This window comes from Ictalurus furcatus, chromosome 16 (genome assembly GCF_023375685.1).
Source record: "Ictalurus furcatus strain D&B chromosome 16, Billie_1.0, whole genome shotgun sequence".
Lineage (NCBI taxonomy): Eukaryota > Metazoa > Chordata > Actinopteri > Siluriformes > Ictaluridae > Ictalurus > Ictalurus furcatus.
The window spans coordinates 11,127,741-11,271,919 of record NC_071270.1 but is presented as its reverse complement, the minus strand read 5'-3'; the positions used below and the strand labels follow the sequence as shown (position 1 = coordinate 11,271,919).

General features: G+C 39.4%; 2 protein-coding genes across 2 annotated transcripts; both read left to right on the top strand.

Moving 5' to 3' along the window:
* Window positions 1-29,402: 29,402 nt before the first annotated feature.
* frem2a (FRAS1 related extracellular matrix 2a) lies at window positions 29,403-118,343 on the top strand. The gene is made up of 24 exons (XM_053644656.1): window positions 29,403-34,588; window positions 38,202-38,291; window positions 46,679-46,825; window positions 54,572-54,802; window positions 61,091-61,216; window positions 63,623-63,874; window positions 83,910-84,059; window positions 87,126-87,335; window positions 87,471-87,668; window positions 91,129-91,293; window positions 91,904-92,086; window positions 92,592-92,722; window positions 94,732-94,890; window positions 99,269-99,572; window positions 102,135-102,266; window positions 106,483-106,814; window positions 109,244-109,436; window positions 109,856-109,960; window positions 110,292-110,419; window positions 110,677-110,811; window positions 112,050-112,176; window positions 115,799-115,986; window positions 116,698-116,844; window positions 117,017-118,343. Exons 1-24 carry the CDS (start codon window positions 29,608-29,610, stop codon window positions 117,518-117,520), a joined length of 9,318 nt encoding a protein of 3,105 aa, XP_053500631.1. The 5' UTR covers window positions 29,403-29,607; the 3' UTR covers window positions 117,521-118,343.
* A 12,081-nt stretch (window positions 118,344-130,424) lies between these two features.
* trim47 (tripartite motif containing 47) lies at window positions 130,425-143,397 on the top strand. Its single transcript, XM_053644632.1, has 8 exons — window positions 130,425-130,696; window positions 133,670-133,887; window positions 137,729-137,774; window positions 137,919-138,014; window positions 139,768-139,992; window positions 140,092-140,114; window positions 140,255-140,370; window positions 141,843-143,397. The coding sequence occupies exons 1-8, from the start codon at window positions 130,511-130,513 to the stop codon at window positions 142,370-142,372; spliced, it is 1,440 nt and encodes a 479-aa protein (XP_053500607.1). The 5' UTR covers window positions 130,425-130,510; the 3' UTR covers window positions 142,373-143,397.
* Window positions 143,398-144,179: the final 782 nt, after the last annotated feature.

Below are 144,179 nucleotides of genomic sequence, written 5' to 3'. Positions count from 1 at the left end.
GACACCAATTTATATGAATGAAAAACATAATAATAATATTAATAATTTTAAAAATTAATAATAATAAAAGTGTCATTTTATATTTAATACACTTATAGGTGTAGTGCATTGTTTAAATGTCCAATCCAGGTATCTACAAGTTAGTCTTTACTTTTTGAGCAACAACAAGCAACAAAACCTTCTACAGTATCTCACAAAAGTGAGTACACCCCTCACATTTTTGTAAATATTTGATTATGTCTTTTAATGGGACAACACTGAAGAAATGACACTTTGCTACAATGTAAAGTAGTGAGTGTACAGCTTGTATAATAGTGTAAATTTGCTGTCTCCTCTAAATAACTCAACACACAGCCATTAATGTCTAAACCGCTGTCAAACAAAAATGAATACACCCCTAAGTGAAAATGTCCAAATTGGGCCCAAAGTGTCAATATTTTGTGTGGCCATCATTATTTTCCAGTACTGCCTTAACCCTCTTGGGTATGAAGTTCACCAGAGCTTCACAGGTTGCCACTGGAGTCCTCTTCCACTCCTCTATGACGACATCACGGAGCTGGTGGATGTTAGAGACCTTGTGCTCCTCCACCTTCCGTTTGAGGATGCCCCACAGATGCTCAATAGGGTTTAGGTCTGAAGACATGCTTGGCCAGTCCATCACCTTCACCCTCAGCTTCTTTAGCAAGGCAGTGGTCATCTTGGAGGTGTTTTTGGGGTCGTTATTATGCTGGAATACTGCATACTGATCATGCTCTGCTTCAGTATGTCACAGTACATGTTGGCATTCATGGTTCCCTCAATGAACTGTAGCTCCCCAGTGCCGGCAGCACTCATGCAGCCCCAGACCATGACACTCCCACCACCATGATTGACTGTAGGCAAGACACACTTGTCTTTGTACTCCTCACCTGGTTGCTGCCACACACGCTTGACACCATCTGAACCAAATAAGTTTATCTTGGTCTCATCTGACCACAGGACATGGTTCCAGTAATCCATGCCATTAGTCTGCTTGTCTTCAGCAAACTGTTTGCGGGCTTTCTTGTGCATCATCTTTAGAAGAGGCTTCTTTCTGGGATGACAGCCATGCAGACCAATTTGATGCAGTGTGCAGCATATGGTCTGAGCACTGACAGGCTGACCCCCCACCTCTTCAGCCTCTGCAGCAATGCTAGCAGCACTCATACGTCTATTTCCCAAAGACAACTTCTGGATATGATGCTGAGCACGTGCACTCAACTTCTTTGGTTGACCATGGTGAGGCCTGTTCTGAGTGGAACCTGTCCTGTTAAACCACTGTATGGTTTTGGCCACCGTGCTGCAGCTCAGTGTCAGGCTCTTGGCAATCTTCTTATAGCCTAGGCCATCTTTATGTAGAGCAACAATTCTTTTTTCAGATCCTCAGAGAGTTCTTTGCCATGAGGTGCCATGTTGAACTTCCAGTGACCAGTATGAGGGAGCGTGAGAGCGATGACACCAAATTTAACACACCTGATCCCCATTCACACCTGAGACCTTGTAACACTAATAAATCACATGACACCGGGGAGGGAAAATGGCTAATTGGGCCCAATTTGGACATTTTTACTTCGGGGTGTATTCACTTTTGTTGCCAGCGGTTTAGACATTAATGGCTGTGTGTTGAGTTATTTTGAGGGGACAGCAAATTTACACTGTTACACAAGCTGTACACTCACTACTTTACATTGTAGCAAAGTGTCATTTCTTCAGTGTTGTCACATGAAAAGATATAATCAAATATTTACAAAAATGTGAGGGGTGTACTCACTTTTGTGAGATACTGTATATTGTTTTAATAATTATAATACAATAATTATAGTGGGTTGCTAACCAAATATCCTCTTTGTGGGGCTCAATATGAATCTGTAAGCAGATTTATTGAACTAATCTGGTTATCAGATTGAATTGTTCACAATTTCCAATACTAAAAAACTTAAGAATGCAAACTGTGTAATGAAAACTTATAGACCTATGACCAAACTTTTCTGTGGGATTGGACAGGGTCTGCATGCAGTGCAGATAAGATATCACCTCCTGCCCATACTGCTTGTTTTCCCCAACACAGCTCAGAAAGAAAACCCTGGCCTGATTATAACCTGTCTCCTTTCTTTTTGCTCCCCCGCAGAACTGTTTTCTTGACTCCAGAACGGTAATTAATTTGGCAATTTGGGAAGAGAAACAAACAAAAGGAAATGCAATCTTAGCAGAAGCAAACTGTTTTGCCCTGAAATGAGTTTGGCTTTTAAGCCGTTGTGCTTTTGTATTAGAAGTGGATACATACTGTGTGGCTGCACATTTTAATTAAAGTATTCAAACTGTTGCATAATTGCATGGATGAGAAACGAACTGTAGAACAAACTGGAGCACAATAATGACATTTACTACCATCAAAGCTAGTACATTTAGGTTGACTGAGAAACATTATATTTAAAAAAATATATGTTTTATATGTCTTATTTTTAATATAGGTGCATAAATTTCTCTTCCTCTTGCTCAGTCTTGGTCTTCCATCGTCCCAAATATGTGCCTTTTTAATCATCACTGCTTAAGCAATTTCCACTTGTTATTCTCCTTTCTAACATATCCATCATCAAAGTGTAAATGTGCTACATAAATTAAATGCCCAGTCTCTTTTCTCATGGTCTGCTTTCTGTCTTTGCACTTCATTTTGAGCAGTCATCTGAAGAGATGAAAGAATCCTGTGGGGGTTTTTTTTCTGTATTCCTGAAATGTCCTGACCTGCTTTAAATCCTTTTATATGAAAATGTCACACTGGTGAGGTAAGTGTGCTGGTGCTTCTTAGAGCTGCAGGCTGGCTTTAATTTTACACTTCATGACACAGTCTTGAGGCCTCTGCTGCAGTAATATGCAGATCTGGATTTGGATGTGGGCTTTTTTCTTAATAAATAATGATTGGAGTTTGGAGGATGGGGTAGATAGGATGGTTCTAGATCAGTGAAAGAGTGTGGCAAGGGCTTCATTTTGAGAAGACTGGAGGATCTGTGAAAGTGTGGGTGATAATGAGCCACTTGGGTGAAGTGATGAAAAGTCACTTGTGTGTGTGTGTGTGTGTGTGAACGTGTGTGTGTGTGTGTGTGAGTGTGTTTGTGTGTGTGTGTGATTTAAGAAATAAAAAAGTATATATATAAGTAAATAAACTATACATACACCAAAAGTTTAGGTTTAGGCTTAACCTTGTCACAGTTTTTCCATGGATCTGGTTTAAGATTTTCTTGTGGAAAAGCTTGAATGATCAACAGAAGACGCACTAACACAAAACTAGAGAATGTGACTATATAAACTCAATCATTAAACATTAGCAACCTGATGTGCCTTCGATGGAAATAATCTCTAAAAGAATGCAACAGCTAGGAATCATGGTTGGATGAATAGACCATAATCAATTTATATTAGACATTGTATTACTGTATTAGACATTCATGTAAATCTCATAAAAATCACGTCTTAGTATCCTGATTGCCATATACATGCAAATATATGCAGTGCTGTGAAAAAGTATTTGTCCAGTCCTGATTTCTTCTGTTTTTTCTTCTGTGTATATCTCATAATAAATTGTTTCAGATAAAGACAAGATAAGCTACAACAAAGCTAGCAAAAGTCTTCAGTCCATAAGTTCAAACTCAAGCACAACTGGATTATGCAGCAAGACAATAATCCAACTCATAGGAGTAAGTCCACCTCTGAATGGTTCAAAAAAAGCTAAATTAAAGTTTTGGAGTGGCCTGGTCAAAGTCCTGACTTGAACCAATTGAGATGCTGTGGCAGGACCTTAAACAGGTAGTTCATGCTTGAAAATCCTCCATTGTGGCTGAACTAAAGTAATTCTGCAAAGGAGTGTGGGCCAGAATTCCACCACAGTACTGTGAAAGACTGATCTCCAGTTAACAGAAGTGTTTGGTTGCAGTTATTGCTGCTAAATGTGGCACAACCAAAATGTTTAAGAGGGCTGGGCATGGGTGATAGGTGTTAGCTAACTTATATATATACAATTAATTTTCACTAGTTATATCTGCCTTATCAATTCATTCTGTTCTGCTATCTATCTGTACAGTTTGATTCCCTTGCAATTATTTCTTGCTGCTTGACATACAGTACTCTTATTGTTATTGTCTTGTATGTGCAATATGCCTCCCTTTTTCAACCATTATACTGCATATTTTCTTCCTTTATAGTGTTGTCTATAGGAGCATGCTGCTGTAGTAATTCTTTGTATTTTGAATTCTGTATTCTGAATACACGACAGTAATGCTGACATGATTGGAAAAGGTCACTTGACTTCCAACTTTGTTTTTCACAAGCCTGTCCTCAGTTGGATCCCAAATATTCTTAAAGGATTCTGTGATTCAATATCCATAACTGTTGCTTGCAAAATTTTACAGTACATCTGTAATGTTGTACAAGCAAAATAAATGATGAACTGTTTATTCATCATTAAGTATTGAATAGAGAATGAAAGTTTTGAAGAATTACAAAAGTATATCTACTACTGTAGATCTAGAAGCCCCATAAACCAACATAAATTATGTTCCCGTTCAAAGGGACGTCAATGTGTGAGGGACGTCAATGAGCTTCAGGCTGTAGGAAGTGCCCTTGCGTGTGACCAGTATCTGAAGCTTGTGTAACATCATGCTTATTTATAGGCCTGTGGTGATCGGGTGACGTGGCTATTAAGCATGTCACGTGATAAATAAAATGGCACCTGTGAACCATGCCATCAGCCTTATTATCTTCAGCGAGATTGCATGTCGGTCATTTGTGTAACGCTCATGAAAGTCTCTTCATTTCCTCTCTATCATTTAAAAAAAAGTCTGTCTCATTTAAAAAAAGAGAAAAGTATGAGTGAGAGAGAATTCAGGAAGCGTGTCAGTCAAGTGAATCTTGTATGGATTTGGAAGAGGAGTCAGAGACTAGTGCTGCTCTATAGCCTCTGGTATACATATATTTTTTTTTACACGTACGCTAGCATATGCACATAGTCGTATGCATAGCCTTTCAAAGTATACTCCATTTGACATGTATGCGTACATAGGCGGTCAATGTATGCTCATTATGACAACTTGCACTATCCCTCCTGGCCTACCAGAGTCAGCTTGGGAATCTCTCGCCACGATTAGCACCCATATACAAATCCTTATACACATTAAGGCTAGAATTATACAAATGTAGGTTCTTTCTAACCTGCACTCATTTCTGTCTCTTCCCATTATTTTGTTTTTTCTTCAACTACCTTGAGAATCAATGGCCTTGGGTCACTGTTGCCACCTTGTGGAACAACTAAATAGTGCAAAAGAATTAAATGCGACCTGCGCACAGAAAAATTGGGCGGCACGCGTACAGTACGTTTGTAGTCTGCTGATGACAACATTTGTGGTACGCGTACTGTACACTGTTCCTAGTGTACACTGAAAAAGTGAAGCATATTTTCTGCTTATCTCTTGCTCTGTCTCCCAGATCCAGCTCTCTGCCTGATTTTGGAGCTCACATCAGGGCGACTCCTTCCATTAATGAAAGCCAAAACACCCTCTCTGACTCCAAGGAGCCAGAAGGGGGTGCCACTGCATGAAAAACAGAGAGCAGCTTTCAAGCATATAAAGAGCTGCTTGAAGTGATTACTACGGTAGTTGAAAAACTAAATCTAGACTGGCCCAGGGAGGAGGAAGTGGCTCGTAGCAGGATGGACAAGCACTTTCTCCCCAGTGAAAATAAATCTCCCTCACACTGCAGAAAACTCCCCTTTTTTTCCAGAAATGCATGATGAAATATCATGTTTCTGGGGAAAAGCATACACTAGCCATATTTATAACCCCGCAAGATCAGATTATTCAGCCATCATGGAGAATGAACAGCACAGCTATTTAGCTATGCTGAAGGTGGAGGAGTCGCTTGCGAGCTACCTCTCTCCATCGATGGCAGGTAATATAGGTCGGCCGGCTTTGCCATCCAAGCCATGTAAGGCCACCTCAGTGTTGGTGGGCAAAGCCTATGTGGCAGCGGGTCTCGCTTGTGGGTCACTGCATACAATGGCAGTGTTGCAGCCCTACCAAGCAGACCTGTTGAGTGAGCTCAACATTAGGGAGGGAATTGGGCCTGAGGAAGTGGCAGAGCTTTGTCTCTCCGGGCGATCAAGCAGACAGCTCATCATATCAGCCGTTCAATGGGTAGTTTGGTTGCGGCGGAGATGCACCTATGGCTCAACTTCTCAGGGATGGGGGACAAAGATAAGTTCTCCCTGCTGGACACCACTGTTGAACCATCCGGCCTATTCGCCATTGCCAACCGGTTTTGCGAGGCAGAACAGCAAATAGCAGCATTCAGCCTGTTCCATCCCCATTGTGTCGAGTTCGTCTGGGCATCCACGGAGTGAGATTGTTAGAGCAGTTAGCCCCCAGTACTACTGTAGGCCCTCCCCTAGCCAAGGCTGTCATAAGTTTTCAGTCTTCCGTGTCAGCGAGCTGTCACAGGGCAACGAAAATCTGATGCTTTCCCTCTAACAGAATGTGGAAGAGTTAATATCACTAAAAGACCACCTGGCAGCCTGGAAACTACTGCCAAATGTGTCTCCATGGGTTTGGTGCACCATAGAAAATGGTTACTGGGTCCAGTTCAGAGCTCGGTCACCCCGATTCAGAGGTGTGCTCAACATAGAAGTCAGCACAGAGCGGAGCCCGACGTTAGTGCAGGAAGTAAGATCCTTCTTGGACAAAGGAGCCATAGAACATGTACCCCGTTTCCTGAGGGAGGGAGGTTTTTACAGCCGTTATTTCCCAGTCCTCAAAGAAGATGGGTGTATGCAACCAATTTTAGCTCTACATGATCTGAACATACACTTCAGACTCTTCTGACACTCAAACTTATCATTCCACAGATTAAGTTTTAGGACTCGTTTGTGACAATAGATCTGAGAGACACATATTTCCACGTAGAAATATTGCCCAGTCACAGGAAGTTCTTGAGGTTCTCATTTGGAGGCAACGCGTACCAATATCGGGTTCTTCCGTTCAGGCTACCTTTATCCCCTTGCACCTTCACAAAGTGCATGGATGCCACTCTGGCTCCCTTGCGACTCCAGGGCATCCATATACTAAATTACATGGATGACTGGTTAATCCTAGCACAATCCATGGAACTGGTAATTCAACATTGAGATGCTATTCTCACCCACATGAGGAGCTTGGGGCTCAGGTTGAACCTCAAGAAAAGAATGCTTTTTTCTAGTGTAGAGGACAACTTTTCTAGGGGTTAAATAGGATTCTACTACAATAAGGGTGTTTCTATCCCCAACATGAGTAGGGTCAATCCTATCAACATTGAGCAAGATAAAGCTAGGTCTGGGCACACCCTCCAGTCTCTACAAGAGACTGTTGGGGCTTATTGCAGCAGCAGCCAATGTCATACTGTTGGGCTTATTGCACACGAGACCATTTCAGTGGTGGCTAAAAAGTCTGGGGTTTTGTCCGAGGATGAAAGTAATCAGTGTCATGAGTAATCACTGAGAGTAATCAGTGTCATGCGGCGATGCCTACGTGCTCTGAGAATTTGGAGGTGTCCCCAGTTTCTAGCCTTGGGTCACACTCTAGGGGTCTCTCCTTATATCAAGACAGTAATTACAGATGTTTCCTTCATGAGCAGGGGCACGATCTTAGATGGCTGTCCAGCTCACGGTCTCTGGAGTGGCCCTCATCTGTAGTGGCATATAAATCGCCTAGAAATGCAGACCGTATTTCTAGCACTGAAATTCTATCTTCCTCAATTGAGAGGTCACCATGTGTTAGTTGTAACAGACAACACAACAGTGGTCTCATATATCAACCATCAGAGAGGGTTACGTTTGCACCTCCTGTTCAGGCAGGTGCAACTAATTCTTCTCTGGGCAGAGGGAAATTTTTTGTCAGTGAGTGCAATGTACATTCTGGGCAACCGGAATGTGGGGGCAGACATTCTGTCGAGGCAAGGACTGAGGTTCCTCAGGTGCCTGAGGTTGATTGGAGTCCATATGGTTGAGGTTCTGCCAAGCGTAAGTGGACGTGTTCGCCACCGAGGAGACAACACACTGGCCGTTGTGGTTTGCCCTCACTCCTCCCTTACAGGCTGGACACCATGGGGCTGGACACCATGGTGCACACGTGGCCGAGGTCATGTCTGTATGTTTTGCCCCGATCACTCTGCTCCCACAAGTTTTAGCAGAAGTTCACCAAGACTGTCTATGTCTGCTGCTAGTAGCACCTTATTGGCCGGCTTTAATATGGTTCTCAGAGATAATATCCTTGCTAGACAGCATTCCTTGTGAGATTCCCATCCACAGGGATCTATTGTCTCAAGCCGGAGGGCTGATTTATAACTCTCAGCCAGAACTATGGAAACTGTGGGTCTGACCCCTGAGGGGCACCAGCTCATAGATTCTGGTCTCTCAACTGAGGTTGTAGAGACCATGTTGAATGCTAGAGCACCATCCACAAGAAAATTGTAAGTGCTCAAGTGGTGACTTTTTGTCTTGTGGTGTGAGGAATGTCAGTAAACTGTGCAATAGTTGCCGTCCTGGAGTTCTTACAAGGATGTTTCTCAGCAGGGTTGGCTCCTTCTACAATCAGGGTATATGTGGCCACCATTTTGGCCAGCCACACCCCTATTGATGGAGGCTCTGTGGGGCAAAATCTTAAACATACCTTTCTGTGGTCCTGGAAGGTCTGTCAGGTGCACCATTTGAGCCCTTAGAGTTAGCCTCAGAGAAGCTTCTGACTCTAGGAGCTCTTCTGCTGGCCCTGACATCTCTCAAGCAAGTAGGTGATCTACAAGTTCTCTCTGTTGCCCCTTCCTGCCATGACTTTGCCCCTGGATTATTCAAGGCCTATCTATATCTTAGGCCAGATTAGATTCCAAAAGTGCCTATATCTGCTGCCCAGCTGGTAGTGTTGCAGGTTTTCTGCCCTCCTCCATTCCTCACACTGGAACAAGAGAAATTGCACCTACTGTCCAGTAAGGGCTCTCTGTACTCATGTCCATTGTTCCGGCCAGTGGTGAAAGTCGGAGCAGTTGCTGGTCTGCTTTGGCAGCGACAGTAGAGGTGATGCTATGTCAAAGCAGCACATCTCTAATTAGATAGTGGAAGCAATCTCTATTGCTTATGAAACACACCTTCTCGCTATGCCGCTGGGCATAAGGGCTCATTCCACTAGTGGGGTCGCTTCCTCGAAGGCTTGGTCCCTTACAGGATGGGTGTTGCAGCAGGGTGGTCTACGCCACACACATTCATTCGATATTACAGAAGGGATTTACATTCCATCCTCGGGCTCAGATCTTTTGAACATGCCATACCTTCAGTATGATGGATTGAGTATTCTTGTTCCCACAACATGAAGATCATGCAACATTTCAAACATCCCTTTGAAAGGGAACATCTGGGTTATGTATGTAACCCTGTTCCCTGAAAAAGGAACGAGACGTTGCATATCTTCATCATACTGGGGCATGCCTGTGTGGTTCACAGGTGCCATTTTATAACACACGATGCACTTAATTGACAAGTCACCTGATCACAGCAGGCCTATAAGTAGACATGATGTTACACAAGCTTCAGATGCAAGTCACATGCGAGGGTGCTTCCCACAGGGAACAGGGCTGCATGCATAGCCCAGATGTTTTCCACCTTTAATGTGACATATCAAGTGAAAAATAAATAGAAAATAGAACTTAGATAGAAAAACTTACACTAAGCTAGTTTATAGTGGGGCCTGTGACTATGCTCAGAATTAACCAATCATGTTCAAACTCATCTTCAAAAGTAATTATCGTACACCTGTCATCTGTGAAGTGTTTCTGATTAACTTAATGTAATGAGCATCTGTTTTTGTAGGACTTTTGTGCTCATGGTTTCATCTTACTGCTGAAGCCTCAGTGATCTTACAAAGCATGTATGGGATCTCACTGTCAAAAGTTATCAATCATAAGAGGGGTACAAAAGAATTTTCAGAACATCACATGTGGTGTAGAACACCGTAAAAGCCATCATCAACAATGACATGGCCTTACAGTGACATTGCCAAAGACCAGGACATCCCTCCCAATTTTATGAAAGGGCAACAAGAAAACTTATCAGGGAGGCTGCAAGAGATCTACAGCAACATTAAAGAAGCTGCCGGGATATCTGGCAAGTACTGGTCACTCCCTGCATGTGACCACAATCTCTTGTATTCTTCACGTCTGGGTTGTGGGGTAGGGTGGCTAGACAGAACCCCTTTCTCATGAAAAAAAAGCATCCATGCCTGCCTAAAATCACCCCAAAACATTTGGCAAAATATGTTATAGTCTAAGGACAGCAAGGTAGAACCTTTTGGGCATAATGCTAAAATATATATTTGGCACAAAATCAAGACAGCTCATCACCCAATGAACGCCATGCTCATGGAGAAGAATGGTGGTGGCAGCATCATGTTATGTGGCTGTTTCTCTTCAGCTGGGACTGGGGCTCTAGTCAAGATAGAGAGAATCATGGGTAGATCCAAATACAGTGGGGGAAATAAGTATTGGACGCGTCAACATTTTTTTCAGTAAATATATTTCCATTGAGGCTATTCACCTGGACTTTTCACCAGACATCAGTATTAACTCAAGAAATCCTGAAATATAAAGAATTCACAACATTAAAGTCCATAAATAAAGTTATGTGTAATAAAGTGGAATGACACAGGAAAAAAGTATTGAACACGCTAACTGAAATGTATTTAATACTTAGTGGAGAACCCTTTGTTTGTAATGACAGCTTCAAGATACTCCCTGTATGAAAAAAATAATTGGCTGTAGTACTCAGGTGTGATTTTGGCCCATTCTTCTAAACATATTGTCTTTAAATCTTGTTCAGTTGGATTTAAGTCAGGTGATTCACTGGGCCATTCTAATGCCTTGATTTTTTTTCCTCTGAAACCAATTAAGAGTTTCCTTTGCTGTACGCTTTGGATCGTTGTCCTGCTGGAAGGTCCACCCACGTCTCATCTTCATCATTCTGGTGGATGACACCAAGAATGTCTCCCTGTAAAGGGCTCCTTTCATCATTCCTTCGATTGTATAAAATCTGCCTGTGTCATACGGTGAAAAACAGCATCACACCATGATGCTTCCACTTCCAAACTTCACTGTTGGTATGGTGTTTTAAGAGTGATGTGCAGTGCCATTTCTTCTTCAAACATGATGTGCAATATGACAACCAAAGAGTTCAATTTTCTCTCGTCTGACCAGACTACACTCTCCCAGTATTTCATAGGCTTGTCCAAATGAGTTGTAGCAAACTTTGAACAAGCTTCTACATGCCTTTTCTTTAGTAATGGAGTCTTGCGGGGTGAGCGTGAGCAGAGGAGTGCATTGCCTATTGTTTTCTCTGTGACAATGATACCTGCTGCCTCCAAGTGTTTCTGGAGCACTTTCTGAGTGGTCCTTGACACTTGGGCTACTCTTCTGACTATTCTTCTGACTTCTTGATCAGAAATCTTGCGAGGAGTTCCTGTGCTTGGCCGGTTGATGATGCTTGATGAGGGATGTTGCGTCCACTTGCGTATAATGGCTCCAATGGTGCTTACTGGAGGATTCAGATGTTTTGAAATATGTCTGTATCTGATTCCATCAATATGTTTTGCAACACTAAGGTCTTGCAAAGGTCTTGGGAGAGATCTTTGCTTTTACCAATCATAAGATTGTTTTGTGCGTGACACCTTAGTAACCAAAAGCCTTTTTATAGACCAACAATTTACTAACCTAGATGATATTAACTTGCACAGATAGGGGGTATAATTACTCATGGATTTCAGCTGGTTCCTTGCCTTGGAGAACTGCTTTTTCTTAGTGTGTTAAAAAAGTAATACTTTTTTCCTGTTTCATTCCACTTGATTACACCTGACTTTATTTATGAACTTTAATGTAGTGAATTCTTTTTATTTCCAGATTTCTTGAGTTACTGATACTGATGTCTGGTGAAAATATCATGTGAATAGCCTCATCTGAAATATATTTACTGAAAAAAAATCTTGACGCATCCAATACTTATTCTATTTTGGCACAAAACTTGAAGGAGTCTTTTAGACAGATGAAGAAATCCACCTTCTAGCAAGATAACAACAGAAAGCACAAATCCAAGTCAAAAAAGGAAGGGCTGAAGAAGAGGATCAATGTTTTGTATTGGCCCAGGGATAGCTCAGATCTAAAGCCTACTGAAAACCTGTGGAATGACGAAGAGTGTTGTGCACCGGAAGTCTCCTTGCAATTTCATAGATCTGGAGCATTTTTGCAAAGAAAGAATGGGATAAAATTGCCAAATCAATATGTGCAAATCAAGTTTTTAGACTAAAGGGACAAGCAAAAGGTGCTTTAACAAAATATTAGTTAAGGGATGGGCACTGTGATGCAACAAGACTTTTTCTTGATACTCCCTTCACGTCCCCGTTTCACATTAAAGGTGGGAAAGGTGGGTTGCTATATCACATTAAAGCTGGGAAATGATCTGATATAATTTTGATTATAATTTATCTTGACTTAATTTTTTTTTTTCATCACAAATACCTGCCATTTACAAAAGGGATGTGTAGAATTTTTATATCTGCTGTACTGTATAACTACAAGATATCAAAAGCCAGATTGTGGCACCCCTTCTTTCTCTTTTTTTCTTTTCTTCTGAAGAAACAAAAATGTGGTCAGTTAAAATGGCTTATTGCATTTTAATAGAAGGCAAAAGAGCCAAGCTGCCTCTTCAAAGCTCTGTCTGTAACCTCGAGAGAGCGGTTAGTGGGGATGTGGGCAGACGAGCAGCCGCTTGACAACCAGAACACTCCCATTTCAGCATTAATGACCATTACACAGAAATGGGGTGTAACTCTATACCATTATAAGTGTATACTGTGATAACTAAAATGTGAAATAGTAAAGACAATAATGTTATGGAGTTGTACCAGCATAGAAAATTACGTCATGAAAATGTCTTTTGATATTTGCTACCAACATTTTTAACTATGCAGGTTATTCAGAGGAAACAAACAAATTGCTTTAAAAAAGTATTCAAGCATTTCTCTAACCAAATACCCAACATTGGTACTTCCACTGTATATTGAAAATTTTGACACACAGAAGTATAATATGTAGATACTAATACACAGAAATAAAATGGAATTTTGTGATGCACACAAAAATGATATTGGGTTTGTTTAAATTGGCTACTTCTACCTTTTTATTATTGTTGTATTATCACAAGCAACATAACATAACAAATTATATGATGCCATGCACTGTAAGGTATTTTTCCAAGAAATGTTTCACAAACATGAAGCGTTTCCCCAAAATGGCAGCATATGAAACTGTGAATAGTTGTGTTTCAATCAAATATTATTTTGCAAATATACTGAAGATGGAAGCAAAAGGTTATCCACTGTGTCAATATTAATTTAAAAACCTGTTTTTATTCAATACCTATGTTTTTTGCTTGTTTGTTTTCCCAGTGATACTGTAACTTAAGAAACCTGTGAAAGGAATATAATTGTGTGCAACATTAGCCACAAAATGCCATAACTGAACTAAAACAAGTCACTAAAGCTACGAAAGCAGAAGATTCAGGCCCAGTGCACATTTTTCATCTGTCAATATCTAAACAAAGCACCAACATCCACTGCATGATTATGGTATCAATAGAAACACCCTTAAAGTGAAACCTTTTCAATTAAACGTAGGCTAAATTTAAACATAAATGTTAGCTAATCTTCTAAAGACTCTATGCACTCTATTAGGAACATCTGTACACCTATGTATTCATGCAATTATCTAATCAGCCAATTGTGTGGCAGCAGTGCAATGTAAAATTATGCAGATCCGGGCCAGCAGCTTCAGGTAATGTTCACATCAACCATCAAAATGGGGGGGGGGGGGATTTGATGTCAGTGATTCTGTACAATACATCAAACATTGAGCAGAAGACCATGTCGGGTTCCAGCCAAAAAAAGAAAGTGGAGGCTGCAGTGGGCACAGGCTCACCAAAACTGGATAGTTGAAGACTGGAAAAACATAGCCTGGTCTGATAGTCTGATTTCTGCTGAGGCACACAGATGGTAGAGTCAGAATTTGGGGCCAACATCGTGAATCCATGAACCCAACCTGCCTTGTATCAACAGTTGATGGAGATGGTGTAATGGTGTGGAGAATGTTTTCTTGGCACACTTTGGGCCCGTTAATACCAGTCAATCATTGCTTGAATGCCACAGCCTGTTTGAGTATTGTTGCTGACTATGTGCATCCCTTCATGGCTATGATTCACCCAATTTGTAATGGCTACCTCCAGCATGATAATGCACCATGTCACAAAGCAAAAGTCAATTCAAACTAGTTTCATGGACAAGACAATGAGTTCAGTGTTTTGATCTGAATCCAGCACAACACCTTTGGGATTTGGTAGAATGGGAGATTCAAAGCATGAAAGTGCACCCGGAAAATCTGCAGGAATCGTGTAATGCAATCATGTCAATATGGACCAGAATCTCAAAGGAATGGTTCAAACATATTGTGGAATCCATGCCATGAAGAATTGAGGCTGTTTTGAGAGCAAAGGGAGGTCCTACCCATTATTACAGTTGTATAGTGTTCCGAAGAAAGTGCTCAGTGAGTGTATGCTGTATATTTTCAGCCTTCCAAGGCTTTATGACATATGCTAGATCTACTAATCAAGATAATCTCAAACAAGGGAATTAATAATCAGTTATTTGGCCACACATGCAAATTTAATTAGAATAATTGTGTTTTCCTCTGGTGTTTGAAGAATTTGAAGTCAGTGAATGTAGCACAGACACAAAAAAGTATCAACACAAAAACGTATCAGAAACTAACTGAATTTTACATTCTTTCTATAAGGTACAAGAAGAATACACTGTGGGCAGTGGGTGTTGCAGCCTCAGAGCTCCTGAGTCCCTTGTTTAATCCTGTGTGGAATGCATATTCTCCTCGTATTTGTGTGGGTTTCTTCCAGGTTTTCTGGTTTCCTTCCAAAAACATATAGGTAGTTAGATTGCAGGTGTGACTGGTATAAATAACCAAAAATCAATGTAAGGTTTTCTTTCTGGTATCCACATCCACATTATTTGCTGGCAACAAATGTCTCAAAGCAGACAGGATTTTTGTAGAATCAAGTACAACAGTGTCACCTGTGGTTGTGAGAAAAATACACAGAATAGTATGAAACAATATTAGAGGTTAAATCTTTAAATCAGTAGATTCATGCAGTTGTTTGAGGTGAAATTCCCCTCCTAGATTTCATCAGCAGTGATTGAGAGGAGGATGTGAAATACAGTCAAGTGTGTAATGAAAGGACTTTACTTAGTCATCATTTTCCCCAAAAAAAATCAGTTGGAGGAGAAACCAAAAGTTGATAGACTAAGCACACATGTGTGTGTGTGTGTGTGTGTGTGTGTGTGTGTGTTTAATACTTTGCCCCAATATTCATTGATGAGACTTTGTGATATAATGCATTGCTCAACCCTAGTATTTTTGTTATCAAGCTGTTGATAGATATTAGATTTTAGTTTTCCCAACGAATATCACTACTAGCCACCACTGGTGGTTTGGGTAAACTAAATTGTCTACTTTGATATGTGAGTCATAAAGGAATGGAAAACTAATAATTTACAGGGAATGCTTCTAATCATGTTATCTAATCTTGTTGATTAGATCCTGAGGATGTTTGAGGTTAAAGATTTGTTGTGTTGCCAATAAGCCTGATATCAGTTTCAAAAATGGAAATATCTAGAATATCTAGGGCATGGTGGCTTTGTAGTAAGCATGTTTGCCTCACACATCTTGGGTTGGGGGTTTGATTTCTGCCTCTGCCTTCTGTGCACAGTCTGAATTCGTCTGAAGTATACTGTGGCCTGTTGTCACTAACAGTTTGCTCAGGTAGGCCGTTTCTGGAGAAGACTCTCCCCAAAACAGAAATAGTCTTTTCTGAGGTGGTAGATTTAATTGGTATGACTTCAGGCCACTTTGAATGAGCGTCCACAGCAATTAGAAACATGGAATTCATGAATGGCCCAGCAAAGTCAATATGCACTCTTTGCCATGGTGCAGACGGCCACTCCCACAGATGTAAGGGTGCCTGAGAAGGTACATTTTTGAATGTTATGACATCCTGAACAGGATTTTGTGAGATCCTCAATCTGTCTATCTATTCCTGGCCACCACACGTAGCTACGAGCGAGGCTTTTCATCTTGATTGTACCCAGGTGACCCTCATGTAGGTTCTCCAACACTCTAGTACGGAGCTTAGCTGGAACTATAACACGAGAGCCACACATCAGAGTCCCTTGGCACACAGACAGCTGCTCACACCTCACTGAAAACTCTGGGAACATAACATTTCCATGAGCTGGTCAACCCTGTATGGTGATTTCATACACTTTTGACAGTGTCGTGTCATTCCACGTTTCTTTTTGTATCTCTGCGTTTGTTACCGGCAGCTGGTCCACCAGTGCTGTATGGAACACTTCCTATGGATCCTGAGTGGAAGGCTTTACTTCCTCAGCTGTAGACAGTGGAAAGCGTGACAAAGCATCAGCATTACTGTGCATCTTGGTACCTTTAAACTCTATGTCGTAAGAACGGTCTCCCAAGAAAAGTGCCCAACGTTGTAACCGTGTGGCTGACATCACCGGAATTCAATTCCTGGGGTTGAAGATGGACACAAGGGGCTGGAGGTCTGTCACTAAGATGAACTTTTGGCCATAAAGGTAGTGATGGAACTTCTTTATGCCCCATACTAGACTAAGGGCCTCTCGATCAATCTGTGCATAATTGTGTGCTGCATTTGTCAGTGATCTTGAAGCGAACGCAATCGGACGCTCAGATCCATCGTCCATAGTGTACGATAAAATGGCACCAATGCCATATGGAGACGCATCACATGCCAGTCTGATGGGTTGCGATGGGTCATAGTGCATAAGGAGTTCATCTGAGGTTATCAGTCTTTTTGTCTCTTTGAATGCTTTCTCACATTTTTCTGACCACTCCCATTTTGTTGCTGGCTGTAACAGTGCATTAAGTGGGTGCAGCACTGTAGCATGATTTGGGAGAAATTTGGGAGAAATTTGTGATAATAGTTTACAAAGCCCAAATATGATCTAAGTTGTGACACGTTTTCTGGTCTAGGTGCCTGCAGCACAGCTTCAACTTTCTCCTGTGATTTGTGTAAGCCATGTTTGTCAATAACATGTCCACAATATGAGATTTCACTCTTGAAAAACTCACACTTCTCTTTCTTTGCCCGTAGACCATACTCGTTTAGCCTGGTAAGCACTTTGCTGAGGTTTTGGAGATGTTCTTCATCATTCTTGCCTGTCACAATTATGTCGTCAAGATAACACTGTGTTCCTGGTATATCTTGAAGAACCTGATCCATTGCTCTTTGCCAAATGGCTGGAGCCGATGCCACACCGAACACAAGATGATTGTACTGGTACAGTCCCTTATGAGTGTTGATGGTTAGGTACTTCCTGCTCGACTCCTCAACTTCCATTTGGAGATATGCCTGTAACAAGTCAACCTTAGAAAACTTCTGCCCTCCTGCCAAAGATGAGAAAATATCTTCAATTCGTGGCAGGGGGTACTGCACAGTGTGCAGTACAGGGTTAATGCTCACTTTGAAGTCCCCGCATATGCGAACACCTCCACCTTTCCCTTTCTTGATTATCAGCACGATGGGTGTAGCCCAATCACTCCAGTCAACCTTGGAGAGAATGGCAGATGCCTCCAAGCTTTGAAGTTCAGCATCTACTTTAGGAAGTAGTGCATAGGGCACTGGACGTGCTTTATGAAATCTTGCCGTCGCTGTTTCATTTCATTCAATTTTCGCATTCATGTCTTTAAGTTTACCAATGCCCTTTTCAAACACTTTTGCATTAGCATTCAGGAGCTGTGACAATCTTTGGTTAGAGCTACAGTTTGTGCTGTTAAGACCTGTTGATGATATGTTGAGGGCTTTGATGGTATGCCAGTCAAGCTGGATTTTTCTCAATCACTCCCGTCTAAAAAGAGCTGGCCCTCCACTTTTCAACACATAAAGCTCCAGCTGCTGTGTTTTGCCACCATATGTGACCTTCAGTTTGCCTATGTACATCTTTAACATGACTGAGGTCTTTTCTAACGGTAGCTTGAAAAACAGTCTGTTGTAGACAGCTTCAGAAACTACAGACATAGCTGAGCCTGTATTCAGCTCCATTTTCAGTTTTACACCAGACACATTTGTTGTTATCCATATTATTTTCCTGTCCATTTCAGTCATGCCATGCAGTTCTAGGCATGACAGATCATCTTCGTCAGAGCCTGTGCTCTCTGATATGTGTTCACATTCAGACACTTTGTGCACTTGTTTAGTTTTGTATTTGAAACCTTTGTGTTTACCTGGTTTTCCTGCTTGGCCGTGCCTTTTATCTGTTTTGCACATCCTTTCTATGTGGCCTTGGCTGTGACACATTCTACAGACTTTTTCCTTGAGCCAACAATCATTTGCATCATGAGAGGATTTACCACATCTATAACATTTCTGCCTTTTGCACCACTTAGGGACATTTTATGCATTTCATTTTCTACACTCTTCTTTTGTAGCTCCAGTGCATCCTTGGCTGCTGTTTCCATTGAAATGGCAATGGCCAGTGCTTTTTCTAAGTCCAGGTCTTTTTCTGACAATAGCCTCTTCTGTGTGCTTGAACAATGCATACCACATACCAGCCTGTCCCTTAATGTATCAGAAAGTCCCTCTTTGAAGTTACAATGCTGTGAAAGTTTGCGTAGTTCTGCCACGTATTCAGAAATGCTCTCCTCCCTCAACTGGTTTCTTCTGTGAAATCTGAATCTTTCCGCTATCACTAGTAGTTTGGGGTTCAAGTGACCTTGTAAGATGTCAACAATTTGTTTGAATGTCTTGCTTGCTGGCTTTGCAGGGGTTACTAGGTTACATAAAAGATTGTATGTTTTAGTCCCCATGAGACTAAGGAGTACAGAAACTTTCTTCTCTGCATCCACATTGTTCACTTCACAATACAGTTCAACCCTTTCACTATACGCCTCCCAGTCTTCATTAGCGCTGTCGAACTCATCTATTTTCCCTAAAAAGGTCATTGTGTTATTTCCACTTAACTTTTTAGCATATTTTACTGCGTGTCACGCACAGTTAACGTTATTCATGCAACCCTTTCGCTAGCAGTGACTGCCTGCCGTGATTCACTATTCCTCTCCTCTTTACCTCCAGAGACCATCTGGCATCTCATAACCGTGTATCGAGCGATATTCGGGTTTGTAATTTACTCGTCGCCAATTTGTTGTGTCTTTGTGTTAGACTATAACTCGGATAAAATAAAGGATAAAATAAAGGACATACTCGGAGGTAAAGTTAACTCGTGCAATAAATGGGAATGGCTAATTACCAATTAGAAATCAATGCTAAGGGGAGTGATTCCACTTAAAGAAATAGATGCACTCTATACACTACAGGATGTATGGATGAAAATATTCAGAATCATGTCAAACCATTAACAATGCAATCCAGATAACTCAATAGTCCAGTAATAAAGAATGGGTTCCGGGTATTTTGAATGTACCATGAATGTAAGTATAGGCAACTGGACTTGTTTCATTGTTGTAAACATTTCACCACTCATCTGATCAGCTTATACTGAATTGGAGCACTATAGAGAGAAGCCTGACCAGCCTGACCAGTCTGGTATTGGAACTACACCATCTCAGACGGCAAGACCCTACCACAGATTTTGAGAACAGCTGAGAAGATAATCAGGCTTTTTCTACCCACCACTAACACCTCCTACCACAAACACTGTATCTGCAAGGCCAGCTACATTGTTCTGCCAGAAGGTACCAGAGCATCTGTGCTGCCACCATCAGGCACCGAAACAGCTTCTTCCCTGAGGCAGTCAGACTACTCGATACACTATTGTCTCCAAATACCTACCTGGACTAATCTACCTTTTCCAACAGCCACAACTGTACAAACATCGCTGCACACCTGCACATTATAGTGATGCAATGGGACACTTTTTACTGTTATGAGACACTTTCTTACTTACTGCTACACTTCTCTCCACAGGCAACAAGTTACAGACTGTTGTCCTGTATAGTTACTGTTCACTCACTGTCTTGCATATTTATTTTCCTGTGTATTTATTGTACATTGTTGCACTCAACTCACACTGTAGTGTATTTGCACTTGATGTACTGTAGACTACTGCTTTATACTGTATGTTATTATCATTCACACATACTTTTACCTTTACAAGTTAGGCAAATATCTAAGCATAGATTACAACAGCTGAGTCGTTGGATCTGAAACTGATGATATTCCACTCAGTAGCACAAAATCTTGACTACTGAGCTGCCACAATTTGCAGTGTACTTTTAACACTGCCCTGCAGATTACTGAACCATTGAGCTGACTTCATGCATACGTGGGTTTATTCAAAAGCCTAAAAAAGAGGATGTCTTGAACATGCTAGTTTACTGGAGTCAGCAAAGTAGAGTTGGCACACTTGACACTTTTCTCCTCTATTCTCTATGGTTTTGTACTTCCCCTGTGAATTTTCTCAGTATGCTTTTCCTTCTCTTGTAACAGACAGCCCATCTGCCTTTTTCAATGGAACATAAAATTGATCCCAGGATCACATAATCTTCTCAGTTAAGACACGGCTCACACATTCTTCTCTTGATAACTGGTTAAACAGGAACAGTTTTATGCTTGCCTTTCCAATATCAGTAATCTCACAGGTGGAGCCTCAGTGGGGCCTGTGTGTGCAACAAGCATATCTGCCCACCCTCCATGCAGACCCAATTAGATCTTATTTTAGATAGCTGCTTCTAATGGAAATCTGTGGTTCCTCTCCATGCTGCATGAGAACTCTGAGAAGAGAAGGAAGAAGCTTTTTTTTCATGCTGTTTTGTTGCTCTTTCTTTTCTTTTTCCTTCCACCACCAGTCCTTTTTTATTCTTCTCTGGTAATCAAAAGCTCATTAAATGTCTGTTCTTGTTGTAAGAGAAATACATAAAAGCCTGCATGCTTACAGCATGAGTTTTCATCTTCCAAATAATTAAGGATGCACAATAGTCCAACATTGCCATCTTCTGGTGCTTTAGGTACAATTTTGATTGGTGCACAATCAAATAACAAGTACAAACCAATATCAGCATTTTATGAAAATGTGACTTGAAAATCTTTTTTTTTCCATTTGAAATTGGAAATAAACAGAAGGAATTGGAAATAACTATAGTAGTTAAATCAAAAAAGTAAATGTTGAATATCTTGAATATTTAATATTCAATATTTGGCACTATTTCTAGGTCCCTATTTAAATGCAAGCAAATTTGTGATATTGACCATGTTAACTGCTTTGTACAAAAGGTCAGATTTTCCTCATTTCTTTATTGAAGCATGTGTTCAGATGACACTCTGATGGGATTTGATCCACGAACTTGTGTGGATTTGATCCACAAACTTGTGGAGTTCATGCCAGCTCGAGTGCACACTGTCATCAAAGCAAAAAAGGGATATAACAAATACTGAGAAACTCAGAAATTCATGTAAATATTTCAAAGATTCTACTCAAGTTGTTGTCAATCCTTTTCCCTACTGGTCTCAGTCTTTTGAACCCCACTGTATGCCACAGCCTGGGGTTACCTTGGTATTTAGTAGGTCAAGTCCTACTTCTTTCAAGGGTGCCTATATTCCAAGGACACTGTGATTCAATTTCTGTGTTATTGTTTGTAATTCTCAACAATATCATGGAAATTACAACATTTTAGACAGATATGTTTATGTCCTAAAGAACGTAATTTAACTAAGTAGAATATGGGTGACCAAAGCTATCTTTATCTGTCAGTTTGGAGATCTGCATTAGATTATCATAGTTATTAACACTATTGTACCATGATAAGATTTACATTTCCATCAAATTGAAGTACCAGACCAGAAATGAATTAGCACAGCTGTCTGGAGCTCCCTACCAGTTTATCTCTATCACATTATGTGCCTAAATCTTTACACTTTCTTTATTTAAATTTAATTGTACTTGTTGATGTCTAGGATGCAGTTTATCATGGATCCAGGGCCTGTCCTGGAAACACTGGCTTGTTTTTGAGATGTTTGAGGAAACCCAGGGAATCTTGAGATAATCCATGTGGACATAGGGAGAATGTGAGAAACTCCACATAGACAGTAACTGGAGCTCGGATTCAAAGGCAGGATCCTGGAGCTGTGAAGCATCAACACAAATTTTTAGTGCTCAGTCTCTATCGTGACAGCCATTAAATCCAGGATGGTGAGGAACAACACATGAAGCCAGCTACAGTATCTTTATGAAATGATACTACTACAACACACTTGCAGGAGATCACTAACTGCTAGTCAGTATATTTTTTTATAGACATGTAAAATTAACTAGAGTTGGACTAAGAAGTACAGGGAATTTAAAACAAAGCCTTTCTTTTCACCCACGGAACACTAGCAGTTATCTTCACTTAGACTCTCAGGCACAGATGGTTGTGCCATCATCAGTATTCAACCTTACAACCTTGCTCTCAATAATAAACAATTTCATGTTTTCAAAGAGGATGCTATACATTCATTGGCAGTTCAAGGACAAGTGAAAGGTATCCTCAGTGAGCAATATTAATTTGTAATTGATTATGAAAAGCACACTGTGGTCCTCTGACTGACATAAATACACACAAACAGCTGTATTAAAAACAATTCTAATATATACCGCTGGGACTATTTTGTGTTGGTGTTAATGAAAAAGTTGTACATGACGTTTCAGCACAGTCCTATGTACTTGGGACTATCTCAGACCTGAATAATTTATCAGCTGTAGATTCGCAGAGAGACACACAGAATTTATAGTCACTTTCTTTTATGAAAAATGAACATGGCCAGCACACTACTGCAGCAGCTAGCATTTCCATCTCGCATCTCTATGGTCCCTGATTGAATCCTGAGTACAGGTTACTGTCTGTGCAGTGGTATGTTCCCCCCATGTCCTTCACGTTTTATGGTTCCTTCCCATCTCCCAAGTAGGTCGACTGGCATGTTTTAAATAGTCTCTAAGAGAGTGTGTGTGTGTGTGTGTGTGTGTGTGTGTGTGTGTGTGTGTGTGTGTGTGTGTGTGTGTTTGTGTACATGGTTCCGAGATCCACCTGACCCCTGACCAGCATAAAATGTTTATTGATTTGGTTATGGGTGCACAGTGGCTTAGTGGTTAGCACATTCACCTCACATCTCCGGGGTTGGGGGTTCGATTCCTGCCACGGCCCCGTGTGTGAGGGGGTTGCATGTTTTCCCCATGCTGCAGGTGCCAGTTTCCTCCCCGAGTCCAAAGACATGCTGATTGGCATGTCTGTAGTCTATAAATGGGTGTGTGAATATGTATGTGATTGTGCCCTGCAATGGATTGGCACCCTGCCCAGGGTGTACACTGCCTTGTGCCCCATGCTCCCTGGGATAGGCTTCAGGTTCCCCATGACCCTGTAGGATAAGCAGTATAGAAAATGGATGGATGGATGATTTGGTTACTGAACAGGAATGAATGAATGAAAGTGAAGCTAATCACAGATAATAAGCAGACATTCTCCTATTTAACTAATGGGTACATTATTATGTATTATGTGTATTATGTGTTTAACTTTGTGAGTTTTGTGTGGGATTTTTATGTAGCACAGTGTTTTTCCTTCATTCTCTTTTGTTTATCATGCTTTTACAACTCACATTACTACATCACTAAAATGGGATTTACATTTAAAGTCCAAATCACTGCAGTTCTCTTCAGTTGTAATGGAAGAGAAAATCAAAGTCATGAACACAAACATGCTCACAAATACATTTAGTATCATGCAGACAGTTTTACAGAAAAAGGAAGAAGGTAAATCTAGAGAGAGGTAAATAGATAACGTGATGATGGTTTAACTACAGAGCTGTTTGTATGTCTAAGCAGTCATTATTTTGTCTGTCATTACTTTGCAGCAAACTGTTCTTGTGATTACAGCCAACACATTTCAAGGTCAAAGTGAGTTCTCACACTGCCCTTGGAAAAATCTATGCATTAAATGGACTGTGAATATTTCTTAATCTTTTTTCTTACACATGATAGAATAGTAGAAATATCACTTGGCCATCAGTGACCTAATGCATTTGAAAACTCAATGATGGGCTCTGAAATGTGCTATGCTCTGTTTTAACACCTTTTAAGGTGAGAAAAGCACAGCTCACTTTCGCTAAAATGCTTTATATATGTGCTTTTATCTGGTAATATTTTGGTAAGGCTTCTCAGAAAAATATGCTGTTAAATTAAGGGGAAATATGATTAGACAAAATATGACCGGACTCGTGCACTCTGAAGGTCTTTATTTGGTCTTTATCCTAACCAGAAAAGGCAATTAGTGAAGAATGAATGGACTTGCTAGAAAGTCCCCTTGCATTATGAACAAGATAAGAAAGCTGTTCCATGTGTTTATATGAGATTAAGTAAGAAGAACTTGTAATATCAGGGCGCACGGTGGCTTAGTGGTTAGCATGTTTGCCTCACACGTCCGGGGTTCGAGTCCCGCCGGGGCCACGTGTGTGCGGAGTTTGCATGCTCTCCCCACGCTGCAGGGGTTTCCTTCGGGTACTCCGGTTTCCTCCCCCAGTCCAAAGTCATGCATGGTAGGCTGATTGGCGTCTCTAAAGTGTCCGTAGTGTATGAATGGGTGTGTGAGTGGTATGTGATTGTTCCCTGTGATGGACTGGCACCCTGCCTGTACCCTGCCTTGTGCCCGATGCTCCCTGGGATAGGCTCCAAGATGGATGGATGGATGGATGGAGTTTGTAATATCAATCCTTATTGGCTATATAAATTTGTAGTCTTTGCAAGAAAATTTAGCTCTGCAAATGTGTAGTAGAGGATACTAATAATGTAGACTCTGCAAATAGTCTAGCTTTTAAATGGAATGGAAACTAAAGTTATGTACATAAATAATAATAATAATAATAATACAAAAATGTTCCTTACAAGACTATTTAATTTGTTCTGAAACCATACAGTTTTACAGTGTAGTAACAAGTGTTGTAATTATAAAGAGCATAATGCCATAGCTTAGAACAAAGGACTGCACTGTTTGTTTTTTTAGTTGAACCTGACTTCAGGGTACCTATCCCATGTCACATCACAGCAAAGCAGTGACTACATTTCCCATACTGCACTGCGGCCTACAAACATGGCCGCCATGGACCGCAATTCCCAGAACACTCACCTTTATTTTGCACACCTGCATCCAATCTCACACACAATCACATCACACATAAAAGAGTCTGTTCAAACACTTAGACTCTGCAAAGACTTATGTGTGTTTTTCTGTATACCAAGCTGGTGTTCATTGGGTTTTGTGTCCTAGTTTTGATCCTGTACTTGTCCACGTTTCTTGATTCCTGTTTTGCCTAGTTTGTGCCTGTTTGCCAATCACCTGACCCATTGCCTGTTTTTTGACCATGCTATTGTCTCATGATTTGGATTTGTCTGCCTGCTGCTCTTTAATAAAAGCTCTTATCTGCACTTATAGCCATCCTAACCTCCATTACGTGACATCCCCATATAGTAGCTCAGTTACATTATTGAAAAAAGAATGGATTGCAATAAAAAAGCAGTGAAGTCATCAAAAAGACTGATGACAAAAAATACATCCTCTAGTTTTACTGTCAAAATTAATAATTAACCATATTTTTCAAGACACTTTTCTCAGCGTCACTTGTGCTGTGCCATAAACTTTTTGTTTTATACCTTTAAAGCTACAGTGTATATGATTTTGTTTCATTAGAAATTAAACAATAAACCTGATTATTCAGACAAAAACACTTAATAATATGATCTAGCCAGGTACTCTGGGTCACCCTGATAGTAAGTCATTGTCAGCACTGTATCAGACATGTCAGGTCAGAATCAGTGGGAAATTTGTAAGTATACTCTATGTTATACACCAACTTAGAAACATTAAATGTCACCTCACCCCAGCTTTAGGCACAAAAGACACAAGGCTGCATGGTGGGTGACATGAGCTGCAGGATCTCAGCAGAGAGAAACAAACCAAATGGGAATGAGAAAGTAAAAGAGTCCAACGTTCAACTATACAGGGAAAATCATTTAGGACTGATGGAGTTTTAGCTTTTTTTAAATTGATGAATCCATTTGTTTGTTCTCAAATTGGCTTGACAACTCATGATAGTTGGCTAGTGATTAACTGGAGGTGTGCTCTATTGCATTTATGTGTACCAAACTCAGTTATATCAGGCAAGAGTGAATCATCTGTGGCGTCTGCCATTTGGGGTTCTAAATTTATTGCACTTTTTTTGGCTAGTGTTGTAACACTACCCAACTCATATCTCATGTTTTTTGAGACTGGAGAACATACATATTTCCTGTGTAGAAAATACACAGATTACAAAAAATACATGGGGCACACAGATAATTAAAAAACATATACACTGAAAATTACCAGCGCTGATAGTTTTGTTCTCTACTCTGCATTCTAGGAAACTATCTAGAGCAAGTGGGTTAGCTTGCATCTAATGGCCTCTGGGAAGATCTATGAGATTACAGCAGAGCAACTGAGAGATTTTGCTCTTTCACCTTGTATTTAGTAACTAGTGGCTCTATTTTGCTGCCATGGTTTGGGTCCAGTTGCTGTTAAGGGGAAATCAATTATGTAAATTAATAATTCAGTATGACTGATCACCTTTATCCTATGATGGCCCATTCCTATCCTGATAGGTGTGGTTTATTCTCAGATAACAATACCCCCATCCACAGGGCACAAGGGCTCACTGAATGGTCACCAGATCTCAACCCACCTGAACACCTATGGGGGATTTTGGACCAATGTGTTAGACAGAGATATTCACCACTGTCAATAAAACACCACAACTGATGAAACATCATTTGGAAGAATAGTGTTCCTTCCAGTACAGTTCCAGAATCTTGAAGAATCTATGCTAAAGCACTGTGAACCACTTTCTGGAGGCTGCTTACTAAGACACTTTATGAATTTTCCTTCCAATTGCCACCTGTCTGTAGTTTGTCAGTATGCCACTGGTGCCATTACTATTCAGGCATAACACTTAGTGTGCATTATGTCCCTACTAAACCCACTCACCACTCACTAACCTTTTTTAAAGTCTGAATAGACTTGGATGTGTATGAATTTATGTGTCAAATTTCTTATAGCCAGTTTACCTCACTTTCTTATGTACCACTACCTCGTTATACTTATAACGAGCTCTGACAGTCTCCTTTCCAAACTAGATCAGCCAAACTTCCATATGTACATGCTTGAATAAACATTATTATTACATATTTGTTATGTTCCTTATCTTCTGTTTCGGTCAAAATGAGCCATTCAAAAACATAACATACTTCATTCGCTGATCTTCAGTAAACGAATCCTAGTCCAGACTCCAGAACCGCTCCAGGGAACACTGGATGTGAAGTGGGAAATCATGCTGGATGGTCCATTGCAGAAATTCACACACTCACCTAAACCCACACAGACCCACTGTGCCATTTCCTCACTAAACCCACTCACCCCTGATTTATTGGATAAAAGCTTAAATCAACCTGGATGTGTTTAAGATGCATTCTCCAAATCTATTATAAGCCAGTCTGCCTCACTTCATACAGAGCACAGAGGCTGCTTATAACAAGTCGTGACAATCTTCTTTTCCAAATATATCATCCAAACCTTCATATACTATCATAGTATGAGTAAATAGTATTTATTGCATTTATGTTTTGTTAAACAAACCAAACAAAAAAACATGACCATGAAAAAAAAAAACCTATATACACTCCAGAGATCATGTTAAGGTAATTGAGAGTAAGAACATATAAATGTGTTAATAAATACATTTAAAAATTAAATTTTAACATACACACTGGTCTGCCATCAGGAGAATCCCCAACCATCTGAATGTTTTTTTTAAATACATATTGATTATATTGTTAATAATCGAGATGCATCTAAGCTATAGATATTTATTTGCATTTTATATTTTGAAATATTTACTGAAAGTATTTTCTTCCCCCTGTTTGTCTGAGCCACCAGATGCTTTTTTAATGAGGTTTGGGGGATGATTTGAGCTTTGTAGGAAAGTTCCCAGCACACAGAGGTGACACGGTGCTGGCTGTGGTCTCTCATTCTCTAATGAGGTAGCTGAAAATGGAAGGACAAAGAACAACGTCCTTCCACAAAACCTGACAGCTGGTGAGGTCACCCTGGAATAACAGAGTGAATATCAAACACTGGTCCTAACTACAAGGAAAGCACAGGCATGTGATCATGCCGTAAGTCAAAGCCCTGAGTTTTAGACTAATTGACTGCTAGCCAGATTCATGTGTTGAGCAACAGTTGTCTGACTGTCATGTGTGGAGTCCAGCACAGTCTTGTGATTTCCTTGATTGCTGAGGAGCCCATGAAGCACAGGCAGGAAGTCTGTAAATTTTTTTAGTTGGTTTTTTTTTTTTTTTTTTTTGTTACAGTGGTGAACACCACAACTCACCATTATCAAAATTATTATATTTATTATTGAGTACTTATCATTATTAGCTGGTTTTAAAAGTCTTAATAACCCGAAAACCAGTAGGACTAAATAATATCAACTTATACCTAATATGTTCTCTCAGTGGAAGAAGCTCTATGGCTCTGATAATTAGACATATTATTGTAGTATATATTATATAATGAGCCTAATATCTGATTAATTTGATTATATTCATAAAACATATCTGTACCAGTGAAGGGGGTCGGTGGAGTTTATTTTAAAGTACAGTATAAGCTGCAACAAAGTTTGAGAACCCCTGGCTCACTGGAGTACCAGCAGGTGGAGCCAGAAAACACACAAGAATGATAATGATGAATAAATTCGTTTGAGTTCAAATGCCTTAGTGTTTTCACCGTTTTATTATTTCATTAATTGTTAAATTTATATCTTGGTTTGGATAAAAAGTTTAGAAATGCTTGCAGAACGGGAAAAGTAATGGTCTGAAAGCTGAACAATAATATATGCTATCAATATTTATAATTCTCAAATGTGCGTTTGTAAAGGAAGACTACTACTACTACTACTACAACACACACACACACACACACACACACACACACAAGCGTGATGGCAACCTGTGATGGTTATGGGAATCTGTGTTCTAGACGAACAGGTCAAATACAAGCCGGTGGGCGTGTCCTCTCTGTTCCCGCTTCACAGTCAGACAGGCTTGTCCAATAGAATAGGTCAGTGGGCGTGTCGCGCATACTCACGCTTCTCATGCCGCCCGTCGGACCAAGTTAAAACACAGTGCGCGCGCCAGCGGCGTGAGAATGTCTCGAATGCTTCTCGAGGCGCGCGCTCGGGGTTTTACAAACTTTTGCTGACCCGAGGTCTTTCCAGACGTGCATTTTATGAGAGGAGTCATTCGTTTACGTGTGAGGTCGTTTTGAATCAACTAGGCGCATCTCCTGTGACTGGTCACAGGCTGAAACATGATGGAACTCTGTCTGTGGCTTATTCTCTTGTCTCCAGTAGCAGGTAGTTATGGACGCCAGGCTAGCGGTCACGGACTGTCGTACGCGCACAGAGCAGAGCTCTCAGAGGACTCGATACTTGTAGCGAACAACAGGATACGCGTGCCCTTCGGCAGGTCGGTTTTCATTGATCCGATCAACGATTTGGTGATTGAAGTGCAGCCTGGAGACAGGTGCAGCTTAATAGTGTTGGATAATGATCCGCTGTCCCAAAGACCGGGGCATCTTTCTCCCAAAAAGTTCCCGTGTGAATTCGGACCTAACGATGTGAAATACTCGCATTTGGGCTCCAGGAGCCCCGCCGAGGATAGAGTGAGACTGCAACTCAGGTACGATACTCAAACTGAAACCATCATCATACCGTTCATGCTGGAGATAGAGGTCCTTTTCACACAGTTGGAGATAGTTACTAAAAATATGCCTCTATCTGTAGATAAACTCCATGGCATTAGCAATTCAATTGACAGAAGAATACTGGAATTTGCATATGATAGAAACTCTGAGCAATGTGAGGTCACATCATTGGCTGCTAGCAGTGCACTGCCTAGATATTGTGAAGTCACTGATAAGAGTAATTTAGAGAAAATGATGGACTGTGATGCTTTTCTCAGAGCAGATATCCGCTACAAGCATACTTCTGTTCACAAGTCCCCAAACAGAGATTATATTCCAATGGTCGTGGAGCTGAGAAACAAAGAAAATAATTTACTGAAGCAAGAGTTCTTTCATATCATGATACATATAAGAGAAGGACTGCAAAACAACCCTCCTAAACCCAGCTTTGTGGCCATGATGATGATGGAAATTGATCAGTTTGTCATGACCGCTTTAACTCCTGACATGTTAGCTGCAGAGGACACTGAATCTGATCCTGATGATCTTATTTTCAACATCACCACCCCCTTCTCTTTTGAGGAAGGTTATATTGTGAGTACTGATGATAGAAATTTACCAATAACATCATTTTATCAGCGAGATATAAAGGATCTGAAGATAGCATACAAGCCCCCATCTATGGACTCGGACACGGAGAGAATCTTTCAAATTGAGTTTGAAGTTTTGGACCCAGATGGTGGAGTTTCAGAACCTTTTGCTTTTATGATTGTTATAAAGCCCATGAACACACTAGCACCAGTGGTGACTAAAAACACAGGGCAGCTTCTATATGAGGGTCAGTCCAGGCCTCTGTTCACTCAGAACAATTTAGAGATCAGTGATGAAGACAATCTGGACAGTGTAAGGTTAACTGTTGTGAATGGTCTCCGTCATGGTGATCTCACCATTCTTGGCTCCAGCATGAATTATTTCACACCAGCTGATCTGCAAGTCGGTATTGTTGTATATCAGCATGATGGCAGTGACACATACAGTGATAATATCATTTTCAGAATGACAGATGGCAAGAATGAAGTGGAGTTTTTGTTTCCAATTACAATTGTTCCAACTGATGATGAACCCCCCATTATAAATGCCAACACGGGATTGGTGGTATTTAAAAACCAAATGATTCCCATTTCACCCCTAATGCTTAGTGCTGCAGATATTGACTCTGAGGATTCCACCATCAAGTTCACCATTGAACCTCCACTCTCAACTATTGGTGAAGTGCTACTAAGGCAGTCTGAGGCACCAGAGGATCCATCCTCATGGAAATTCAATACAGAAGATGGGTTATATGAGAAAGCTGTGACGGAGTGGCTACAGAAAGACATTACAGATGGGAAGCTTTTCTATAGACACACAGGGCCCCACATCACTGAGACAGTCACTGATCAGTTTATCTTTAAAGCCCAAGATGATGCTGATCCTCCAAACCAATCAGATGAGAACACATTCTCCATTAGGATTCTCCCTATTGATGATGTTCCGCCTGTACTTTTTCCAGGCACGTCTTTACAGATGACAGTCCATGAGTATCAAATGACTACTTTCCACAAGAATGTCCTTCGTTACACTGATTTGGATTCTGATGACAGAGATCTGAAATACACAATAACCCAGCCACCAACTGACACAGATGAAAGCCATCCAGTCAGATTTGGTTCAGTAGTTTTAACAGAGCACCCTGACACTGAGGTAAGAGAGTTCACTCAAGCACAAGTGAACCATCATAAGATTTCCTACAGCCCACCAGACATAGAGCTCGGCATCACAGCCCATGTTGCACAGTTCAGTTTCATAATTGAAGACACTGCTGGAAACAGTGTAATAGGAATTTTCACCATACTGGTGCAACCTGTTAATAACAAGCCCCCAGAGATAACTAACACAGGTTTCACAGTCTTTGAGCGAGGCATGCATATACTTACAAATGCTGAGCTTGATACTACTGACCTTGATACAGATAGTAAACAGATTTCCTTTACTTTAAGTCAGAGTCCACAACATGGTCAGGTCCAGCTTAACTTTGCTGATTTTATTAAAGGGAATGCTTTTAGCCTAGCAGATATCTCAGAGGGCAGAATTTCTTATGTCCACAATGGGGATGAGACAACCAGTGATGCTTTTAAACTGGATGTCAGTGATGGTGTCCATATTGTACCAATTGCAGTAAGAATAGCAGTGACACCAATTGATGATGAAATGCCAACTCTGACTCTCCCAGCGGGTACTCTTGGATCTCACCTGTCTGTGCTGGAAAATGGTGCTACTGAAATCACAGTCAGTGTAATCCAGGGGAAGGATGAAGACACAGATGACCTCAGGTTGACCTTTGTTGTTGAGGATGCCCCAGCATATGGGGAGATTCTGGTGAATGGAATACCTTCCAACATGTTCACCCAAGCTGATATAATCAACGGTTTGGTGACATATAAGCATACAAGTGGTGAGATTGGGCTTTCCTCAAAACATGATCATTTTAACTTAACCCTCACTGACATGTCTGATGAGTGGACTGTCGGAGGAAATAAAATCACTGGAGTATCTGTTCATGTTACTATTCTCCCAGTGGATAACCAGGCCCCAGTGGTAACAGTGGTTCCTACATTTAATGTCACTGAGGGAGACAGAAACATAATTGGAGAACATCAAATAATTGTTGAGGATGCAGACACACTAATTGAAGATATCTTGTGTACTATCATTGTCCAGCCAAGTTCAGGTTATATGGAGAACATCTCTCCAGCACCAGGTTCTGAGAAATCTATGTCTGGCACAGCTATTAGTGCTTTCAGTATTAGAGATGTCCATGATGGCCATATCCGCTATGCCCAAAGCATACATAAAGGAGTTGAACCAGTAGAGGACAGATTCACATTCAGGTGCTCCGATGGTGTTAGCTTCTCAGAGAGACATTTTTTCCCAATTGTAATTATCCCAACCAATGATGAGAAGCCAGAAATATTTATTAGAGAGTTTGTGGTGATGGAGGGCATGAACGTTATCATTGACGCCCCCATCCTGAATGGAGTTGATGCTGATATTCCTGTTGAAGATTTGACTTTTATCATTTCAAAACCACCCAAGCATGGTTTTATTCTTGACCAGCTGATCACTGGCTCTTTCCCAGTTACTAACTTTACTTTGGAGCAAATCAAAGACGCTTCTAGCATTATTTATGAGCATGATGATTCTGAGACCACAGAAGACAAATTTAATGTTATTCTCACAGATGGAAAACATAATGTAGAAGGTACTGTTATGATTATGATTATTGCTGTTGATGATGAGACTCCAAGATTGGCTATTAATGATGGTTTGGAAATTGAAGTTGGGGAGACAAAAGAAATGAATAATAAGATTCTGAAGGCAACTGATTTAGACTCAGAAGATAGCACACTTACATTTATAATTCAGTATGGTCCAGGTCAGGGAATTCTAAAGAGGAAAACAGACCATGGGCCTTTTGAGAACATCACAGTTGGGATGAACTTCACACAGATGGAACTGGACCAGGGTCATGTTTTCTATACACACAATGGGCAGGAAGGTGTTCGTGACCTTATAAAGTTTGATGTAACAGATGGTAGTAATCCACTAATTGACAGATTTTTCTACATCACTGTGAGCAACATTGACAGGGTGTTTCCTGAAGTTGTTAGCAAAGGAGTATCTCTAAAAGAAGGAGGAAGTGTGATGCTTACCACTGACCTACTCAGTACCAGTGATCTCAACAGCCCAGATGAAAACCTGGTCTTCACTATCACCAGAGCCCCTGTGAGGGGACATCTGGAAAGCACTGACACTCCCGGAATGCCCATAGTGTCCTTCACTCAACTTCAGTTGGCTGGAAGTAAAATCTACTACATCCACACTTCAGATGATGAAATCAAGATGGACAGTTTTGAGTTTGAAGTCACTGATGGATATAACCCTGTTTTTCGCACTTTCCGTGTATCAATAGTTGACGTTGACAACAAAAAACCTGTCCTGACGGTACATGAGCTCCTGGTATCAGAAGGTCATTCTAAACTTATCACACCATTTGAGTTGACTGTAGAGGATCAGGATACAGCAGAGGAATTCCTGAAGTTCACTGTTACTCAGTTGCCTATCCACGGCAAACTGCTCTTTAACAACAGCCGTTCAATTACCTCCTTCACAAAGCAAGATCTGAATGAAAACCTAATCAGTTACAAACATGATAGCACAGAGTCATATCAGGATAGCTTCTCTTTTACTGTCACTGATGGAACACACACTGATTTCTATGTATTTCCTGACACCGTGTTTGAAACTCGCAGGCCTCAAGTCATGAAAATCACTATTTCATTGATAAACAATGGCGTACCACAAATTGTGGTGAACAAAGGTGTTCAAACATTGAAGGTCTTGCCAACGACACACCTAGGTTATCCTATAACCAGCAAAGTGCTAAAGGCAGAAGATAGAGACAGCAGCCCAGAGACTCTGGTTTTTCACATCACCACACAACCAGAGCATGGCTACTTGATCAACCTTCAGAAGGGGAATGATTCCATCAATAGATTTACTCAAGGTAAAGTGACATTTACAATATATTATTGCATGCATTTATTTGTTTCACCATTTTTGTGAAATTAGTTTACAAAAGACACAATGCCTTATGTAAACCTTGGTTATATTTGATGTGTGGACAAACACAAGACCCAGGTTTGCCTTCTGTAATATTTATTGCAAAAACAATGTATATATCACAAGGCTTGCAGAGAGCTCTAATCAGGGATTCTACAACTATTTATATAAACAACACTATGAATGTTTAAAAGAATAATTTTCAAGATTTCACGAGTGAATTATGATATCATGAGAATAAAGTCTTAATATGTAAAAATGTCATATTATATTGAGAAAAGAAGTTATAATATCTGATATTCTGAGAAAACCAAAATATTTTCAGAATATAGTCATAATGCACTATGTCTAAAAGTATGTGGACACCTGATCATCACACCCATATGTGAGCCTTCCCCAAAATGTTGCCAAAAACTTCACATAATTGTATAGAATTTCTTTGTGTGCTGTAGAATTATGGTTTCCCCTTACTGGAAATAAGGGGCCCAAACATGTCAATTCCTCTGTGCACGAAGCGAGGTCCATAAAGACATGGTTTGCCAAGGTTGGAGTGGAAGAACTCGAGTGGCTTGCAAAAAGTCCTGAACTCAACCCCACTGAACACCTTTGGGATGAATTGGTATGGATTGGCCTCCTCGCGCAGTGCCTAACCACACTAATGCTTTTATGGCCAAATGTTCACATCCCCACAGCCATGCTCTAAAATCTTGTGGAAAGCCTTCCCAGAAGAGTGGCGGTTATTATAACAGGAAAATGGGAACTAAATATGGAATGGAATGTTCAAAAAGTACATATGAGTGTTATGGTCAGGTGTCTACATATCAGAGCAATGTTTCTGTGTTTCATTAAGGATTTGGTGAAGTTGTAATATTTTTTTGGATTGGTTTTACAAATAAAGAAATGCTTTAAAGAAAAATCGTCCGGCACATCAGCACCAGCGTATTATTAGCATTAGAACTTTGAAACAACTGTGAAAGAAAATGCGTTTATTTAGAAATAAGAAACACATGAACAGAGGAAATTGTCTCTTCATTTGAACAAAAAATCACAGGCAGTGGTTGCCTTCAAGGCTATCTATGGTTACATCTGTGTGCCTTTCAAAGAGGGTACGTAGTTTCACGGGACAACGTACTGGGGCTTGATTGCACTCTGGAGGTTCACTCCACCAGGAGAAGTAATTTGGTTGTCACTCTCATTTTCTCTTTTAAAACTACGCAACCTTTATAAATGCAGATGTAATCATCAATAGCATTAAAGGCAACCACTGCCTGCGATTTTTAATGATTTCAGTACTTCATATACGTAAATACTTCACTAACTTTATTCTCGAAATCTTGAATTTTTATATTTTTAACAGTGACCCTAAAATGCCATTTTACGGCAAAGAATAGAGAAACCATTCCAATTTGGCTGTATGTTTCCATACATACAGTAGTCAATTTAAATGCAAAAGCACAAGAAATGAACATTTTAACAGTATACCACAACATCCCAAAAGGATTTCTCTGAACTATAAGTGAAAGTCTAAATGTTTTCTTGAGAACTCTTGAGAAAACATATTTAAAATTCACCTACTGTTCTCTAGACATAATACATTTAGCCAATTAATTTTTACTACAATACTTGTATATGTGTACATTATATAAATTCAGCATTTAGAAAATCTCATTTTATATAATTGATGATCTTATGCAAGTTTAGTGCAAACACACAAAGGCCAATGACTTAATGAAAATGGAACATTAACCTTTAACCATTAACCACACTGAAGTGTCTGAGTGTTAGCCCTAGGCTTAAGTACTTGATGAGTCATTTGGAGCATCTACTTATGTTAATAATTAATTAAGCATACATTCCCTTAGAACATGGAGTTTAGAGCTTTGACAAGGAATAGTAATGTTTTTTCTTTTTAGATTATCCATCAAATAAATGGACAAAAAGGAATTATAAATACTTAAATGATTGCAATATGTTGCCCCTCAAGGAACCTTTTATTATCATCTCGATTTATTATTATTGTTAGGCTCAGTAAGGAATTTCACATTAAGTTCTTACAGAAAATGACAATTTCATAACATTAATACAAACACACATGCACTTTACATTGTTAACCGTTTCACTGCTGAAGCTTTTGCACATCTTCTCAACAAGCTTTGTGGGGAAGCGTCACCAACCTTCTAAATCAAAGCTACATGTTTTAAGTACAAACTACTTATTAAAAATACATTATTAAATTTTGACAGAGAAATACATTTATACATGTGTTAATTTAGCTATTTACATTTGTCTTAGAAATAAATTTCAACCACAAACCATTATCAGAATGTATTTTTTTGAAAATTCTAAAACAAAATAAGTAAGAATATTCAGTATTCAAGATGTTGCACAATTTCTAGGTTCTTTAAATTGAAGGAAATTTGTGATACTAACCATGTTAACTCCTTTGTACTAAAGGTCAGATTTTATGTGAGCCTTTTCCCTTACATTGAAGCATGTTTTTAACCAACAAGGCAATTGATTTGATCTAATATGGATCATCGGGTCTTACACAAACTTGTGGAGTCCATGCCAGCTTGAGTACACACAGTCATTAAAGCAAAAAGGGGACATGCCAAATACTAACAACTTATGAAATTCATGTCAATATTTCTAAGATTCTACTTTTCACTTTTCAAGTTGTTGCTGATAATATAATTTGTAATAAATTGAAAATGAATGCCACTAATGACTTTTGACCCGTAGTGTAAATCCGCTGAATGTGAATGTGCTAAAGTTCAGATTACAGAATCAGATTGAAACATTATTCAACTGAAAAATAAACACATTTCTATATGCACGAGTGTGACAGTGTGAGAGCGTGACACTAACATGGGAGCATGACTTGTGGGAAATTTAAATTTTAAATTTAAAGAGCCCTGTACTCTTGGCCTAACATGGCACTGTCACAGCCTTAGAGGCATAGAAATAAATATTTGATGATGAGAGGCCACACCAATGAGAGTATACACATTACTTACAATATGAGTTGAAGTTGGCTGTGTGCATAAGAAATCACATCTTTACGATTTTATGAAGCTTCTTCCTGTGTTATCAATAATGCAGGCCATGGGGCATGGCATGGGAGGGGAAATGGAGATGTCGGTTGTATGCATTCCCAGGTATCGACCCCCTCCAGTATATTCGTAATACTTATGCAGTTAATTTGAGAGATGGAGTGAAACAGATGTCAAAGAAATGGGTACTGGAATCCTATCTTTACAATTCTTGGGCTTGTCTGTCATTAGAGAAGTATACATTACCGGTTCAAAGAAGGATCAATTTAAATGTCTTTCCAGTTTAACTGTGTGAAAATGACTACCTCCCTTTACTATTTCATTATCTTTGTATGATAATAGGCAGAAATATTAAATCCGAAATGACTTAGTGTACACTTGACTTCTCATTAATAGTAAAGTACATTAAACATTTTGGTGCTGCTTGTGGATCTTTATGTATGTATATATTGGGTTTATTCTGTAATGTAATCAACCTTTTAAGACTTATTTTTGTTTTCTCAGTGGACATTGATGACCTGAATATCTACTATGTGCTGAAAAATAAGAACAATGCCACCAGTGACACCTTTATTTTCTATGTTGAAGACAATGGTAAGTTTGCTAAATGCTTGAAGTTAATTTATTTATTTATTTATTTATTTAACTGGTAAACTTAAATTTGAGATTTTTTGTAGATAATTCAATCTCTAATTAAATCTTTATGCAGAACCTTCACAGTCCCAAAATTATGAACCTAATATATATACATTTATTTTAGACATATTCATACATAAATTATAAAGGCTTTTGTTATTTTAGCTATAGGGGTTGAGTGAGGCAGTTCTCTTTAGGACCAAATAGTCATGAACTTTCTCATACTTGAGATTCATTTGATACAAAAAGATGGCAACAAACATGACAGTCTATATTGGCTCCTGCACACATTTGTCTATTTGGATTATCTGCTTCCTCTCTAAATGAGAACAAACAAATCAGAAAGCCTAATTGGGCTTTATTGAAAGTGGCTTTTCTCCCTCTAGCAAGACCAATATTAGCCTTTTGTCTGAGTCACAAAGTCAGACAGAGGGGTGGCTTGTTAGAATGACCCTCAGTACAAAAGAACATTTGATATTTAAGACCAGAGGCAAGATAGCAAATAATTACAGCTTAGGTGTGGGAGAAAAGATGTTTTCCTGCTCAGAGTGGCAATTACAAAGCATATTACAGGGTACCTTTAAGTGTGAACTGCTGTATAAGCATGTACTTTTGGTATACAAAACCAGATAGCTTAAACTCTGTGTATTTCTCTATTAAAGTACTCTGTTACTATACTTTTTCTTATGCCCACATGACTTTTATGTGAGAATTTGTGAAAAATTGTGAAGTTCTCTCTAATTCTCCTACAGGTCTAGAGTAATTAGTCTTGAACAGCACCATGTTGGAAACAGTTTTTTTAAAATGTGGCTGGACTTTATCAGTTATTTATCTGTTTTCTTCCCTCCACTATTTTGCCATCTCTGGAGAGGTTTGTCCTTTCTCAGTAATTCCACCCTGTGGGGAAATATTTCATTTCTGTGTCTTTCCACCTAGAGAGAGCTACAGAGAGAGAGAAATAAGAAAGGTTTAACTTTTGGTATTTACTGAGGCACATGCCACTCCAGCTTGACCCATGGGTTGTTATAAGTTTCACTTCTCTGAATGTTCAAAGATGGTCTCACGTCGCCAGAGCTGAGGGCATTTCTTTTGACAGAAGACCCTAACTGTAGGGAAGTTTTTCAACTTTTTTGTTTCAAAGCATTGAACCAGTACAAAAGCCAGTACACTGGCTTATCCAGATTCATTCTACTTGTGTCATAAGGTGCTTTCTGAGAAATGCTCTTATTCAGACATCATACTGTAATCTGCAGGTTCAGTTAGTCGCAGCTCAGGCACAGCAAACAATTGCTGTAGTTTCCCATACGGAGTTACCGAGCTAATTAGAGGGCTGTAAAGATATTCTGCTGCTTTACAACAGTGTCACCTGGCCGTCCTTGTAAATGTATTCTTGTCTCTGAAGCTGATTTCACAACCAATTTAAGAACTAAAGTGGATTTGACTGATATTCAAATGGTGTACTAGTGTGCAGATTTACACAACACTTACATGTACAGTATAAATTACCCACTGTTAGGATATGGCCTTCCTATCTCTTTCTTTCTCTCATTTCCCCTTATCTCATGTCTTTATCTCCATTAGCTTCAGGCTATGGCCCCTAGACACCTCTGTTGCTCTGTGCAGGTACACATTCTCAGACAGACTTTCTGAGAGTCAAAGCCTAAGAGGCCCTAGTTTGTCCATAAAGATCAAGCCAGATAGTGCTTTTCCTAATCTGTGGTTTATCATAACATGCTAAGTTTCTCTGTATCTAATAAGTGAAAGATTTCAATAGGTCTCATGGGGGTGTAATCATTGAAAAGTTGTACAAATTCTTAGAATATTTTCCAAACCTGAAACCCTATTGGACAGAAACAATTATTCCAGATATTGTCTCCAACTGAGGTATTTAGTCATTTAGATGTTTAAAGAATTAGACATTTTAAGCATATCAACGAAAACATTTTAGAGAACAAAGTTATAGTTTCCAAAGTTTTTACCAGTTGATTTTAGTATGCATAGTGCTGATTTACTGTTCTTGTAGCAAGAATGCTTCCAATGCTTCTTGTAGCAAGAATGCTTCTTTCTCTAAGGGGTTTGATGCACATGGAGAAATACCTGCAGAGGTCTCTAGTGCCATTTGGGTTTTAAGCTTTCATACATGCCATTTAGTAGTTGGCAAAGACTTCAGGTTAAGTGATTTATGAATATTTGGAGTGCTATATGGGTTTTAGGGGTTTGCAGATGGGTGTTTTCTAGAGCCAAAAACTCTGAGACAACAGCTTTGAACCTTCTAGAATGAGGAGGAGATAATGATGTGTGAAATTGCATCTATGCATGGGCCTAAAATTGTATATTTTATACCAAAAAGACCAATATTATGCCAATGTGGCATTTGGTGTTAATGTTTTATAGTGGTATGATAATGATATTTTATTTCAGCTTATTGTGAAGCATCAGTTTTAGTCTTTGTCGGAACTTTGTCAAAAAAAGTTGTTCCACAACCCCAGATTTGCCTTTAATTTTTAAATCGTATCAATCCTATGTCCATCTGCAAGGCAGTAAACTCTCAACAGTTCTGGAATGTATCCTCCAGTTCTCTGTGTCTCCAGTAAGTAAAGGAAAATGATTTTATTTGCTTTCACAGATAGTCATAGAAGAAGTGGTGCTTAGAAGGGATTTTACTTCCATTTTCCAGAGAACGTCACTAACATACTTACAAAGCAGTTTGGAGTCTCCCTAGAGGTTTAGTTTTATTTGACAGTCTATTGTATGTTATCTGCTCACTCTGAAATTGAGGCAGGCCCTATGCGGTAGACAGGGAAATCACATTAGTTAAATTATTTCTTGGGAGCACTGATTTTTTTTAGACAGTTGTAAAGTTCTTTCAGTGGATAGTATGTGTGTGTTTTCTGCAAAACCCTTATCTGCAGCATAGCTTTACAGAGATATACTCTGATTGCTTTGTAGGACTTTTCTTAATGGTGGTGTTCATAGGGTTACTTACATGACACCTACACAAGCCTTTCTTGACAACTTGCACAAACCCACATAAATTTAGCATTAGCTCTCGTAAAAAGACTGAATTTGTCCATTTTAATGTCAAATGGACATAACACCTTAGTCAGGTAAAAGATTATTGATGGTATATGGTTGTATTGTGACACTTTCCAGGTTGACTTACATTAGAAGTCATGACAACTAACATTTTTGGAGTTCTGTCTACTTCTGGTACTGTATGTCAGTTACTTAATGCTGCTCATGAGGCATAGCTTGCTAAGTGAGATTAAGTAAATCTTATATATTATGCATTCTTTTTTTCTTTTTTCTTTTTTTTTGCCTCACAACACAGTTTAATTTTGCCAGCTGTTTAAGTCCTCGGAACACAGTACACAGAGGACAGGAATGTACCGAGTCTCTTACTCCCTATTTAACAATTACAAATAGCTCCATTAGCTTCCTTCCATTTCTGTATTCTCCAAACCCACACATCAGATTTATTGCGGGAAATGTAGGAGTTCAGACACTTCAGGTGGCTCATTTAAATGAGTTTGCAAAAGGATAGACCATTAGCAGATTGCACAGATAGATGTAGTAGTAGTAGCAGAAATTACAAACTGTACATCATATGGTGCTCTGCTGCTCAGAGTTCCTCCGTGCATAAAACCTGAAGGAAATTAGGAAAAAATATTTAAAATTATGAAATATTTAATGTCTAATCAGCATATTTTATGTATAAGTCAGCATCTGAAATAAGAATGGGTTAGGGTTAGGTAGACATTAGTAGACATTACTGAGAAGTATTGTACATATAAATAAAGATTATATACATATTACATGAATTATATTATATAATAGACAAGTTTATAAAAATCTGTCTTTTGGAAATGAAAACATAATTTTGTGACACTTTTTGATGCCTTTGTTAAGCAGTAATACTAGCTGTGACTGGTCTAGGGCCAGTGCAACTTTAGAAAAGATTACCTGGTCATTTGCATGACTCTTATACAGTAGTTGGAGCAATTGGATTCCCAAGCCTATTGTTATGAAGAAAGTTAATTCTGATGCTATGCAAGTTTATAGTAGTAGAGTACATACTGTATTATACAATTTTCCAACAAGCATACTAATATTGGCATGGCAGACATACTTATACTATAGTTTATTTTTCATATATTAGCCTGACAAAGTACACTAAGGCCTGATTTATTAAGATCTGAAATAATGAGTGCATGGAATGGAATAAATAGTTTGCGTAAAGGGTTTGAGCATTGCAGGTAATTTACCTGAATAATTGCCTGAATTACATTAAATGCAAAGCAGTAGGTAGAAACACTATTCAAAGAATAAACTGTTTACTCTTGAAAGAGAAAACTGAAATCATAGTGTAACACCGACTAAAAGCAAATTGGACAAAAACACATTTTTGTTAAAGAAACAAAATACTATATGAATAAATGAATAAAAAAAAGTATAGATATCAGTGTGCATTAATAAAGGCTCTGCTAAAATACTGCTGGCATCAGATGTGCAAATGTGGTTAATATCTAATAAACCATCTTTTCCATGGTAATATGTGTATCATTTTGGGAAACATTCTGATAATTATACTGAGGCATAATATAGATGTAATACTGTATAACTTTGATTTCCAAAAACAGGACCAGCCTGCCAGAAACAGGCCTTTAAAAAATTTATATATGGTCTCTAGACATATTAATTTGCTTGCATACTCGAAGTGACTTTAAGCCTTTGTAAATCACATTGCAGGTGCAAAACTAATTAATTTTCATTGACATGGCTCTGTGTTTAGCACCTTAATGTATAAATGCCCCCCCCCCCTACATATTAAGAAAGAAAAAACTGATTAGATATGTTATTTTGCTCAAATGTGGTACATCAGCTTGTGTGATTTTTATGGATGTTATTAAGTTTGCTCATGTTGTTGTATTCATGTCTTCAGCTAACACTTCTTGTCCTTTTAATATGCTATTTAAATATAAACCTGATTTGGAACTTAAAAGTGAAGAAATTATCATAAACATTAAAATGAATGTGATTGAATAGCTCCTGAGTGGAGTATCTGTAAAGAGTTTGGAGTATGGTTGGGAGAATGTGTGTTTGAAACTTCAGGTGGCCTACTGTATAATGTATACCCAGCTAATAACATCAGAGGAAGAATTTTCACCTTCATCTTCACCAGTTTTGTAGCATTTGTGCTACATAATAACATAATGCTTAATATTTCTTTAAATTACTCAAAGCATAGATTGTCGATAAGCAGAAAGTGTACTATGTAAAATACAGTTATTAGTAGGTATATACAGCATTTTAAGAGGATTCAGAGTTAACTCAAGTTGAGTTAATCACACATAGTGAGGATTTAATATCGAAATTGCGCACATCAGTATTCAGAGCTCAGATGTAACTCCAGACTATATTCTGCATTATTCAGAAGTTTATGTAAGAGCATGTATTTTTGCACGATTCTGAACTTGGCGAGTGATCGAGTGTGGAAAAGCATTTAGTTCATCGCCAGTGTGTGACAGTTTGAAGGTGGAATGATGGAATGAGGGTGTGAGCCATATCATTAAAATATAATATAATGAATCTTAATGTGATCATTACAATTAGTACTATTCATGCCACAATATACTGGAAACATAATAGACTCATGTTAAAATGTTTATTTCAGTGCTTGCCATCTTCTCTTTCATTTATGATAATTTATTATTTTTTATTCTTTATCTTTTAAATCATCTCTTGTTTTTTTGTTACATTGTATTTCATTTGAGGCTGTTTCTTTCTTCTTCAGTCTGAATTTCCTGTCCCTGATTTTTTTTGTGCTGAAAGGCAAGTGCTTGTGTTTAAATGCAGTGGTCTAGACTCTGCTGAAAAACCCAGTCTCAGATGCTTTTACTAAAAAAAAAAAAAAAAAAAAACCCCACAAAAAATGGCAACCTGAGAGTAATTTGCATAATCTGAATGAGACTAATATTTATGTGGTTGTATAACCTGTCTCTGAACACACAACTTTTCCTGTATAAAAATGGTGAACTTTTGAACTTGTGTTTCCAACTCTGAATATGGCCCATATAAAACAAATACTATACTTATGTAAGGGAGCTGTTTTACTAAGTTTATTGGTGAGTATGGTGATACCAGAGATCTTTGGATATATGGAGATGTATGAAGCCTGTGAGGAACGTTGTAACAATATTTTGGACAAGGCATGAGAGTGTAAAAACTCAGCCTGCAGCCAGGGTTAGGAAATCACCATGCACAGGACAGACATGGTGGCCTATCATTATATGCAAAATTTAGGCTTGCATGAAACAGAGGGCTGAAGTGAAATAGAGATGCTTTACATGCATGAGGAATCAGCAGGACAGAAGCTTATCTTGACCCACATATGGCTGCTTGGTACATGACATGAATGGATGTGTTTGTGTGTGTGTGTGTGTGTGAGAGAGAGAGAGAGAGAGAGAGAGAGAGAGAGTGTGAGTGAGTGAGTGAGTGAGTGAGTGAGTGAGCGAGCGAGCGAGCGAGGTCATGGCTTTGAGTTTCATAATTGAACGTTACATTGCTAAGGCTAATATTTGCTCTGAAATGGTCCAGCTTGTCTCTTGGCTTCTTTTCTCGTTTTTATGTTCTTGGAGATTTTCGTTCTGCCTTTATGATCTTGCTTTATATTTGATCTATAAGATCTGAGATCTGGCTTTGAGGCTATGCCAAAGTGCTAATTTCATGGTCAAGCCTTTACCATTGTTCACCAGGGTCTAATTACGCTGGTTAAAATTTGATTAGGATAGGAAACTCTAGGAACATTACAATTTGATTTGCTAGTTTCATTTAGATTTGGATTTAGTGTGACACGATTGTTTATACAGCTCTATGCTATTTTGATTTCTGTTTTATTTCTGTAGCCTGCATCATATTTTTTGCTAGTATGGTGTGAACACACACTACTTTTAAAACACAATGATTTTTATGCATTATGAAAAACACTAGGCTTACTGTGCCCCAAGTTTATTTTGCATCTGAACTGTTGCGATTTACATTTTTAATTAAAAATGTTTAGCTTACAATGTGCGCGTGTGTTTTCCAAAATCCACTAATGCACTTTAGCAGTACAGGGGCATGCAATAATTGATTTCTATTCTCCAGTATTTCACAAATAATAATATAATAATTTATTGCAAGACATTTTAATTACAATTTTAATTAATTACTATTGACTGTTGACAGAAGTCAATAGTAGTCGCATGAGCAGATAAAAAGTTGATTAAAAGTAAGCACCATAAGAAAATACATTAAGCCTTGTGTATATAATATTATGTTTCAAATCTGCCATACAGGAAAATATAATGTAGATTATAATCTATTAATAATTAACAATAAATTGTGGTATCCTAAAATGGAATCAGATAAAATCTTTAGATCTATACAGTCCTACCCTAAAAAAATGATAACATTGTTTAATCAAAGAATAAAAACCTATAACCCAGACATTTAAGTCAGATTGTGATGTTTTGTGCATCAAATCTTTCTTGATAATTGCAGTGTATCTAAGAATGAAGTATTTTGCCAGCCCCTAAATTTGATTGTACACTCCCTGTCCACCTTATTAGGAACACATGTACAACTGCACACCCATGCAGTTATCTAGTCCGCCAACCATGTGGCAGCAGCATAATGCAAAAAAAAATAAAAATAATAATAATCATGCAGATACAGGTCAAGAGCTTCAGTTAATGTTCACATCAGAAGGAGGAAAAAGTGTGGTCTCTGTGACATTGATTGTGGCATGGATGTTGGTGCCAGATGGGCTGGTTTGAGCATTTTAGAAACTACTGATTCTGACTCCTGGGATTTTCACACACAACAGTCTCTAGAGCTTTTACACAGAATGGTGCGAAAAACAATCAAATTTGAGTAAGTGACAGTTCTGTGGGTGGAAACGCCTTGTTGATAAAAGAGGTAAGAGGAAAATGGCCAGATTGGTTTGTGCTGCCAGGATATAGAAACTCAAATAATCACTCTTTACAACCGTGGTGAGCAGAAAAGCATCTCAGCATGCATGAAACATCAAACTTTGAGGTGGATGGGCTACAAAAGCAGAAGACTATATCAGGTTCCAGTCCTGTCAATCAAGAACAGGAATCTGAGGCTATAATGAGCACAGGCTCGCCCAAACTGGACAGTTGAGGAAAAATTATGTTAGAATGTAACTTGGCTTGAGCTGACTAACAAATTAGCAATACGAAGATGTTCAGATCTTGAGTTTGTAGACCACATTTACATGAACCATGTGAATAAATAAGGAAAAGTGTATGATTTGAGGTGGAATTTCTATCCCTGTTCAGAAGGACATAAACTGAAGGAGCAGCAGTTCCACCTGGACTGGTCCTGGATCTCTCTACAGAAACAGAACTACATGGTGGACGAGCAGGCCGGAGTGCTGGAGGTTGTGCTCAGACGTAGAGGATATCTGGGGGAAACGTCTTTTGTAGGTGAGTCTGTGGTGGATATACAGTTCCCTCCAAAAGTATTGGAATGTATTGGTAAGGTCAATTATTTTGTTTTTGCTGTAAACTGAAGTCATTTGGGTTTGAGGTCAAAAGATGAATATGAGAAGATAGATCAGAATTTCAGCTTGAATTGCATAATACACAGTCAGTATCCTGATCCATAACCTGAGGCACCTAATTTATTTTTTAACAATGTTTTTTGTGTGTTGTTTGTTGTTGTTGTTGTTTTTTATTAAATGCACTGCCCTGAGTTTTTCCATAATCCCAAATGAAAGGTGATGCAAATTCTCCAATCACTAGACTTAATACTTTTGACAATCACAAAACTTAATATGGACTTCAGTCATTAGCATCGAAAATCTTTTGCATTGAAGTGAGTCTGAATTCATGGTGTGAGCTTTATTGCCCCGGCTTATCAGTGGTGGTTTTTATCCAGTGTTTGAGTGGGTTTTATTCTCCTTTTTCTTTAGAGGCTGAGATGAAAGCTTGTTGTATCTGCAGTCTCAGAGTAGTCAGAATAATTGTGTGTGTGTGTTTGTGTACCTACTTATTTTACTTTGCCTGCCACCGATCAAAATCAGTGTCACCATATTCATATTACTGAAGGTTTTGAGTTATGCTGTTTGTGTGTGTGTGTGTGTGTGTGTGTGTGTGATATAAAGAGTGTGTATGAAAGGAAGGTTTTGCAGAAAAGAAATCAAGCTAACAAAAAACATAGGATGAGAAAAGACGATTAAAACAGAAACATAGGAAAAGAGAAAAGGAAAAAATGTTCAAACTAATGGGTGTTGAAAAAAAAGGAAATGATGATTCTCCCTCACTTTAGGGAGCTGGAGACTAATTTAGCCCTCTGCATGCTGGCTTTAATCGATAAGCTCATATTTAAATAAACGGCTCAGTCAGGCATTCAGCATATACAACCTTCACTTCCTGACAAAAAAAAAAAGATGTTTATCCAACGCTCTACCAGGAAGTGCTTTATTTCAAGTTACACTGTATGGCCAAAAGTATGTGGACACCTGACCATCACACCCATATGTGAATGATCCCCAAACTGTTGGCACAAAGTTGGAAGCACAGACCTGTCTAGAATGTCTTTGTATAGACTGCCATTATGATTTCCCTTCATTGGAACTAAGGGGTCCAAACATGTTCCAGCATGGCACTGTTGCTGTGCAGAATGTGAGGTCCATAAAGACATGGTTTGCCAAGGTTAGAGTGGAAGAAATCGAATGGCCTGCACAGAGCCCTGACCTCAACAGCACTGAACACATTTGGGATGACTTGGAATGCTGAGTGCACCCCTCCTCATCCGACATCAGTGTCCAGCCTCACTAATGCTCTTGTGGCAGAATTGACAAATCGGCACAGCCATGCACCAAGATCTAGTGGAAAGGCTTCCCAGAAGAGTGGAGGTTATTATAACTGAAAGGGGGGTTTAAATCTGAAATGGGATACTCAAATAAGCAATATTGTACAAGCAAGAGTGCAGTTATCCTGAATACCGCCAATATTCACTATAACCACACAATTGCGAGTGCGATATTGCTTTTATACAAAAGTTTTATAAACAAGAAATTAATACTGAGTAAGTGACATTTTGGACACAGTATGGTTTGTCCATTCTGTTTATTTTATCGCCACTTGCTGAAAGAGATCTTTAAGAAGCCACACTTACTTCATAGCATGGCAGCTAGCTGGATAGCTAGCTCACTGATTTGTTCATTCACGGTAAAGGTGCTTCCAGTAAAATTGGTATCCTTTCTTCTTTTTCATCTTCATCTGATAAGCTTTCATATTTTAAGCCAAAAGTTATATTCCTGAAAAGTATTGTTTGTTAATTCTGCTGATACTGTCGCTAACACTCCTGTAGTAACCTTTTTGACCTAGGAGGTGGAATTTCATGTAGCAAACAGATGATTGGTGAAATGTCCCAGTGTTGTTATAAGAAATATAAGCACACTTTGAACACCAGTCAAGTTAGTGGACCAGAACTAACTTGTGTAAAAAGCTCATATCGGTGTGATGGTCAGGTGTCTGCAAACTTTTTTAGTGTAACTAAAATAGTGTAAATTTGCTCAAAATATAATATCAGAAGGTTCATAGTGATATTTACTATCTGATATCACTATCAGATTTTACAATGAAGATTGCAGCATGATTGTTGGTGCCAGAAAGGTTTGAGTAAATGCTTTGAGAAACTACTGATTTATGGAGTCAGGAGAATCTGAACCTGAATTTGTAATAATGCTTGGGAAAAAAACATGTATATATGATGTTGTTGTTGAAATATATTAGAATAGATTGCTTCTGAATTCAAATATACGAAATTCAGGCCTTGAAAAAATTCAAGCTCTCAAGAATTCAGGTTAAAAATATTCAAGCAATTAAAAATTCAGTTAGATAATTCAGGTTGGGCAATTCAGATTAAACATCTGGGGTACTCAAAATGAACACATAAGCCAGGCTCTAATCAGTCTCAATCCTGGCCAATCACAACACACCTCAGAGCTCATGGAGGCAGAGCTTCATTTCTTAGTCATATTTTCAGGTGATGCATGGTGCCTCCCCAGAGGGCCAACCCACTGGGGTTTTCCCAATTTTAAGTTACTTGTGCTACCTCTTCGTGATATGAAATCAAATTAAATATTATAGTAACTTGTTTAATTAGCTGTCATTATAAAAGATAAGCAGCTTCTTGATTTCTAACAGACTTATTTTAGCATTACATTAGCAAACCAGCCATGTTTCAGCATATGACTACAGTCAAGCCAGTCTTGGTGGAAACTCATGAGACGAGCTCTTTTTTTCTGATCTTCCAATTCAGTTATGGTCAAAAAGATGATTTTTTGCACGTCTTTTTTTTTTTTTTTTTTCAACTATTACAAATTCAGGTTCAGGTTCTGCTGACTCTGATTTCACACCATAGCATAACAGAAAAAATATAAATAATCCATTGAGAAGTTCTGCAGGCAGAATCGTCTTGTTGATGACAGAGCTCAGATGAGAATGGCCAGACTGGTTGACAAGAAGGTGACTTAAATAACTGCAGCGATGAGCCGAAAAGCATCTCAGAACACACCAAGCCTTGAGTAGGATGAGGTACAACAGCAAAGACCAAATCAGGTTCTATTCCAGTCAGTCAAGAACAGGAATCTGAGGCAACAGTGGACACAGGCTCACCAAAATTGGCCAGCTGAAGAAAAACACCTCATGGTATTTTTTTCAACTGTCCGCTTTATGTGAACCTGTGCACCCCTGTAGCTTCAGATTTCTGTTCTTGGCTCATGAAAATGTGCTTTTATTTGAACCCCTGTAGTGTATCTTTGTTTGAGATTTTTGATTTTTGGTTGTCTGTCTGTGCATCTGTCCAAGATTCTAATTACTGCGATATGTCAAGAACAAGTGGTTGAATGTTATATGGATATATCATTGCAACCAGCAAATGAACTGATTAGATTTTGGAATTGATCCACATGGCTCAAGGTCACAGCTGGATGAATGTTGCAGCTGGTCAAATGTCTGAAATAGTTTTTCAGGCATACAAATTACAACCCCAATTCAGAAAAACTTGGTCAAATGAACTTTGGCTTGTGTTTAAACAAAAAACGTATAAAGACAGTGTATTTGATGTTTTACCTACTCAACTGATAGTTTTTTTGATGATAAATGTTTATTTTGAAATTGATGCACGCAACACGTTCCAAAAAAGTTGGGACATGGGGCAATTGAGGACTAATAGCGATGTGACAAGTTGAAATAAGAAGATGATGTGAAACAGGCAAGGCAATCGTCTAATCATAGTATATAAGGAGCCTCCAAAAAAGGCCTAGTCCATCAAGAGCAAGGATGGATCGAGGCTCGCCAATCTGCCAACAGGTGCGTCAGTAAATAATCCAACACTTTGAGAAGAACACTTCCCAAAGACAAATCGGTAGGATTTTGGGCATTTCACCTTCTACAGTGCACAATATAATTAAAAGATTCAAGAAATCCGGTCAAATCTCGGTGCGTAAAGGGCAAGGCCGAAAACCACTTCTGAATGTGTGTGATCTCCGTCATGAGTCTGTGATGGATATCCTGACGAGGGCTCGGGAATACTTTTGGTAAACCTGTCAGTCAACACCATTCGCCGCTGCATGCACAGATGTAAGTTAAGGCTTTACTATGCAAAGCATAAGCCGTACATCAACAATGTCGAGAAGCGCCGCTGACTTCTCTGGGCTCGGTCTCTGAGATCTGAGATGGACGGTAGCACAGTGGAATCATGTTTTGTGTTCCGACGAGTCGACATTTTAAATAGTTTTTGGACAAAACAAAAACCGGGCCAAAGAGGAAAAGGACCATCCAAGCTGTTGTCAGCATCAGGTACCAAAGCCTCTGCCATGGTATGGGGGTGTGTCAGTGCCCATGGCATGGGTAACTTGCACATCTGTGAGGGCCAAAAGCTATGTACACATTTTGGAGCAACATATGCTGCCATCCAGAGCAGGACAATGCCAAACCACATTCTGCCTGGATTACAAGCACATGGTTGCTTAAGCAGAGAGTGCGAGCACTTGCATGGCCTGCCTGCAGTCCTGACCTGTCTCGGATTGAGAATGTGTGGCTCATTATGAAGTGCAAAATAAGGCAACAAAGGCCTCGTACAGTTGCACAGCTGAACAAATGCATAATGGATGAATGGGGAAAAATTCTGCCTGCTAAACTTAACCGACTGGTGTCTTCAGCGCCCAAACGCTTAAGTGTTATTAAAAGAAAGGAAGATGTTGCACAGTGGTATACAGTCGACTGTCCAAACTTTTTTGGAGTGTGTTGCAGTCATCAAATTTGTGTATATTTTCAAATATAAATTAAATTCACAAAGTAAAGCATTAAATAATGTGTTAATAATGTGTTTTCAAGAAAGTACAGGGTGAATTGAATTTTCAAATGACTCCTTTTGTTTGTTTTTTTGCATTTTCCATACTGTCCCAATGTTTTCGGAATCGGGGTTGTATTTACAAGAAGAACTAGACTTGATGCTGTCTCCTTCATCTGGTTACTTAAGGGAAATATTCGATATCAAGAAAGTTGTTCTATGACTCGAAATATCTGCTAAGTGTGTGTGTCTTCAAATGTATTAAAAACTACTGAAAACAAATTAGTAGCTGAAGGGCCACTTATTCAACTCTTCACAGCTATTCTGCTTTCCCCAGCATACACACCTACTCCCTTCCACTACTCTCCTGCAGCGTTCCTCTTCTCCACCTCTTCACTTCTTCTCCACATTCTGCACTCTTGGTGCACAGAAAAGCCCTCCTGCTGTCCAAAAGATAGACTTGAAAGTGAAGCTATTCTTTCACTTTTTTCCCCCTTTATATTTACTTTCTATCCGCTATCTATATCTCAATGCTTTCCTCTTTGAAGATGCTCTCCATCATCTTTCATGTATTTTCTATTGTTAAGGGAGCACAGAGGACATAGTAGAGGTTGAATGTGAAATGATTCTCATACTGCCTGGAGACTTTATTCAGATGTAAGCAGAATTCAGATCATGGTGCTTATTTATCAAACCCCTCAGAAAAATCTTGGAGCAGGCTTATTTATTTATTTTTCTATTTGTGGCCTATAGGAATATAATTGTAGGCAGAGAATGAACCGATCCTAGACCAGCTGTTTTAGTCTTAGCTAACCCACTTCTTATCCACGTTGATGGTGAATCAGACTGTTTAATTTAGAAACATGACATCATTTAAGTTAAGTTTTTTTCTGATGGTGTTCTTAAATAATATTTTCAGTGTTTTTTGTGACATCTCCTTTCAAAATAGCTCTCACTAGAGTGCATATTTCAGATTTTATATATATATATATATATATATATATATATATATATATATATATATATATATATATATATATATATATATATTAGTGATAAATATAGAGGGGTATGCACTCTAATTTTTAACCTCACACTGTCTGACACATGAGCAAGGAACAAGGTTACTGAGCTACAAGCCTGAATTAAGCCTGTATCCTGAAGAAATGTAATTCCACCCAGCTGTTTGGGAGGCTCTGACAGAAGGGACCCTGCCAGCCCCTGTGCTTGAAGTGATTCTGATCAAACACTTTATGGCAGATTCACCACAGATTGCTCCAATGGGAGGGGTGTTCTAGACTTACTCGTCACTCCTTGGCAAGTTACAGTTACAATATTGTACATATTTGTATTCTGTCATTACACAACTTTCAATTTCCTGCACATCTTATTGTAGCCAGAATGACTAATGTTCTAGAATGACATCCATCCCTCATTAGGCATCATTTCAATGGTATTGATTAAGGATCTATGCTTGTGACTAGAAAGAATCTTGATCTTAGAACTACCAGGTTCCTTACACCCCAACCAAGCAGTGTGCTACAGAGGCTAATCCTGTGCTTTTAGGATTTGTGGAAAAAAAAAAAACATTTCTAGGTAACAGAGATAAAATATATCCTCTTCATTGATGATTTGCCATTTTCCCAAATCACCTATAATCCTTTATTCTATGTTTATAACTTCAGAACCTTGTGTAATATGGGCTGAAATGCAAGACACATTGATATAACATTACAACAGAGGCATGTAAAAAGCATGTCAAATTGGCAATTAAAACCACTGAGTCATTTTAAAGTCATGTCCTCTCTTTACAGAAGAAAAAAAACAATGTTGATTTAAATGTACATTTAAAGAATTAAACCCTGAGTTTGGGTCAATCTTGAATGTGCTCCAATAAACTCCATTGTAATGCATTCCACTGTGCTTTAAAAGTGGCTGAGGTAAACACTCAGCACATGGTTGCTTTTCTTCAAATAACATGGTTGTCTTCATTGAAATTTAGTCAATGAAATACAATAACTGTCCTATCACAAATGAATTTGAAGTGTGTTTGAGAGACTAGTTAGAGCTGCAATAGATAAAGTGTTGGGGTGTTTATATGTGACATTTTAGCATACGCCCCTGAAATATTTGTCTTATTATTTTACAAGAGAAAATTAGCCAGGAAATGGATAGGTTGTTTCACTTGAATGATGCCAAGATGTACAAACTCCAGCAGGTTTCATGTCAGGAATCCGAGATCAATTAAGAGTGTGCCTGTTAAGCCAAATTTCATGGAGGATTTGTGATTTGACAGTTATTCCATTTCATTGTGACAGTTATTCCATTTCTTTGTGACAGTTATTCCATTTCATTGTGGCACAAATCAGCACTATTTGGATTGAAATGCAATGAAAATGATCACATTATTTGGAGGAAAGCAATGAAGTATTTAGCATTTAGTTTAGTCGTTTAAATGAGTGGAACGCAATATACATTAGCTGAGTTGATGGAATTTCGATGTAATGTGCATTCATTTCAGTATTTCATTCTTTAAATGCGAATCCATGCATTATTTTGCAATAAAGAGATTGAACAATATATAAACTGTGTATAAATCCATCAGTTTTGAAGAATCACAAGAAGCAGTGTGCCTGCTATTGTCATGAAAATTATGTACAGTCTTATCAGAGCATATAAATTCTGAAACTTTGTCCACAGGGAAGTATGGCCTCACCATTAACCTTAAATTTAGCAAGATGTTTACTGCTTGGGACCTACTAATGGAAGAAAAATGATTGTAATCTTTTCCTCTGCACAAGCTTAATATAGCTAAATATGGGCCAGTCTTTCACTCACTTTCTCCATTTCTCTCATTTCTTTTGAAGGAATTGGTACTGTGGATGGCAGTGCTGAGAAGGAGAAGGACTTTCAGGGAAAATTTCAGAAACAGGTGCAGTTTAATCCAGGCCAGAGCACAGCTACATGGAAAATCAAAATCCTTTCTGATGGGAAGTATGAGCAGTCTGAGACCTTCAACATCGTTCTGTCTGAGCCAGTCATGGCAGCATTGGAGTCACCAGCAGTGGCCACAGTGGAGATCGTGGATCCAGAAGATGGTAAGAAACACAGAGAGAACTTAAGGAACAGCTTGAGGCCTTGAAATTTTAAGGTTCTGTAAGACAATTATCTTATTTTAAGATACCAAGGCATAACATTTTGATGCTCAATAAGGCACAATGTTTTTTTTTTTTTTTTTTTTTTATTAAGCAATATTTTGACTGAAAACATCTAATATATATTGACTGGCATATAATAACTCATTTTATAAAGAAATAAGTCAGAACCTTATAATTCCAATGTCTGAGATGTTTCCCTCCATGGTAGTTTTTTGTAATTAAATTAAATTGCCAATGATTATTAATTTTTTAGCAAGACAGCACTGAGAGGAAAAGCAAATGTAGAGAGAAAGAAACCACAGATAAAAAAGAAAATTCGACATATTTCTAAGATGTCATGCTTAATTATTATGTATATATAAACATATTGCAAAACAGTGCACTTATATTGCACATGTATATGGGTGACAAATTAAAGGATAAATTGCTTAAATGTCCCTGGACATAGATTCTAAAACTCACAGGAACTGTACTGATGGGATGAACACCATTCGTCAACTGGCGTTTGGATGATGTGGTGGAAAGCTCTGTCTAAAACATTAGTCCAAAATCTCTCATACAGTGGTGCTTGAAAGCACCTTTAATTAGGTTCTCTTTATCTACTTTTAGGACTGATGATGAAATCTGAAGATGTTTTATGTCATATTTATGCTGAAAAATAGAAAATTCTAAAGGGTTCACAAACTTCCAAGCACCACTGTAGCTTCTCAGTTGTTGAGATGTGGAGACTGTGAAGACCATAGCATATTACTTTCATTTTCATACTCCTGAACCTATTCCTATTTTCATACATACTTCTCATGTAAATGCCAGAAAAAGCTTAGAGATTACAATTCACATAAGCCACTGCACCTCACCTGATCACGTCACATGACTGTCTGCACCTGATTCATGTTTGGGATGAATGAGCACTTGTATATAAGTCATGCTTTGCACTGAACACATTGTCTTTCATTTGTCCTTCTTTACCGTTGTTTCCTGTTGCTGCGTTAAGGTCATTGTTCTATGCTTGTTTCCTATAGTCCCTGTTTTGTGTTTTACTTTCATGTCTATTAAAACTTTATCTGCACTTGCATCCGTATTCACCTCCGTTACGTAACAGAATGAAAGACCATCAAAATGGATGCAGCAGATTTTTTTCTCCACTCAAAAGAAAATCTTGGAATCCCTGAGGTTGGAACCGGAGGGGATGGAGCCTTGGATTAGAAACACAGAAGCATGGCTAAGCCATGCATAAGATCTTTCCCTACCCGAATCAATGGAGAACGTTGCTCAGCCTCCCTGCTCGACTGAGGACGTTGCTCAGACTCCCAGTTTGGCCGAGAGCTCTGCTTTGCCTCCCTGCTCTGCCTTGGAGTTCACTACGCCATCCTTCTCCACCTAGGACGTCGTTCTGCCTCTATGTTCCGCTAAAGACGTCACTCCATTTCTATGCTTCGCGCCGCATGTTGTTCCCTCTTCGTGCTCCACGGAGAACTTCGCTCCTCCCTCATGCTTCGTGTAGAGCATCGATACCCCTCTGGTCTCACAGAGAATTTCGCTCCCCCCTCTAGCTCCATGGTTAACGTTACGTCCCCCTCGGGCTCCACCTTGAGCTTCGTTCCCCCCTCTGGCTGCGTGGTAGCCATCGCTCCATGCCCAAGCCAAGCCGAGGATATCACACCATCTCTCTGCGGTACAGAAGAGCTCGCCTCACATCTGTACCCCAGAGAACACGTTAAGCTCCTCTTTTTGGATCCACAAGGGATAACACTTCATTGAACTTGGAAATGCTTAGGGACATCTGGTCTGGGTGTTCAGGACCCCCTCCTAAACTTATTATGCACTTGGGGGGGGGGGGGGGGGTCTGTCATGTAAATACTGGAAAAAGACTATCTTTCTTTACTGTTGGTTCCTGTTGCTGTGTTAAGGTCATTGTTCTATGTTTGCTTCCTAGCCTTTGTGTTCTATAGTTCCTGTTATGTGTTTTATTTTGATTTCTATTAAAATTTTATTTGCACTTCCATCCGTCTTCGCCTCTGTTACATAACAATACTCATCAATCTAATCCTTCATGGTCTGTGAATGAGGACCACTCCTAGGACTTAGGATCATAGGATAAAGGTGATGAGTCAGAAGAACTTTTATTGATTTACACTGTCTTTTCCCTCTAAGGAAAAGACCCAAACCATGCGGCCAAATGCTCCAACAACATAATAGTTAACTGTCTTTCATTCAGTTTGTTGCCCTTTATTGAGTTAGATATTGAGTCCAGTAACAGACAATATAGTCATGAAGTACTAAAGTAATTTATCAGTCTGACAAAAGAATAGTTCTGAGATGAATGACCTTTGAGTACTTATTAAGCAGTGCTTCTTTCTACATAAACAACGTTTTGCATTCCACTCCATTTTGACCAAATTGGCAGCACAAACTTCATAATAGTGGGGTCTGAGTTGCTGCACAATATCTGGGGGATTTGAATTCTTTTTTCCTTTTTTTTTGTGTCACAGCATGGATCCCAGCCTTCTCTCCATGGCACAAACACAAATACCATAAGCTTCATACTGGAGATGTTGTTTTTTTTTTTTTTTAAATAAAGTAGTCTACAATTATCTAAGCACTTTATTATCCCTTCTGGCTATTATGAACATCCATTTTTCTCCCGCATCTAAGTAGACTCCTTTTTCAAGCTTCTATTAACCACCCAGCATTAAGGCATTACAGAAATCTAGTCTGTTGTGGTAATTTGCATGTTAGAGTGAAATAGGAATATGGCATGTGGCGGCATTAAGAGTTTCTCCTAGATCAACACTGATTAAGGATTTTAGAAGAGTCCTTCTGGAAACGCACCTGCGCATTGAGTACAAATACTATATATACTATATAGAGGTATATGTACAAAACACTGCTTTCTAATTAAGCATCAGAGCCACTGCTAATATCTTTGTCGTGATAAACCTGCAGTTCAGCCCCGGTAATTTGAACTGCCGTTCCCTGTCGAGCATTTGCCACTAGATGTGTTGGCTTTAGCTTCTTTGTTTGCTCCACTGCCTTGAGAGTCTCACATTCTCACTTTCATAAGCAAACTTGGATTTGTAGGCTATGAATAACCAAAGGCTTATTTTTATTTCACAGTGTGTATGTGTGCGTGTTTTCCTTTATTGGCTTTGTGGAGTCTCTTGGTAATTATAATTCAGATCAATCATACCAAATGCAGCTGATGCACTCTTAGAGTGAACTTATTTCGCCATGTTAAAAAAAACAACAACTCCACGGCTTCCCTTGTGAGCTAATTACCAGTTTTACGGCAGAGTTTTTTCTTGCCAAGGCCACATTCCCTTGGGAAGCTTAACGTGTTGGAGAGATGTGGCTCTGTCTACGGTCTGGAATGTAGAAGAAGGGCGGCACTTGACTAGCCTACATGCTCCAGGCCTGCTGTTCCACTCCAGTCTCTATTCTTGGGATTAATTACCCTTTTAAGTATTTGTGTTTTTGTGGTAGCCTGCAGTGTGGGTCTGTATTCATCTTTCCAGATGAACTCCTATTCACATTAATATTGTAACACAGTGCAGGGTTTTTCCATCAATGTGTCTGACCCACTTGCCCTGAGTTGTAGCATGGGTATGAAGATTTTTAGTCATGCAGGACAGATGTTTTAACCTTCATCTGAGGAGTTCATCTGCTCTATGATTACACCACAAGTCTTCATGATTATAATGCAGGTTCAGTTGCCTCAACTGTATCCAATGGCCGATATGAAACACCACAAATCTGAGGTTTAAAGGTTTTCAGTTTAAAATGCATGCTGCATTAACATCCAGTCAATTTCTTGTGGTTGTGAAACAAGGATGAAAAAAGGAAAACAGGGTCCATGGGTATAAAATCTAACCCTTGTGTTCTGTCCCAGCTTTCAGTAATTGGCTTTTGAAATTGATGTTGCTTTGCAGTTTGTATGAAGAACATAAAAGGGTTCTGTTTTCAGCATTGAGCAGTTGTGCTAATTACAATTTCCATTGTGGAATTGAACACTGAGTAACAAATGTCAAAGAAATGCAGATACAGTCTTTCTTTACCAAGGAGTACACGGAGTAGGACAGTAGCTGTTATTCCTAAGACATCTGTCCATTTTTAACAATTTTGGCATAAACAGCCATGTGTGTGTCTGTGTGTGTGTAAAAACAGGGTAAATTAATTATGCCTGCAATGTTCAAGGTGATTTAATATGGTCTTTTAATACAGCTTGTTTTGCTTGTTTGTCTAAATGAATATGTAATTTTGGGCATTTGCACCACCAGTTCAAAATACAGGACAGTTTGTATGCAAATAGATTCATTTAGCACCCACAGTGTAATTTACCAAATCTAAAACTCACTTCAAGGACCTAACCGAAGGGCAGGTTTTACCTTTACATTTACAGCATTTTCATGCATGCTCTTATCCAGAGAAAGGCTTTGTCTCTGTTGAAAAGCATGTCCACACTAGTACAAATAAACAATGGTCTAATAATACCATAAAACCATACTAACTATACTATGTACCCTGACCATAACAAGACCATACTGTGTACCCTGTTACATAGCCATTAATGTGAGGTAAAGTACAGCATTTCTTTTCTCAATTAAGTGTTTAGTGAAGAGCTGAGTCTTCAGTCTTCATTTGAAGACAGGCAGTGACTCAGTGTTCGGACTCAGCTGTTCGGACAGTCAGGGTCAGTACATTCCCCCTGGGTGCCAGTACACAGAAGAGCCTTGATTGGTTTTAAATTTGCATGAGCTCATTTCTGACATTTGAGAACAATAAGAAATTATTCTATTCATGTTTCTGCTGTTAATCAGTGTTCTAGGTGACACATAATTATGCACATAAGAGATAACTTACATTTTCACTCTTCCAGGAGATCCGAACTTCCCAAACATGCAAACAAACAACAAATATTTCATTTGTTTCTACTCCCAATGTTGCATGTGGCATCAGTTAATCCGATTATTCTTTGTAAATGACCGCAACATGCCCAATAACTACACACATATGCTTTTATCAAACAACATGTGACAATTTCTACTCTTTATATGATATCTTAGTAAATCAGGGACTTTGTTTTTAGTTGTATCAGGGAAATTCTGTGCTAGCTTTCAGAGCTGAATATGTTTACTTGATATATCTAGTTTGAAGAATTAAAAAATTGCTGTTATAATTCATGATGTCAGTGTGATCAGGGTGTGAAAAGGGAACTGGAAATTAACAACAAGAACAAAATAACAGTTAGTATTGCTGTGGATTTATAACTGCAGGGAATACTCCTTGTTGCCATTAAGTCTTTGTGGAACAGGCTTTAGCTTTGCAGAGAAAGTTGTGACACAGTCCGGGTATAGTTTGATTCTCTTGTGTGTGTTGTGGATGATCAGGTTGAGTCTGAAAGAGGTGAAGAGAGAGGAAATAATGCCTAGGGAACATGTGGACTCAAAACCAGAATCTCTCGCTCATTAATGGAGGTAGTGTGTCACTCCTTTTGAAAGTAACCAACATGATCTATACATTGTTTTTTCCCCTGCATTTCTCCCTGCCTACACCTTCAGCCTCTCTGTGTCTGCTGTGAAGAAATACCAGCTATGGTGTGATGAACAGTCTAGAGATGTGAGTGACAGATCAGGATTAATGAGTACAAGCGTGAAGATCTGGCACATGAGCAGAGAGCCAAGATTGAGATTTTATTTGATTTTTTTATTGGTCCCATTGTGGGTGATGAAAAAAAAAAAAAGCTTGCAATTCTGCTAATTTCACAGCATTTCCAAAAAACATCCTTCTTTTGGCTGGTTGACCTTCCGTCCCTCAGTCAGTTTGATGCACTACATTTAAAATCCTTTTAAATGTTCACCTGTTCCTGGTATTTTTGAAAGTAGAAATACCTGAGTGCACTCCTATTCAGCTAGAGAGTTTTATTCACTGTGGTCAATAATAATTGCGGAATGCACAAAACCTTTGAAGAATTGTGTCGCATAAAGGCCTCTAAAATCTAATAATAAAAAAATACTGAACCAGTCTGGGCTTTGAACCAATTAATTCTTTGTAGAATGCAGAAATACTTAAGTGAGACATTTCCTCAACCCAAGCTCAGTAATAATGTTTGAATAATCAGCCCATCTTCAATGGTTCTTTAAATTAGCTTCTTCTCAGCTGTACATTTTTATTGTTACAGACATTTTAGTATGCCAAGAGAAGAATAACACTTTCTTCTGTTTTTGGCAGAGTCTACAGTCTTCATTCCCCAGGCAAGACTTGTTGTCGAGGAGGACATTGGAGAGCTGCTGGTCCCATTACGCAGAAGAGGAGATGTCAGTGAGGAGCTGATGGTGCTCTGCTACACGCTGCAAGGTACGTTGAACCATCTGTGCCATTGTAACAAATATAGATTGCTGTAGGAGATGGGAAGCCATGGTAACATCCAATACTTGTTATTGAGATCAAAATGTAGTTTTATTTTGGGGCATTCTATGACTTGAAGGCTTCTGATTGTTTATAAACTAATAGAAAGTCAGAGGCTAACTGCTGATTTATTAAAGGGAACCCTGACTATGAAGAGTTATAGATTAACGCTGACATCCTCTATATAAATCCGCTATATAAAAACACCCTAGATGTCAGTTAAAAAAAAAATAATAAAAATCCTTGCACTCATAGGTCGCCATTGCTGTTTACGTCGCAATGCATTCTGGGTAGTGATGTCAGACGGTTGCAATGGTCTTGATTCTCCAGTGACCCTACAGCGATATAAACTTGTCTTCAGACTTTTCTATTTGAACCAGAGCATAACATAAGCGAGGAGGCTAATATAGATGACATTACTCAAAATGTACATCAAAATGAAGATGATCAGAGAGGTGAGGAGGCAGGAGTGGGGCAAAATCGATGGTGTCTGTGCAGTAACTGCACATCTATGCTGACCGAGAGAGTTTGTTGTTCGACGTAAGCATATGGATTAAACCATCATTTTCATGATAAAACGTATTCTAATATCAATAATTTTAGAGATTATCAGCCATCTCCATTGTGTACTTTATCCTGTAAAATTCCGCCGGCCCGCCAGCACACTGTCACCAAGTTACGAGCAAATCTATGCTGTCTACACAGCTGCTGTGTGTATGAAGGTACTCGTATCTTTGGAAAGCTAAGATTCTTGTGATTCGATTGATGTAAACTGTTTTGAGATATAATCAAAACAGCAGCTACAATCATTGTCTCTGTCAGACCACCATCATACAAACACTTATTAAACGGAGGCAACTCACCTCATATGAAGCCTCATAGTAATCCACTGATCCATAAAATCCTAAGAAAAACAGTCTTGTTACACTGGCAAAGGTCCAAACAATCCAATTATGTAAAAATATTTAGTTCACCTTTCAAAAGAGACCAAAACCATGCATGTACTCCAAATGGTTCAAGAATAGCTTTGATTTTACTTTTACTTTTACTTTTACCTTGGCTAGGCGTTTTAGGAGATTTACATCATGAGAATATACAGAAAAAATGCACTAACAATATGCTCCCGGGTTTGATTATATTTACAGATATCTCCTGTATCACAGCACACAATAACTAGAAAATTACAGCTAAAAGCAGCACAGTGTGGCATTCTTTTCCTGCTGCAGGAGCTAGTAGCTAATTCTTTTGAATGCTCAAGTGCAACCATTTTACATCCTCGACTCAGAGTGCGTTTCACATGTCACGTAATGGCGGCCTCCGTAGGTTAAAATATGTATTAAATATTAAGGACTTTTAAAGTAATGAACATATTTCATGTGTTTCTAACAACGTATTTTAGTAGGCAATTATTGCATGTTCAGGCCTACAAGTCTTCATAGTCGGGGTTCCTTTTAATGTAAGGAATAAAACACGATCGGGTGTGCTGTTATAGAAAAATAATCAGTGACAAGATAGTGTGATACTATCCCAAAGTTTTATCCTTCTTATATCATGGCAATTTGCGAACAATTATAATTTTTTATTTCTTAACGAACGACACCTCATTCTTTTTACCGGTTCTAGTTGCATTTAATAACAGTCAATAACATGTCACTGCGGTGACACTGGAGGCTCCTTGCATAAATGCTAAATGTTTATAGAAAGCTTCACCATATCCCCTAGTTTTCTTTGTTAGATAATGACACTTTTTTAAAAAAAATCCCTTTATTATGAGCCTTAGATTATGTGGAGCATCTGCCATACAGCTCCCAGCTCCCTGCATTGTTCTTATAGAAACAATAACAATATTAGAATGAGTGCATTAATATAAACCTGTGATTTAAATTCTAGCTGAAATACTTACAGAGCCACTGTTATAGAAATGTAATCAACACTCTCTGACTGAGTAGATGTTGAGGTACAGTTTAAATTGACTTTGTTTCTTGTTAAAGATTAACACATCATAACTTTTATGAGTTTTAGCTACTGTTACTTTTGACTTCTCAAAGACTTTTCTTGTGTTGGATATAAAAGAGCAGTGTTGTATCTGAGTATTACAAAGTGCTCAACTAATTTTAGCCAAGCAGAATAGACAATTATATGCACAATCCATTAGAGTCATAAAATGTTTAAATGTGTCTTTAAAGATGAAAAAAGAAAGTCACATTTATTTATTTTCAGAACACATGCAGCAATATTTTTTTCTTCAAATTATTTATTTATTTATTTATTTATTTTAGTTATTTGTGGTTTGCTTTGTTCAGTCTTTTGTAACTCTTTCTGAACTTTCTCTGCTGTGTCTGGCATTCTCTGCAGGCTCGGCTACAGGTACAGCACCCAGCACTGTTCTTTCTTTCTCTGACTACATCTCCCGACCGGAGGAACAGACTAGCGTTCTGCGTTTTGAAAAAGGAGAGACAGAGAAGCTTTGCCGCGTGGTGATCATTGACGACTCACTGTACGAGCCTAAGGAAAGCTTTAACGTCTCCCTCAGCGTGGTGTTAGGTGGTCGCCTCGGCTCTGAATACCCCAGCACATGCATCAGCATCCTGCCAGACCTGGATGATGGTAGGAGACTGCGCACAAATGCACCATATTTCTAGGAGATATTACAGGGTATATTAATTTTATTAGCAGCTTAAGGCACAAAATGGTAAATAAACAAAACTATAATTACTTGATACTAACAAGTGTCAACAAATGAATAAGACTAACCAAAAAAGATTCAGTTAAATAAATAGGCACTTCATTTCCAGTTATTCTAACAAAACTGAATGCTTAATACATAGCAAACACTATTGACTATTCTCATCTGTGTTGAGAATAACAACACTCTAAAAGGAAAACATTAGAATTATAAGATTTGAACATGCTCTGCTCTAATGGATATAAAACAGTTACAAAAGCAACGCAGGTTTATTAAAAAAAAAATCTTTGTTAAATATAGGTGTGCAACAATTATATATAATATAGCTGTGATGTGCGGCAAAAGATTGTTGAGCTTCACAAAATGTGAAGCGGCTATAAGAAAATAGCACAAGCATTGAAAATGCCCATTTCCACCATCAGGGCAATAATTAAGAAGTTCCAGTCAACTGTAAATGTTACGAATCAACCTGGAATTGGACGCGTGTCTATATTGTCTCAGTGCACTGTGAAGAGGATGGTTCGAGTGGCCAAAAAATCTCCCAGGATCACAGCTGGAGAATTGCAGAAGTTACTTGCGTCTTGTGGTCAGAGAGTCTCCAAAACTACAATCCGAACTCACCTACATCACCACAAGTAGTTTGGAAGGGTTTCAACAAAAAAGCATCTATTCTCATCCAAAAACAAACTCAAGCATCTTCACTTTGCCAGACACTACTGGAACTTCAAATGGGATCGGGTTCTATGGTCAGATGATACCAAAACAGAGCTTTTTTTCAATAAACACCAGAGTTGGTTGTGGTGCACACAGAGAGGTAGCCATATGGAAAAGTATCTCATGTCCATGGTTAAATATGGTGGTGGCTCTTTAATGTTTTGGGGCTGTTTTTCTGCCAGAGGACCTGGACATTTTGTTAGGATACATGGCATCATGGACTCTACCAAATATCAACAGATATTAAATGAAAACCTGATTGCCTCTGCCAGAAAGCTTAAAATGGGCCGTGGTTGGATCTTCCAGCAAGAAAATGATCCAAAACATGCATCAAAATCAACACAAAAAGGGTTTACTGACCACAAAATCAAGGTCCTACCTTGGCCATCCCAGTCCCCTGACTTGAAACCCATAGAAAACCTGTGGGGTGAACTGAAGAGGAGAGTCCACCAGCGTGGACCTCGAAATTTGAAGGATCTGGAGAGATTCTGTATGGAGGAATGGTCTCAGATCCCTTTCCATGTATTCCCCAACCTTATCAGGCATTATAGGAGCTGTAATCTTGGCAACGGAAGGTAGCACAAAGTATTGACTAAAAGGGTGCCAATAATTGTTGCACACCTATTTTTAACAAAGATTTTTTTTTTGGATAAACCTGTCTTTTGTTTGCAATTGTTTGCTATCCATCTACTTTTCAGACAACATCTACAGTTTGTTTTAACACAGTTTACCAGGTGCACAGGTGAATCTTCCCACTAGAACCTTTGTTTCCCTTTGTATGCCTGCAAGAATGGATAACAGTGAGGTTGTTCAAATCCGCTTGCTTCTTCGGTCCATAAGGAATCATTGTGTTCCAGTCGTAAACATGGGATATTTGTGCTCTTTTTGTGTTTCTGGTTTATTGTGCTCCTTCTGCAGTAGGATAATAGCAGCTTATGGATTAAGGTAGGTCTGTGCTATTTCCAGGAGATAAATGAAGTTCTCAAAATGATATATGTTCACTTCTATGTGTGTGCATGCAAATTCACTTATAGCCTGCATCCACATTATAACTTGAACATGGATTAGCAAAAGAAATGTAGTGTGCTTTAAGCCAAGCAGGTGGATGAAGGTGTGAATAATTTGTTATTTATTTATTTATTTATTTATTTTTGGCCTGTGGTCCACATGGAGCTGAATTTTACTTGTGTATATGCTCTGGATTTGTGTTAATGTTAGCTGAAGGAGGAAATGCTGCTTCATAAGAGATTACTCTGGGTAGCTTGTTTTGACATGCTGCACTATGTAAAGTGCTCTTGAACAATGAAAAAAACTCATAGTGCACACACACACACACACACATACAGACATGCACACACAGACACGCACAGACACACACAGACAGAGATGCCCTCTAGGTGTTAGAGGTTCCTGGAAATATCTCATTGTTTTCCACCTTGAGAGCTATACATTGCATGTCTCACATATCTAACTCTCTTATCATTGAAACTAAATTGCACCCCCTGGAACATTAGTTGAGTAGATGCATTTTTAAGGGGCCTGTTTAGTTTAGGATTGTCCCTTATTAGGACATTTGATATTTATTGAATAACTACGGTAGAAGGTGCCATCACAGCCATTTTGAGTTGATGCTCCGAGGTATGTGATTACAGACACAGACATAGAGCAGATAGTGTAGCTCCCTAGTTTACTGAGGGAGACTTTCTGAATGCATGTGTAGTTTAGAATATTCAGTGAATATAACATGCTTTATGACCAAAGCACTCAAGTAAAAGTTATGTAGCAAAACTGTATGGGCAAGATAACCCAAAAAATTATCTAAGCTCATGAGTTCATGCACTATATATAAATACTGTATAAAGTATATGTAATACGGAAAGCTACACATAGCATTTTCTGCATTCAGTAGCATTGTCTGCTTTCTATATACACAGCTACACACCCCCGCAGCCCAGCGTAGGATGTGAAGTGTTACATCTCCTGAGGTGATCTAAAATGTGCCTTGGGGTATGAACGGAGGGTTTAAGGGGTGAGTGATTGGGGGTTGGTGTGTCCAGGTAAACAGACTCCCAGGACCTCTCAGGCCTTGCTGGCTTGATCATTTTTTGTGTGTATCAGACAATGGGAGTGTGATGGCAGTAAGAAATTCAATCTTGTTATTTCAACTGTCTGTTCTTGCCAAATTCAGTTTCACTCCAGTGTACTTCTACATCTACTACTGATACATGTGTGTATTTGTGTACACACATAGACAGTTTGTATGTGTATATATGTATGTGTGTTATATATATATATTGTGAGGAATTAGCCCGGGGAAGGGCGGCGTACAGACCCACAGGAGGCAGAAGAACGTTCACAAACGGTGGTTTATTGGTGCAAGGGTGAAGTGAGTGGGTTGTGAGGGGATGAGTGCGGGGCTTGTGGAGGCGTGACTGCCGGTGTAGCCTACTCGTGGCGGAGGCGGGATTCTCGAGACGGGGGCGAGGGTTTTCCCGGGCCGGCGTCCTCCGTAGGTGGGACTCTCACCACCCGGCGATCTCGTCCACGCTTGCACCTTTTGTGGGGGGAGAGAGAGAGAGAGAGAGAGAGAGAGAGAGAGAGAGAGATTAGCGTGGGGCGTGAGGTTACCGTCGTGCTCGGTGATTGCGAGTCGCTATGTCGCTGGAAAACACGCACGGAGTCCGTCTTGTCGCTACGGTCTTCTCTTCTCCCGTACGGCCGGAAGCGCGCCTTTTTATCCTCCTCCGCCGTCGCCTGAGTGGTGGAATTTCTCCGTTGGGTCCGCCAATCGCTGGCCGGCGTCGCGTCAGTCCCGCCCCGCCGTGGCGGTCCTTCCGGCTGGCGGAATGTTCGGCACGAAGCTGCCCACGTCGTGTTGGAGTTGGAGAAGGAGCGATTTCCTTCTTGTGTGCGCCGGCTCTCTGCCCGTCGCGACAGTACCCCCCCCTCAGCTCCGAGCCTACTGCCGCTCGGTGGTGGGCCCAGAGGGTGTCTCGTCGTGAGAGCCCATCCGCGTTACCATGCTGGGCCCCCGCCCGGTGCTTAACCTGAAAGGAGAAGTCTTGTAAGGCGAGGAACCAGCGGGTTACCCGGGCGTTGGTGTCCTTCGCCTTGGCCATCCACTGCAGGGGGGCGTGGTCCGTTATGAGGACGAAGTGCCTGCCTGCCAGGTAGTATCTCAGCTCCTCGATGGCCCATTTTATCGCCAGTGCCTCCCGCTCGACCGCCGCATACTTCCTCTTGGCCGGGGACAGCTTCCGGCTGATATAGAGGACCGGGTGTTCTTCCCCGTCGAAGGTCTGGGAGAGGACGGCGCCCAGCCCGGTCTCGGATGCATCAGTATGCACGGTGAACGGGAGGTCAAAGTCCGGGTTGCGGAGTACCGGCGCGCTGGTGAGGGCCCCTTTTAGGGCCTGGAAGGCCCTTTCTGCGTCGGCTGTCCACCTGACCTGGTCTGGCTGACCCTTCTTTGTAAGGTCTGAGAGGGGAGAGGCTACAGCAGAAAAATTAGGCACGAACCTGCGGTAGTAGCCCGCCAATCCCAAGAAGGCACGTACCTGCTTTTTCGATGTCGGACGTGGGTAGCCCTTCACAGCCTCGATCTTCTTTAGTTGGGGCTTCAGCATTCCCCGTCCGATGCGGTATCCCAGGTACTGGGCTTCCGTCAGCCCTAGGTGGCACTTCTTTGGGTTGGCGGTCAGGCCGGCCGCCCGGAGTGCTTTCAGGACCTCCCTGAGGTGGAACAGGTGGTCGGCCCAGGTGGAGGAGTGGATGACCACGTCGTCCAGGTAGGCCGCTGCAAACTGCCGGTGGGGCCGCAGGAGGATGTCCATTAGCCGCTGGAACGTGGCGGGCGCCCCGTGCAGCCCAAAGGGGAGAACCCGATACTGCCAGTGGCCGGTGGCCGTGCTAAAGGCCGTCTTGGGCCTTGCCTCCGGTGCGAGCGCCACTTGCCAGTAGCCTTTGGTGAGGTCCAGGGTCGATATGAATCGGGCTCTCCCCAGCCTCTCGACCAAGTCGTCCACTCTGGGGAGGGGGTAGCTGTCGAACTCTGACACCTGGTTCAGCCTCCGGAAGTCGTTGCATAGCCTCATGCTCCCATCCGGCTTCGGCACGACGACGATGGGGCTGGACCAGGGGCTGCTGGACTCCTCGATGACGTGGTCCCGCAGCATGCGACTGACTTCCTCCTCGATGGCCTGGCGTCGAGCCTCGGGGACACGGTAGGGCCTTTGTCTCACCACTACACCGGGAGGAGTCTTGATTTCATGCTGGACCAGCTGGGTCATCCCCGGGGTAGCCGAAAACACATCTGCGAACTGGTCGATCAGCTCGGTAAGCTCCTGTCTTTGGGCGGGGGTGAGGTCCTCCCCTAGGCCGACCAAGGTACCCTTGCCCCGGTCCGAGTCCTGAGCTGCGAACGCCGACACCACCGGGGCTGGTTCCACCCATTTTTTCAGGAGGTTTACATGGTATAGCTTCTCGTCCATCCGCTTACCGGGCTGCTGCAGGCGGTAGTTGACCGGGCCCCGGCGCTCGAGGACGGTATATGGACCTTGCCACCGGGCGAGGAACTTGCAGGCGCTGCTGGGCACTAACAGGAGGACCCGATCCCCCAGCTGGAATTCCCGGGGCTGTGCGGGGCGGTTGTATACCTTCTTCTGCTCCTCCTGCGCCGCGTGCATGTGCTCCCGGACGATGGGGCCCACCCTGTCAATCCTTGCTTGCATGTCCTGCACGTACTCGACGACGGAGCGGAAGGGGGATGGTTGCTCCTCCCAGGCTTCGCGGGCCACGTCCAACAATCCCCGCGGGCGCTGCCCGAACAGGAGCTCGAAGGGCGTGAAGCCCGTGGACGCCTGGGGGCATTCCCGAACGGCGAAAAGTACGTAGGGGAGGAGGAGGTCCCAGTTCCTTCCCTCCTCGTCCACCACCCGGCGCAGCATCCGCTTGAGGGTCTGATTGAACCTCTCGACCAGCCCGTCGGTTTGGGGGTGGTAGACCGACGTCCGGAGGTGCTTCACCTGCAACAGACGACACAAATCCGCCATTAGCTTCGAGACAAAAGGCGTACCTTGGTCGGTCAGAACGTCCTTGGGGATCCCCACTCGACTGAAGAGGAGTACCAGCTCCCTGGCGATGTTTTGCGAGGTGGCCTTGCGGAGCGGCACCGCCTCGGGGTACCGCGTGGCGTAGTCGACGAGGCCCAGGATGTATTCATGGCCCCGGGCAGACTTGGGTAGGGGCCCCACGAGATCCATGCCCACTCGCTCAAACGGGAGGCCGATAATGGGCAGGGGGATCAGGGGCGCCGGCGGGGGCCTCCGCGGGGCCGTGCGCTGGCACTGCGGGCACTGTTGGCAAAAGGCCCGGACCTCCGCATCCATCCCGGGCCACACGAAGCGGTCCCGCAGCTTCTCCAGGGTATTTCGGGCCCCCAGGTGGCCGCCGAGTGGATGGGTGTGGGCTAGGTGCAATAAGACGGCCGTCTTGGGTCGGGGCACCACCAGTAGGTCCACCTGCTCCCCGCGGCGGCAGGCCCGTTGGTAGAGGAGCCCCCCTCGGACGAGGAAGTACGATGTGGGGAGCCTCAGGTCTGGACTCTGGTCGACCCCCTCTATCACCCGTACCTGAGCCCAGCAGTGCTTCAGCCGGTCGTCCTCCTTCTGCTCCTGGCCGAACTTCCCCTCTCGGTTCACCTGGGGAAAGACAGACGACAGAGGGTTAGTAGCTTGGGGGGTCTTACCTTCCGTGGTGGTCTCTCCGTCGTCCTGGGCCAGGTAGGCCGGCCGGGCCGGGGTCCCCTTCGTACGTCGCCGCAATCTCCGGGGCTCGGCTCTCGGTACCACCAGGAGTCCTGGCCAGTCTCGTCCCAGGAGGAGGGGCACGGGGAGTTCGGGGACGATTCCGACCTGGAGGGGCCAGGTGCCGGCTTCGCCCCGGATCTGGACCTCGGCTGAGGGGACTTCCCGGGTGTCCCCATGGACGCAGGTCACGGTGAGCGTCCCCCTTGGGCGGCGCTCCTCAGGCAGGATGGAGGGCCGGGCGAGGGTCACCGTGCTCCCGGTGTCCAGCAGGGCGGTTACCGGTCTCCCTTCGACCCACACCGTCAAGGAGGGTGCCTCCGGCGGTTGCTGCTGATGGAGGGCGCAGCCTGCCAGCCATGGTTTTGTAAGCAGCCGGGCGGCTTCCCTCTCCGGCTCTGTAGGCATGGGCTCGTCTCGGGGGTGTTCACAAGTGGGCGCCCTCTGGGGGTTCCTCCAGGTGCGGGGCCGGGTCTGGCGGTCGGACCGGGGGCCCGGGGTACCGGGGGGCCGATCGAGGTGCTGCTGCTCCCCGGGGTCGAGCTCCAGGGTGGCCAAGGTTCGCTCCAGGACAGTTAGGAGTTCCTGGGGCGTAGCTGGGGCGTGTGCCCCCACGGCCTGTCTCTCTGCCCGGGGTAGCGCCCTCAGGAAACGGTCGACCGCCACTTTCTCCGCCGCCTCCAAGGCGGTATGCCGATCCGGCCGGAGCCATCGTTTGGTGGTCCGGATGAGGGCGTTCATCTGGCAACGTGGTCGGGCCCCTGGTCGATAAACCCAGCGATGGAATTCAGCAGCAGCCTGGCCAGGGGTTCGGCCACACCATGCCGGGACTCCCTCCTTCATCGCCAGGTAGTCTGCGGCCTCCTCCGGCTCGAGGGCATAGTAGGCTGTTCGGGCCTCTCCCGTGAGCAGTGGACCAAGGGCGCGTGGCCAGTCGTCACGGTCCCACCCCTCCCGGCGGGCGATACTCTCGAAGGCTTCGAAGTACGCCTCGAGGTCCTCTTCGGGGCCGAGGGGGGGTAGTAGGCGGCGGGTCTCGCTTCTTGCGTCGGGGAGAGGCACGGAGGCGGCGGGGGTCTCAGTCCTCATGGCGATCAGTGTCTGTGTGGCGACCTGAAGGCTCTCGGCGAGCTGCTGCGTCACAGCGTGCTGCTGGAGGCTTGTCTCCAGCAGGTGTTGCAGGGCATGGTCCATTTTGGGGGGGGGGGGGGGGGGGGTTTGGTATTTATTTATATATTTATTTTCTCTCTCTCTCATTTTTTTTTCTCTTTTTTTTTTTTTTTTAATTTATTTTAAATTTATTTATTGATTTATTTTTTCTCTCTCTCTTTGGGTTTTTTTTTTTTTTTTTTTTTTTTTTTTTTTTTTTACGTTTGTGGTAGGCGAGCCTGTACTATGCCCGCATCCTCCACCAGTGTGAGGAATTAGCCCGGGGAAGGGTGGCGTACAGACCCACAGGAGGCAGAAGAACGTTCACAAACGGTGGTTTATTGGTGCAAGGGTGAAGTGAGTGGGTTGTGAGGGGATGAGTGCGGGGCTTGTGGAGGCGTGACTGCTGGTGTAGCCTACTCATGGTGGAGGCGGGATTCTCGAGACGGGGGCGAGGGTTTTCCCGGGCCGGCGTCCTCCGTAGGTGGGACTCTCACCACCCGGCGATCCGCGCTTGCACCTTTTGTGGGGGGAGAGAGAGAGAGAGAGAGAGAGAGAGAGAGAGAGAGAGAGAGATTAGCGTGGGGCGTGAGGTTACCGTCGTGCTCGGTGATTGTGAGTCGCTATGTCGCTGGAAAACACGCACGGAGTCCGTCTTGTCGCTACGGTCTTCTCTTCTCCCGTACGGCCGGAAGCGCGCCTTTTTATCCTCCTCCGCCGTCGCCTGAGTGGTGGAATTTCTCCGTTGGGTCCGCCAATCGCTGGCCGGCGTCGCGTCAGTCCCGCCCCGCCGCGGCGGTCCTTCCGGCTGGCGGAATGTTCGGCACGAAGCTGCCCACGTCGTGCCGGTGCGGCAGTTGGAGAAGGAGCGATTTCCTTCTTGTGTGCGCCGGCTCTCTGCCCGTCGCGACAAAATATATATATATATATATATATATATATATATATATATATATATATATATAATATTGTAGGGAAGTTAGCCAGCGGTGGGTGGAGCACAGACACACGGGAGGCCGTTGTAATGTTGCCAAGTGAGTTTTTTTATTTTTATTTATAACGTTCTGGAGGGTATGAGTGAGTGCGAGTGTGTGTGTGTGTTCGCGTGTGCTTGCGTGTGGGCGTGACAGGGTGTGGTGAGAGGTCAGAGGGTTGCGGGGTTGCCGGAGTCGCACCGGGGCTTTCCGGAGAAATGGGGGCTCTTCTCAGCCGTCAGGCAACACCGCTTTTGTAGCCAGGGAGCGGAAGCTTCGCCCGGGTCTAAGTCGTCTGCAAGAGAACAAACACACACATCGCCGATTAGACAATACACACAATACCAACCATACTAAGAACTGGCGGAAAGCCATGCTCACATGTCACATGAGAGGTCTCTCCCCTGTCGAGCGGAAGAGCGGCCTTTTATACTCTCCCCTCGTCTGCTGGATGGTGGAATTTTTCATTGCGGCACGCCATTCATCGGCTGAGGGTGTGTCGGCAGCTCCGCCCCACCGCCACGTGCTTTCCGACTGTCCAAAACATTGAAGCGGGGCCGTCTCTTCAACGCCAGTGCGGCAGTCGGGGGAGGAGCGATTTTAGTATTTTGTGCGCGTCGCGACAGTGTGTATATATATATATGTGTGTGTGTGTGTGTGTGTGTGTGTATGTGTATGTATATATATATATATATATATATATATATATATATATATATATATATATATATATATATATATATATATATATATATATATATATTGCAAAATATAAACATATAAGTATATAAATATAAACAAGTGGCCTAATTTAAACCACTAGAATCCTTTCCGCCAAACATTTATGTTACAAAATGTGAGCTTTGTCCACTGAGCTTGAGTCACAGGATAGTAAAAATCTCCAGGTTCACTTGTGCAACTTTTTTGTTGCTTCCTGCAGGATTCGTTTATTGGCTTTATAAATACATTATCCGCTCAATCCAAATAATGTATTCGTATTCAGTTACATCCCAGAACAGATGGAAGGATATTGACCTTTATTATAATATCTGAATATGTATTGTAGATGAGCTGTATACTGCAATAAATATGAAATACATAATTGTATTTTAATTATATTAGAGCTGCAACAACTAATTGATAATAATCGATTATGAATATCGTTGTCAACGAATCTCATTATCGATTATTTGGTCTGCGTGCGACAAGGGGGAGATTTACCCATTACGTTACTTCTGTTCCGAAAACACGCTTTAGAGAGTAAATACGAAAGTTGTGTCCCAAATGAAATACTATACACTTACAATATGTATATGGTACTCGACCGTCTAGTGATTGGATTTTAGAAAGGCAATATCATCTCAAATATATCACTAGCGGTTGTTTTACTAACCGGAAGTATAAGCCGCTTCCTAGTCGACGGGGCATGACGTCATACGCACATAATGCGACGCCGCTAGCTTTAGCAGATATCCACAGTCACCGACAATGACTCCTTTGACCTCTTATTACCTTTTATTCCCAACATGACCTCAGTCGCCATCAGACGGAGGTGAAATCGTCACGTGACTGAGGAAGAAAGTCCTCTAAGGCAGGGGGCATTTTATATTAAACACTGCAGAGATCAAACAGTGCTGCATGAGCACAAAGTTATGTTTATATCCAAAATGCTCCGGTGTGTGCAAGGGTCAGGGGAAACTGGTGCAAGCTTCTTAAAAGGTTTATTTTCATTATATGCTGTATTTGCGTGCTTGCAGTTTAACTTCTGTTGTTTATTATAACAGAAGTGATATGTTAGTAACAAGGCCGCGTTACTCCTCACGCGCAGTGTAGACGCGCTGATACACACTGAGAGCACGAGTAAGATCTGTAATGTCTAATTAAAACACTATTATAAAAGTAAACACAAGTAAAATAATATTCCTAAATGCAGCGAGTAACAGAAACCACAAGGTGCAGTGAAAGTAAGTTTTTATTATTAATATTTAGGACTGTAGATTAATTCTGTGTTTCTTGTGCATCCATAAAAAATAATGCATAAATACTGATATATAATATAAACTAAAACATAAATAAATTATATATATTATTTATTTAGTTTAGTTTATATTATATACAACTATTTCTGCATAATTTTTTTATGGATGCACAAAAAGCACAGAATTAAACTACAGTACTAAATGAATAATATATATTCTGGTGTGTGTGTGTGTATTGGGTTCTTTTCTGTTTTGGACAAACAGTTGTGTTTAGTTTTAGTCTGAAGTTTATATTTGTTATACTCAGTTTATGGATTTAATTTTAAATAAACAAAAAATGTCACTGAAAGTTTGCTCCCATCCGATTAATCAAAAAAATAATCGGACAACTAATCAATTATGAAAAAAATCATTAATTGCAGCCCTAAATTATATAGATATGCATATGGGGGGGGGGGTCACAGTGGCTTAGTCGTTAGCACATTTGCCTTGCACTTCCATGGTTAGAGGTTCGGTTCCCGCATCCACCCTTTGTGCATAGATTTTGCATGTTCTCCCCGTGCTTCGGGGCTTTCCTCCAGGTACTACGGTTTTCTCCCGCAGTCCAAAGAAATGCAGTGTAGGCTGACTGGCGTTTCCAAATTGTTGCGAGTGTGTGTGTGTGATTGTGTCCTGGTCCATCTAGGGTGTCCCCTGCGGATTCCCTGGGATAGTCTCCAGGCTCTCTGGTGACCCTGGATAGGAAAAGTGGTATAGAAAATGAATGGATGGATGTATGGAAATATACATATATTTTTCTTTATACCTATCTTGCTATGACTAAACCTGAGGAAAAATTTAAATATGCAGTACATCAGATGTGCATAAGACAGGATTTTTTCATGTATGCATATCCACTTGTACTCTTTTTAACTTCACAGTAAACATAACTCATAGGTTTAACAGTTCTCAATGCTTGTATACAGTATTTACAGTAGAAAGCAGAATTTGACCTGTCTATTTTATGTGGATGCACACATTAATATGCTATGTGGTTACAGACAGAATAAAGACAACACAAAGACAACCTGATAAAACTGTTTTATAAAACTCACATCTATGAAGAAAGAGATGAACTACAGTATCATATATTTATTGTAATGTATTTAATGTAATGTACATACTGTGTTTACATAATGAGATTTATTTTTAACTTTTTTGTGTTGTTTTCTGTTTGTTTGTTTTATTACTTTTTTTATGCGTGTTACTTGTTGTGAAAGAGTAGATTTTTTTGTTAGAGAAAGTTGTGGGAGTCTGCTCCCAGCGTCTTTTTTTTGCCGGGAAGCATGGCCAGGTGTTACGAGTTGTGATAGTCTAATGGGATTAAAATTTTGTGTAAATCCAGTGTAGAGGAACGTGTTTTAGTGCTTGGTAATGTTGTGGGTTTTCCATTGTTTCTGCGTCTAGGATGAACAACGCAATTGTTTTATTTTTAAATTCAGATCGGAAAAGCTAATGGGGTTGTTCAAACGGGAGTCGTAATCAATGATGTGCTTACACATGTACTCCCTCTTAGTAGCCCTTCTAGAAAGTTATTTTGTTGAATGTCCCTCCTTTTGTTTCTGATGCATGTATTTCTAAAGAATTGGTTTCCTTTGGTAAGATAGTCTCTCCCATTAGGAAAGTTGCTCTTGACTGCAAATCACCCTTGCCAAAACATGTAGTGTCTTTTCGGAGACAAGTCTATATGATTTTGTAAAACAATGCTGACAAACTTATCCTGTCCTTTAATATTAAAGTCGAGGGCTTTAACTATATACTTTATGCAACGTCTGAAAGCATAATGAAATGCTTTTGGTTGTGGCAAAATTGGCCATCTGATACGTGCTTGTCCTGAAAAAATAGATGAAAATGCTACTGTTCAGACAAACTCTCAGAATAATCATTCTGAGGCTGCATCTGTCCTAGAGTATGTTGCGCCATCTGCTACTGTTGAGTTGAGTTTCTGGTGTGTCAGTTGAGAGTAAATCAAATTAAACCACTATGGCTGAGATTACTGCAGGTATGTTCTCTGTAACTGATCCCATGGGTTTTGAGATGGCTGATATAAACATCGACATCACTGTAACTACAGATAACATGACAAATACTGACAAACAGGATGGTGAGGGTGTTGTTGAATTTGAGATGGAAACAATCTTCAAAGATGGAGATGGAGTCAATCTTCAAACTCCCCACTAAAAGAAAAAAAAAATTATCTGTCAGAGCAAAGTGATTAAACAAGCTAAGGAAGACAAAAATGAGGCTGAAACTTTAGTTTCAGACATTGACTATGTTTACATGGACAGCAGTAATCTAATTATTGACCTTACTCTGATTAAGATAATAATGTGATTAAGGTGTTTACATGAGTTTGTTTAAATTTGTTTAAACAAATGTTTATTGATGTTACCTTCATTCAAGAATCGCATAGTGGCTTAAAAAATGAGGTGGACTGGGAAAAAGAATGAGATGGTCAAATTTTTATGAGCCATATGTCTTGTAATTGCGGAAGTGTAGCTGTTTTATTTTCTAGGAAATCACTACCAATTTCTTGTGAAATAGAAGAAATAGTTAAAGGGTGTTTTTTTAAAAAGTTAAAGCCAAGTTTGAAAATGCTATAATGACTCTTTAAAAATATTTGTATACAAAGGGGGCTGAAAGAATTGTTTTTTTTTTTAAATACAATTAGTGCTGTTATGAAAGACTTAAGCTCAAAAGAATTATTATGAATTATTGTTCTTAGGTGGAGATTTTAACTGTACAGAAAATGATCAATTAGATAGGAATCACTTAGAGCCATACAAAAAGCTCACACAATTAATACGAACATTTGATTTATGTGACGTTTGGAGGAATGTCATCATAAGAACAGCCAGTGTACTTGGACACATAGTAGAGATAATCTTATTTCTATGGTAAGATTTAACAGCTTTTGTGTGTTTAATTTTCAAGCAAATCTCACTAGTGACTGCAAAATAATTCCAGTGAGTTTTTCTGATCAATGTTCAGTTATTTGTAAAAGTTTTGTTAATTCTATGAAGTTAAAGAGTGCTTACTGGCATTTTAATATGTCACTTTTAAATGATAATTTTTTTATTTGTTCTGGGAACATTTCAAGGAAAAAAAAATTGTTTTATACTTCCTTACAACAATGGTGGAATTGTGGCAAGGTCCATATTAAACAATTGTGTCAAGAGTACACGCTTGATGTTACTACGGAAATAGCCCAGTCAGTGAAGGACAACAGAAGTACAACAGCTTCTACAGGTGATAGCGATTGTTTTGAAAGCAGTAAATCAAAAAAAAAATTAATAATTTCTTGCAGCCTTCTTAGGTATGAAAGCACAAGGGGTGCTAATCGTTTGTGTTTTCAAAGTATCTCACAAATGGATGCACCACCTAATTTTTTTTTTCAATCTAGAACATAAAAATGTCATTGACTCATTACGCTATCACTACACAGCCTAGTCAAACATGCAAACATGCTGTTGATTTCTGTTCGGATTCATATAAATGTGAATTGTTTCAAAGACAAAATGAAGGCTCTACTTTTTTTAATGATCTTCCAAACATTGATGATGAGTCTAATACTACGCTTGAACAGTCTCTGTCACAAAATGAATTATGCACAGCTAGAATGAGTATGGAAAATGGGAAGACTCCCGGTATCAATGAGATTCTTGTTGATTTGTAAAAAATTTTATGGCCAGTGATTGATGAAGATCTTTTTTTGGTTCTTAATGATGGTTTGAACAAAAGATTGCTACCACTAAGCTGTAGAAGAGCCATCATCACTCTGTTACCTAAGAAGTGGGATCTCCAAAACGTTAGTGACTGGAGACTAATATCTCTTTTGTGTGCAGATTATAAAATATTATCAAAGTCTCTAGCTACAAGATTAAGTTTTAAGGCAAATAATACATTCTGATCAGAATTATTGTATACCCAATAGGTCAATCTTAGAAAATATATCATTAGTCAGAGATGTTCTAGAGGTTGCAAGGCTATTGGGTGTTAATTGTGGAAAAAGCCTTTGACCGTGTAGAACACGCATACTTGAGAAATGTTTTAGAAGCTTTTGGTTTTAGTCAGAGCTTTACAAGCATCATTGAGGCCATGTATTGTAACATTGTGAGTGTACTCAAAGGCAATGGTTGTTTGAGTGCCCCTTTTGAAGTACAGAGGGGAGTTAGACAGAGATGTGCTATGTCAGAAATGTTATACTCCCTTGCCATTGAACCTCTGCTTCATAAATTAAGAATTGAGTTGAGTGATGATGTTAAAAAATTGTAGATTATTGTCAACGGTTTAAAAGAATTTCTTCTGTAAAAGTCAATTGTGGAAAAAGGTGAGGCCCTTTTAATGGGTGATTGGAATAGAGAACCTCCCAATTTACGTGGAGGTTTAATCTGGAAGAAAGGTTTATTAAAATACCTTGGATTGTTTTAGGATTATGTTCCAGGGCGCATGGTGCCTTAGCGGTTAACACATTCGCCTCACCTCCAGGGTCGGGGGTTCGATTCCCACCGTGGCCCAGTGTGTGCGGAGTTTGCATGTTCTCCCCGTGCTGCGGGGGTTTCCTCCGGGTACTCCGGTTTCCTCCCCCAGTCCAAAGACATGCATGGTAGGCTGACTGGCATGTCCAAAGTGTCCGTAGTGTATGAATGGGTGTGTGAATGTTTATGTGATTGTGCCCTGCAATAGATTGGCACCCTGTCCAGGGTGTACCCCACCTTGTGCCCGATGCCCCCTGGGATAGGCTCCAGGTCTCCCCGTGACCCTGAAAAGGATAAAGCGGTATAGAAGATGGATGGATGGATGATTATGTTCAAAAGAATTGAGATTGTATGTTTGAAAAAATCAAAGGACATTTACAAAAATGGAAATGGCTACTTTCCCAACTGTCTTATAGCGGTCACACACTTCAATAATAATCAATAATCTGGTGGCATAAACTCACCTGTATAGATCCACCTGTCTGACTTTTACCAAAGCTTCAAGGAGAGATGGTTAATTTTTTTTCTGGGACAGTTTGCACTGGACCCCTCAAAGTGTTCTTTTCCTGCCACGAGATGAAGGGGGTCAAGGCTTGGTTAATCTTGTCAGCAGAGGAGCAACTTATTGTTTACAGTTCATTCAGAGACTACTGATGGGACTTCAAAGTCTAGTGTGGAAGCCACTAGCACAAAGCATTTTAAGTGGGGTGAACAGATTGGGACTTTATGCTGCACTGTTTTTAATGGATAATATTTTACTGTATCACCCTCTTTTTATAAAAGTCTTTTTAAAGTGTGGAGACTTTTTAAGCATCAGTGGATAGAGTAGGCTACATCTCTTTTTTTGGTTGCTTGAGGAACCTGTGGTTTTGGGGGGTCGCTTTGATGTGTCCGGAGATGACAATCCAGGGATAAAAGACTTACTTGTGTCAAAGAAATTATTACAGTTGAAAGATATTGTTGACAAAGCAGGACCTGGACTTAAGAAAAACTTTAAACTTTATGCAAAAACTGTAGCTGTACATCTGGGGATAAGATCAGTGAGATTTGCTAGAACATCCTAGACAAACTGGAGGGGATTTAAACTCCAAAGAAATAGATTTACTCAGGAGATAGAGCATTGTGATATTTCCACTGATGCTAATGACTTTTTCCCCAGACATCAGAATTATACCTGCTCTTGAGAAATCCATTTACAATAGTCCACTATTGTGTTTGAATAAAAATGAAAATGTTGATTTTTGTACAGTGAAAGGAAAGGTGCTATACAGATGCATTGTGAAGATAATTAATAAACATATGTTAAAAGACAGAGCTGATACCGTGTGGAGAGACAAATTGGGAGTGGTAAAGAAAATTAAACCAGAGTGGAAAGTATACTAACCACCACTGACTAAAAGGGCAGGTGATCGTCAGTGGAGAATTTTGGTGCCATAGCTGTTAACACTTTTGTGACAAATGATTCCCACTATAAATGATAATTGTCCTTTCTGTTTAGAGAGAAAAACAATATTCCATTGTTTTATGAATTGTGACAGACTTTCTCCACTCTGATATCTTTTTTATTAGGTTTTTTTTCTTCACAAAGCAATGTTTTATACTGGGTTTTAAGTATAGCAGACTACAGAAATATAAGTGTCAGTTAATGAGCTTTATTGTTGGTCAAGCCAAACTTGCGATTTACATTTCCAGAACAAATAAAATAGAACAGAGAAATGAACAGCACATTGTATCAGTTTTTAAGAATATGTTAAAATCAAGAATTCTCGTTGATTTCAATTATTACAAACTGATTAATTCTATCAATTTTTTTAAGATTGAATGGTGTTGTGATGTCGGTATGTGTTCTGTACTTAATGATGAGTTGTTTTTTATATGTGAATTAAGGTAGTTAAAATTATGTAATGTTTTATTTATTTATTTTTTTAAAAGTGTGTGTAAAACTCTCTCGCTTGCTCACTCTCTCACTCTTTCTCAGCTTTTTTCTCTGTCTCATGCATCTTTCCTCTTTCTCCTTCCTCCTGCGCTTTGTGAATGCTAATGGATTTATTTTTGCCCAAAACAAACACAGCCCAATACCCGTAGCTTGAAGTTGTTTGTCCATTAGCACTGAAGCACTTCTAAGATTAAAAGCTGAGTAAGCTGGTGTTGAGTTTCTGCAGAACAGGGCACTGGTTCATTGTGCAGTGATGCATTCGCTGCTGTCAAAGTAGGACTGCGTTTTTCTGGTTTTCTTATCCGTCTATCAGTGTGACCAACAAGACCACACAGTAAGACTAAGTGCAGAAGGTGTGCCTGAGATATCATTAAGTGAGGACAAGAAACTTTATTTACTGAACTCAGATGGAGTCGTTATTAATCACTCTGCACTAGCAACAACAGAAACACAGCTCCAGAATGAAATGCCTTTGGTGCTGTTTCCTGAGCTGTGAAACATAAACATATACATTTTAGACAATTTAGAATGTCTTTGGAGATCTTTTGTCACTTTTGTTTCTAATTGCTTCCTCAAAGGAGACAGAGTTGCAGTTAGAGAGAGGCTGAATTATTGGTTTTGTCTTGAGTGCTCAGACATAGTCCCTCAGAATCAAAGCATTTCATCGAGTGTGAAGCATTTAAATGAACCTTCAAGAAAATGTGATATTATACCTTAGTAAATGACAGCTTTGATATGTGCCTTAGCACATGTACAAGGCTGTAACATTGTTTTTCTGCAATGCCTTTGTTCAGAATCACTGGTTGCTTCTGAGTCACAGTACTTCAACCTTTGTCGTAAAAATAGCAAAAGAGTAGAGAAGACAGAGGGGATAACTATTTATTCATTTCATTTGCCCTGTTTGTTTTTGTTTGTTTTTTTTGTTTTTAGCTGGAAGTGAAATCAGGTTGTTTTGGTTTGTTCAAACTCAAACCTGACTATTTTTTCAGTATCAGAAGTACACTTTTATATTAGGGCTCAGATACTAAAAAGCATGACAGGCTTGTGTTATGGGGAGGGGGTGGGGGGTGTCTCATTGAAAGACTTGGGTTATTCTGTAGTGCTTTTCAGACTAGGAGGCATTACAGAGGTTTTAATCTTTTTAATGTTGTTGTTCTTGCAGTCTGTATATAGTCACTGGTGTGAGCTTTTTTGCACTGTACGTACGTATATCCAGGACTGTTTATCATCTGGTGCTGAGCTTAGATGCTTCTCCATCAAAAAAAAACTTTTAAAAACGTACTTCTAAATAGACTGTTTCCATGCATGTGAGGGCTAATTGCTTAAAAATGTGAAAACTGGACAAAAAGTTGGATTTATCATAAAACTTGCCTCGGATGTTATCAATGTTTGCAGGGATACCAGAGCGATAAAATATTAAACTTTTTAGCTATATAACACAAGACTAGGCTAGTTTGGTGTTGCTAGCCAAGGGGAGGCACAACTAAGCTATCATCGTATGGGTTTAGCTGCTACAGTGCCATGCAAAGCACGTTAGTGCTCCTTATGCTCTGTTCATATCATGTTCACGTAACTTGGAACTCATATAGACATTTACACAGCTTGTTTTCCTACACTTGGTTTAAAAAAAAGAAAAAAATGCCGCATATCAATTTTTTCCCTCACATTAACTGACCGTGTGAGTTAGTTTTGCAGAATCGAGAGCTGTCAGCCAATAAGACACTAGTATTTCCACATATTTTGCTGTAAATCCTGTCTGATTGGTCTTGCCTCTCTTGACTGAGGATACAATACAACACTCAGTTCACTGAAGAGGCAAAATTACAGCACTGCCGTCTTCTGTTACTGACGTTCATTTATGTAATGACAAACAACTCCAAGTGGAGAATTATTCGGGGCTGAAGAAAAAATCTTTGGGGATACAGCCCCTGCATATAGTATAGTGTATCTGCCTTACTGGGAAGCAGCTCAGTGGTAGCCAGATATTGCACATTTCTAGGCCTTCTGCTACCTTCAGAAAAGGTTTGATTTGAAACTGTTCTTTCACAGATGATATGTTTTTTGTGCTGAATTCAGACTTTTCAGAATTAATTCAAACCCTTCTGTAATTAAATACAAATGTACATGTTTCACTGCAACTACCTTGGCTCAATGGAAGTCAGTAAGCTATTTCTATGTCTAACATTTGTGATGGTAACATTTACCTGAGCTTCACTGAGATTTCAGCCTCTTACTGTACCTACAAACATAGATAGGTGACAAATTAAATGTAACAAAAAAAAAAAAGGATAATTAGACTTACATTATTATGGTGTTCTGTCACAGTGAGCCACCAGAACAGCCACAATCTGCCTTAGTATAGATTCTCTAAGTCCCTAAAAACATCTAGAGGTGTGGACATGATTCTTCCAAAACATATTTCCTTAGTTGGTGCTTTGATGCTGATGATGGTAGAAAGCACTGTCATGTTAGAAATCTCCAGAGGTGTGAGATCTAGTTCGGGAGTCCATAGTATGAGTTCCACCTGTGATATTTTCAGAAAGCATATACAAGTCATCTTTGGTAGTGTAAATGGTAGCCCTACAAATTACAATTCTGATGGAAGCGGTAACAGTATTGGCTAGTAGTTATGGCTTTTTAAAATCCTGTTTTTGTGCTCAGCTGTATTTTACTGGTTTTTGTTTTTTTCAGTGGATTTAAAAGCCATGAAATGCATCATGCCACAGAATTAGGGGCATATATAGCATCTACTCCTATACTGAGTGGGTTTTTTTTTTTTTCAATATCAACCTTTCTTTAATCAAAGTGAAATTTATTGCAAGAATGAATGCTTTTTCAGTAATTCGGTTAGTGATACCACCAAAATATATTGTTTTCTCCTAGCTCCCTTGTTCAACTTCGGTTATGCAGAGTACCACGTGGATGAGAGCCAAGGTCACATTGATGTGCGAGTGTGGAGGACAGGAACAGACCTCTCCAAAGCAGCCACTGTCACTGTCAGATCTCGTAAAACGGATCCAATGTCAGCTGAAGGTACAGATCTGCACCACATTTGCAAGTAGATGGAATGAAAAAGTACAATTGACTGGTATTTGTTGATATGAAACTAAATTGTGATTTTATTCCCTCTCACATTACCTTTTATTGCTTATTTGCAATCAAACTTCAGCACACAAATGAATGGTTTTGTGTGTGTTTTTCTATAAATATTTTGACTAACAGTTGGTGGTGATATTAAATGAGAGGGCTGTAAGTATTCTTATAGGCTGTGGCTTAGGTAGAGTTAGGGTTTGAAGTAAGTTGGAAGGTTGTCCCTGGTTCAATCCCCAGCCCACATGCCAAAGTGTCCTTGTGCAAGACACTGAACCCCAAGTTGCCCCTGATGGAAAGCTAGCACCTTGCATGGCAGCTCTGCTGCCATTGGTGTGTGTGTGTGTGTGAATGGGTGAATGAGACTGTGAAGCTCTTTGTAGAACCACTAAGGTTAAAAGGCACTATATAAGTGCAGACCATTTACTACTTAACAGTAAGTCACTGTTACTGTTATGAAACCATTAGGGTTCAGTAGTATGCCATGGGGTTTCATTCTTGGTTTAAAACTATTATGCATGCTCACAAGAACACACACTCATTGAAAGGCACATAGGCAGCACTATCCAAGTCAAGTCTTTAATCATGCCACATCTCTTCTGAATAGCAAACATGGAATAAAGCCGCTCTCGCCATTATCCATTCTGTCATTCAAACCAAGGAACAAAACTAAACAGTTTTGTCATTTGTCCATTTGTGTAATTTGTATTTTGAGCGGACATTGTCTGTTTACTCCTAGTTTTTCCTTCAAATGTATTTATCAAGCTAGTAATCTACCTCATTTTTCATCATTACACATTTCATCAATCAGAGTATATGTTGTGGATGTGTTATGGTGTCTCAGTGAAGCGAGCTTGAAATAAATTAGCCCCAATGACCCCCAAATCTAAGAGGGTGATGTTCTTCAGGTTCGACAAAAGTAAAAAAAGAATCCACTTCAAGCCATATATTGAAAGCAAATAAGACAACGTGGATGGCAAAAATTAAACCTTTTTTTCTTGAAAGATTTTGTTCAAATCACAATAGATAAATAGTACATTCATTCTTAAATAGTGAGCAGAACTACAGACTTTTATTATAAAATAACAGATCAACATGTTACAGTTTTTTCATTTTTTCTTCATAATGTCAACAAGTGCATTCTGCTTAGTCATGTTTTACATATCAAGGATATTATTTATGTACCACTTTAACATGGACTCATTATAAGCAAGTCTCAGTCTAGTAAATGTTTCTAATGTTCAGTGATGCTCAGCTGTAGTGTGGTATTGTGAAGAATGCAATTTGTGTCTTGATACTAATGAAAGAAGGTTAATAAAAAAAATCACATTTAAAACTCAGAAAATATGCTTTCATTTTAAAAGTCAAATATTGTTGTCTATATAAAATTTCTTCACGAGGAAAAAGGTGATAAAGGGTTTGCGCACAGATATTTGTACCATATAATATATAATAATAGTAGTAAGTACACAGAAAATAAAGATGACATCACAGATACTGTCTTATGACAAAGGTCTTTAGGCTTCTGTGGAAATAACAGAGACACAGGGCTGTTCGAGTAGAGGGATATTCCTGTATTTTTCTTCATTGAAGAAAAAATATTTTTCCCATACTTTTTGCACTGCTTAGGAGTGCTGAGAGCTGTACACAGCACCTTTTAACAACAGGACTCCTTCTGAAACCAGATTATAGAGTATCATAGAGCTAAGGAACCAGCTTTTAGTTGTTGAATATACAATACTGATTTCTTCTGGTTTTGTGTGTCTCATACTAAATTGTTTCAGAAATTAAAACAAAATCTAAGATAAAACAAAGGCAACCTGAAACACAAAATACAGTTTTTAAATGAAATGTTATTTATTGAAGCAAAAAAGTTATCCAATACCTACTGGGCCTGTGTGAAAATGTATTTGCCCCTGTAGTTACTAATTCCCCAAATCTATGAAACTGCACTGATAATGGGGCTCAGCTGGACTAGACACAACCAAGCCTGCAAACCCTGTTCAATCAGATCAACATTTAAAGAGAACTTTTTCAACAGCATTAAGTTTTTTCAAAGGTCTTACCCAGTAACACACTATACCAAAATTGAAAGAAATTCCAGAAATGATGAGGAAGAAGGTGATTGAAATACATCAATACAAAAAGAGCACAGCAACTACTCATCCAGCAAGTCACAAAAGAGCCAAGGACAACATCAAAGGAACTACAAGCTTCTCTTGCATCCATAAAGGTCACTATTCATGACTCCACTGTCAGAAAGACACTGGGAAAAAATTGCATCCATGAAAGTGTGGCAAGGTGCTAACACTTTGCTAACCCAGAAGAACATTAAGGCTTGTCTGAATTTTGCCAAAACATACCTTGATGATCTTCAAACTTTTTGGGAAAATTTTCTGTGGATTGATGCATCGAAAGTGGAACTTTTTGGAAGACAGGGGTAAAACACAGAATTCCACAAAAAGAACATCATACCTACAGTCAAGCATGGTGGTGGAAGTGTGATGGTGTGGGGATGCTATGCTGCTTCAGGGCCTGGGCAACTTGCAGTAATTGAGGGAAATATGAATTCTGCTCTCTACCAGAAAATTCTAAAGGAGAGTGTCCGGTCTTCAGTCTGTAAATTGAAACTCAAGCGCAACTGGTTTATGCAGCAAGATAATGATCCAAAGCACAGGATTAAGTCCTAGTGAAAGACTGATCTCCAGTTATCAGAAGTGTTTGGTTGCAGTTATTGCTGCTAAAGATTGTACAACCAGATTTTAAGTTTAAAGGGGCAATTAGTTTTTCACATGGGTGATGGGTGTTGGATAGGTGCTTTTTACTTCAATAAAAAAATTATAAAATAAAAACTGTATTGTGTGTTTACTCAGGTTGACTTTGTTCTATGTTGTATTTTGTTTGAAGATTTAAAACTATTTAGTATGAGATATACACAAAAACAGAAGAAATGCATTTTCACAGCACTGTAGTCTTATGTCTCTCTTACTTCACTTTTTTGTCTTCTAGCTGGAGTGGACTACGTGGGTATCAGTAAGAATTTGGACTTTGCTCCGGGGGTGAACATGCAAACCATCCGGGTCACCATTCTGGATGATCTCAGCCAGCCGCTGCTTGAGGGCACTGAGAAATTCGAGCTCGTCCTACACTTGCCCTCGAATGCGATTCTGGGAGAGCTGACAAAAGCCACCATCTTAATTAACGATTCCACCTCAGACCGTTAGTGTATTATTAAAAACCCACTGTACACACCATTGTATTTGGGCAATTTCTACTCAATCATACATAGAAAATCTATATTATAAAAAGTTTGTTTTTATAGATTGAATTCCTTATCGATCTCTAATGTAACAGTGCCAAAGATGCAGTTTAAACATCCTCTTCTGACTGGAGAAGAGCATGATAGACATCTCACTGCTGTGGTCCAGCGCAGTGGAGATAACACACACCAATCCACTGTACGTTGCTACACCCGCCAGGGATCTGCTCAGGTGGCCAGTGACTTTGAAGAGAGACCCAACACTGATGCATCTATCATCACCTTCTTACCAGGTAAAGTGTGTAGACAGTGTAGCATGTTTGAGAAGACTGACTTTGATCACCTGCTCAGATGTTTTTATTTGAAAGACAAACACATGACCAAGTATAACAACAAGAAGTAATACTTTACTGTGCTGGCTGTGCTGTATTAGACTTGCCTGAAAAGTCTGAATCCACTATGACATAAAAAAAAATCATTATTTGATAAAAACATACAAAATATAACATTGTGTTTAATTAATACATTAAGATGTAGAATTTTAAAAAACTTTTTATAAATATATTTATGTAAATATCTTGTCATAATATTTGCTTCATTTCTGAAATAGGAATTTATGTTTTATTTAAATGTGCTCCTATCACAGAGTCTCTTGTTTTCTCATAATGGCTAACAACAGATATTGATTTAGTTAGTACAGTCTTCAGTCAAACCCCAGTCTGCACCACAGTCCCATCAAGCCTCAAGCACAGCTTGACTTGACCCACCATCCCTTTGGGTACAGGGAAGACATGTATCAAGACTTCTCTCTGTCCTGCCACCAGATGGTGGAGTGATCCTTCCCTTGCTCTCCATACAGATGAGTCACTGTCTCTCTTCAAACAAACATTGAAGATCAACTGTTTCACTTACATTTAAATGAGCGCTAATTAAATTTAGTTTTTATTGTTTCTGTTTCTGTACAAACTTCTTGTTTTAACTCCTCTCTAACAGAACTTAACTTGATAGTATTCTTAGATCTTGCGTAAGAATATGTTTTCCTGGACACTGTAAAGCACTTTTGATACCTGGATATGGGAATCTGCTTAATGCTGTAAATGTAATTTCAGATGCACCTCCTGCCTCTTAGAGCTGTGAAGCTATCAGGCCAACACAATCTGCCTGTGCAATCACAGCAAGCCTATGCCATTGATTTGACGAATCCAAAAGAAGGTGGCTCAATTTGGAACACCTATGGCAAAGAAGAAGTCAATCTGTTTGGGAACACTCAATGCCCAATGTGGCTCACGGACAGGACAGAGACAGAGGTGTTTGACCAGGCTGCCTTGGCGCATGATTCAAAAACCAAATCAAAAAGTCTATGCTTTTACTGTGGTACGCTGCCACTGTTATGGATGACTATGCAACCAGTGATTCATGGTGTATTGCAATGAGTGTGTTTCTGTGTGCCTTATGTGAGCACTGCCCTTCAGACCTGGCCTACTTTTCCAAATGATCGGGTCACTGTGGTACAGAAGACCACACACTTTGAAATTAGGGCTATGGTCCCTGACAGCAACCCCAGCATACTGCCATGTGTGCAAAATGTCAGACACATTATACGTACCATTTTCTCACAGTGGTGTGAGAGTAGACATAAATACATTATCTTGCACTCTATATGATGATTTTGGTATGCTATGCACTATCTATGAGTGCTGTCTGTTATTATCTTGTGAGGTCATCAGGGCAGATTATGAACCCTCATGACAGTTTTGATTCCCGGCCTCCACTGGTTCTAAAGGAAACCGCCCTGGCATTCTTGAATGAAAGGAAGTAGAATGGAATGGAATGGAAAGTTATATACAGTCCACTCTGAAACTATTGGAACGGCCAATTGTAGTGTTTTTGATGTATACTGAAGACATTTGGGTTTTAGATCAAAAGATGAATATGAGAATAGTGTTTAGAATTTCAGCTTTCATTTTCTAGTATCTGTAAGTAGGTGTGTTAAAAGACATAGTACATTTTGTATCAGAGCACCCATTTGTAGGCGAGCAAAAATATTGGAACATGTGACTGACAGGTGTTTCTTGTTACCCATATCTGTCCTGTTAGATTGATTGTTTAAACAACAAATAGCTCTGAACATCTACTCTTGGTTTTAGCCTTCAGAGACTGCATTTGTTGTTTAAAAGGATAAGCCAACATGAAGTTCAGAGAGCTGTCTATGGGAGCAAATCAAGCCATTTTGAAGCTGAGAAAAGAAGGAAAATCAATCAGAGGCATTGCACAAACATTGGGAATAGTCAATACAACAATTTGTATCCTGAACAAAAAAGAAACCACTGCTGTACTGAGCAACAAGCACCGAATGGGTTGAGCAAGGCAAACAACAACAGCTTATGACAGAAACATTGTGAGAGTTGTTAAGAAAAACCCAAAAACCCAGTCAGTGACATCACCAATGACCTCCATAGGGCAAAGGTGAAGGTATCATAATCCACCGTTTGAAGAAGATTTCGAGAGCAGAAATATAGAGGCCATACCAGAACCGATATTAACCTCTACCAAAGTGATGGAAAGACCAAAATATGGCGAATGAAAGGTTCTGCTCATGATCCAAAACCTACAAGCTCATCTGTGACACATAGTGGAGGTAGTGTCTGCATGGCTGCTTCTGGAACAGGCTCACTAATCTTTATTGATGATGTAACTTATGATGGTAGCAGCAGAATTAAATCAGAAGTTTACAGGAACATTTTGTCTGCCAATTTACAGAGAAGTGCATCTAAATTGATCATGAGGATTTTGATCGGCGAGACAGTAATCCAAAACAGACTGCCACCTCAACAAAGGACTTTATCAGGGGGAAAAGTGGAAGGTTTGAGACCAATCACCAGACCTTAACACAATTGAGAAGCATTTCACCTCATAAAAAGGAGACTAAGGGAGAAGCCTCCCAAAACAAGCAACAACTGAAAGAAGCTGCAGTAAAAGCATGGAAAAGCATTACAAAAGAAGAAAATGAGCAGTTTGGTGATGCCAGTGAGTCTCAGGCTAGATGTAGTTATTGCAAGCAAAGGATATGCAACCAAATATTAATTGTTATTTACTTTAATTTACTCACCTAAAATTGGGTGGTCTGATACAAAAGGTTCTGTGTTTTATGTCATTTAACACATCTAGATGTAAATACCAGGAAATAAAAGCTGAAATCCTAAACTCTTGTCTCATATCCATCTTTTGATCTCAAACTCAAATGTCTTCAGTGTATAGCATAATCAAATGAATTGGCTTTGCTGTTACAATAGTTTCAGAGGAGGCTGTAAGTAACCGTGGTTCTATGACTGAGCAATGGGCTGCTTCCTCCACCTGGGTCACTTGGTTTGACAAGAATGGGCAGAGGATAAGTATGACATAGTGGGGGCCTTTTACAGGCTACGCATGTGAAGTGACAGTTACATACTGTATAACCTTCCAAATTTTGTTTTCGAAAAGTAATCTGGAAAAACTGTTAATTTCTCATACTGAAAATTACTGAAATTAAAACTGTAACTTTATAAAAAGTTGCTCTCAATTTGCCAAGAAGCAGATGATTGAAGACATTTTCAGCAGCTGACAAAATTGAAGGTATTATTTAATTTGAGATTAAATATACAATTAGAGATAAAAAGAGACCTTCATAGATGTATTTCATGGCCGTCCAGTGCATTTAGGTATCAGCTATATACATACAAAAGGGGTTGATCCCTCTGATCTTGCTCTCTCAAGGTGATACAGAGAAGCCGTGCATGTTAACTCTGGTGGATGACTCAGTGTATGAAGATGAGGAGGAGATGAGGCTTGTGCTCGGGAGTGCTACGAGTGACTCCCCATATGGAGCGACAATAGGCACAAAGAACGAAACACTCATCAAGATTAAAGACAGTGCTGACAGTAAGAGAGAAAGAAAACACTGTTGTATTCTTATTTCTTTTGTATATTTTAAAAAAGAGAATTCTTTGTCAGGATTGGCATGGGTTTTACAAATTCTTGCACTGACCGGGAAGGAGCATTATTTCATCATTTTCCACTTTTAATGCATCAAACCGAAATAGCTATGACATTTATAAATGACACAAGTAAAAACACTATAAATATCAACAAAAATTATTAAAACCACATCACATGGATGTCTTTTTACTGTAACAGTTTGATTAAGGTATAAACACTTTTAGCCACAAGGAGAAGTAGATAGACTATATATATAACTAGCTATCAGGGTAAAGTAATGATGTTACATCAACAGTCAGGTATTTATCCAGTTTCTTAGTCATGTTGACCTGATTCTTCAACATTTCATCTAGTGGTCAATGCAGTGTAATAGATTCCCAAGGGGAAATTTCAGGTGTAACTCAACAAGAGTGTTATAAAAAAAACCATTGCAGATGGATAATAATTGTTGAAATGTAAAGATTCAAGTTATAGTTATATAAAAAATAGAGATTGATTATATTAGTTTATTGATACAAAGAATAATTAACTAAAATGTCATCATTCTTTTCAGAGCCAATTATCAAGTTTGCTGAGACAAAGTTGAGCGTGAACGAGCCGAAAGAGTCAGGGAAGATAAGTATTGTGCGGATCCATGTGCGTCGAATGGGAGATTCCTCTAAAGTGTCTGTGGTGAGAATACACACTAAAGACGGTTCAGCTGTGTCGGGAGAAGACTATCACCCCATCTCTCAGGGTGAGGAAGCTCATAACACTCATAATGAGTGAAGCTACTGTACATTTCTCTTTTTTCAGCCTTTGTACTGTATGTGAATAATATCTGAGTCTGGATAAGTAGTTACATTAAAACATCCTATGAATTCCATATGCTTAAAGCTTTATGGCTGTGCTTTCAGTTAGGGTTGCTGGATGGGATTGATTCGTTCCAAATAATCACTGTTTTATACCTTCCTAACTGGCTACAAATAATCTCAAACTGTGTTTAAATAACATCTAAATGAAATTTTATGCACAAGGTTATTTAGGTTATTTATATGCATAAGGTATTTCTAGATCAATGGCAACCCTAGTCGAGTTACAAGGATGTATTCCAAGTCGAGATTTGATTACAGAAGTAAGCTCTTTTATTTCATTCTGGTTATGGCATAAATGTACAGGAGAGGTTCTGTCCAGAACCCCCACATGTTTTTTCATTTCTACCCACACTGAGAAAGCTGGCATGTGTATGTGTTCCTGTGCAGATGTTGAATTTAAGGAAGGTGAAACAGAACATTTTGTGGAGGTGGAGGTCCTGTTTGATGGGGCCAGGGAAATGAGAGAAGCCTTCACTGTCCACCTCAAACCTGATGAGAACATGGTGGCTGAAATCCAGGTATAGTGATCATTCTGTTTAATGTTAAACTTTGGAGTATCTGTATTAGACATCTCTATACATAAAAAAGTTTCAACTGGTAGTACAAGCTTATTATGCTGCTGCTGCTTGTTTAATATTTGAAGACACCTTGTTTTTTTTTATTTAATGTGATTGTTTAATGACACACTTCAAAGCTGTGTGAGAGATATTTGAAGAGGAAAGAGACAGTGTTGTTCGTACAGTAATGCAATGGCCTGTCTAGTCACCAGACCTTAACCCCAGTCAGGCTACTTTGAAAGGAAGGATCAAAGGGTTTGAAAGAAAGAAAGGTGTCCAGGATCTCAGCAAACCTCAGGGAAGTCTTGCAATTGGCTTGGTAGAACAACATCAGGAAAAACCGCCAGTGGCACAGCAGTTATATCTTTCAAGAGAGATTTTTCATGAATGTACATTTAATGGTTGTCTAATTAATGTCACAAATATGTACGTGTTATATCATTCTCTTCAAATGAACCTGGTCAGTCTTTAATGTGTTAAATTATCGCAAACTGACACAGAATATGCTCATGTATCGAAAGTATTTTGAAAGGTGAGGTGTCCTCAGAATTTGATGGGTAATGTTTGTACTAATTTTAAAAAAATTATTGATTTTTTAAGCCATACATTTAACATGCATTTTGTTGTCAGATGCAGGCTCTGCATCCTATCACAAAAATTATTTTTGTTTTTTAATGATAAATATATGGATTACCATATACACTCACTGAACACTTTGTTAGAACCACTACACTAATACTGGGTAGGACCCTTCGCTCTCAAAACAGTCTCAATTCTTCGTGGCATGGATTCCACAAGATGTTGGAAACATGTCTTTGAGATTTAGGTCCAGGTTGACATTATTGCATCATGCAATTCCTGCAGATTTTTCAAGTGCACATTCTTGCTGCGAATATCCCATTTTACCACATCCTAAAGGTGTTCTGTTGGATTCAGATATGGTGCCTGGGAAGGCCACTGAAAAACACTGAACTCATTGTCATGGTCATGAAACTAGTTTGAGACGACTTTTGCTTTGTTACATCGTGCATGTGGCATTCAAGCAATGATTGTTTGGTATTAACAGGCCCAAAGCTTGCCAAGAAAACATTCCCCACCCCATTACACCACCTCCACCAGCCTGGAGTGTTGACACTATGCAGGTTGGGTCCATGGATTCGTGTTGTTGGTGCCAAATTCTGACTCTACCTGACTCTGTGTGCCATCAGACCAGGCTACGTTTTTACAGTCTTCAACTGTCCAGTTTTGGTGAGCCTGTGTCCACTGCAGCCTCAGCTTTCTGTCCTTGACTGACAGAAGTGGACCCCAACTTGGTCTTCTGCTGCTGTAGCCCATCCGCCTCAAGGATTGACGTGTTGTTCATTCTAAGATGCTTTTCTGCTCACCACAATTGTACAGAGTGGTTATCTGAGTTTTACGGTAGCCTTTCTGTCAGCTTGAACACATCTGTCCATCAACAAGTTGTTGACGTCTCTCACCAACAAGTTGTTTCCGTGCGCAGAACTGCCCCTCATTGTATGGTTTTTTTTTTTTTCATTTACTTTATTTTATTTAATCATTCTGAGTAAACTCTAGAGAATGATGAGCATGAAAATCCCAGGAGATCAGCAGGTATAGAAATACTCAAAACCAGCTTGTCTGGCACCCACAATCATGCCACAGTTAAAATGACAGAAATCACATTTTCCCCCCATTCTGATGGTTGATGTGAACATTACCCAAGGCTTCTGGTCTGTGTCTGCATGATTTTCTACATTGCACTGTTTGCACATGATTGGCTGATTAGATAATTGCATGAATGTGTTGGTGTACAGGTGTTCCTAGTAAAGTGCCCAGTGGGTATATATTCCCAGGTACTGTGAAATAAGGTTAAAACTTGGTATTTGTGTTTTTGTTTATTTATGTCTGTAGAATGATGACTAATGGAGAATCAGGCTACAGTGCTTTATTAATTCTTTTTTGATTGGCAGATGTCCAAGGCCATAGTGTACATTGAAGAGACCAACAGCATGGCTGACGTCACGTTCCCCTCACTGCCGCATGTTGTGTCTCTGCTGCACTATGATGATGTCAGAAGGACTATACACAATGCTCACCCACCAGCCGGCTATCCAGTGGTCTGTGTGACGGTATGTCTGTCAGTGCTATCTATAATAGTCTATAATATATGAAAAGATGTCCTTGTTGCTATTGTGTTTAGCGCTTCATTAAAACAACACAAACTGTTCTCTGAATACTACTGAAGCCAAGGCTAGGCATAGTTTATGCACAACCTGTTTAATATAATATGCACCATAGTGATAGTGCAATGTGTTTTTATTAAAACTTCAGGCTTACCATCAAAGTTATTATAAGTGTTCTTAAAAGCACACTTGAAATACAAAGTAACAGGCGTATCCTTGTCTTTCTTAACTCAAGTTGGCAAACTGTAAAGGGACTTCATATAAAGGCCCACAATACCTAATTATAAAGTATATGCCTTCTAAAGCAAAAGAAAGAGAATGAAGAAACCTCAGATATTTTTGGAGTAGTCTATTTTCTTTTTTTTGGCCTGCCACCAACCCCCTCACTTTGGAGCACCATTAAGACTTTATTTATTTTTATTTTATTCATGTTTTCATATATGTTATACTTTGTATTCAACAGTTAGTATGGATGAGTGGTGGGTGTAGGGCATGGAGAGGACAGTTATAAGACTGAGCAGACAAGACAGGAACAAGATAAGACAAGATCGTGGATGTGATTGAGATATGGTGGGGGCAGGGGGTATGGGGGAAAGTGTGTAATATCTGAAATGTCAGTTGACTTAATTAATATGTATAACACCGACTTTGGATTCTGAGAGTGTTGTATGCATGTATGTTTAGTTTGTTTACTGGTGTTTGTGAGCATCCTGTTTGAGGTGTGTGGTATGGCTTTGATTATGTGGTTGGTCTGTAGAAACTATATTGTTGGCTATTGTATTCCCTGGTGTATGTAGGTGATCAGTGGTGCCCAAATAGAGTTAAACTTGAAAGTTTTATTTTTGATTGAGGCAGAGAGTTTTTCCATTGTTATATAGTCGATTAATAGGTTTTTCCAATGTGTAATATTAATATTGTTATTTGATTTCCAATTTGTTAGTGTGGTTTTCTTGGCGATGATTAGCACTGTAAGGAGGACTATTGTGTTTTCCTTTGTAATGTTGATCCAGATGTATCTGCAAGTAGGCAGTGTGAAGGGGTAAGTGGATTGGTGCTATTTAGAAAAAATGTTCCCTCAGTGATTAGTTTCCAGAACTGCTTACCTGGTGTGCAGTCCCACATGGCATGTATGTAATCGTCTGGTTTATTTTCTGTGCACTGTGTGCATATGTCTAATTCCCCAAAGCCCATTCTAAACATCCTATGACCTGTGTAATGAGTTCCATGGATTATTTTGTATTGTATCGGGTGCAGACTAGTGTTATTAGCTATGAGGTACATGTTCTGTAATATCTGTTGCCAAAAGTCTTCTCTAGGTGTGATTGCTAAGTCATCTTCCCATTTTTTACAGGGTATGGTAATTGAGGAGTCAGATTAGGATATTTGGATAAGACTTTAGTTGGTGGTGATATATTTTGTAGTTCTGATATTAATAGGGGAGGTCTAATGTCTTGTCTTTTAGTCAGTAGTCTATTTTAGGAGTAGTCTATTTTCAACAGTAATAACAGTAATGCTTTGTGCTGTAGTGTGGGGGGGGGGGGGGTTGGCGTTTAATTGTTAAGGTCCATAACACCAGGCAGAATGGGTTCTTGCGAGCTGATTTCTATTGAAAGGGAAGGGCAACTGATTACATCACTTGAGCAAGTACATTATAGGGCATTAGTATTTACAGCACCCCAGAAATCTCATTATTATGTGTTCATCAGTGTGTGTGCTATATTTTATGCATTTGTGTCTGCTTAGTGTATCTTCTCTGTCTTAATGTCTGTGAAGATCTTTACCAAGAGTTTCAATCATTTTGAATATGAGTAGTAAGTCACAAGAAGGACTTTTGTCTCAACTGTATAGTAACTCGAATGTATTGCAACTAATTAACTAACTCAAACATAACTAATGAACACTAATTATTCATTATTCATTTGCAAATCCAGTTTTAAATGAAGGCTTAATAATAGTGAGTGAGGACAGTGTATTTTTGATTAGAACTGATGAAGCCCTTTGGATACAAGGCAAACCATCTTCATGACTCCCAGGACTTCATATTCATGCAGAGGAAGCATAATTTGCTGGTTAAATCTGGTGTTATTGCTGTTTTGATTGAGGGCAAGCCAATTTTTTTTTTCTTCACATTTGCTTGGCGTTGCTTTTCTGTGGTTATAAATTAATGCCCTGTGCTGACGTAGATGAAGGGGTGCAAAAGGAGGTGTGACATTCAAAATCTGTCCATGCATTCCCACCTCCTGAGACGACCTCTTAGCACAGACATGAAATAAAATCATATTTTCTTAAGTAAAAGCACATCCTTATAATACCTGTTACTTTCTTACAACCCTGTTTTGTGAATGTTCACGCTTTATGTCACCTCACTTGCAACATATGCAACTTCTCCCAAATACTAAACTAAATACATCAGAGTTAATTATTTTATCTGTAACAAACAACAAAGGGCAAACAACTCAGCTGTGGCTACTAAAGGCCAAATGCACAATAAATGTTTTTAAATTGTTTAGTCATACTGCTATATAAAGTAGTTTTTAAATCCACACCAGCTGTGAGATGACTTGTAAAACACACACCCATCTGTCCTGCTGCATTTGTGTTACATGGGAAAGTGAAGCAAAACCACACAGATCTCCATCCAAATCCATTAAAAATAATATTACTCTGGTTTGTTATGTTAAATAATTTATTTACATAATATAGTTGCTGTTAGGATACCAATAGCACTCTCATTGAAATGCACACTTGACACAAGGTCATATTTCCTCCCCTGCTCTACTTTTTCTCCCTCTAATGACCTTCCTGGAGAATCTGGAGAAAACCCACATGAACACGGGGGGACCATGCAGAACTCCCAGAGAGTAACCCAAGCTCAGGATTAAACCCAAGACCCTGGAGCTGTGAGGCAGTGATGCTATCCACTGTGCCACAATGTTGCCTGCTATATGTAGTGATTTGTTAAAAACATAGAAAACCATTTCAACTCTTTAGATAACAGGTGTAAATACAGTACATGTACTGACTTGTGAGCATCAGTTCCATTAATAAAAACTCAAAGTAAGAATATAACTGCAGATGAACTGTTATATCACATATACAGTAGTAATTATTCATATTCTGTACACTAAAGTATGAGTCTTGTATTTTTAGTGTTTGTTTTTATATTGGGAAACTCTATAGAGTGGAAAAATGCATTGTGACCAATGCATGTCTTGTGTAAGAAGTCATTCTGTCTATATTCATCACTGACCACCTGTGCTTTTGCTCATAATGCCTTTTGATCTCTGTATTAACTTGGTACACTATATGGCCGAAGGTTTGTGGACACAGGACCATCATATGGGGTTCTTCCCTAAACTGTTGCCACAATGTTCGAAGCACACAGTTGTGTATTATGTGTTTAAATGCTGTAACATTACAGTTCCCCTTCACTGGAACTAAAAGGCCCAAATATGACAATGCTCCTGTGCACAAAGTGAGGTCCATAAAAACATGGCTGGAAGGTTGGCATGGAAGAACTCGAGTGACCTGCACAGAGCCCTGACATCAACCCCACTGAACACCTTTGGGATGAACTGGAACATCAACTACACTCCAGGCCTCCTCAGACATCAATGTTCTTGTGGCTGAATAGACAAATTCCCACAACCATGCACTAATATCTAGTGGGAAGCCTTCCCAGAAGAGTGGTGGTTATTCCAACAGCAAAGACGGTCTAAATCTGGAATGGGATGCTCAACAAGCACATATGAGTGTTATGGTCAGGTGTCTACTAACTTTTGGCCAAATAGCGTAATTGTATATTTGACCCATTTTAATTTTTTGTTAGCATTCAGAATAAAAACATGCACACTTGAATTTGTGACACTGCCACTAAAAACACCGTAAACTCGGGTGAAAGAGAAGACAGAAAATATATTTTTTCTAAGACTGTAACTCCTGTCGACCAGTTGGTTATTTCTACCACTCAAATTGTATTTTTTTTTAAAAATGAAGTGAAATCTAATAGTATGTAACCATGAAAATGCCATTGTTCTGCACTGTGCATAGTGAGTTCTTAAAGGTTTGTTTGTTTATTGCAGCAGCTAACCTAACCACACCTCTTGATAAATAATAGAGTCATTCAAACCCAACCCATTTTACATTTGCTCCACTCTGCTTCAGGTTACCATCTCCACAAATGCTCAGGAAGATAACAAAAATATACAATGTGTCTGGCTTATCCTGACATAATTATTATTATGCACGTGCTATGATCTTGCTCAATGTTAATCTCCTTAATTTACTGCAACTCAACACTTCCGTTCTTTTTCATCTTCTCTAGGCATGCAACCCCAGGCACCCAGAATATGAGAAAACAAGCTCGATATGTGCAAGTGAGCACATCAATGACACGCTAACACACTATCGCTGGCTTGTCAGTGCCCCCACTGGGCCAGACGGCATCACCAGCCCTATGAGGGAAGTGGATATTGAAACCTTTTTCACCTCCTCCAAGATAATCACGCTGGACTCCATCTACTTCCAAGCCGGCTCACGGGTTCAGTGCGCCGCCCGTGCCGTTAACTCCAACGGGGATGAAGGCCTGGAGCTCAGCAGCCCCATCATATCCATAAGCATGAAAGAGGGTCAGGCAACATGCAAACTTCATGATCATTTCAATACAATGTTAGTGGAAGAAGAGGTGGAATGATGTACAACCTAACGTTTTCAAAGTAGTAATGTAGTTATGTCTTCATATTTCAGCCATAATTATTGGTACCCTTCTTAGAACTAAGCAAAAGTGATTGCATAAAATAAGCATTGTACACAGTAATTCTAATTTTTCACATAAACAAGGTGAAACTAACTTTAAGACAAATAGTTGCTGAACAGGACAAATCAGTTAATGTATATAAATATACACTCACCATCCACTTTATTAGGAACACCTGTACACCTACTCATTTATGCAGTTATCTAATCAGCCAATCATGTGGCAGCAGCACAATGCAAAAAAAGCATGCAGATACAAGGCAAGAGCTACAGTTAATGTTCACATCAAAAATCAGAATGGCGGGAAAAGGTGATATCTCTGTGACTTTAACTGTGGTGTTGTTACCAGATGGGCTGGTTTGAATATTTCAGAAACTGCTGATTTCCAGGATTTTCACACATAACAGCCTCTACGGTTTACACAGAATGGTGAGAAAAACAAAAAAGACTAAGTGAGCGACAGTTCTGTGGGTGGAAACGCCTTGTCGATAAGAGAGGTCAGAGGAAAATGGCCAGATTGGTGTGAGCTGTCAGGAAGGATATAGTAACTCATATAATCACTCTTTACAACTGTGGTGAGCAGAAAAGCATCTTAGTATGCACAAAACATCAAACCTTGAGGTGGATGGGCTACAACAGTTGAAGACCATATTGGGCTCCACTCCTGTCTGCCAAGAACAAGAATCTGAGGCTGTCATGGGACAGTTGATTTTATGCATTGTTCTACTGCTCAAACAATTGGCTGTTTTGATATCTGCATAAATGAGCAGGTGTACAGGTGTTCTATTAAGCACAATTAGCAACATAAAAATAAGTGTCACATGTCTGGAACAGTTGGACATTCACCAGGATTTGAACCCATGGGCAGCAGTGGCTCATGACTATACATTGGATCGTTGTTGGGGCAGAACAACATTATTAACCGCATAGCCCTCAAACAAAATTAAATTAAGAGGTTATCACTAGCCTATAACTGAGAGTCGAGAGTCAACAACATCCAGCATACAGTCTAGCCGCTCTTTTTGAGCAGTTTTAGACATACCTTTGTACAACTGTGTTCGATACAGCAGGTCTGTTTACCAGTTTCAGAAAAGTGCCATCAAATCTACATCTGAAAAACCACACAAAAGACCTGACACTAGTCCAAAAATTATGCGCATTGGAAAAGGGAGACATTTTCCTTATTTTTTCATCCTTTGTGTGAGAAACAAGTTTTTCACACATATTTCTGATGTACGGACATTATCGACCCTTTCCCTCCCCCAATCCTTGCAATATATCTTACAAAAGATAAGATGTATTTGGCGGCCCCATAATTGTGCAATATCTAGGAAGGGGTGCAAGTCAATGGAACAACAGGTTATATCTATCAAATAGCAACATTTTTTAAATCGTTGGTCACTCAAAAGAGGTCTTTAGTATTTCAATGAAGTTTAAAATGTATGAAGTTGTGAATTATGACTTGATTAACATTTGTTGAATGGCTGAACTACAGCTGAACGGGGCGAGCCACCACTGTCCACGAGCAAACCAGCACCTAAACTTCACCAAGAGTTATTAGATCTACAGGCTGGTGGTTCAGGGGCTCTTGTGCCATTGATCAGACCTGTGGTCTGTACTAGAAATCCACATGCACAACCTAAGAATATACAGGAGCTTAAAATGTTGATGAATTCTTTATTTCTAAATGTACCTGTCTTGCTATACAAAATGGGACATGATTAAATGAACATGTCATAGTTATGCTAATTATTATTCCAGTGTTTTATTTAGTTATCAATCTTAAAGCATTTTGTTTAGTAATTACAATGATTTATTTGGTTAATGCAGTAAAACTAATAGGAACTTATGTAGTTGCTACTTTGAGGAATGTAAATCTGGACCCACCGATGGGTGTAAAGGGTAAAAGGCTGTATGTATTATTTGTCTTGCATTATGTGAATGCCTTGATTATCAGAACACCACAGAGCATTAAACAAGAACATTTGTGAAGATGCTTTGAGCCTGAAAAACAATTTGGCCAGCTCAACAGTATAATCATTAGCATTTTGTTGACCTCTTGAATTAGTCTTTTAAAAATTAAAATACAATAAAATGTGCAGCCTTATTTTGTAATTTGCCTTCTCATTTTCTAGAGAGAGATTGTTCTCCTGTTATTATTTTTTGTTTATTTAATAAAAAAGTAGCCCCATAGCTATGTGTTTATGAATAAGAATCGCACACCTTACTCTAAGATTTTCATGCACACGGTAGCAACTGTGAATTTGATAGACTCACAAATAATATACAATTAAAGCAAATCAAGGAATAATGATCTTGGGATTACAGTGCCATGATGGATTGAGTTCAACTGATTACTGCACAGCTGTAGACTACACAAAGGACTTCAATATGACTTCACTGTGCTAATCACTTTGTTTGATATTCCTCAGCAGGAATGTGTCACCCTCGTAAAGTGGGCACAGTAGGTGCCGAGCCTTTCTCGGCCAAGCTCCACTACACCGGCGCTGAGGACCCAGAACATGCCAACCTCATCAAGCTTAGTGTCACCATGCCTCACATAGATGGTGAGCAGTTGTCTTGCTGATACTTTTGAAGAGAGCTTTGTTTGCCAAATTGTACATCAGGTTGTTCTTTCACATATCCCACGGGAATAGCCAGGTATTAATATTGGATTAATGTTTCACTGTGTGTGAAGGTAAACACATACAGTATTTCACAGTTTCAAGCAAATGCCTTTCCTTGTGTTATTTTAATGGTTATTTTTTAGATACCAGAGAAATTCAGAGCCCGCATTATCATAATTATGAAACATCAACACAACATCTGTTACTTTTTCACACATTTCAAGGCTGTGATGTAGGCCACAGGAGAAACAGCACCTATAAATAGCAAGTATAATTCTACTTTATTACACCTCTCTACTTTATAGCGTTCTCTACTTTACAGCTGTTCAGTACTTTATAATGCCATGGCAACCAGCAATGCTTGCAGTTTGTATGTAAGTTTGGCATTAAAGTGATATTATGAATCTACCTGGTGAGAAAGATTTTAAGAGACTGTTAAATTATTATTCTCTGACAGCATTTTTCCAGCCTTTTGTTGAAACAGCTGAGCTATAACGATCATACAGGAAAAATTAACCTAAAGCTTTGTATTCAGTCATGGGGATCCAGTGCACTGTATTTTATGTGATTTCTCTGTTCTAACATTCCTGATTGGAACGTTATCTAGGAAATTATCAAGTCCACATGGGCTAATTAAAATGTGTTTGTGCAACTCTGAGACGGTCTTCGAAGCTGGACGAGTTAGAACAACAAGAATTTATGTTGTAGGGCATTGGATTCATTGTTGGATCTAGGAATGTTGTCTCTTTATTAAGAAATTTCCATGCAGCATAGTTGAGATCCATAGCAGGGGTCCAAACATAGAGAGGCAGGGTAATCAAAAGCAAATTCATACTCTGAAGTAGTGAAACAAGGAACTAAGAAAACTAGAGAAAAGCTAAAACATGGCTAGGAAATGTAAAGAACAATGTGCAGTAAGACCAGCACAGAGTATCTCAAAAATGATGAAGAATATTTGGCATAAAGACACACACACACACACACACACACACACACCCTTGGAACTATGGACCCTGGAACTGTGAAGTGTCCATTGTGCAGGACGTTTGGAATGAGGTTAAATACACCAGTTAATGAAACACAACTAATAATGAAAAGTGAAATTACTGACCATGGGGTACGTTCAAACAGAGATGGAGCAGGGGAGCCATAAGAAGTAGAAAACAGGAACCAAAACCAATGGCAATCAGGAAGCAAAAGAGAATATAAATTTAAAACAGGACCAGTAGGATATACAGTTTACTGTATATACATCTGTGACAAGTCTGCTTGCTTTTATTGTTAAGTATATTTAGTTTGTAGTTTAGAGTTATTTAAACACAGACACACACATACATACACACATATATAATGTATTCAAAAGTCTTAGGCACATGCAAATAAATGCTGTAGAGCAAAGATGCCATCAAAGATAATGAAATTAAATATAAAGAACAGTAAACAGTAATAAATTAAACAAAGGCATTATTTGGTGTGATAACCCTTTGCATAAAAAAATTAGTCTCATGTAGGATTAGTGCAGTTTAATAAGGAAATTAGCTGATAGGTTTTATTGAGCATCTTGCAGAACCAGCCACAGTTCTGGAAACTTTGACTGTCGCACTTGCTTCTTATTTTTGCAAATCCAGCAAAATCCAGCAGCCTTCATTATGTTTTTTGTCTAAAAAAGTGTCTCTTACCACTTAATATGCTGCTTTCTTTACTGACATACAAACATTGTTCTAACATTTAATTTTGTGCTGGAAAACTAATGTTTGGAAATGTAACATGTTTTCGTACTGACTCGATAATATAGAAGTCATATAATAAAAATCTATAACAAAGTTTGTACTAAAAAAAATAGGGTGCCTAAGACTTTGTGTGTGTGTGTGTGTATGTGTGTGTGTGTATGTGTGTATATATATATATATATATATATATATATATATATATATATATATATATATATATATAATACATACACACACACACACACACAGTGCCCTCCAAGGGTACCACAGAGTGGCAACCTTGGTAAATATGACCAAAGAAGGCTGTGTGTCATGATTTCCCCTTGAAGCAGCGTGCTCTAAGCGTGAATGCGCGAGCACCTGCTTTTCCGTTGTTGACAGTAGTGACATCTGGACACGTGTGTTTTGTTTATGTTTCTGTCATGTCTCCTCCCTGTTCTGTCATTGGCTGGGATTTCACGTGTGTCTATATTGCCCTCAGCTGCTAGCAGTTTAGATGCTGATCATGTCCACATATATACCGCGTGCCTCCCAGCCCACGGCGTGGAAGATTATCGTAGAGTTAGTTTAGTAGTCATAGTCACGGTCCATGTTTAGAGTTAGTTCACGCTGGGTTATCCGCTCCCAGTTCCTCATCATAGTTCATGTTTCTCGTTTTGTTTATCGACCCTGTTTTCCGTGACCACGACCTTGACTCATGTTTAACCCTGTGTATGCCTGTTTACCGATCGCCTGACCTTCGCCTGTTTTGGATTACGTTTATGGATCACGTTTTGGATTTGTCTGCCTGTCTCTGTTTTAAAATAAACTGTTCATACTGCACTTGCATCCGTCCTATCTCCGCACCGTCACGATACGTGACACTGTGAAAAAAAAAATCTTTATTGTTTAATAATAATCTTTTGTTAAATATATATATCTTTGTTAAATATAGGTGTGCAACAATTATTGAAACCCTTTTAGTCAATACTTTGTGCTACCTCACTTTGCCAAGATAACATCTCTGAGTCTTCTCCAATAATGCCTGATGAGACTGGAGAATACATGGCAAGGGATCTGAGACCATTCCTCCATACAGAATCTCTCCAGATCCTTCAAATTTCAAGGTACACTCCACTTCAGTTCACCCCACAGGTTTTCTATGGAGTTCAAGTAATGGGACTGGGATGGCTATGTCAGGACCTTGATTTTGTGGTCAGTAAACCATTTTTCTGTTGATTTTGATTTATGTTTTGGGATCACTGTCCTTCTGGAAGATCCAACCATGGCCCATTTTAAGCTTTCTGGCAGAGGCAGTCGGGTTTACATTTAATATTTGTTGATATTTGATAGTCCATGATGCCATGTATCCTAACAAAATGTCCAGAATGTCCAAATTGTCCTCTGGCAGAAAAACAGCTCCAAAACATTAAAGATCCACCACCATATTTAATAATGGGCATGAGGTACTTTTCCATATGGCTACCTCTCGGTGTGCGCCAAAACTGTCTCTACCCGACCATAGAACCCGATCCCATTTGAAGTTCCAGTGGTGTCTGGCAAACTGAAGATGCTTGAGGTGTTTTTTTTTTTTTTTTTTGGGTGAGGGTAGCGGCTTTTATCTTGAAACCCTTCCAGTTAACTTGTCGTGATGTAGGTGACTTCGGATTGTTGTTTTGGAGACTTTCTGGCTCCAAGACGCAACTAACTTCTGCAGTTTTCCAGCTGTGATCCTTGGAGATTTTTTGGCTACTCAAACCATCCTCTTCACAGTGCGTTGAGACAATATATCCACATGTCCTATTCCAGGTTGATTCATAACATTTCCAGTTGACTGGAACTTCTTAATTATTGCCCTGATGGTGGAAATGGGCATTTTCAATGCTTATGCTATTTTCTTATAGCCACTTCCAACTTTGTGAAGCTCAACAATCTTTTACCGCACATCACAGCTGTATTCCGTGGTTTTATCCATTGTTATGAATGACTAAGGGAATTGGGCCTGTGTGTTACCTCATATTTATACCCCTGTGAAACAGGAAGTCATGGTTGAACAATTTCCTGTAAAAAATTTTTTTAAATATCAATGGGAATATACTTCAAATATATTTTTCTCATATGAATTCATAGGGGTGCCAATAATTGGTGCACACCTATATTTAACAAATATATATTTTTATAAATATATGTTGTTTGCAATTGTTTGATATCCATGAGAGCAGAGTATTTTTGTGAATTTGTTGAACAAAATATCAAAAGGTTAAACAATAAAGACAATTTTTCACAGCCTTCTTTGCTCATATTTACCAAGGGTGCCAATATTAATAGAGGGCAATTTATATATACACACACTGTATCAGCTGTATTCATGTTGTGTATTTATTGTATAGAATGCAAATAAAGTTGACTAAGTTGCATTAATTTTGGGTGTGTTCTCTCGGCATTAGGCATGCTCCCTGTGCTCTCTACTCGTGCTCTGTCCAACTTCGAGCTGACTCTCAGTCCGGACGGCAGCCGTGTTGGGAGCCACCGCTGCTCCAACCTCCTGGACTTTGACGAGGTTTCCACACGCCACGGCTTCCTCACAAAGGCTACCAAGAGTGCGGAACAAGTGGAAGAAAGCTCTCCCTACCAATTCAACTCTACCATGAGGGGCCTGAACACGCTACGCTTCTACAGGAACCTCAACCTGGAGGCCTGTCTGTGGGAGTTTGTGAGTTATTATGACATGTCTGAGCTGCTCACAGACTGCGGTGGGAGTATTGGGACTGACGGACAGGTCAGCACTTTTAGACTATTTATTTTTTTTGTCTCAATTCTTTAGTTGCTCTCAAGCAGCAGTGATTTTATGTAGAGTATGATAAAGAAAAAAGGAATAATGACTGGTAATCAATATCCATATCCATTTCAGTATACATAAATAAGACAGTACCATTATTCATACAGACTGCAATTCTTCTGAAACTGACTTTGAGTGACTCTTTTGTATATTTAAACTGTAAAGAACTCGTGGTCTATAATCTGTTTTATATGGAGCCGCTGGATGCAGAACTAAGCAAATGATTTTTATCTGTTGTTATTGTTGCACAAATCCATTTACATGCAGCTCTTAATCAGGACAATCAGGCTTCCATTATCTCACATTTTCAGCTGGTAAATTGCTGGTATTTTTTCTCATGTAGACTAAATCCCATAACTTTCCGCTTGATGCTGAGCTCAGTTCATAAAATCTTGCTTTGCTGGCAAGACTGGAAAGGGGCAAAGCTTTTATATATCAGCCGTTTGATTGCAAAGTACTAGAAAATGCATAATGGTGCATTAGAGTCATCAGGGGTGGACAAATCATAAATTCATTATCTAGCCCGCCAGGCAAGTGAAAGCTTCAGTGTGCTTGCCCAGTCCCATGATATGTTTAACCAGAGGCCCAATTAACTAAGCTAAAAAAACACAACAACTAACACAATTTAACTAAAAATTATGCCAAGCTAATTATGTGCATTAATAAACACTATGAATTCCTGTGAGGGGTGACTTTATGCACATGATGTGTCTGTAGATGGAGGATATTGTGTTTTCACCTTCAAGAAAAAGACAAAGTCCTAGTATTTTAGGTATGAGCTGTAATGTTCTATTGCATGTTATTTGAGTGTGATTAGTATCTTCGTTTTCACTTGCACAAGGTTTTAAGTGCCAGGCGACTGGATGTTAACATGAGTGTTCTAACAGTGTGTTTGTTCTGCACTGTGCTCATTATGTATCTGTGCTCAGATTCACAATTTGCTTGTCCCATGTGCAAGGGCTAGTGATTTGTCCACTCTTTGAATCATAGAGTTGATACAACTTTAATTAAATGGCAGATAAGACGGCTAAATCCATGGAACGCTTTGTTCCTTGCGCTCTATTCCCTTTTTTTCTTCATTTTATTCAGGATTTATAATTCCTGGTTCCAGTGAAAGAAAATACATTCTTGTAGCCAAGCAACTGCCTCTTTGATATTGGATTTAATTTTGTGTCCCACTGCCCTTTTGTGGTCACTGCCCTTTTTCAACTGCTCACTTAAGCATCCTTTTTGTCGTTTTAGGGTTATCTGACCCCTGAATGCAGAGCAAAAGCTCTGCTGGAAACACTGGGTTCAGTTCATTAACCAAAGCAGTCAGATGACTTTCAGACCATATCGTTGTTTAATCTTATAATCTACCACATAACCTTAGTTACCTAACCAAAACGGCACTGTACCATTTATTCATAATATTATAATAATAAAATAAGCACTATACAGTGTATATTTAGTGTTTTTCATACTAGATTAAGTGCCCAACAGAGTTTTTAGACTGATAGTATTCTTAGTCTGTGACCTACTGAACCTGTTTCAGGATGTATTTATTGATAGAGACTTATTAAGTGATTATAAATCTTTTATGTATTTTTGTATTTCTGTCTTATGTGCCATCATTCAGTCAATGAAACGTGCTCTATAAATCCAGTGTAGTCATAGTATAATTCTGTTTCTGAAGATATTGTGCCATGTTACATGATTTACTGCACTGTGCCATGTTCATGTTCTTTTGCAAAGGGAAGTGCAGACGTATTTAATGGAGATTTTTCTTCCTTTCTTGAGTAATTCTACGCTTGCAGGTGTTGGGGCCATCCTCATTAGCATAAGCCCGATTTTCACGGCATGGTCCTTTGATTATAATTGACTATGTAAATGAGAAAAAAAAATGTTTCTTCCAATCAAGCCTAGATTATGTCTTGAGGCAGAAATCTTTTTTTCTGACAACACGGAGGCTGAGGAACTTATTTTATTTATTTATTTTTATTTTTTGCATTGGTAAGACACTGAAGTTGGTAGGTGGCAAAATGCTGATTACTAGAGCACTCTAGTGGAGGATAAGTGGTTATGAGTTTATCAGAATTTAGTCTTATTGAGATATAAGTCACTATAAGGACCACAGACATTATTTATGTTTATTTTTGGAGTATGTTTTATTCTTTGCTCGTTTTGGTGGCATGTATTAATCTATTAATCTGCCATATAAAACAAAAATTCAGACATTAATCTGAATTCTATATTCTAGGATTGTGATTCTTTCTTCAATGTAAAATTGATGTTATGTTTTAACATCGTTTTAACAAACGTCTTGGAGAGTGAAGAGTTTATCTATTCTTTATGCTGTAGTGTTCATTCCAGCGGTTTCTGTTTGGTAGGTGCTAAATCTGGTGCAGTCCTATGTGACTCTGCGTGTCCCCCTCCATGTCTCCTATGTGTTTCACTCACCTGTGGGCACCAGCGGCTGGCAGCACTTTGACCTACAGTCTGAGCTGCGGCTTACTTTTGTTTACGACACTGCCATCTTGTGGAGGGATGGCATCGGCAGCCCTCCTCAAGCTGAACTGCAAGGCAAGTCTAGATACCCGTGTATATATAATATCAAATATAAAAAGTTTTTGTTTTGGTTTTTTGGCTGGGAGTCATGCTTTATTCAATATTTATCTAATTATTTACTTCTTACAAATCATAAGGCTGATGGCTACATTACCACCATCTCTTAGTTTACATTATTAAAAAGCATCTTGAATGATCTCCAAATGGAAATATTTACAGACATGATAGCAGTGGTGGCTTAGTGGCCAGGTTTCTTTGCTACAGACCAAAAGGTTGATGGGTCAAATCCCAAGCCCATCAAAGAGCCACAGTTTTTTTGTTGTTTTTTTGTTTTGTTTTTAAGAATGATTAAAGTGGATCTGGACTAAATCCACTGAATCACATGTTACATGGATTTGGTGCTGACCTGCTCATGATGTGTTGTGTTTCTGCAGGAGCTCTTTACCCAGCCAGCATGCGGATTAATGATATGGGACGTCTGGTGGTCAACTTCCGCACCAAGGCACGCTTTCGGGGGCTGTTTGTGGCCTCGCATCATGGTGAGGTTTATTATTATTATTAATTGATAACAATAATTTAATAAACTGTTCCTTTCCACAATTAAGTACATTTTACAAAGGAGAAAAAGTAATACATACAAACAAATTAACCAGGCCAAGAAATATTTTTACATCATTACCTGACTCTGCCTCTTGAAGTCATTATGCAATTTACTTATTGTTTTTCTCAAAGTGGAACAACACTAAAATGTTTTTTTCCCCATCATGAAATGTAGTGATTGGCCAGAATCGCTGCTTGCATCTTTTGTGTCCCACTTCAAAGCTTTTCTTTGCCTAAGGCTGTGGCTTTATCTCTGTCTCTTTCATCCAGCATCATCTTTGACCTCAGTAGTCATAAGTACAGCCCACCCAGGGTTAACCTTTAACCTTTCCTTGGTCAGAACGGAACCCACCTACAGCCAGCCTGTGCAGCAGTGGACATTCACTTCAGAATTTGCTGTGAGTGTTTTGAGCAAACTGGATAAAAACAAATGACTAATATGCAAAGTTTTATCACTGTTTAACTTTATAATTCAACATCCTTCCATTTCACGCAAGCATAGCATGATTTATGATTTGTTTATACAAACAAGGGGTTGAGTCTTTAAATCTAGTCATTAGAAATGGACTGAATATGGGTCATCCGCACAGCAGTATAATCGCATAATATTATAATTTATATTTTCTCGGCTGTTTCCTGGTTATGTGTCACACAGGTGCGTGATTACTCTGGTACCTACACCATGAAGCTAATCCCCTGCACCACAGCCCTAAACATTGAGTACTCTGTTCCTGCAGTCTGCGACCCCAGAGAGCCGGTCACATTTGACCTGGACATCAGATTCCAGCAGGTAAAAAATATTAAGTACATTATACGGCCAAAAGTTTGTGGACACCTGACCATCTAACACATCTAACACATGTGCTTGTTAAACGTTCCATTCCAGATTTAGTCCCCATTTGCTGTTATTATAATCTCCATTCATCTGGGATGGCTTTCCACTAGATTTAGGATCATGCTTATGGAGATGTGTCCATTTAGCCAGAAAACCATTAGTGAGGGTACTAATGTCAGGTGAGGTGGGGTGCAGTCAGCATTTCAGTTCAGGGTTGAGTTCAAGGCTCTGAGGTCAGTTCTTACAAACCATATCTTTATGGACCTCACTTTGTGCACTGGGGTATTGTCATGCTGGAACATATTTGGGCCTCATAGATCCAGCAAAAGGAAATTGTAATACTACAGCATACAAGACAAGACATTCTATACATCTGTCTGCTTCAAACTTTGTGGTAACAGTTTGGGGAAGACCCACATATGGTCAGGTGTCCACAAATTTTTGTCCATACAGTGTATATTGTATATCATTGCTGATCAGCTTCACTTACTTTGCTATTTGGGTTCAAATGTTTTTATTAAAATGAAACAGTACTAATATCATTTTAGACACTAACAAGTATGTTTGGCTCAATAGTCACAAAAGAAAATATAAACAATTATATTTATATTAGATTTGATATAGATGGTGTTCAGGTCATTTAACCTCCGAGTATCAATAAAGAATGGAGAGGATGGTGTTAGTACCTGTGACCCGGACTCCATTTTAATTGTACCATACATGACTGGCATCAGAAGGATCCCAAGATATATGAAGGGATGTTGTATGTCCATTAAAAGAGATGGTCTGAGCCAGTGAGTTTTTCAGTGCAAGTAGTGAACAGAAAAGCAGGGAAAGTTTTCTTTATCATATTTTGTTTTTAGTTTCATTCGGTTTTCGTGAGTTGGCTATAACAAATATAACACCATGTTAACTGTCAATACTGATGCTGACTAAATTAGTACCATCCTCTTTCTGATATCTTTTCTGCTAACTTCTATTTTCTGTAAATAATTACTAATTTATCATTTATTCACAATAAATTAAAATACATTTAATTTAATAAAGTTTGATGTCATCTTGTTAAAGAAACATTGTTTGTTGAAATGTAATTTGTTTTTCTTAACTGATCAAATAAAAACTGTTCTTTTTGGACATACTGCATATTTATGTAAGGGGTAATTTTGTCCTAAATTTCCTTTTGCTATCTGTAGGTGAGTGATCCTGTTGCTGTGGAGTTCAATCTGAATACACGGATGTTCCTGCTGTCAAAGAGATCAGTGTGGCTCTCTGATGGATCTATGGGCTTTGGACAGGAGAGCGATGCAGCTTTTTCAGAGGGTATGTCCACAGGAACATACACACTCACAACACAGCTGTTTTCCCTATGTTTCCAAATGCTTATTCGTGGGTGATTAACATAACATGTGTACAGCACAGCTGGTTATACAGTCCCTTCTGAAAGTAATGGAATTCAATTGTTTTTGCTATACAGATTTCACCTTTAATTTCCTCATATTTACATCTAGATGTGTTAACTTAGAAAATGGCACCTTTTGTTTGAATCAACCCATTTTTCAAGCCATCAAAAATATTGGAACATGTGACTGACGGGTGTTTCTTGTTGCCGAGGTGTGCCCGATTGTTTAAACAGTTAATAGCTCTGAATGTGTACTCTTGGGTTCAGCCCTGAGTTTTGCTTATGAAGACTGCATTTGTTGTTAAAAAAGGATAAACCAACATGAAGACCAGAGAGCTGTGTATGAGAGAAAAGAAAGCCAATTTGAAGCTAAGAAAAGAGGGAAAATCGATCAGAACCAATGCACAAGCAGTAGAACAAGCCAGTACAACAATTTGCAATGTCATGAAAAAGAAAGCAACCCCTGTGTACTAACAGCCAGACATGGAACAGGTCAGCCAAGGAAAATAACAGCAGTTGATGACAAACATTGTGAAAGCTGTGAAGAAAAACCCCAAAACAACAGTCAGTAAAATCAACACGCCCCACAGGGCAGGGGTGAAGGCATCACAATCCACCATCCGAAGAAGACTTCAAGAGCAGAAATATAGAGGTCATACCAAAAGATGCAAACCACTCATCAGCATTAACCCTCTTACCCCATATGGCCGAAAAACCGGCTTGCCCGTCTTTGATCTATTCCCGTAAGGACGATATACCGGCTTGGTCATCTATGCCAAATACCCGTAAGGCCGATATAGCGGCTTTACAGTGTAAACGTTATCCCCGTAAGGCCGGTGTACCGGCATTACTCTGCTATGATTCTTTACTTATTTAATTATTAATTTTTAACCCGGAAGGTTGATGACATCACGACATGATTACGTTATTACGCCGGCATTACGATGAAGATCCAAGCGTGAATATTGGTGTACTAGTAGAAGTGAACTAAAAATGCCAAAGCGAAAAGCTAATCGTGTTCCAGCTAAAGTTACACCTACAGTGAACACAGGTACATCTAAAACAGTGGGAAAAAAAAGAAAACATACACAGTTACACAGGAGAGAGCAAGGATTCTAGATAGTGACAACAGTGAAAGTTCAGGCGATGTTGAAACCGAAACTGATAGAGACGCAAACTCTCCTGATTCAGACCCTGATCCGTCTTCATCTTCAGCATCAACCAGTGCGACTGACACTGCAGGGGTCTGGAGTCATAATGGGACCATTTCTGTGCATTCGTGAAAACACTACCTGTTGGTCTGATTATCACCAGAAAGTTGACTTTTGGCGCTAAAATGCATTTATTTATTTATTTATTTATTATTTACTTGAATTTATTCAAAGGCATTGACCACGCTGATGCTCGTATGTTACTTCTAAATGAGTATAAGGATTTTAGCGAGCATTTTTCGTCATTTCTCTAGTTAAGAATTGTGCTCTAAGTGGAGTAAAAACACTGAACTGCTTCATTTTCAAAGTAATATTACACAAATACATTATTATAAGTTGTTTCAAGGCCTAAAAATGTTAAAATTGAAATGTTGATTTTGGGGCCAATTTTGGCCTGGGAACTCAGGGTTGGCGTGCTGTTTCTATGGGGAATATAGGGGTGTGGGAACTAAGGGGTAAGAGGGTTAAGAATCAAAAAGCCAGACTGGAATTCACAAAGAAATACAGAGATGAGCCACAAAAGTTCTGGAACCAGGATTAACTTCTACCAAAGTGTGGAGAAAGAAAGGATCTGCTCATGATCCAAACATACAAGCTCATCGGTCAAGCATGGTGGAGGTAGTGTCATGGCTTGGGGTTGCATGGCTGCTTCTGGAACAGGCTTACTAATCTTTATTTATGATATAACTCATGATGGTAGCAGCAGAATGAATTCAGAATTTTACAGAATCATTCTGTCTGCCAATTTACAGAGAAATGCATCCAGTCTAACTGTGAGGAATTTAATTAAGCAGCAGGACAATGACCCAAAACACACTGCCAACACAACAAAGGACTTAATCAAGGAGAAGGCGGGGAGTTGAAAGGTTTTAGACTGGCCGAGTCAATCACCAGACCTTAACCCAGTTGTGGATGCATTTCACCTCCTGAAGAGCAAGGGATATGCAACAAGTGTTATTTAGTTTAATTCACTTTAATTCACAATAAGAGTATCTGTGCCTATAAAATTGGGTGGTCTGCCACCAAAGGTGTCATGTTCTAAACTGTTTAACACATTTAGATATTTCACATTACTTGACCTTTATACTTTTGTAGTGTAGGAAATGTGTAGGAATAATGTGATGGTCAGATCCAATATGAATGGATCAGAATGGACCATTTATTTCTACATGTGCCACACATTAAATTTGAATCAAATTGATTAGTGCAAATTTATTAGATTATGAAGATTACATAACTTTTGTATTGTATAGATTTACCACGATTGCTTGGCAAAATCTTCCATAAAGCTATGTCAATGCACAATATTCCTGTATTTAAAGATCTATAAAATGATCATAGCTAATTGCTTCTAGCTAAGTTCACACAATTCCTGAATGTTACGGCAAGATTGGTGGTAGATCATGCTTTAAATAATTATTTGACAAATTCTGTGCTATCTGGCTTGCAAAACATTGATATAATTAATTTACTATACGCAAACAAGCAAACAAACTACAAGATTTATTGAATCCTAACCAATATTAAAAAAGTGAGAGAATGACCGATTTTACAGATTCTTTCATCCTTCCTTCATCGAACCCTCACACTACAAGACTGACCCAGTGTTAAACAGAACATACAGTACTTTCAGATGATTCTCTCTAGTCAGTAAGACCAAAGATCCCAACTCGTAGAACCCGAGATCACACAGAATTAATCATCAACAAACATGGCTTCAGATCAAAATAATCCTGACGCATAACAGTTCAGCTCGAATTTTCACATTAGACTTGCTATTCATGACACAGGATGCTGGTTTGTAGATATTTGATTGTTTATTGATTATGGCTTTAGATCAAAGTCAGTGGTATTACAAGTCTGTGTGAAACCGGTGGTCTGTCACGTCATTTAATGAAAATTGTCAGTTGCTAAAAACTGAAGGTAAAAAAAAAATGTATTCCTCAAACATGTATCAGTCCATAGAGGATCTTGCAGAGTTATTTTATGATTGTTGCGGCCCAAGATTGTCAGCGATCATTTTTACTGATTTAGGTGTTGGACATCCTTCTGATAATATAGTTTATTGTGACAGGTGGGATATTTGTACTTCTGATGCAGACAAAAGTGGAACATTTTGCTGACCTGTAATTCTTGACGAACCCAAACATATAATAGAATATCTTTACTGTCGTACAAGTACAATGAAATTAGGTTTGCATTTTCTGTTGTTATAAGAATAGAGAATATGTATGTAATAGAAATAATGTCAAAACACTAAAAAGCATAACACAAACCATTACAAATCTAACTCATTTAATTTACAGGAACTGACCCAAGTTTCCTCTTGCAGGTGATACAATCTACGGGCGAGTGATGGTGGATCCGGTGCAGAACCTGGGGGACTCGTTTCACTGCAATATTGAGAAGGTTTACTTGTGCACTGGAGCAGATGGATATGTGCCCAAGTACAACCCCACTAAGTTCGAGTTTGGCTGCTTGGCTGATTCTCCTTTCCTACTATACAGATTCAAAATTATTGTATGTATATAAAGTCGCTCTCTACAGAAATACTGATTGAATTTGTTTCCCCCAATATATTCCTGGTCATAATTCTTAGTGATAAATTAGAAATAAATAAATAATAAATATTTTACATAAATATTCAATTCTTATTGATAACTATACACATACCTTCATGTGTGTGTATCACAGAATATAATACGTTATATGTAGCACAACTGTATGGCATATTGTCAGGACTTACTAGTTTAAGAGACAGTGTTTAATAGTTATAATGTAAAATGAAGTCATTAGACATTAATGGCTGTGTGTTGAGTTATTTTGAGGGGACAGCAAATTTACACTGTTATATAAGCTGTACACTCACTACTTTACATTGTAGCAAAGTGTCAATTATTCAGTGTTGTCACATGAAAAGTTATAATCAAATATTTACAAAAATGTGAGTGGTGTACTCACTTTTGTGAGATACTGTATATACCACTTTCGTCCTGGTGTGTTACGCTGCCATGTGATGCAATATGAGCAGCAGTTTGAACAGATGCAGTTGGCTGGCTTCATGTGTCTTGCAGGAGGCACATGCTAGCCTTCACCCTCACCAGTTGGTAGCTGTCTTGTGATGGGGAGAGCTGGCTGGTGCTTGGGAATTGGCAGGGGTCCAGATTAGAGATAAGGGGGGGTGATATCAGACAATGGTTTAGTATTTCTGTGACTCATCTTTGTTTACAGGACAAAGCACAGCCGGAGACTCAGGCTCTGAGTTTTGGTGATATGAACTTCAATGCTGTGCTGGCAGTAGACGACCCATCAGCCCTCTCGCTAGTGAAGCAACTCGGCTCAGACGGGTTCAGACTGGACTCAACTCCCTTATTCCAGGTCTCCGCTGTGATCACCAAATGTTTAGTGCTAGACAATGAAATGCTTACAGAATCATTATACTACAGCAACAATAACTGAATAGTTTAAATTGAGAAGGGCGGATAATAAACATGCATGATGATAAAAAATATCATCCTGATTCCAGCTTTAATCTCCTCATCTCTGGCAGGTGGCAGCAGGCCGTGAGTGGTACATCCACACCGTTTACAATGTGCGCTCCAGAGACAATGCAAACCGTGCCATCGGCAAAAGAAGTGTGGAGTACCATTCGTTTGTGTCGCACAACACCCGTGCTAAGCGCTCTAACCAGGATGCACCTGCTATCGCTGAAATGATCAGTGCTGAACACAATCGAGGCACCAACATAATGCACATCGCTCTGGAGCACCAGCAGACAGTGCAGGCTGATGAGGTTTCCGCTGAAGGCCTCATCCAGCACGAAATAGGCAATCGTGGCAGTGAGGAAGAGGCGGTGATGGCTACAGGAGTCTCAGTTGGTCTGCTGTTCTTCAGCCTCATCGTGGCGATGCTTGTTCTATTGCTTCGATCGCAGAGGAGACCAGAAAGGGACGTGAGAACGAGATCAGAGAAGAAGGGACTAACAGTTTCTACCAGCATGCAGCCGGTTATATTGAGGAGTGGTTTTGAAGGCAGCGGCGGCTCTGAGGTGTGACGGCTACAGGACTCGGTCCTGACAATTGTGTGCCATCTTGGATGAGTCACAGTGCTCTGAATTTGCAATTTAATAAGTGCCTCAGAAAGATTCGGTCCTGCTGAAGGCCTGTCAAATCCAACTGCATTCTAAACATTTGGCTGAGTAGTTTTGATTAACTGTACTCTTCAAGTATGAGAGCCAAGAACTGTGCTGTACTGTTTCAGGACAGGACAGAACTGCGTGCACAGACGATATGCTAATTATTGTGGTTTTTAAGATGTATATCTTGATTTCAAAAGACCCAGGATTACCGTGTAGTTTGATTTTTATATCATAATTGTTAAATATTGGCAAATTGTATTCAATTTTGGGGATATGTAATGGGGTTACTTATTTAGAATAACACAAAACAGACAGGCTACAGATAAGCACAATAGGAAGAAAGGAACTGTTATAGGATTGATAAAAAGAAAGTTGAAAAGGATAACGAGGGGGAAAAAAGGGATCAAATCAGATCACCAAAATTGTATGGTCATTTACATTAAGTTTCCACTTAGTTTCCATCAGTAACAATAAACTTTAAAATGTGGTACCATTGTTAGTAGAGAGAAACTGCTGATTGTACACAAATATCAAACTGTAAGAAGCACTGAATGCTTGCTGAGAGTTGTTTACATAGTTTGGTGTAATGAGCCATAAACACATTTTTGTTTACTTGAAGTATACCATGTTTTATGTCTTCTCTTTTATGACATCAGTGTTGATTATCATTACTTGTTATGTATTTTATGCACATACAACTGAATTTGGAGTGATAGTACTGTGTATATTAAACATCTGATTAATTGTCGAGTGTTGATCCAGGTTTATTTATTTCCTGCTGTGTATTCCCACATACAACAGTGCCAAATGTTAGATACAGGGTGGCAGATATGAAGCTTGCAGGTTTGCAAGTAAAGCTTTTGTACTTTTTCACATATATAGCACACTGCACTTCTCAATTTATATTACAAATAGGACACAGCACAATTCACCAACATTTTCCATATTTATAAAATATTGAAGCAGTATCTCTAACCAAATCATTAATTACTTGTTCGACATCATAAGGTGATGATGTTATGAGAGATGTAATGATTACATTGTTTATAATAGGAACCTTTCATTTCTCAGTTACTAGCTAGTCTCTGACTCAATGATCTGCCTTCAGCCAAGTAACTTACATACAGTGCCCTCCACTAATATTGGCACGCTTAGTAAATATGAGCAAAGAAGGCTGTGAAAACTTGTCTTTATTGTTTAACCTTTTGATGTTTTGTTAAAACATTTCACAAAAATACTCTGCTCTCATGGATATCAAACAATTGCAAACATAACACCGGTTTATCCTAAAAAAAAAAGTCTTTGTTAAATATAGGTATGCAACAATTACTGGCACCCCTATGAATTCATTTGAGAAAAATATATTGGAAGTATATTCTCATTGATATTTAAAAAATTTTAGTATACCTGGGTTACTAGGAACAGGAAATTGTTCAACCATTACGTCCTGTTTCACATGGGCATAAATATGAGGTAACACATAGGCCAAATTCCCTTATTCATTCATGACAATGGGTAAGACCAAGGAATATAGCTGTGATGTGCGACAAAAGGTTGTTGAGCTTCACAAAATGGGAAGTGGCTATAAGAATCATTGAAAATGCCTATTTCCACCATCAGGGCAATAATTAAGAAGTTCCATTCAACTGGAAATGTTATGAATCAACCTAGAAGAGGACGTGTGTCTATATTGTTTCAATGCACTGTGAAGAGAATGGTTCGAGTGACCAAAAAATCTCCAAGGATCACAGCTGGAGAATTGCAGAAGTTAGTTGCGTATTGGGGCCAGAAAGTCTCCAAAACTACAATCTGAAGTCACCTACATCACCACAAATTTTTTGGAAGGGTTTCAAGAAAAAAGCCTCTACTCCCATCCAAAAACAAACTCTGGTGTGTTCAGTTTGCCAGACACTACTGGAACTTCAAATGGGATTGGGTTCTATGGTCAGATGAAACCAAAATGGAGCTTTTTGGCAATAAACACCATAGATGGTTTTGATGCATACCGAGAGGTAGCCATATGGAAAAGTACCTCATGCCCACAGTGGCTCTTTAATGTTTTGGGACTGTTTTCTGCCAGAGGACCTGGACATTTTGTTAGGATACATGGCACCATGGACTCTGATATCATGAAAACCTGACTGCCTCTGCCAGAAAGCTTAAAATGGGCCGTGATTGGCTTTTCCAGCAGGACAATGATCCAAAACATACATCAAAATCAACACAAAAATAGTTTACTGATCACAAAATTAAGGTTCTGCCATGGCCATCCCAGAAACCCTGACTTGAAACCGATAGAAAACCTGTGGGGTGAACTGAAGAGGAGAGTCCACCAGCATGGACCTCGAAATTTGAAGGATCTGGAAAGATTCTGTATGGAGGAATGGTCTCAGATCCCTTGCTATGTATTCTCCAACCTAACCAATCTTTTCTGATTTAATACAACAATTTTCATTAAAAATTATAACATTGACAACAACTTGAGTGAAAAGTAGAATCTTTGAAATATTTACATGAATTTTAATTTCTTAGTATTTCGTTTGTCCCCTTTTTGCTTTAATAACAGTGTGCTTTTGAGTTTGCACTCCACAAGTTTTTGCAAAACCTTATGATCCATTTTATATCAAATCCTTCATAGTATCATCTGAACACGTGCTTCAATAGAAAAGATTAGGATTGAGGAAAATCTGACCTTTTATACAAAGCAGTTAACATTTTCAATATCACAAATTTGCTTATATTTAAATAGGGACTTAGAAATAGTGCAGAATGTTGAATATTAAATATTTTCTTTCTTTGTTTTAAATAGTTTTCTAAAATAAATAAATAAATAAATAAACAAACAATTTAAACCTTCTGTTTATTTCCCATTTTACATGAAAACAATCCCAGATATTCAATGTGGTTTCAGAATTTTTGACCCTACTGTATTTCCATCTAGGACTGGCACCCTGTCCAGGGTGTACCCCGCCTTATGCCCGATGCTCCCTGGGTAGGCTCCAGGCTCCCCCGCAACCCTGAAAAGGAGTAAGCGATTGAAGATGGATGGATGGATGAATGGATGGATGTATTTCCATCTATATACCTAAGTCCTACTGCTCATGTCAGTTATTTAGCCTATGTAATTTGTTTACTACAGTATTTTGACCACTTGGTATGTGTTATACTGAATAATATTTCCCAACAGCCTAAGTGTCTTCAAGTGTACAGTAGCTGTACGTGTGCAAATACAAATGTCAAATGTGTGAGTTCAGTTGTGCCCTAGCCTGACAGTCAGCTTGAGTTGGAAAGGCAGCCATGAAAGTTGGACAGATGTGTATGGGTGCTGATGAAATATTATCCATTAATATTATACAATTTTATAATTAAATGTGTCTGAAGTGCCTGCATTTAAATGAATAATCATGTTTGTGTATATGAATAGTCTAATACACTGAAAGTTGGTAACTATTTATGGGAAAGATAAAACAGCAAGGGTACTGGTCTCCATACTTACAGGTAATGGTGGATAAATTTTTATCTGAGTGTAAAGTTTGTGCTCAAAACAATGTCAGAAAGGGAACATCAGCACCAATAGGGCACATACCAGTACCAGAAGGGCTGTTGAAACACTTGGTGACAGACCACATATCAGCAGACCAAACTGCAGGAATAGTGGTTATATTTTTGACCAGAGAGGTCATTCCTAGATTTGGCATATCATCTCAGATTAGCTTTGACAATGGCTCAGCGTTTGTTCAAAAAACAGTGTTACAGTAACTGCGAATAAAGTAGACATTTTGATGTGTTTATCACCCTCAGTCACAGGGAATGGTGGAAAAGTTAAGTGGTACCTTTAAGGCTAAGCTTAACAAAATTCGTGCTGACACTAAACTCATTTGGGTAGATGCTCTACCTCTTGCACTAATGAACTATCGCATGCAGGCTAACAGAAATATGCACCTAACACTGCATGAAATGCTTACGGGTCGACCCATGTCTGTGCCATATCTGAGAGGTCCTTATGAAGGACTGTCGCTGGAGTAATTGCAGATGAAACTAAGAGCATATATGAAGACAACCATGAAAAAATGATCAGAGTATCAGAGTAAAAACTGTATTTTTGGAGTTGTGCATCCACGGCTGTTGATTGAGCACTGAAGAATGATCTCATAAATGTACTTGGATGATAGAAAGATCAGGGTCACAGAATTTTCATTTAAAATGAAGCCATGCTATGGAAAAATGATCACAGTCCAGTCACATTACCGGAATCAGCCAATAGGCTTTGAGTAATGGCGGACGCCCAGATGAGTGAATTTCATTGATAACTTACTGTCAAATTTCTTCAACATCTCTCATTAGTAATTGCTCTAATATTAATATGATAATATAATAATAATATTAATAATTAATTATCAACATTAATTAATATTAATATTAATAATTAATAATATTCAAGTTGAGGTTGATGTATAATGTATATTCGGTGAGTTTTCAGTATTTAAGTGATGTTGATAATGCTCAGTTGAATAAATTAGTATAATTTCATCACTGTATTACTGTGAATAACCACGAAAGAAATATCAGAGTCCGCGCAAGCATTTTTTCATGCTTCAATTAACACATTGTAAACAATAATGGCTGATAACTTTTGGTGTCTTCATAAAGACTATGAATCGGTGTATTGAACATATCATCAAGATTTTCTCTGTTCTCAACTATTATGACATAAGAAGGTTCTGAACTTTTAAATTCAAATTCTGGAATTCAAGCACAATGTGACTCTGATCGTTTTATCATTGGTGCCTTCATATGCGGTAACTAACTGCTATGTATGAAGCTATCTATTCACAGGAACAGAGCAGGGAACTGAGAGAGGAGACAAATGTTCCTTGTCCAGTGACTCCTGGAGAACAGGTGTACCTAGGGGTGTTCGAGCCCAGAAGGGAAAGGACATACAAGGTTGATAGATGGTAAATGGTCTGCACTTATATAGCGCTTTTTTAACCTTAGCGGTTCCAAAGCGCTTTACACTGGTTCTCATTCACACACACACTCACACACACCAATGGTAGCAGAGCTGCCATTGCAAGGCGCTAGCTTGCCATCGGAGCAACTTGGGGTTCGGTGTCTTGCCAAAGTGTCCAAGGACACTTTGGCATGTGGAATCATGTGGACCGGGAATTGAACCACCAACCATACGATTAGTGGACAACCCGCTCTACCACCTGAGCCACAGCCGCCCAGGTTGACCCACTAAGCCAGATTATATCACAGAACAACTGCAGCAGGATGAAAAAGATTCCAGTTCCTCAAGTGAGGACAAAGAAGAAATTTGATGAGCCATGCCCTGGGTGTAATTGCTAACCTAACCTCTCCCCAAGGGTGACCCCCTGCCATAAGCAAAGAATCTGGGTTGAAGACAAACATGGCTTGGACATCCACTTAGAAAGGAAGTGATGAACTTTTTATTTTTTCTATTTTCCCATTTTTCTATTAAAATGTAATCAAGTGTGTGATTACAGACAGGGTGATCACTGTCTGACCAATCATTGTAATCAAACTGAGGAAGTTATTTTGTATTCATGTTTATCAATCTATACTTGTATCAGCTATATGGGCTTAATCAACGGTATACTCTACATAACCACGGGAAAGTGCTGAACCTAATGCATGCTCACACTTACAAACACTGTCTTGATTTTTGTGGTTAGGGAAAGGAAGACAGAATCTTTTACTCCTTTCTAGCCAATGGGGAAGGAGAGGTTTGTTTGTGTACTCCACGAGAGAGTGTTTTCAGGATTTGGTCATTGACAGATGGCTGACGTGATCATACATTGATCATGAGTTAGTGTAAATGAAGGGACTGGACTGAGATTACTCTCTCAAGACAGGTGGGACTCCAGAGGGGGACAATATATAGATAATATTGATGAAGTGTTATCAGTATGTGTAATTAACATTTGTATATGTTAATAAAGTACAATCAATATGTATAACCAGCATTTAGAATTATTACTTAAGCATAATCTAATAATCAATATTAATTAACAAGTATAATCTATATGTATAATCAATATTTAGAAGTATAATCTAAATCCATAGAACACTTTTATTAAGTTATATTCTAAGTGTGTACTAAGTTAGATGAATTCATTGTCTTACTGTACAATAATTTAGGGCTGCACAATTAATCGAATATCGATCGCGATTACGATTTTGACTGCCCACGATTAAATGAACATTATCGACTGTGATACTAAACATTTAAAGTTCATCCTCCGCTAATAGAAAACTCCGCTGCAGATCAATTCAAGCGCTTCCTTACTCTTACAGCCAATCACCACAGAGCAGCGCAGGGATGATGTCATTTTGTAGTGTCAAAACCCCGAAACGGAGTTACATTTTAGCCCTTGAGCTGCCAGCTTCGCTTGGAGCTCCAGCACTTTGTGCGTGGAGAAATCATGACATTAACATGATGCTAAATGGCACTACAGAGGTTGTCGGGGACATTAAACGTCATCATGCTGAACGGGAAAAAACTTTGCAGATAAACTCAGGGCTCTACAGTGCGACCATTTCACTCGCATTTGTGACTGAAAAGTATTTTGTGCGACTGTGAATAAATATTTTCTCACACCGGTGCGAGTGACCTGTTCAGAGTTGTATAATACAATCGGGATAAAAACTACAGGAAGTCCAAAATGCATCTACACCGCACAACAGTTACTTTCACACTGCTTTTCATCTCCTCAGTCAACCGAACAAGTGTGTAAATACTACAGAGAAGCCATTATGATGACAAGTAACTCTGTACATCATCTGCTTCAACTTCATGATCTCACAAACCATCCATCCATCCATCCATCTTCTACAGCTTACTCCTTTTCAGGGTCACAGGGAACCTGGAGCCCATCCCAGTTTCCATGTTTTGATTTAACCCCCCAAAACACAATATTATCAGCAGACATGGACACTGTACTGGGGGAACCAATCTAAAACTGATAAACAAACAAAAATAAAACTACTAACATGTAAAGACAGAAAATGTGCTTAGTTATAAATAAATCATTTAATATAAAAAATAGATATTATAATAACTTCATTAAATATAAATAAAATGAGAAATGAAATAATGTTTAATTACTATGGGTTGCATTTAATATCAATTTGACATTAAGCTTAGTAAGCTATTTCCTTAGAAAGCTATTAGCCTTTTTCCTAATATGGATCATTTTTCTGTTAGTCTACTTTTAATTAGGACTCTCTATTGTTTTTAAGATATTTTAAAATAAATATTTTATGCTTGTGTATTTATCAATTAACCAACAGTATCTCATTGCTATTATTTTAACTCAATTAACAGTGACCATCAGCAGAGAGCTTACATTTAACTGTTTATGACAGACCTCCTGATTAAAGCTTAAACAAAAAAAGATTGGTATCTGGATCGGTATCGGCTTTAAAAATCCTGATTGGAGCATCAGTAATGAACACCATTAAACTAAAGCGCCTTACATCTGACAGCTAAATGAACTCACTCAATTACATCCTAAATGAGATTATTCAGATATATACACAATATACACAGAGCGGTTCAAGAACTGACTCCAGCCCAGAACCATGAAAGTGGAAAATGTCTAATAGTGTAGCTTATATATATTTAAGAGGAGCAGTCTTCAAAGACTGAACGTTGATGTTTATTGTATTTGTTTACAAGTTGGAACAGGTTAACGGTTGTATTTTGGATAGAGTCTGTAAAATTAACTGAAAATATTAAATTTAGTTTATCAGAAGGTAAATTAATTTGTCATGGCTCACACTATGTTCCTAAATTCTGTCATAATTGACCAGCTCAAGTTTTCTCATGACTACTTATGTGTTCTATTGTGGCATGAGAAAATTTAATAATGTGAAAGTGCAATAAAAATATGTTGTCACTAAAATCAATTAATAATCGTGATAAATAATCGAGATCTCAATATTGATCGAAATAATCGGAATTATCATTTTGGCCTTAATCGTGCAGCCCTACAATAATTGTTTTTCGGTATCAGCCTGCACCTTTCTGCACAGCAATAAATTGGCATTAGACATTCGCTGAAAACTGCTTTTGCACATAAACAACATTGAGGCTGGATACCAATTAACGAGTTAGTATAGGGCCTTAGGAAGGGAGGTAGACATCAGCTAGGACGGCAGATAGAAACAGTCAGAAGCTCATTGAGACATAAGAAGGGAGTGTTGCTCAGAGAGAAACAAAAAAACACTTTGTCTGAGTGAAACCTTTTTTTTTTAAAAAAAAAAGAAGAAAAGAAACTCATCAAGGTTATAATCGTGAATGAAAAAACGAAAACTAGGTGTGAAAAACATTGTCATTAACTGGAATCGAAATAAAAATGAGGCATTACAAAAAAACGATAACTAACTAAAACTGTATTCTCTGTTTGCAAAAATAACTAAAATAAAATACAATTATAGAGTAAATATCCTTAGTTTTCGTCTTTGTCAATATCTTTCCGAGTTGACATTTCCGACTGGGAACACGGAAATTACGACATTCCATGTCAAATTGAACACAGCATAGTCCATGCTCCTCGCCTAAGTCGGAAGAAAGCGGCAGAGTCCTATTTGGGATTACTTTGAATAGGACTGTGTGTCAGATAAAAGCAAGTGCCTTGCAGTGGAAGGTGGTGAAATATGTGGACAATTTATTAAAGGAAAAAAAAACCCCACGAATTTGAAAAGTGCGCACAAGGAGGCTAACCTAGCTTACCTTAATAAGGTAAAGGATAACAGCATGACGGAGACAACCGCAGGACAGAGAACACTACAGCAGTGCTTTCACCGGCGAACCGATAGCTGCTGGTTAGTAAATACGCAGGAACACCACAAGCGGGAGAAAGCGTTGGATAATATGTTTATTGATACTAGGATGTCTACACAACTGTGTGAGTTGATTGCCTTCAAAAAGTTCGCCACTTTACTCAAACCAAAGTTCAAAACACCTGCAGCTGCAAGAGTCAACAGCCTTATTGGGGCTAAGATGGATACGGCAAAGCAGAAATTAATAGAGGTTATTAAGGATGCGAGGAAGCTGACCCTATGTGTAGATGGTTGGAGCAAGAGAGGATTAACAGCATCTTTCATGAGTGTGTCAGCCTGTTTTTATCATCCGCCCAGAGGCCAGGTTCACCATGCTCTGCTTAACCTGCTCCAATTGGAGCACTCACACACAGGGGAGTCCATTGCTCACTGCACTGATCAGCCATTAGATGCATGGGGTATAGGAGAAGACAAGGTGCTGCTCATTGTGACAGATAACGGCTCCAGTATGTAGACTGTTTACATATTTGTGCCCATATGTACATTTTATGTACTGGTGTTATTGTTGAATACATATTTCTAAAATTGTATGATGTTTTTATTACACAATACTTTTTCTGGCCTTGACAAATAACCCATATTACAAAAGACTAAAACTAACACTAAAACTAAACTAAAACTAAGCATTCTCAAAAAATAGAAACTAAACTAAACTAGCAAACCCGCTTTAAAAACTAATTAAAACTAAACTGAATTTGAAAACATAAAGTCAAAACAAAATAAAAACTATAATAACCTTGGTCCTCATAAAACCTTTTCAAGAAAAACAACTAACTGCACATGCTCCACAAATTTAAGATAACATATAGACATGAATAATTAATTGTGTTGAAGAAGACTGGTCTGTTTTTAATGAGAAAAGGCAAAACCCTGCCTAAGATGAGAATGCTGTGGAGAAAGGTATAAAAAGGGCTGTGTGCATAATTTAGACTTTCTGCAGACTGTCTCACTCTATTGTTTCAATAAAGTTTAATTTTTGACATCTACAAACCCTCTGTCTCTGTCAATCTGGAACGATTGTTTGCCACGACACTATAATCAGAGGAACAATAAATAAATTAAATGCTACTACTACTACTGCTACTAATAATAATAATAATAAGCAGAAGAAGTGCACAGTGGTTTAGTGGTTAGCACGTTTGCCTCACACTTCCAGGGGCAGGGGTTTGATTCCCCTGTGTGTGTGTTTGCATGTTCTCCAAAGTGTCCATAGTGTATGAATGGGTGTGTGAGTGTGTACGTGATTGTGCCCTGCGATGGATTGGCACCCTGTCCAGGGTGTACCCTGCTGGTATAGAAGATGGATGGATAAGAAGAAGAAGAAGAATACCCAGATAGCAAGCTCATTTAGGCCGATTCCGGTAGAAATGTGCCACTGTCATCTCAATGCCAGTGTCTGTGAAAAGGTAACTGCCCAGAGCCCATTTCTGGCTGACAGATGGGTTTTGCTATGTGGACCAATCTGGGCTGAAAGCAGGTGTAGTTGCGGCAGGTCCATACTCAGTGTAGCTGTGTGTATCTACTTTTGGCCTGGAGTTCATTAAGTCACAGTCAGGCCACAGCTATAATTAAGGAGCTCAGCCGCCTAGAAAAAAAGAGTTTTGACAGTTAAATCTGTTAGGATCCTCAAGGCTGCAGTCATTCTTCGTTTTCAAGAGGAATCATTTCAGCTGAAGAAGGTAAGTAATTTAATTGAGTAATTTCAGTCTACAGTATTGTCTGATATTTAAAATGTCAGGAAGAATTATATCTTTATAATGGTATGTGTAATGGTGAAGAGAACATAACATCAGGTGGTGTACTAGCAGCTAGCTAGCCGGCTCTTATAAAGAGTCAGGAGGACGTGACAAAGTGCCCAAATTGTGTATTCATTCATGCAGAAGATTCTTATTTTATTTTATTTTTTATCTTATGTTTTTATTCATTTGAATTAATAGCTCAGAATTTTTCCTCACTTCCCTTAACACAGTGTTCTCTTGTAGCGCTGTCAGACTTTATGAGGGCCCCCCACCCCCCCAGCGATCATCAGAACCAGGTAGGGCTAACGGTGATTTCCACTCATCCATCTTACTGGAATTTGTGTAGGTTAGGAATAAGACTAAGGATGGAGTTGTATAGTGTGTAGTGTGTATCATTTTTAAATATTGTTAAGTTCTTTATCATAGCCATGCTGAGGGAGGTGCCGACATAATTAGAGATGGTGCTGGATCAACAAACTCAAGAAGGTAACACATTAATACATTAAGAGCCAGCGGGGTGTAAACTTTTGAACAGGATGATCTGTGTAAATTGTTATTTATTTGTTTAAAGTTTTTTTTTTTTTTTTTTCCATTTAATATTGTCCTTCAGAAGGTAAATAAGATACTTACATGTCTCCCAGAAGACAAAATAACAATTTACACCTGTAAATTTCATCCTGTTCAAAAGTTTACACCCCCCTGGCTCTTAATGTATTGTGTTGCCTTCTTGAGCTTCAGTGAATGTTTGCCCCTTATGTAATAGTTGTGTATGAGTCCCTCAGTTGTCTTCACTGTGAAATGATGGATCTCAACGTCATATAGCCGCTGCTGGAAAGGGGTCAAATATACAGAATATGCTAGAGAAGCAAAGAATGTGCAGGACCTGGAGGATTTTTCTGAAGAACAGTGGGCAGTTTAACTGCTCAGGACAAACAAGAGACTCATGAACAACTATCACAAAACATAAAAACAGTCATGGATCATCCAGATAATGACACACAGTACTAGGAATTAAGCGTATGTAAACTTTTGAATGGGGTAATTTTTATAAATTCAGCTATTGTCTTGTGGACTATAGGTAAACATCTGTTATGTGAAATAGCAGGACAGTACTAAATAAAAAAAAAAAAAAAAAAACATTTTTATGATCAATCTTATTTTGTTAAAAGTTTTAAGATTTTGCAGATTCTGCACGGGGTATGTAAACTTCGAATCGCAACTGTATGTTCTCTATATGTCTTTTCTTTACAAAATGTAAATATATTTGTTTGATTTATTTTGTTATTTGTTAATATATATTCATATTATATTCATGTTTTATGAATTCATATTGTTCATAATGTATTTTTAATTGTTTATAAAAGTCCTTGATGTTTTTAAGTGGTTGAATTTATTTGTGTGTGTGTGTGTTTTGGTAGCTGGGTGTGTGTGTGAGAGAGAATTTTTTTTTTTGTCTTTAAATATACTGTAAATATATTTACTTATGTTGTTGCTTTTAAAAGTGTGTTGTTAATAAACGTTCATATTGTAGTGTATCTGTTAATGTTTAATAAATGCCCTTAATCTTATTAAATGGTTGAATTTTTGTGTTTACCTGAGAAAATGAAGTACATTTAACAGTTTCTGGGCCACATCTGGCCAGGGACCAAGCCGACTCTCAGCCAGATCTGTCTTACAGTGTCTGGGCCAGACCTGGACCACATAAAACAATATAAGTCACTTTACAGTGTCTGGGCCGGACGAAATTGTATGTGTCGGTTTTCAGTGTGTAGGCCAGTTTTGGGCCGGGGACCCAGGCGTATACTGGGCCAGAACTAAAGCAAGTATGTGGCCCACAAGTGGGCCTGACAAATTTTGCTATCTGGGTAGTGGCTCTTTGCACAGTGAGAATTGGACAGTGATGTGTAAAATTACAGACACAAAGTTGGGAGATGTCATAAAGTTATTATCACTTTAAGGAACTATTATTAAGGAACTATTATATTTATGTAATATTTACATTAAGTATTTAGCGATACATTTTAATGATGAGTTGATCTCTGTATGCTTACCCCTCATGTCTTGTACTGTAGATTTATTTAACAAAATAATAATAATAATAATAATAATAATAATAATAATAATAATATCGTTACTATTCATCTTCACCAACATAATACATAATATAACATTTTAATATATTGTTTTCATTTATCTACGTCTCTGTGTATCACGTCATCAGTTCCTGTGTATTGCCCTCTCGCGTGTGTGTCTATTCTGTTTGCCTGTCGCACTCTACAGGAAGCTGCTCGTTAGTGACATGGCTGCCGCTCCAGATACAAAGGGGGAATTGCAAAAGGAATTGGTTTGTGCTATTTGCCTGGACTATTTTGACGATCCAGTCATTTTAAAATGCGGTCACAACTTTTGCCGCATGTGCATTTTAATGCATTGGGAGGAAAACGGAGGAGACGATATCGGCTACCAGTGTCCAGAGTGTCGGATGGTGGGTTTTGTTTTCATGTCCTTTGCTCAGTACCGTTAGTTAAATGAGCTTTTTTTCGCTAATTCAACAGCTGGTTAAGTTCACTAAGCTAACTGCAATGACCAATAACGTAAAACGTAACTTCAACCATTTACTTTTCGAACAGTGCACCTTAGCAAAGCTGACATTAACTGTCATATTTGTTATTGGTTTATAGGATTTGTAGAGCTTTCTTACTGCCTTGGGATAAGACTACATTTCTGCCACATAAATAACAGAGGGAGAATTGGGTAGTTAGTACTTTAGCTAGCTGAAACACCTAACAGCTGTTGCTAATGCCATGTTTTTTAAAGCTGCATATGAGCTGTTTTAGCGATGTGATATTTACACACACAAATAATAATAACACCAACTTGACATAAAAACATTTACCATTTAATTCTGCACGGAAATATCTGGAATCTCCCGAGAAAAAAGCCCCAACCCAACCCAATTCCATTCAATTTTATTTTAACAATGTCTTATAACAATAAATATGGTCACAGAGCAGCTTCAGAGAAACGCAGATGTAGATTACATCCCTAATGAATAAGCCAGAGGTGGCAGGGGCAAGGAAAAACTCCCTGAGAAACCATGAGGAAGAAACCTTGGAAGGAATCAGACTCTAAATGAAACCCATCCTCTACTGGGTTAATTCAGATAGCGTAATTATATATCGTCTACAATTGAAAACTATGAAGTCAGACCGCAGTGAGTGTTCTGAAAGGTTTGAGAATGAAGGCATTGTGAATAGGAACGAGGGATGAGCTCAGGACCGTGTTTATGATTACGGCAGGTGAGATGATTTACTTGGATGTAAACAGTTTTTGGGAAGGACAAATCTGCTTGGCCAGCTACAGCAGCAGAAAGTAAGTCACAAGTGCAGAAGCTCCAAGAAGAAATGGAGATTCAAGATGCATCAAGCTAGTCCAGAGGATGAGAGAAGCCACAGCAGTTAGATGTGTCAGGATCAGGCATCAGCATCATGTCGGGCAGAAAAGCATTCGCTCGAGCATTCAGATGTTGCGAGTTCAAATCCTGAAGTTCGAGGCCACAGCCATCTGCGGCTGGGAGCCATGAGAGCAAATTTGGGTGTGGGTAGGAGGGAAGGCATACTTTCTCTCCCCGTCAATCACAATGAGACTAGCCAATCATGGGCATCTGTGAGCTCATGTTTGCAGAAGGGAACAGATAGCTGTCCTCTGAGTTCACGCCATGCTGGAATGACTGTAATTACTAGGTGACTACTCGGAGCTGTTCATGTCCTCAGACTTGGAATTATGTGTTTCTGTAAGCCTAAATGAATCTGTGTGAGATGGTGCTGTTGACAACTGCAAAATACATAATTACAACATTAAATCACTTGATAGATGTATTAAGTACATCCAGTACTTAATAAACTATAGGCTAATGCAACCAAGGCTGAATTATGAGAAACCGAAAGGATTAATTAATAGCTTAGCATTAGGTCTTCAGGCTGTGCAGTCTGTTAGTTCGTCTCCCGATCCGAGTCGTTCTTTTTGTCATGTCACATTTGTCACGTCTGTTTCCCAGAAACAGAAATGATTAGTTCATGTCTCGAGTCTTCGGGTTTGAGTCGTTCGTTCATCCCGTTTCCGGTATTGCATGGTGCATTGCTTATATTATTATTATTACACTTGTTACAATGTTAAAATGTTACAAAACTTTGTACTTGTCATAGAGCCCACTCAAACAGAAACATTAACATGGTGTGTGATGTGACACTACCACAGGTGGCACTCCACCACCACGGTGGTAGTATGCGGTTGTCATGGCCACAGTCTTGGCTGTACCTAAATATTGAACAACACAGAGAGCGCAACAGGTAACAATAATATGTTGTTTATTAATAACGCACGAATGTTCTGTTGCAAACGTAAACATCAATTCCAACTCTGTGCTATCTCCATTAAACTGTATTGTATGGCTTTCATTTATTTTCAGATTAATCTTGCATTCTTAAGACATTCAAAATAGTCAATTGTCCGAATGATTACACAGAAATATTATGAGATAACTACTTAACTACATTTTACTGCTGAAGCCAGTTTAAATTTTTCCGCTTGACGTTTCAGCTGTCGTGGTACAAATCGAAGCGGTCAGAAAACTCCTAGTTTACGAGTTGTACGAGGACGTGGACACTTTTTAGAAAGTTGGAATCTCGTAATTACGGCATGGCGTGAACGCAGGTACAGCATGAACAACAGTTTGAAAACCTGCAGTTGGCTTGCTTTATGTGGTGTCTTGGAGGAAGCATAGCCTTCGCTTGGATGAAGTGGAGAACGGTTCCTTTAAAGGAGTCATATCATGATTTTTAAACGTTTATGATGATGTTTATTGGGTGTAATAAAATAGATTAACATGCTTTAATGTTCAAAAAAAAGCATTATTTGTTAAATACTGTAGATTCATGAAGTTCCTCTATTCCCGGGCTGTCTAAAATGCTCCGACTTCTGCAAAGCCCCTCCTTCCGAAAAGCCAAGTACGCTCTGATTGGCCAGCTGACCCGTTGCATTGTGATTGGCCAAAAGCTTTGCGTTTGCTGGAAAAGTAACGGCCCTTAGCTTTAGCTTTCGCCTTCTTCCTTCGTTGGCTGCCTTTGGGCGGGATTGTGCTGATAGTGCACGCTGTGACGTAGAGAAATTACTCAAGTAATTCTGGACTTCGAACAGCGAGTTTCGGGCAGGTCTTGAGCAGTGTTCTGTTAGAGAGAATAAATCCCTTTGGGGGAAAATATGAGTTTTGGAACTTTGGAGAGCTTATGCATGCACAACAGAAGGAAAACATTTTAAAAAATCAAGTTATGACCCCTTTCATTTTAAAAAGTATGCTTGATTGGCATCTTTCTGTCCGTGAACATGAAAATGCCTGAAGCAGGAGAAATCAGGTTTGTCCAGTGCTGTATGTATTAACCTTCCGATGCTTGTTTCACAGGTGTTTGGCAAAATGAGCTTCACAAAGAACTACCTGGTGAAGAACCTGGTGGATAAACTGAGTGAGTTTGAGTGTCTGAAGACATGCAGGCCTCCTGCACCAGCAAAACCAGCCAAAACCGATGGTAAATGTGAGAGACACCATGAGGAGCTAAAACTCTACTGCCACACGGACAGAAAGCCCATCTGTGTGGTGTGCAGAGAGTCGAGAGATCACAGGTAAGGAGCATGAAGCGTTTTTTTGTTTTTTTTTTCTTACTCCAGTAATGCACAGCTCTGGTTCTGGAAGGCCAGAGTACAGGAGACTTTAGTCATTTCCCTAATCACATACCTGCTAAGCATGGCAATGAGCTTAGGAATCAGGCATGAAATGTATCTTTTATTTATTTGGTAGGTGCTTTTAACCGGTGTGACAGAATACAGTCCAAGCATGGAGCCATTAAAGAAGCTGACAGTGATATGTGTTTAAAAGCTTCTACAAAGTGATCAGAAGTGAGTGCTAGAGCAGGGCTCCAGGCAAAAAAAAAATATCTAGGAGCCATTGGTTCCTAATCTCAAAAAATTTAGGTGCTAAATCAAATATTCAGGAACCAAAATATAGTGATGTCATATGACATATTATAATATCATTGTTAAACGGCTACCTCACACTGCCTTTTCTTTCCTCTCTGTACTGTCTGCCTTTGTTTACTCTGCCTCCCATAGTTTACACAATGTATTCTTTACATACACAATACGTGCAATGTTCAGTATATCATATTGAATCATATTACCTGTATCATTATCATATGTCTTTGATACATCCATACCATTCTTCTTCATCAATAGAATTTGAGAGCTAAACTTTGTGAATGGTATTTCTTCCACTGCAATCATGTAGGCTGCATTGAATTTTATTTTCAATTCCCTCAATTCTTTTTCGGCGACTTTATCACTAGCACGTCGCACTGCTTTCACTATTGGGGTGGCACGAGGGGCAGACCTAGCAATGACACAATCCCTGGCCTTCTTATGTTTTTTATTGTCGCCATGCTTCTTCACGGTTTCTTTTTTAAAATGACTCAAACTAGTAATGAACTCTGTTTTACCAGCAATATCTTGTCCTGCTTTAGCACAAAAGATGCAGTACCTTTTCCCATTGTCATAACGTAACCAGGCCAGCTTGTAGCCAAGCTGATTTAAACGGTCTTGTCGGGATGGGAGCCGTAGGGACGGGAGAAAAAGACTCAACTCGCTGCGCTTGGCTGTCATCATCTGTAAAAGATTGCACTCAGATCGAAACGGGCTGGGATGACTCAAATGTCACTTGAGAACTTTCACTGGTTGAGTTGGTCTCAACATCATCGGCATCTGATGTAGAGGAGGCAGGGATTGGATGGGCAGGGAATGAGAAAAAGTCTGATATTTTTTGTTTGCGCATTTCGTTATCTTGTCAGCTGGCTAACGTTAGTTAACTACGCAGTTAGCTAGCCTGCATATAACATATAAATTCTAATTCCAATGAACTAAACAACATCAAACTAAATTAAACACCTTTAATAAAGTTAACACTTCCAACTTTTTAACCCGATAAACGTGACGTTAAACCTGTTTCTGTTCATCTATACAGCCGACGCTTCAACCACTGCAGGACAAGAGTGCAGAGTTTATTTATTGGAAACCATACAGGAGTGCACGAGATAAGGCAGGTAGACGCAGCCGCAAGAGGAGATGAGAGTTCAGTAGCCTAACACAGCAAGACGTATGGTCATTTCTATTTCATTTGTTTTAAAATTTTGTTTGTGGGTAACGGTGGCCACTGGCGACTGGCAGAGAAAACATGGTCGCAAAATTAAAAAGTTAGTCGCATTGGCAACCATTTTAGTCGCCATCTGGAGCCCTGTAGAGTAGGGTTGGAGAAGATCATCAGGAGAGATACAAATACTACAAAGTAACATGCAAAAATATCAGTCAAATTATAAATGACATCTCGCAGATGAGGCTTATACATAACCACAGGGGGCAACAGGTAACAGCTCAACAAGAGAAAATAGGCATGTGTACGCACTCTCTCTCTCTCTCTCTCTCACACACACACACACACACAGAGGGCCGAGGTTGTTTAACAGCTGAATACATTGGAGAATAAAAATACTTTGCTTTTAGCTATACTAGTTCTGCGAGTTACCTCCTGCTGTACATGTTAATTCATTCAGTGCTTATCACACAGGCTTTACTTCAGCACTGCTCCCAGATAAATTGATGATTGCTCCAGTAGACAGTATTATATAATATTGTATATTGCGTAATACTGTATCAGTGTTGAGGAAGCTACTTTGAAACCGTAGCTTTACAAGCTACTCATAGTTTGAAGTAGTTAAGCTACAGTCAAGCTACCCTTTAAAAAAAAAAAGTAGTTAGCTACACTAGAAGTTACTAACAAAAAGTAGCTATCTACATTGCAGCTATGTAGTATGTCATGATTGTGAATACCTGTGTATAATTGTACATAAAGAAAATTAAAAACAAAAAAGAATTCAGATCAGTTATGAGTTTATAATAAGCACATTAGGCTACTTATCAATTTAACATGACAATCGCAATCACAATTTCTATATGCGTCCTTAAATTTGGGCTTATACCCTTGGACGTCATATTATAATCGAAGTACTGGACGAAGTATTTTAATCTCTGGTTTGCAAAGATTACGTATAAAAGTGTAAGGTTTATTACTATTTATTATTTGATTTCTTGAGGCACATGAACTTCGACAAATAAGGCAATTGGTTTTCTCATTATCGGAATCAGACGTCCCGCTCAATCATGGATAATAAGGATGAGTGTGTTGCGCTTGAATAATTGATATTAAGCCAACAATAATACTTGCAATGATTATTATTATTATTATTATTATGTTTTTAATCACTGGTTAATTAATTAATTAATCATACAAATAATAACAAATAGTAAATAGGTAAAGATAGGATCTTTTTCTGTTGCTGCTCCTTTAAACGAGATGTTGAGAAATATAATCAGACTGTTGTATTCAGAACATAAAATAAATCTCTCGGCATGCACTGATAAACAATTGAATAATTTTATTTTATTTGTAAGTAAATGTAAACATTGTGTTGTGTTGCCTATTAACAACAAAGCGCCAGTCATATTCTCAGTATCAGAGAATAAACTCCAGTGTTAATGTATTATGGTATTATCATTTACACGCCCAATACATCACATAACAAACTGTGGTTGGTCGTTTTACGTCTCCATGAGACAGTCACTTCCTGTCCATGCGCGTTACAATAAGGCTCTTAATTCCTGCGAAGCAAGCGGGCACCACAGATCTGCAATGAAGAGAACTGTTATAACTGGACAAAAAAAGTAGAGATTGGTCACGCTACATCGCTATTTGTTTGAAAAATTAGGTCACGACGTTACTGTCACGCCATTGAGGAATAAAGTTAGGTTAGTAACGTCAATACTTTTGGTTAGCTACTCCTAAATGCTGTACTGTATATTATATTATACAGTACACCATTAAGATTTAGCGTTTTATTTTTCAGAGAATTCCGAAAAAACATTTGCATTCCAATTTCCAATTTGGCTGCAAAATGAACGAAGCTTGGGGTCGGGGGGGGCGGGAGTGAGAGAACGGAGAGGGTGATGGAGAGAGAGGGGATGGGGGAGAGCACTGAAACTAGAGGCAATGCAGTGGCTAGCATTCCGCAACGACTCAGTTTTCTTTACAATAGGTAAGCCTTGTGCACACCAAGTATGCATGGACTGGAGCCTTTATTTCCTGTTTTAGTAAATATAACATGGAAATACCTCTACTGGAAGGCAGATTATCATTTTATATAGCGTATTACCACTATAAATGATAACATTCATTAATAATTGGAGTCGGAATTCACTGCTGCATTAGGACTGCAGTTCCCCCATTATTATGCTCAGTGAACTAAAGCTCTTTTAGTCACGCAGCTCATTTTGAAGCAGCAGAATGTCAATGATTGATATGATTTTATCTACCTGTAAAATGTTTGGGTATTGGACTGTTGATGTATTTAACGGTTTTCAGGCTCCATGATGTTGCTCCTGTACCTGAAGTTGTTGAGGACATGAAGGTGAGCTGTAACAGATTCCAGACATTGTGTGTCAGTTTTTAATGCACTAATCAGAAATAGTAATCATGGTAGTAGATCTGAGTGGTCTGCAGTACTGGGATATTTCTGTTAGGATCTTGTAACGTTACTTTATTTTGTACACAGGGAGGCCTAAAGCTGAGGCTCATCAAACTAAACTGGCAGAAGTCCATGTGTGGCCGAGTCAAAGCTACAGATGAGCAAGCCAAAGCAGACATCAAAGTATGTAAGAATTAATCATGCAGCCTCGTATCGTGCTTTTTGATATTTCATTTTGTTTATTTAAATGGGCATGTACATAAGGAATATATATTGTGGCATAAAAATTAAATAACTCCATTACTGTCTAATTTTACTGCGTAATTATTTTTCTACATATAGAGCGGCACAGTGGGTAACATTGTTGCCTCACATCGCCAGGGTTCCCAGTTTAAGCCTGAGCTCGGGTTACTGTTTGTGTGGAATTTCACGTTTCGCCAGGGTTTCCTCACTCAGTTTCCAAAAACATGCAGATAGGCAAACTGACGAGGCTAAAATTGTATGTAGGAGTGAACAAGTGTGTGAATTTGACAGGCATCCCATCACATGAGTTCTCCCATCTTGAAACCAGTGTGTATGTGCATATATATTACACACACTTACATACACACTCACAGTGAAGGGAAATAAGTATTCAGACATTTTTTTTTTGGTAATTTAATATTCTTCCAGTGCATATATCCACTTGCACTTTCCACACATATAATGTCTTTAGACTTTGTACTTGTAAATAAGATAAAACAATGAGAAAAATGTGAACTTTTTGGGCTGATGGAAACCAGGTCCTGCTCATAAGTTGGCTAATGCCATCTCTAAGGTGAAGCATGTTGGTGGCAGCAGCAGCATCATGCCATGGGGGTGCTTCTCATCAACAGCGACAGCAGCTGGTTTTTTATTTATTTATTTTTTAAAAATAAATTTGCACACATTTCTAAAACATTTCTCTTTTATGAGTTAGTGTAGACTGACTGCCCCCGAAAAAAGTCAGCTATATCCTTACTTTCCAAACCAATACAGTATATCGTCCTGTATTATATAAATATATAATTTTCTGAAATTTATACACTAGCACACCTGAAGTTGAGGTCATAATAGGGATGTCACAATACCAAAAATCTAGCAGTCGGTACCGATACCACCAAATGTACACGATACTCGATACCAAAGTCCTCTGGCTGATACTGGCAAAGGAGGGAGGGGGGGTGTGCACCTTATACTCTGAATGCAAGCATTAGTTTAAATTCACTGATATGGTGGCAGACCAAAAAGATTTATTAAAAGCATGAACATGTGAATAATTATTAGTGGCATTAGGGTACATTTAGCTGACAGGACACGGGCTGAATGGTGATGCATTGTGGCCCATTAGGAGGTAGTTTATAACACTAAAATGCGTTAGCATCGTTAACACATAACAGGCTATTGCTAACATTACATGGAGCATAACGTTTGCTGGTTTCCCGGCCACAGTGCCAGCTGCCTCAAACAAACATGATGTAGGACCATCTTTCAGGTGCTTCGCCAAATTCCAGGTGTTTCCTCGCTTTGTTTGAAATGAACGATAGCATCGGTTGCACACCAAAAACCGATACTAGCTTTCCTCTCTTTTCCTCTCAACGAGTCGGGGCGGAGCTAAACTTGTTAAGCTAAGCTAATCTTTTGTAGTTTTTCCCGTGTGCTTGTAGGCGTTCCTCTTCTTCTTCACTTGTGGACCGACTAAAACACTTGCGCGTATTTGCTCCCCCCTTCAGGTCCGGAAGAATCGCAACTTCGTTACTTTCGTTACACTCGGTACCAATGGAAATGCCGAAAAACAAGTACCGTCACGTTTTAAGAATGTTGGTACCGACTTGGTACCGAAGTATCGGTTCTCGTGACATCCCTAGGTCATAACCTAAGCCAAATTAGCAGATGTACTTTGTTCACTTCCTCACAGCTAAAGAAGCAGGCTCTGAAGGAAAAGATTGAGGATGATGTGGGAGCACTGGTGCAGTTCCTGCTGGATGAGAAGGACAGACTGTTGGAGAGGCTGGAGGCCGAGGAGGCAGCTACTGTAGCGCTGATAGATGAGAATCTTAAACTGGTAGAAAGTGAGGCAGCTAAAGTAGACAAGGCCATCGCAGAGATTCAGAACCAGCTCAGCGAGGTAGCAAACTTTGAGGTACGTCTCACTTATTTTTTCATACGTACACATGCATGATGATGTTTAATGTTGTTTTGAATTCCTTATGTTCAGTTATCTTATGGATGTCTTTTTCAGTGCATCAGCAAAGCATATTCAAGGTATGTCGTTCAAGGTATAACTGTATGTTAAAGCAAAGTTGCAGTTTAATTTGAAATGTAATGCATTGTTTGTCAGCAATCTTGCCCAGTAATGTTTTAGGTGTGTAAATGCTGTTGTGGTGCTGTTTTCTTGATTTTAGCCCCAGTCATGTTAACCTTACAATACAGGCGGTGAACTGTCCACCTGATTTCACCGAGTTCACTGGACCCTTTCAGCTCATCTTGTGGAAGAAGATGATGCATGTGCTGCATACAAGTAAGTAAAGAGCAGTGTCCATGTGCCTGCATCCCAATACTGGTTTTAATAAATTGGTTCAGAAACACAAAAACTTGCCTGTTTAGATTTATTATAAAAAAAACCTGTCCAACAAAGACAGCTTATGCTGCGTGTATTTAACTGTAGATCAGAAAACTTAGAAAGATGCACAAATCAAAACCAAACGATTAGAACAAAGACTGGAACAATTTGCAATTTCTGTCAAATGTTTCATGAATGTTTGTAGTTTAGTATAGTAGACACTACCATTAGCCACTCAGATCTGTAACTGTAAAAGTGCAATTAACGTAGTTGTTTGAGCTTTTCATGCTCTGACAGAGCAGACATAAGACATGCTTTCACTGAGCCGTTTGTGGTGGTGGTGTTTTTTTCCCCACTTCGCACACAGAACGTGCCAAGGTGGGAAATTACGTTAATACAACTTGCAAGTTACTACCACACCTGCTGGAGACAGTATCTGTGTAGGAAAATAATCAGTGATGGGTGGGATAATATTCTGATGGGTTTGATGTAAAATCGACACAATTCTGTCGGTCATCGTGAACTTGGGATGATTTTCTGTAACATCCTCTATAGCAGACATAGCAAGTAAGACCCAGGAGAGATCAAAATAATTTCTTCTTTCAATTTATATCGCAGCATGGATGAATTCTCGAATTAGAACTCGTGCATAAATTTTCTATTACAGCAGCATTGACAGTATAGCCATGAAGGTTTCTATAATAATAATTAGCATAGACTGTACATATAGGTTTATATTAATGTGCTAATTCTAATACATCATGCCTATAGTAACAGCTCATACAAAGGGACTTTGTATACTGTATGCCAGGCGCTCCACCATAAGCTAGGGGTTAATTATAAGCAGATTTGGGGTTTTTTTAAGAAGTGTTTTTGTTTAACAAAGAAAAAACATATAAATCGTCAATATGGTGGAGTTTTCTGTTAAGAAAAGTTTATGTAACACTTATGGAAGGAATCTTAGAAGTTTCCTAACAGGGGAGAGTCTTCAGGAGACAGATGATTTAGAGACGCTTTTCAGTTTTTCCATCAGCTGACCGGGTGAATTTTGGTCTAATGTATGTAAGAAAAGAGAGGGGAAAAAAAGAGAGGCTGGTGAGGGAACGACTGTTGCTTGCTTCTATAACATAAGCAAAAGCAGGAACTAACTCGTCTCGTGGACGATCCATAACACAAAATTCTAAACAGTTAAAAGCTGTTATGTGTTGCTAATTACTAAATTAATAACACACTCTGCGCCATGCTGTTATACGAAAACTGGCTGAAGCGGATTATTTTTGTATAACAGCACGGCTTTACGAAATCATAAATAATCAAAATCATTAAAAATCAACATCTCACACCCTTGTTGACTTCCTCTAGTTTAGTCTGTTCTGTCATTTAAAGAAAATACGATGGTTAGGCAATGTACCTGATCCTGTGCCCTTCAGTGCCACAGAACCTGACGTTGGACCTGGACACAGCACACCCGTCTTTGGCCATTAGTGACTTCGACACAAAGGTGGAGGAGGGCCGAGCACGCTCACACGAACCCGACCTACCACGCCGCTTCACTCGCTTCTTTGGTGTGTTGGCTACTGCGCAGTACTCCAGTGGCCAGCACTACTGGGAGGTAGACGTGAGGGACAAGGGAGTGTGGTACCTGGGTGTGACGACAACACGCAGCAACCGAAAGGGCTTCGTTAGTCTGTCACCGTCAGCTGGTTACTGGAGCCTGAGCCTACACGACCGCCTCTACGCCAATGAAGAGGACGCACGCGTGCCTGTGGCTGATTACTGGAGCTCTCCGCGTGTCGGTGTCTTCCTTGACTATGAGCGTGGCCACGTGGCTTTTTATGACGCCGTCACCATGAAGCGTGTCTATAGCTTTGCAGCATACTTTGACGAGCCTGTCTCGCCCTTCTTCAGCCCTGGCAAGAATGACCCGGGCAGCCGCCTACAGATCTGCCACTATTACTGAGCAGAGACGCCATTTTAGTGTTTTGAGAAGAAGAAGTCTGTTGTAAGGGAAACTGGCTGCAGCTGTTCCCTGACTACTGATAATGGTGTGGAAGAGAAAATGAGACTGGGGAGAAAGTGGTGCTGTGAGAATGAAGCTCCTGTAATAGAAAACTGCCACTTGCGGGGAAATAAGAAAGAAAACAGCATTCATTGTACCTTCAATCAGAAGTTTTCATTCCTTTGCGTTCTTCTCTCAGGAGGTAGGCTGCCATGGTGTGGCTCAGACTCGGACGTTCTTCACGATCTGTTCATGTGAATTAGGGATTGTAATACTCTACTATGCCTGATCTGCACAAGTTCTTATTACTGTTGGATTACGATGTAGCCTTGTTGACATTCAGGTCACGATCCGCTGCAGGTTTTAAGCTGCTTTTAACATCCCATTTCACCTCAGTGTTGTTCTGTGTCCCCTTCAAATGTGATCTTTGACGCAATGGAGTTTAGATCAGTAGGGTTCAGAAGTAGTTTGCTGTGAACTTTTTAAAAAGTTCTAGGGATATTTTAACTTGTTTTTTTTTTCTTTTTAATAATGAATTCCTCATTTCTGTTGAAAATGTATACTGATAGAAATGCTAGTGTATAAGACATAATACTTAAATAGTCCAGGGTTCTGATATTGCACAGGCTGCTATGCAAGGTTTAGCCATTTCCATAATAACTATGTAAATAAGGTTTCTTTCTAACCCCCACTCTTTTACAGCCCCAAACTGGTTTGCTGAAATAAGGCCTGGCTCTGAGTGCGAACTCGGCCAGCTTGGGAAATGTGTGTATTGCTTATGGGGATAGGTGTGCTTATTTGAATATGTGATATCTGAACTCATTTTAATATTTGTTTACATAATTAAGTGTTCAAATATAGCTTGTATAATCCAAAATAAAAATGAATTACCCTGTGATTTTTTTTATGATTTTTTTTTTTACTGTGCATGTGCTATAGAAATACAATCTGCAATACATGTCCATATATACAAACCCAAGCAGCTCGTCACATCAGTATGTCACATCAAGCAAAATGGCCACATCTAAGCAGAGCTATATATAAAAATCCTGATTTCTGTCCAAGCTGAGAGATTTGTTTCTGCAGTGGGGTGTTAATAGTACCTATAGTCACTTTATATCTGAATATTCAAACACTATTAGGCCTATATAAATATATAATGTGTGTCGATCAAAAAGACCCTGTTTAAAACCAGGCTTCATGTCCAGGTTAGCTTCAGCCAGGTACATCATTGTTATTTTTTTCTGTTTTCCTATTTTCATTTCTTATTCATAACAAAATGCTGATATTTGAACAGAAAAAGTGGTTAAAATGTCTGTCCCTAGTTTTTCTGCATTGAGCTGTGCAGAAGTGTTGGATTATTTTCACACTAAAAGACATTAAACAGCAGTCCGACAGCCTGTGATCTGTTTTTCTTCAGCGGACTAGCAGACAGAAAAGCGATTGGAAAGAAGGCCTTATTAATAGCTATTATATTTTTCAAAAATGAAGTCATTTGTTGTGTTGTGGGTCTAACTGCTTGTAACTGCTTTGTCTGGATGTTCTTCCCTTCTGTTATATATGTAATAAATGTGTCATATCCATGTTTATTTTCATTCTGTTGTTTTTTTCATGTTGATCTTAACATTGCAGATCACAGCATTTCTTTTCTACAACATAACACCAGAAAGTACAGTGAAATGCAGATTTCTCTTCCTCAACTCGAACACCACCAGTGTGGTTTTCTCCAGCAGGGGATCGCACAATTTTTTTTTTGTGCAGCCAAGGA

Excerpts from the sequence above, each read along its gene's own strand:
- trim47 (XM_053644632.1), top strand. The coding sequence starts at position 130,511 with ATGGCTGCCGCTCCAGATACAAAGGGGGAATTGCAAAAGGAATTGGTT. Across the intron at positions 133,888-137,728 it reads AGAGAGTCGAGAGATCACAG|GCTCCATGATGTTGCTCCTG; the intron begins GTAAGGAGCATG and ends AACGGTTTTCAG. Across the intron at positions 137,775-137,918 it reads AAGTTGTTGAGGACATGAAG|GGAGGCCTAAAGCTGAGGCT; the intron begins GTGAGCTGTAAC and ends TTTTGTACACAG.
- frem2a (XM_053644656.1), top strand. The coding sequence starts at position 29,608 with ATGATGGAACTCTGTCTGTGGCTTATTCTCTTGTCTCCAGTAGCAGGT. Across the intron at positions 46,826-54,571 it reads GGGGGAAACGTCTTTTGTAG|GAATTGGTACTGTGGATGGC; the intron begins GTGAGTCTGTGG and ends TTTCTTTTGAAG. Across the intron at positions 102,267-106,482 it reads CACCATGCCTCACATAGATG|GCATGCTCCCTGTGCTCTCT; the intron begins GTGAGCAGTTGT and ends TCTCGGCATTAG.